This window comes from Peromyscus californicus, unplaced genomic scaffold, assembly GCF_007827085.1.
Source record: "Peromyscus californicus insignis strain IS unplaced genomic scaffold, ASM782708v3 Scaffold_6__1_contigs__length_162567912, whole genome shotgun sequence".
NCBI lineage: Eukaryota > Metazoa > Chordata > Mammalia > Rodentia > Cricetidae > Peromyscus > Peromyscus californicus.
In genome coordinates this window covers 82,196,581-82,340,759 of record NW_026294584.1, presented here as the reverse complement: position 1 = coordinate 82,340,759, position 144,179 = coordinate 82,196,581, and positions in this window count along the sequence as shown.

Genomic DNA, 144,179 nt, shown 5'->3' with positions numbered 1-144,179 from the left:
TCTTCAACTCCCTCAGAGACCCAAGAAGGAAATAATATTACCTAACAAAAATAAAAACAGGAAGTATATGCAAGCAACTTCCAAAAAATATGTGAGTTGACAGAAACAGCCAGCTGCCTGGACAGTCACCTGAGGTTACTCCGCAGTGCTGGGGCATCATCTTCAGCCTATAGGCTTAGCATATCTGACAGACTCATTTGTGAACTAGGATGTACACAAGGTCAACAGTTCGACCTCACATTGGGTGAGAGCAGTCCATGTACCAGAAACACCTGAATTCCACTAGTGTCATGTCATGATTCAGAATTTTAAATTCTGGAAATTGTTGATATTTTTTTGAATTCAGCTGTCCATTCTTCTTGGCTGTGTGTGTGTGTGTCTTCATCTCGGCATCCCGTTCTTCTCCACATCCCTCTATTAAATGCCATTCTACCATTAAGAGGTTAGACTCTGTCAGCTTAATTACTCTTTCAAGAATAATTGTTTCACCTACTGTTCCACTGCACACCAGAAGTCATCGGCCCACTGCCTATTCAGCTGCCTTTGAAGAAAAGGGCACTGTACCTTTTCCTGGATTGCAAAGGCCACTTCAGGGATGGTGCCATATTGTCCTGGCCTCAGAAGATGCCTTCTGTTAAAGCCACAACCACACTTGTCTTGGCAAAAATCAGTAGTCCTTTGTTTCATGTCCTGTCTGTCCATTTTGTCCTATTTGTCAGCAGTTGATTCGAGGATACTTTGTTGTCCAGTGGCTAACTTTTGTCACTATGAAAGTTAACTCCATATGTAGTTTCTTCAATGCCCTTATTTTCTCTGAAGTAGATTGGTACTGCCAGGAGCTGACATGTGTCATAGTCATAACAAAAAAGAAAAATTTTCTAAGTTATTAAAACATTTTAAATGGCATATTCTGTAGATCTCTGAAGGGTATGAAGATGACCTGTTTATCTAAAATATATTTGCTCGATCTTGAAAACGTACCTAATATGACTACAAGTTTGGTTGTAATGTCTAACATCTAACTTTCATTTCTTTATATCCTAATAGTGGGTAATAATAACATTCAAGGATCAGCAAATTGCATTACATTTTTTTTTCTTTTTTTTTCTTTTTTTGGTTTTTTTTTGAGACAGGGTTTCTCTGTGTAGCTTTGCGCCTTTCCTGGAACTCGCTTTGGAGACCAGGCTGGCCTCGAACTCACAGAGATCCGCCTGGCTCTGCCTCCCGAGTGCTGGGATTAAAGGCGTGCACCACCACCGCCCGGCGCATTACATTTTTAAATGAACGGTATAAGTACAATATCTTGAACAAGATTAGAAATACACATATAGCATTTTCTAACAATGTCAATCTCAATATATATAATTTGTATACAATATACAAAAACCCAATCCAATGTAAAGTATTTAAAACTAGTAACTGTCTTTTAAAAGTAGATTCAATAATCTATCTTTTTATCTATATCATATCTATATCTTCTCTTTATTTTTTTGAGTAGATTCAATAATCTACCCTCTATTCTATCATTTCTATATATATTTTTTTAAAAAACAAAAATCTTAAATCTAATCTCCTTTGCTTAGCCCTTTTCCTAACCCTTAACAACAACTTGTAACCAACCCTCCTAAACAATGAAAATTATCCCAGACCCAAACCCCATTAAAAGACCAAAAAACCACCCACCCCACACCACCTCTTTGGGAATGTGGGTGTCATATTCTTAAAATTGCTTCCTGCTGGATATCGGTGAAGGTATCTTTATTCTGAAAAGAAAAGTTTTGGGTTAATTGTCAAATTCTAGGAAAGGTAGCTATATCCTCTGTTGTCCAGTCTGAGCATAATGCCAAAGTTCAGGACTTATCTCAAGTCCTTATTCAAGTAGTCTTTGAAACTGGATCATCTCAGCTAGCCATCTCAAAATTGCTCTGAGCAGTTTGTAGTCCAAAGCTGATCTGTAGATGATGTTTGTCAGCTTAGCGCTATTATTATTGTCCACCTGGAATTATTGTTGTTGTGGGGTCCCATCTTCTTCCTGGAGACTTCAGTTGATGTTAGGCCTGGCCATGATTTCCTGCAGAAAACTGATAAGAGACTTGAACATAAATACATGTATAGGCAGATAATTAAAGCCTTTTTTTCTAGAATTAGTTAGTACTTTATATGACCATTAATGTCTTAACAAAGTTTAAAATGTATATATATATAAATCTTGTAAATTTTAATATAAAATTCATGCTTTAAGAAAAGTTTAAAGAATCAGAATAGAATCAAAGAATTGAGATTAGTAGTAATAGAATAGCCCCTTAATTAATTTGGCTTTTCTCCTGTCCCATAGCAGAAGATGGCTCTTTCTTCTGGCATGATACAGGGAGTTTGCATTCTTCTTTTAACAACATGCTTGAGTTTAAAGAAGGAGAGAGCCGTTCTCCAACTCCAAAGTCAGCTTCAAATTTTAATTGAACTGGGACTACAAGAAGACCAATAGTGTTAGATGTCTTTAGAGAAGAGCAGAAACAAACGTTTAGGAAGACATGAAATTTTATAGATGATATACAAATAGGTCATTTTACTCTTTTTCTTGGGACATTTTTTCTAGATGATTTGTCCTTTTTCTTCAGATGTCTCATTTGTCCAGTGTTCTTCAGATTCCTTAGCCTTCATTCTCCTAAAAGACAAAAACAAAAATCTTTCCCCAAGCATTATCTTTCTTTTAAAATGTCAGGTGGCAGGGGAAAGTGATGGTGTGGTCTGCAGGTACCTAATGAGCCCAGGCACCACATTCCTATTTATACCACAAAACTCACAAATCAAAACCAGTTACTTTTCCTTCAGTACTCATCCTGCTAAATCCCAAGGCCAATGGACCTGCTTCAGATATCCTGTACCAGTTCCAGAGGCAAATATTCCAGTTGTGCTGTGAGCTCCACACCGATGTAGTGATGGAGCTGTGATGCTGTGATCAGTGCTCACTTTGTTCTTATCTGAGCAAGGACTGGTTTGGGCACACATGACAACTATACAATGCACACTAGTAAAGTACAAAGCTTCGTCAGGCTGTTATTACCAAGTGATTTGATTATGAAGTTATTAAATAGATGCTTTATGATAGACTCTAGATTTCTCCCTCACAAAAACTAACAGTATTGTAGACCACTGAAGGAGGCAAGTATAGACCCAAACTTGGGAGGCCATTTGCATAGACAAGGCCACAGAAGGCTGCCATGTAATTCTGGAGAAGTTCTGGATATAATTGACATAGATTTGCCTGCCCCTCTTAGTTTAAAATTGAATTAGTAATTCAAAGCTGGTAGGAAGCTAAACGGACATTTCCTTGAACAAGTTTATTTATAGACTTTATCCATTCATTTCTTCCTTAGATAATGATGATAATAAACAGGAACCAAACAAAAGCCCTTTTAAAACTTCCCTAATAAAAGTCCTTTCTCCCATCCTTAGATCTATTTTTTGCATTTGTTTTACTTAGAAAATATCCAACCATCCAAAGTCTTCATTGCAGAAAAAAATTCTTCAGTGAGGAAATTTCAAATCTCAAGACTTAACTCTTTCATGTCTTTTACCAGATAGCCTGATAAAGCAAAAAGAATTCTTACAGTTTTTTTTTTTTGAGGAAACTTGATTTTCATTTCTAACTGAGAAATCAAACAATCTATTTTAAAGATAATATTAATCACTATTAATTCACTTTACATAGCCAACCCAGGCTCATTTGTTTTAAACTCTTGTTTCTGTTAGCTTCTTACCTAAAAGAAAAAGCTTTCCCTTGGAGACTGACAGTGTGGGAGAGCAGTGGAGGTCACAGAATTGAGAAATCCAGAAGATTTGGAGTCATTTTCTTTGGTTACTGGTTACTATAAAAGAATAAATCTATTACAGAGTTAAAGAAAGAAAAGACAAAAACAGCTGTACCTGTTTTGAGCTAAATCCAAAGTTTATCAAAGGACAACCAGTCACCAGTAGTGACCCTGTGAATAAGGCTGCAGGCCAGGACTAGAGGAGGCTGGGACCATGGTAGAAGCCCATGGAGAAGTAAGGCTGGAAAGGCAGACCTCACTGGTCCTCATGAGCTTGCCACCTGAGGTTTGTAGCATCTACGGTTTCATTCATTCACTTATTCATTCATTTCCTGAGACCCTATTTCATGCCAAGTGGGCTGTCTGTGTTAGTGGTGGCATGGAGGTATTTACGTCTTTCCCTAGGTGCAGTGAAGTAATTGCACAGTTAAAATTCAGTGAAAGTCATGGTAACCCTACTAGTGAAGGAAAGTTCAGTGAGACTACAGTAGAGAGTCTGGGAGGTGAGAGATGGTTACCCCAAGGAAGTGATGATTGAAGTAGAAATAAAAGGGCAGGTGGAGGTCTCAGAGAAAAACAGAGTTCAGTGATGTGAAGGGCCCAAGACATATCTCGTTTAGCTAGTCTGGAATATGGAGAGAACAGTCAAATGGCCAGCAAGAAGCAGGCAAGACAAATCAGTTTTACTTTTTAAAAAAATTTGTACATTTATCCTCAGGTACTGCAACGCTGTTGAAGTACTTTAAATGTGCAGAACGAGTACAACATAGTTACCTTTACCGCTGAGAACCATTCAGATGAAGAGGCACGGACAAACGGGGAAAGAGCACGTTATAGTGAGGCAACTGGAAGAAAGGCAAAGCTACCAGTCTGACCTCCGTAAGTGTGTAGACCTGTTGCTTGGGCTGCTGTGTTTCTTCTTAGACAGCAGCAGAAGAATACACATAAGTAGCCAGGACTGAGAGAAAAGGGGAGGGCCAGTGAGACGGCTCAGCAGGTCGAGGTGTTTGCCGCTAAGTCTGTCAACCTGAGTTCGACAGCCAGGACCCATACGGGAAAAGGAGAGAACTAAGTCATGCATATTGTACTCTGATCTCCACTGGAGTGTTGTGGCACCTAGTGGGGGCAGATCTGCCTTTAAGGATGCACCAAAAGGTGGAAACAGGTGTGCCCCAATTCACCACACTTGCAGTGATGCAAACAGGAGTAATTTATGTTTGCATCTTTACTAGTTTGGGAGGGGTTCAAAAGTTCCTGTTTTGAACAAAGGCATTCTTTTACGAGGGGACAAAATAAGATTCTTAATAAACCCAAACCTATAAATGATGGCTTTTAAAATTTGAATTTTTTATGTCTATGGGTTGAAAAAGTACTCATTATGACCATTATGACATCAGACAGCTGGCAAAAGGAGTGACTAATGTTACGATCTAATGAGAGATGGTGGATCAGTTATGAAATATTTGCATGATGTATCATGGGTGAATGGGCTAAAAACTGACTTTGGGCTTAGTAAAATGAGGCTACTGGTACTTTGATGGGTGATTTCACGCCTGTTGTAGTCCTTTCTGAGGAGCATCTTTGCTTCAGGAAGGAACTGAATTGGAATGAGCTATAAAACAACAACAACAGCAACAAACGATGAGAGGAGAATCTGCCAGTGATATAAACAACTCATGCAGAATAGTTTTCCCTAGAGATCAGTGGAAGAAATGCATCTGTGACTAGAGACAGAACCAAATTGGTAAAGATGTGGTCATAGAGTAGATGATGCTAAGACAGTCAAATGTGATGGGAGAGAAGAGAAATTAACTGGGTTTTAGTGCACACGTTGGGAAGTTGGCCCAAGGGAATTCATCTGCATGAGGAAAAGAAGCAGAGAATACAGCCCAGGTGAGCGCAGTGTCATAAAAAGATGACTGAGTCCGAGAGTGCTCTCCATTCTCAGAAGAGGCAAGGTCATCAACTAAAAACGACTGTGGATGGGGCCTGGAAAGATGGCTCAGTGGTTAAGAGCACTTGTTGCTCTTGCAGAGAGCCCAAGTTCACTTCCCAGCACCCACCTGGTGGCTCACAACCATCTCTAACTCCAATTTCAGGGGATCCAATGCTGGCTGAAAGTACCAGGCACACCAGTGGTGCACAGACTTATATGCAGGCAACACACACACACACACACACACACACACACACACACACACACACACACACACATGTCCTTGGATTGGAGTTGTTTGGTTTGAAGAATGCTGGTGACTCAGGTCGAGGACACTAGAGGCACTTTTGATGCTGCCCTCACCTACCTGGATGTTTTTAACTTGTCCTGCTCTTTTCCTGACTTAGTGTGACAGCCTCCTCACTGGTGTCCTGACTTTGTTTTGGTGAGTGTTGCTTAATGACAACAAAAGCAGTCACAGAGATCTTTTGAGAAACACCACCTATCGTATCAGTCTTCTGGACACATTTGCCATCTTCTCCTATATTCAGAACATCAGCTAATACCACAGCATGCTTAAAAGAATGCAAATAGTCTCTGTTTCCATCCCTCTGGGTCTATGAGTGCATTTCCCTTCTGTGCTGAGTCCTGGGCTGTTCTTGGAGCATGCTCAAGGTGTCCCCTTCTATGGACATGTCCTGCCAGACTTGTGCGCGTGGAGTATATACCACAGCCCTCTGCTTGATGGGGTATCTTTTTGCAGATGCCCCCTACCTCCCTTCCTTGTCCTTGCTTTACTGCCTTTTAGAATATGCAAAACTTTGTGACAGATGGCATGATTTAATTGTTTTAAACAGGGAACAAGGCTTTGTCTGCATTGAATGAATGAGTCTGAGGAAAGGGCATTGATTAACAAAAAGAATACATCAAGATTAACTGGAAGCATTGAGGGCCCTTTGGAAACCACCAACCACATATGTAACCTCTCGTATAGGATGCATATGGTAAAGACTGTTGAAGGGATGAGAAAAGGTTGAGACAACCCTTTAATGCCTTATAACAATAACAGTGAACAATCACTAAGAGCCTAAATTCCTTTCAAAACATGGGCATGCAGTTAGATCTTGGCTTATATCTGTTGTGTATGTAAGGATCCTGTTTAGTTACTTCTGAAGCTGGCTTGCTGACCTGAGACCGTGGCACCTTGTTGGCTTTTATGCATCTGCTGTCTATGTTCACAGCTGGCTAAAATTAATTCTTCTCAGGTACTTAGCCAGTGTAGAAAGATTCAGAGAGTAACATTAGAACACCCACAAAGAAAAGTATTTATTAACCTTGAAAATAAGCTTTCCTGGGGCAAGGTGGATCAGGAATTAGTTACAGGTGCTTGCTACGTAAAGCTGATGACCTGAATTTGGTCTCTGGAACCAATGGTGAGGGAGGGAACCTGCTCCTTCTGATATGCACATGTACACTATGGCATGTTTGTGCTTGCACACACACACACACACACACACACACACACACACACACACACACACACGTAATAATAAAAACCTTTCCCTTGCTTGTGTACTTTGCATGTATATGCAGTGTCTCCTTTATACTTCAGCATGAAAATTCTGCAGAGCATAAGGAATGGCTCATTTAATAATAGTTTTTTATCTTCTTGTACAAGCTCACACCCCTTCCATCTCAGTCTCCATTGTAAGGGACAATTCATCACTCTTCTCCATATTTATTACATTAAAAAGAAAAACACCTGAAAATTTGGCTTTAATCATATATGAATGAGGAGCTAATGCTATTTTTAGTGTTCAAATTTCAATATACTCTTTCTTTGACAGGGAGATGTTGAAGAGAAAAAGGAAAAATCTCTCTCTCTCTCACGTACGCACGCACACGCAAACGCACACACACATGCACACGCACTTCTTTATTCTCTCCCTACTTTAGTCATAATGAAAAACTTTCAATATAGTGAATGATTAGAAATTTCATGAATTTCTGAGTATTATTATTGTTGTTGCTTATTATTATCATTTTATTCTGTGAATGCCTGCATGTGTGTCTGTACAACACTTGCATGCCTAGTGCCCGAAGAGCTCAGAAGAGTTCACTGGGTCCCTTAGACTAGAGTTATACATTGTTGTGAGTCATCATCTGGTGCTGTACTTCTTCTGAAAGCACAGCCAGTGCTCTTAACCTCTGAGCCATCTCTTTAGAACTGCAATCTGGAATTTTCACAACTCTTCATATTTTGTGCCAGAACCGATGCATTTGATTTCCACATAGTTAGCCTGCAGATGCAGAAGCCCAGGTTTCATCTGATAGGGGTAAATCTTTACGAAATACTTGCTGACCACTTCTTACACTAGATTTCACTTAGGACTGCATTAGTTCTTTCAAGTTTTTACTGATTAAAAACGTGACCTTATTACATGAACTGAAACTTGAAATCATACTCTTCTAACAAGTTGCTTAGTCTTAGCTAGTAAGAGAAGCTGAGGTTGGCCAGTCATAGGCTGCAGACTGAACATGTGCACATAAAGAAATGCACTCAGTGTACAATTAAGAAAACACTGAGCTACAATCAAGCTGCTTTTACATTGTTCCTTTCTCCAGCTCTATATTCTGCTTTTCTTCTTTGCTGGGTGGAGCTCTCCAGAACTCCTGATCAGAGCAGATCCTCATTCACTACTCTTTTTGTTCAAATAAACTCTGCTAAGTACAATTCCTTTACATTTTTAACACTCTTTCCTCATATAAAATGTTCTACCCTAAACTTGAAAGACTATCATAATGTAAAGCTAAATGACTCAATTTCCAATTTTATGTACCAGATGGTATATAATTACCAATATTAAATTGCAAAACCAAGAAAGTCTTTGAAATAATGTCATAATTTAAAATTAAAAAAATTAATTGGAATAACCTGGAAGAATATTATTTTGGAGAAAATAGGGCAATGCCATTTTTAATAATAGAAACAAGTATTTTTTACCTGCTGTTCACTTAAATGAAGAGAGAATTACTTTATAATTCCTTTGAAGATTTTATTTTCATTAATTTGATTTCAATTGCGTGTAGAGATCAGGTGCTGAAAAAGATGTCACTGATATCATTTAAGACACAAAACCAACCCAATAGAGAGGTTTTCTTTTCTTTCTTTCTTTCTTTTTTTTTTTTAGCTAAGTGATTATTAGTCAACTATTCCTACACTGCGTGGCCCACTGCAGAGAATAACGCAGAGAAATAACACAGTGAAGATAAATGAAACACAAACCCCAGGAAATCATTATCTCCTAAAATCGCCATTAGTTCAGCATTGCCCTCTGACACTAACCCAACTGCAATAGCCACTCGTAGGCGGCAGTCTTCCGTGTTCAGATTTCACAATCTTCTGGACTGTTTATGATATGTAAAGTTCTTAGATACTCAATACAGAGAAGAGTCAGGGTGTCTGTGGCCGGCCCATGGACCTACATTTTCACCAAGATTCCGGTTAATTCTCAGTTGAGTCTTTGTGGTCTGAGAGACGATGTTCTAAATTATAACACAAGCCCAGCTAAGCGTGACAGACTTTTCCTAAGCCCGAGAGAGAGAGCAGATTCCTTATTTTCTTCAGTGAACTGAGAGAAGCAGAAACAAATAAATCCTTTGAACAAAGCAATAGAGACAGAAGAAAAACCTTCCTTCTCTGAGTGAGATTAAAGGGCTAAAAGTGTGGAGAGCCTAGTAGAGGACGCTCGCTGCCAACAGGTCCCATGGCTCCTGTGTAAACTGGTCCTGTGGACTCAGAGGAGAGTAAGGAGCAATTTAATACGGGGATGCATGCAGGTGGTAATCTTGGAAAGATGGGGAAGGACAAAAAGAGAGAAGCTGAAGTCTCAGGGAACTTACAAAGGCTTTACAATTTCATATGAATCAGCTATGTACAAGTCACGGGCTCAGGAGAAACTCCAAACAATCCTAGAGGTTGAGAAGCAAAGGGAGCTTTGAAGAGCGTCCCCAGACTTTGTCAGAACAAAACTAGTTTCAACTTACTATGTAGCTCAGGCTAGCTTTGAACTTGAGGGGATCTTCCTGCACTAGCATTGCAAGTGCTGGAATTGTGGATTATAGGCATGTGCCTCCCTACTTGGCTCCATTTGTTTTAATAATTTTTTTTTTTTTTTTTTTTTTTTTTTTGGTTTTTCAAGACAGGGTTTCTCTGTGTAGCTTTGTGCCTTTCCTGGAACTCACTTGGTAGTCCAGGCTGGCCTCGAACTCACAGAGATCCGCCTGGCTCTGCCTCCCGAGTGCTGGGATTAAAGGCGTGCGCCACCACCGCCCGGCTCTGTTTTAATAATTTTTATATCTGCGTTCATCCATCATAAAATTATTACATTTTTCGCTTTAATTATTTATTGTATTTTAAAATGCTTTATCAGAAAGCAGTTTGGAGTTAAAAATACCTATAGATCAAACAAAACTTAGAATCGTAAAAAGATAAAACAAGTCAAAGAGAAATTTATGGTTTTATATCTGAATAATACCTGCCATAATGCTATTAATTTTGTTAAATGGCATTAAGTAGTAATAATTTCTATAATTACTATGCCTTATGTTGAGTCTCTTCAGCTATTTTACATCAAAGCACCCAAAGAGGAACTTCAAATGCACACGAACTCTGGGTTTTGAATCTCAGTTGGGCAGTGGTTTGGGAATGTGGGAAAATCTGTGATTCGGTTGGTTTGTGATGCTTTCTATGCACGTGTTCTATAAATTTAGATTAATGACAAAGACCATTTTCCATTCTGAGTCATAATTGTACCTTATAAGAATTTCCATCAAATCATCAATTATTATGATTTTTTCTGAATATTCTCAAAGGAAATATTAAGAGGGAGAAAAAGAAAATAAAGTGTAAAGCAATCTCACAGTTTCAGAAAGTGATATCTATTTGGTAATGTAATAAGGTATGTGTTTGTGTATATGAGTAATTCCCCACAAAGCTATGTCTTCTGGATGTTTGAAATTGCTACTTTAAACACTTGGAATCAGTGACAGAAGGTACGGAATAGGGGATGGTTGTAGAGGTCACCAGTTAGGCTAGTTTAAGTTGAAAGACTCCAAACTATTTGCCTCTGTTTCTAATGATCTCTGGTGACCTCTGGTGATGGACATTCCAGAGCCTCTTCTCTTTGACATGTTTCAGAGATTAAGAACTATAATCAGGTATTAATTTCTTTAGTTATTTTATTTTCACATTATTATAAAAATAGGAAATATTCATTTGATATTTTGAAAGGTATAGGAAGAAAGAAAGAAAGCAAACATCCCCACCCCTATAATCTTACTGCTAATTACCATATACTTAAAAGGATTCCTGAAGTTAGACTTTTAAAAACATTTATTTTTATTTTATGTGCATTTTATTTTGTGTTTGTCTATATACACATCTCATGCATGCAGGTGCTTGTGGAGGCCAGAAGAGGGCATTGGAATGCCTGGAACTGGAGGTACAGGTGGTTGTGAGGTGCCTGATGTGGGGGCTGGAAACCTAACCCAAGTCTTCGGCAAGAGCTGCAAGTGTTGTAACTGCTGAGTCAACTTTCCACCATTTCAAGTTCTTTAATTTCACAGTCATGGGAAAACTGAGGCTGATATCTCATGCTCTCTCTCTTCAGCAGCTTCCTTCTACATTTTAATGTTTATTTATTTTTCTTTTCTGGTATTATAACTCGGTTTTTTTCAAACTCTCTAAATTCTTTGATTTCTAATTGTGCAATAACCCTGAATAAACATTTTAGTGGTGGTGTGATTAAAATAGATGCTATGTGCTTTTACTTTGGACTCTCATTAGTCTCTGGCACTGCATTATAGTTTTCATGGTTATATTCATTCTTCTAAACATCAGAATATGATTTAATGCACTTTATTAGGCTTTGAAAGATACTGGAAATAATTTGACAGTGTAATTAAGGGAGTGGTGAACCTAAATATATCTCCATTTGGAATTCCGTAGTTTGGCACAGTTTACTTTCCCAAATGAATGCCTTATAATAACCCTCTTTGAAGGCTGAGATCATGGTCTCATACAGGGGAGAAAGGATAGAGAATAGATGGTTTATTGTTCTAAACCTGAGCAAGGGAAATCATTTACACTGAGAACATTGTTGAAAAAAAAATAAATGTTCAAGAGCCTCAAGAGTGGTTCAGGGAAATTGCTAGTGGGTCATGGCTCATGTTTTGATTTACTTAGCAAATACTACGTGTGACCGACCACCACCATGCTGGCAGCACACATGGGACACGAGTGGCAATTCTCTCACATATTCAGAGAAACATGCACCAATGATTACAGTCGGATGTGAGTAGATGGACCTGCAAAGTGGACTCACAGGACCATTGTCTGTATTGAGACAGAGAACATATGCAGATGGTGGAAATAAAAGAAATGTCTGCATGCTAAAGTACTTCATTTCATAAAGAAAACCTAAATGTGGCTAAGAGGATGCAGCATTAAACTACCATCTAAATTCTCCAGCTTTTCTGCTTTCTTAATGTTGTGAATTGGGCATTTTAGGGGAAACATGATTTAGCAATGTAAATTAATTATGCTTTTAATTATGTTAAGATGTTTTTAATGATCTTAGAAAATAGTTCAGAGAACAATAAAGTGTATTCTGCAAAGACCATAATATAAGAAATTTTGTTATAGCAGAGAAAGAGAGTAAGATATTCTAAAAAAAAAAATAGCCTACATATATTCAGGGGTAGATGAATATAACCCAAGAAGCATAAAACCAACGCTGCGAGAGCTGCCGTGCTCCATCGCCATCCTCCCAGTAGCTTCCAGAGACTAATTAAAACTGCTTTTTATTATTTAAATGTTCAACAGAAACGGGCTTGTCACCTTTTAAAAATACTTCTGCAGAACAAAGTGCCATAATGTCATGACACAGGGATGCCGGCAGGAAAAGACAAATGGGGTTTGGCAATGTTTTCCCACATGGATAAGTCCAGAAGGGGAAGCGAATAAATCAGGAAGGGTCATTGCCTTGAAAGGGGACATTGTCTACCCTTGAATATTTTAGACTTACAGAAATGGGGTCCACAGGACTCACTCTACCATCACGATTTTTGCCTCAAAAGAATGGGAGAACTGAAGGACTAGTGGATGCTAACTTTAAAGAAAATATATGCTTAAAAACATGAAAACAAAAAGTACTTTTTGTAGAAATAGAAAAGAGAATGAGTATTTTGTAACCAGGAGAGAATAAACATGGATAAAAATATGGCCAACAGTTAATGGACCTTGAAAAAAAATAGCAGTGTAATAGGAACACAGTGTAGGAAGCACTAATTTGTTTTATATTCTAAGTTTTGCATGCAAGGATATTTCTTCAAGACATTTGCTTATAGTTTTATTTTTAAACTCCTGAATTAGAAAATGACTCAAGTATCTTACACAGACAGCACATTCTCCAGTTAAAGCTTACTTTAAAATATTACAGTATTGAGATAGTTAAGCTTGTATTGTCCAATTCAAACAGTCCCATAACCTCTAGTGAAATAGAAGCAATGATTAAAAGTCTTTCAACCAAAAAAAGCCTAGAACCAGATGGATTCTGTGAAGAATTCTACCAAAGAAGAATTAATGTCAATAATCTTCAAATTAGTCCACAAAATAGATATTGAAGGAAAATTTCCTAATTCTTTTTATGAAGCCACTATCCACCTGATATCAAAACCAAACAAAGAATCAACAAAAAAGGAAATTATGGATCAATATCTCTTATGAACATAGGAGTAATAATTCTCAATAAAATATTTGCAAATGAATCCAAATTCTCAAATTCAATTACTTGCAAATTTAAATAAGTTGATATGGGATATTTATTAGAATGTTTTCTTTCTTCTGTGTTTATTTTCTTAAAATTTGGACTGTTAAGTTTAACTGTATGTAATCTAAGCTACTTCTATCAATAATCACATTCGTGAGGAATATCATAAATATTTCTATTTAATTTTCTTCAGTTCTTGATATTAGAAAATAGCTGTGAATGTTATTCTTTATATCTAACTGTATGTCTCATATAGTCTAATAATAAAAAATACATCACATCAAACATGGTGATTAGTTTTGTTTCCATTACTCCCTTTCCCAGGAGCTATCAAATGCCAACAGCTCCTGAGCTAGGAATGGATTTCATGTCTATGTCCCTTGCTCCATGCTGGGATTACACACGTCTTGGACATACCGTCAAAATCACTGTGAATTCCAAATGTATGACTTCCCTGTTTTGTCTGTAAAGTAAAGTTTCATTGAAATCATCCACCATTTCTGGTTCTTACAGTCTTTCTGGCCCTCATTCCACAAAGATCCCTGACCCTCATGGAAAGATGTGATACAGACATCTCATTTATGATTAAGCATTATAAAGTCTCTTATTTTCTGCACACTGACCAGTTTTGAGCCTTTATGTTAATTGCCATCTACTATAAGAAGATGCTTCTCTGATGGAGGTAGAGATAAACTGATACTGGGTATAGCAGTAAGTCTTTAGATGCCATTTTAATTCTATGTCCATTTAGCAGAATAATAATATTGGGTTCTCCCTAGGGCCTATGATCTTTTTAACCACAGGTTGTGGTTCCTTTAATAGCATCAGGTAAGGGTTTCATCTCATGGAGTTAGTTTACTTTTATGGTATGAACTCTGGTACATCAATCACACTCCAGGACAGGCCCCATACCCAAAGGTAGTAGTCCAACACAAACTAGACTTGATGGGTTTGAGAAAAATGGGAGAGAGAGGGAGACTCAAAGTTGGGTGGGGTGGATCTGGGAAAATTTGGGGAAGAGGGCTGAATATGATCAAAATACATTGCACAAAACTTTCAATTGACAAAAATTGTTCTTTTCTTTTTTCTTTAAAGTGTGGTTATAGGAATGCTATGTTTGAACTTTTCACTGTTTAATCAAAGAGTGTGAATAAATGTGCCTATAGAGTAAGCAGAATACAGATACACACATGTGACTCTCATAAATTTAATGTGGAGCAAAGGAAACACGATGGATGCTTGCATGAAAATGCACGGATATATTTCTATAGTTTAAAAATATAGAAAACCATATTAATAGGCAAAAAATACCTGTGGCCAAACTATGAAGAAAGCAAGGAGGAAGTGATCACATACGGTATCAGTCACCTCTAGAGAGAGGCAAGGTGATCAGCTCTATGGTCCTACGGTTTCAGAAGTCCTGGGAATGTTCCGTTTATTAACTTTGCTACAGCACAGGAAGGCAACAACCTTGAAATTCATATCAAAATCATTCTCTCAACTTTCATGTTTCTATTTTCAGTCTTTATAAATGTAATTTTCAGTTAAAGGGAGATTTTTTTCTTCTACATTATAAGTACCCAGGTCTTTGACATTCAATTAATGGGCTACAATATTATTAGAGTTTGAGTATTTGTCCCTCCCAAAATTTCAGCTGCCACCATAAAGCTATTAAGAAATAAAACCTTAAAGAGGTAATTGGGCTACAAAAATCTTCATCCTAATGAAAGGATACTTTGTTATCTCAGGAATGGGATCATTATTCTCGGGAATGGATTCCTTATAAAAGGGCAGGCTCGGGTTCGTTCTCTGTATTCCATTTACACTCCATTCATCTTTTTCCCACCACTCTCCTCTCCTCTTACCCCCTCCATCTCTCTCTTAACCCTTCTGCAAGTGACACTTCTGCCATATAATGACATTGTAGGAAAGCACTCTCCAGTTGCAGACATGGTGATATTGACCTTCCTAGCCTCTAGAACTTAGTGATTTAGATCATTGTGAATTGCCCATTGTATCTTACCCTAAAAGACTCCACCACAAACTTTCCACAGCTGATAAATACTGTCAGAAAAGTACCATTGTACAACTTAACACACAAAAATCAGTACCCTTCCTATAGCCAAATCACAAACATATTGAGATAAAAATCAGTACCTTTCACAATAGCCTCAAAAATATCTAGAGATAAGTAAGCAAGCAAATGCAAGACTTGTATAATAATAATAATAATAATAATAATAATAATAATAATAACAACAACAACAACTAAGATACTGAAGAATGAAATTGAAGAAGACACAAGAAGATATGGAAAGATCTCCCATGTTCTTGGATCAGAAGAATAATATTATGAAAATAACCATTTTATCAAAAGCACTCTACAGAGTCATTCAATGCAATCTCCATCAAAATTATAACACAATTTTTTTGAGAAATTAGAAAAAAACCTTAAATTTCATATGAAAACAAACAACAAAACCTAAGATAGCTAAAACGGTCCTGAATAAGAATAGAACTCTTCAATTGCAAGTTGTACTACAGAGCTATAAGGTAAAAACAGTATGCTATTGCCACAGAAACAGACACATTGATCAATCAACCAGACCTGAGGACCTATACGTAAGTCCAAATGAGTATGGACACCTGATTTTGGACAAAGTGGCTAAAAATGCACACTGGAGAAAAGACGACATTTTCAGCAAAGAGTGCTGATAAAACTGGATAGCTGTGTGTAGAAAAATGAAACTAAATCCTTATCTCTTACAAAATTCAACTCAAGTCCGGAGCAAGATGGGAGCTGGGGGCCGGCCTCTAAGTCTCAGGGGAGGCATCCAGGCAGTGGGACCAGATCTTGTGCTCATTGCATGAGTTGGCTGTTTGAAACCTGGGGCCTATGCAGGATTGTTTGGCTTGGCCTGGGAGGAGGGTACTAGACCTACCTGGACTGAGTCTACCAGGTTGACCTCAGTCTGTGGGGAAGGCTTTGCCCTGGAGGAGATGGGAATGGGGGGGGGGTTGGGGGGAAGGTGAGGGGCACGGGAGGGGGGAGAACAAGGGAATCCGTGACTGATATGTAGAACTGAATTGTATTGCAAAATAAATTAAAATAAATTAAAAAAAATTCAACTCAAAATGGATCAAAGACAATACCTAAAACCTGATACCCTGAATTTGGTAGGGGAGAAAGTAAAGGATATACTTGAAATCATTGGCACAGGAAAGGACTTTCTGAACTTTCTTAATGCCTGATAGCATTAAGACCAACAGTAAATGAGACCTCATGAAACTAAACATCTGTGCAGTACAGGACAACATAATTCGAGCACACAGGCAACAGCTATGGAATGGGAAATGATAATTACCAATTATGTATCTGATATAGGGCTAGTATTTAGAATATAAAAAGTACTAAAAATGCTGGACATCAAGAAAAAAAGGTTAGATGGCTGAGTGGTTAAGATAACTTGAAGCTCTTGCAGATGACTGGGTTTGCTACCCAGCACCTGCATGGTGGCTTACAATTATATGTAATTCCAGTTTCAGGTCATCCACTGTCCTCCTCGGGCATTCCTGGGCATTGCACACACATGATGTATACACACACATTCAGGTAAACACTCAAGACATTAAAAAATAATCTTTAAAAAGTAATAATTTATGGGCAATATTATATGTCATAAGTAAAAGAAATAAAATGTGAACGAAATCTCTCCCATGTTTAAAGAACTTCAGGGGGAAGACCTCTACGGATGACTTCAAACCACTAAGGATTATTTTTCAGATTCGAAATGTAAGCTGACCTTGGCTGTCCAGAGTCTGTTTTCTGGCTAATGAGACGATTAAAGTGTCAACTGAAAACAGATATATTCCAAGTATAGTCATGCCCTATGCAATTAAAAACGCCTCACAGAAAAATAAACTTATTATCACTGTTATTAGTGAAATTTTATTAGTTAAGGAATTATGAGTCTATTTGATTGAGATGACGTACAAATGTCAACTTTGATCCTCATAAATCACACGTGGGACCCAGAAAGTGAACTCTTAAAAATGGTGAAAACTTTTCAGACTGAAGGAAACTAGATAAAGACTTATTCTGCTGATTTAAGGATCTTAGCCTAGTAGTTACTGTCCCAATAGGGGTGTGAGCAGGACATTTGGCAGACCACAGGAATTGAATGTGCATAAAATGGCCCTTTCTTGAGTTTATTACCACAAGTGTAGCATGGTTACTTCATTTTCACTTTCATTAAGTCTCCAGATTTTCCTTTCACTCATAGATTTATAGATAATATCCATCACATTTTTAATTAATGTATATAAAGCAGGGAAAGAAGAGAGAAATATGAAATTACACAAGTATATGTACCTTGATGCAAGCTGGAATTTTTATTTCTAACATGGTCCAGCCATTATAAGCTTGCATCAGAAAATTATATATTAAGTTATTGTGCCCAAGTGGAAATTTGGCCATTAAAACATCCCAGTGTACTCAGTAGTTTAGGCGGAACCTCGGAACTGGCTGGATTCTTTCCTTCCCTTCATGGCTGACATTTAATTCTCAAAAGAATTGTGTTATAATTTTGATGGAGATTGCATTGAATAACTCACTGTTTTACAAGGAATCTCCAGACCACTTCTTTTGGAGCTGTCTTCCCTGTGGCCTGTGAGGCTTCTTTCATCTGTTCTTTGGATTCTTAGATCTCATGTAGTCCTCCCTGGCCACATGGGTTTCTTGCCAGCTTTGGGTGTTGTACTTACTGTTTTCCTGACTGTAGTCTTGTTCCTCCAGGATGTCCATGTCCACAATTTTTAAGTCAGGACAATCTTTTGGTTTCTGGAATACACTAGGCAATCTCTGAACTTAATTCTGAGGACACTCTGACCTTGAATGTTTAGATGGAAGTCAAGGCAATCAGATCATCAAACTTAATGTGGCCAGTTATCTCCTTCTCCAGCACAATAATCTTCTGTGTCCTCTTGTACTTTTCAGTATAAACTGTCACCTTTTAGCATTCCATAGAACTTAATTATCATCTTTACAATTTACTGTTCGCCTCCCTTTGCTAGAATGCAAGTTCCTAATAACAAGAAACTGTTTACATCTTTTATTTGTTTGTTCTTTTGAGTTTCAAGGTGCAGGTAAGTGAAGTTTTCAAAACAAAAGAAATTGTGTGTTTATCTTTGGAGCCCTGTGGAGATTCTTTGAACATTTTATTGGCATATGTTTTAAATAGTCTTATTGCCAAGGAACTTCCTTTGTTTGTTTCTAAGCCGTGACTTCTGTCCTCTTTAAGTTGGCAGCTGACCTTTATCATTTCCTCAAGCTCTAAGAATATAAGAGATACTCTAATTAGCCCCAGGTTTCTGAGTTGGCAGCGCTCTATCAGAGATCATCTCCTTACAAAGAGCTAGCAAAAGGTAGGCATCTGAGGGTTGGCTAATTGAATCTTCTCTAACTGTTCAAGATGCTAATCTGACTTGGAAGCTAAGGGGGAATAGTGAGGAGGACATGGAGATACTTCTGTTTCTTCTCCTATAATCTAGGGCCACATGACTGTGTAATTGCTTGAGTGTGTGATGGTGGAGTCAGTTTATCTGGTCGGCAGTGTGTAGAGACCAATGATGTCTTTGATCTCAAAAGTAGAGATACATAAATAGGGAAATTTCATACTATGTTTTTTTTCATGAAAATAACTTGAAAGAAACAATTATGGTTTTTGAAGTTCATAGGGTTGTTTTAAATTATATAGTATGGAACACTGTTCTTCTTGGACTCCACTCCAGAGAAAGGAAATAAAGTTTACATTTTATAATAAACATGACTCTACTTCTGTTCTTTGATATTTGTTGGAATTGCTACACAAGTTCTACAGACTACCACCCTTTTCAAAGATGGTGAGAGATACTTCTGCTCTTTTCCAAGATGGCGAGAGACACATTGAGCTTTTCCTTCACTTTATAAGACAGATTTAGAGACTTCTTTCCAAGACCAACTTTCCATCTTTACTGCAAACAAAAAACATATTACTGAGAAACAGATGAAAACTAATTCTGAGATTTTTAACTGGGCATCTAAGAAATACCACACTCCTCATCTCTGTTAGTTTTCAGGGAAACCATTAAGCAACTGGAATGTTCATGTGATCATTTCCTAATGGGCACTTTTCAGAAAAACAGCTTGAAGACAAAGAAGAAACAGTTTACTGAAAATGTTGCACTGGGGGAAATGTTAGAATGTCAGTGAGAGGGAGATGATTGTGTGCTGTTCAATTATTGATTTTGTAATATAAAAAAACCTTAATTTTTGTTACCTTCAACTATAATTGGTGTGACAAAAATCTATTCAATCAAGGAATGAAATTTGAAAGCCAGATTGGGTGCTGTGAAAATCAGATCCAAATGTTTTCATCTATTTGCTTCTGTGTGTTTTGGGAAAACATGAGAAGAATAGTTTCAGTCACATGATCTCCATTTTTGTGCTATCCTCCTGACCTCAGACCCTACAGGGACCCCTGAAGAAGAGAGAAGTAGGTCTGTGCAGGTGTCAGAGTGAGATCAAAGGACAACAGGCCATTTTCAAAGAAGAGAACAGGAAAGCAACGATTTGTACTCAAGTATCCAAGCATGTTGATATTGAACACACTTCAAAGAAAGACTTTTGAGAATTTGTGATCCACATTTGTTAAACACCAACAAACACACTGTCTATTAAAAGTAACTAGTTAACTATTGAGGGTGATAAATAATGTAACCCACAGTGACTTCTACTTTCCAGAGATGGCTCAACAGTGCTTGCTACTCTTGCAGAGAACCCGAGTTTCGTTCCCAACACTCAAGTTGGAGACTCATAACTGCCTGTAACTCCAACCTCAGGGAATCTGAGGCTGTCTTTTGGCCTCTACAGGCACAGTCATGTATGTATGCATACTTACACACACACACACACACACACACACACACACACACACACACACACACACACACACACGCACACACTTACACAAAAATGAAAATGAAAGCAAAATTAAAAAAAAATAATAAACACAAATTCTCCCCTAAGTCACAGCTCATCCATCCCCTGTATATTTTTCTCTGTAGTTTTAAAATCCCGTGTTCTCCTTCACGTTGGTAAAGGGCTTTGGAAGTTATGTTGGAGTCTTTTTCCCCAGAGCATCTACAGCGTCCATGCTGTGTGATTCTCATAGGCTGTCTTTGGCATCAATGAAATGAGCAGAATGATCTGAAAGGCCCCAATTTTCCTCCTTTTTTAAAAATTATTTTTATTATTTTTCTTTTTTTAAAATAGTTTTTTTATACAATATATTCTGATTGTAGACTCCCCCCTCCTCCCAGTTCCTCCCCACCAGCCCTCCCATCCTAATCCACACCCTTTCTGTCCCTGTTAAGAAAACAAGCATTTAGAGAATAGTAACAAAATCAAATTAAACAAATAAAAAATCAGAATAGGGCAAAACAAAAGAAAAAGAGCCAAAGAAAAAGACCAAGAAACATATACAGGTGCAGAGACACACACCTTTGCAAATATAGGAATCACATAATAAAACCAGAAACCCTAAAATATACAAAAAGGACCTGTAAAGGCTAAAACAAAAAAACAAAACAAAACAAAAGCACAAACCACAAAGCATGCCCTGACTTAACATTAAGAGACAAAGAATCTTCCAAGATGTTGAGACTGTTTTTTGTTGGTCATCTACTGCTGGGCGTGGGGCCCACCCTTTAGAGTGGTTTGTTTCCCCAGTGAGACTCCCTTGGAGAAAATTAATATTTCATTTTCAGGTGCCTGTCAATTGGAGATATCTATGGATTGGGCATGTGTCCACTTCTCCTTTTAGCTCTAAGATCCCACATGGTGCAGCATGCACAGGGCCTGCACAGGTCTGCTTCTGTTGTGCTTTGCTTAGAGGACCTTATTTTTTCCATATCTTCTGTCCCTTCTGGTTCTTAGACTCTTTCTGCCTCCTCTTCTGCAGAGCCCCTTAAACCCTCTGGGGATGGATTTTATAGACATTCCACTTAGGGCTGAGTGTTCCTAGTTCTCTAACTCTCTGTATTTTCTGGCTGTGGGTCTCTGTTTTTGTTCCCATCTGCTGCAGGAGGAAGCTTTTCTGATGATGACTGAGTGAGGCACTGATCTATGGGTATAGTAGAATGGCCTTAGGAGTCATTTCATTACTGTGTTTTTTCAGCAGAACAGTAGTATTTGGTTTCCCCCTAGATAGCTGGCCTATCTAGTCTCAGATTTCTGGCAAACCAAACAGTAAAAGTATGGGTTCCATCTCGTGGATTGGGCCTTTAATCAAATCAGATATTGGTTGGTTACTTTCCCAGGCTTTGTTGTACCAGTGTTTCTTGGAGACAGGTCACCACTGTAGATTGAATGTTTGTTTCTGGGTTGGTGTTTACCTTTCTCCTTTGGTAGCATGTAGGGTACCTTCCAGTACCCTGAATACTAGCCCTTAGAGGTGAAGGCTAGAGACAGGCACCAGCTTGACTTATCTGTGTTCAATGAGTTATGTAGGCGTTGTCTCCAGCAATAGTGCCTTGCTGTCAGCTTATGGAGAGTAACAAATAGCCTTGGTAACAGCTTGGGTTGTTTGGGAGTTCCCATGCGACCTGTTTAGCCAACAACTTGATTATATGTCACCCATTCCCAGTACTGGAACCTTCATTTGGTGACAAGAGATGTCCAGTTTAGGCTGTCTTTCTCATTATTTAATGATTACATTTAGATTGCCTTCATATAGGTATAGATTTTAGGTACTTCTACTGTATTTTAGGGTACTTCGCTGTATCCTGATGACCCCTCAGATGGCCCTTAATTTTAGCTGTCCCTCTTCATATTCATTTCCTTGCCTCCCTTTCCCTCGCCCTTCTCATTTTTCCCCTTTGATTTCAGACCCCATCCTCTGTCAAACCATATTATATTTCTCTTTCCTAGGGTGATATAGTCCTCCCCACAAGGCCCTTACTCTATACCTAACCTCTGTGGTTATACAAGCTTGCTTATTAATGTCTTAAGAGCATAATACATAAAAGCAAATACACATCGTATTTGTCTTTCTGGGTCTGGGTTACCTCACCCAGGATGATGTTTTCTAGTTCCATTTAGCAAATTCATGATTTCATTTTGTTCAATGGCTGAGTAATATTCCATTGTGCAAATATACCACATTTTCTTTATCTATTCATCTGAGGATGGGCATCTAGGTTGTTTCCAGTTTCTGGCTATTATGAATAGAGCAGCAATGAACATGGTTGGGCAAGTGTCTCTGTGGTAGGTAGGATGAAGCATGGTTTAGATGTATGTCCAAGAGTGGTACAGCTGGATCTTGAGGTAGATCAATTCCCAGTCTCCTGAGAAACTGTCACACTGATTACCCTAGTGACTGTACAAGTTTGCAGTCCCATCAGCAATGAATAAGTGTTCTTACTGCACGTCCTCCACAGCATGAGCTGTCATTTTTTTTAAAATTGATCTTAGCCATTCTGGTGGGTATAAGATGAAATCTTAAAGTAGTTTTGATTTGCATTTCCCTGATGTCTAAGGTTGTGGAACATTTATGTGCTTCTCAACCATCTGAATTTGCTCTATTGAGAATTCTCTGTTTAGATCTGAACCTGTTTTAATTGGATTATTTGTTTTCTTGATGTCCAGGCTTTTTGAGTTCTTTATATGTTTTAGATATTTGCCTTCTATTGCATGTGTAGATGGTAAAATGTTTTCCTATTCAGAAGCTTGTCTGAATGATGGTGCCCTTTGCTATTCAGAAGGTTTTCAGTTTCATAAGGTTCCATTATTAATTTTTATTCTTAGTGTCTGTGCTAATGGTGTTCTGTTCAGAAAGTATTTTCCTATGCCAATGAGTTCAGGGCTATTCCCCACTTCCTCTTCTAGAAGATTTAGTACATCTGGTCTTATATTGAGGTATTTGATCCATTTGGAGTTGAGTGTTGTGCAGGGTAACAAGTGTGGATCTATTTGGATTCTTCTACATGCAGATATTCAGTTTGACCAGCATCATTTGTTGAAAATGCTATCTTATTTTCCAGGGTGAATTTCTGGCTTCTTTATCAAAACTCAGTTGTCCGTAGGTATGTGGATTTATGGCTGCATCTTCAGTTCATAAAAATGAATTTTGAGTTTTCTCATACCACAAGGCATTCCGTGCCAAGGTGGCCACGTGTGTCAATGCCAAGAAATCTGCCCTGAGAGCCAAGAGGAACCTTTCCAAATCAAAAACGAAGGTATTTTCTTTGCATCAGTCCACCTTGGAGATAGTCTGCTTAGTGACACCTGTTCCTTTTCCCATAAGCAATGGAGTGTTCTCTGCCCTAAAAACATGGCTTCAAAAATGTAAAATGAAATTCTTAATTTTCATAAATAATGATTAAAAATACTATTTCATTTGAATGTGGTGGTGCACCTTTAATCCCAGTACCTGGGAGAGAGAGGCAGGTAGATCTCTCTGAATTCAGGGTCAGATTGCTTTACATAGTGAGTCCCAGAGTAGCCAGCGTTATACAGTGAAACCATGTGTTTAAGAAAACAAAGCATTTCACACTACAAATTCACCAGAAGCACACAGCCAATGAAAGTGCCATACTTCCTTTGTCTCAGCTATTTGTCCCTGGTTTGTTTGATGACTCTGTTTTCAGCAGGGCTGTTCCAGTCCTTGCCAGCATCAGCTTTTCCCTTTTCCCTTAAGGTGCCTTCTCTCACTTCCTTTCAAGGACCTTTGCAAGCTTGGGCTCCAGCTTTGGAGGAGCAGGGTTAGCAGGCAACATTGTAAGCCTGTCCTTCACCTTGGCTTTGTCTCTCCCCTTTAGCCTTTTTCCTGGGCATGGTGCCAGTGTCACGGGGCAGGAGGTTAGGTGCAGAAGGAGAGCGAGGATGCAGCGGTGTAGGGCTTTGCTCGTTCTTTTTTCTTCTCAATGTTGCTCTCAAGCCATGATCTTTTTTTTTTTCCAGTTTTTAATGATGTAGATTTTTATTGACTGTGCTAACTGGTAAACTCAGTAAATATAAATTCCGGTTTTGACCGTTAGCTATGGCAGATGTGAGACGAAGTGCTGCAGAAGCAGTGCTGGATTGAACAGTTGGTTTTCTTCCATATTGCTAACACTAATCACAGCCCTGCATCCATTTCCCAGAGGAACTTCAGAAATAACCCAAGATGCTTTCCCAAGGCAGTTCTTGGTAATTCCTCCTATGTGTTGGATGGTCCTTAGGAACATGAGACAATGCTCAGCAATTCATCTCTGTATTTCTCAGCTCTACAAAAATGGGGGATCTGTCAAAGAGTAGTCAGTTCACGTATCAAGTAATTGATTAAAAGGAAGATCATCCTTGGGTCTTAGTCCCTGAAAAGATGAGATTCTTTCTTGCAAATGTTTCAAGCTACAAGAAGATTCCGAGGTGCTGTGCAAGCTTCAAAAGTAAAGAGCTAAGCCATTAGGACTCACGGGGATACCAAAAGCTGACAGCATTTTCTGTCTGACTAAACCTGATCTTACGACCTCAAAAACCTGACTTCTGCCCTACCAGCTGAGTGAAGAAGGAATACTTCCTGGATTCTAGTGAGAAAGCACCCTGACTGGAAAACAGTCTCTTGATAGTCAGATTACAGTCTGTATAACTGTGAGATGATAAATATGTGCAGCTTTAACCTGATATCTGAGATAATTTATTATGCAACATTAGGGAATTGTATGTATTATCCGTGTGTAACTTCAGCATAGTGTTGTAACACTAACTCTCTACATTCTGATACTTCCTTTGTTGATTTTAGTAGTCTCAAAATGAGAGTAACAAATAAAGGAAGAAACTAGCAATAATGAACTTCTGGAAAATGCTGCATAAGTGTTCCAGCAAACAGACAGGACTTCCAAGAGTAGAAATGTCTCTGAATGTTCATACCACAAGAGGTGGAGAGACTGCTTACAGCCAAGCTAAAGTCCCCATTGTTGTTAGGCCCAGGCATCTGAGCAAAGGAAGTTCACTTTCTGAGAATTCGTCTTTTTGAAACAATGTCTACTGACCATAGGAAATGACAAAAATAATGAAATCATGAAAAAAGGTTATTCATGTTTTAAAATCAGAAGGGAAAGCTAAGTATCAGGAAAGCTTTAGGTTTGCAATTTTTTTTTAAAGAGGTCAACTTGCGACCCACATTTAAGTATGTATTTCCACAATTAAAAAATACCTCTTTTCTCCCGTGTTTAGCATTATTTGCAAAGCACTAAGCTTTCCTTTGCCCATCAGTGTGGTGATATATTGTGCAGCCCAATAAAGCTTAGAGGCCAAACAGTGGTGGCACATACCCTTAATACTATCACTTGAGAGAAAGAGATCCATGTGGATCGATGACTTCAAGGCCACACTGGAAACAGAGCCAGGCAGTGGTGGCACACACCTTTAATCCCAGTACTGGGAAGCACATATGCCTTTAATCCCAGGAAGTGATGTCTGGGCAGAGAAAGGTGTATTAAAAGGGTGAGGAAACAGGAACTCACTCTCTTTGGGGCTGAAGATTTCCTAGCGGTAAGAACATGACTGGCTTCTTTCTGCTTCTCTGATCTTTCAGGTTTCACCCCAGTATCTGGCTCTGGGTTTGATATCAATAAGACCGTTTAGCAGTTTGCATTACACATTGGCCTATATTGGTCTGTAGTCATCCCAGCTACTAAGTTACCCACGGTGTTTCTTTCTGTAGACTGGGACAGAAGCTGTTTTGTTGTTGCTGCTATTGCAGGGCAGGGTTATTTGTCCAATCATAATTGTTCCATTTTCAATTCGTCATGTGGACTTAACGCAGTGTCCAGTGTTTGTTCACCTCTGACAACACCCAGACATTAGGACACAGTGGCACCACCTGGTGCTATGATTCGGTTTGGTCTCTAACTCCAACACGCCCTGGTCGACTCAGCCTTCTTTCGAAGTACCACACCTGACCACTGGACCTCGACGTATTCTGTGATTTCTCTCTTTCCTGTGTGTGTTCCACTGATGTTTCCTTCAGTGATTAAATTGAGGTTAGAACAAATTCACTGGAAGCTCTGACACCCTCACACTCGGTTCCAGGTAAAGCTTGATTTGGGAAACAGGTTTGCACGTCCTTGTTGGGATCAGTGAGTGTGACACAGGCGAGGCCAGAGAAGCTGTTGGGCGGGAGACCGCGCTCTTTGGACCTGCCTTCTCTCTCAACCCCATCCCTCCAAGTGAACTTCTGAGGACCACGAATCAGGCAAGAGAAATGGCGGCTGAATGACAGGGGCAGAGGCAAGGCAGCGGAGCTAAGGAGGAGGAAGAGGAAATCCTCACTGGTACAGTGCGGAGGCCATGGCTTCCCAGTTAGGTCGGATTTGAGGTTCTTTTCTGAGAACCCACATATAAAACATCTCAAAGGACCTTTGTGTGAGGGTCCTCCTGAACCAAAGGAGATGCTCTAGTTGGGGTTTTCTTCATGACTGAATCAAACCTGTAACTTTACCTAAGGGCATTTTTGGTTACTATATAAATAATTTCAGGAAGTATAAAATATATTGGCAGAATTAAATTAGCAGGTAAGAGACTCATAGCAAGATAAAACTGTCTCAACTACCAAGTTGATTTTCATTGAAATGACTTAGTTTCCATAATATTACAGTTTTTAATAGCTAAAATTAAGTGTTCTCAGCCCCAATTGATTGAATTCATCATAAAATATGTTACTGCACTGTATTGGGAAGGGCTCTTCAGGGTATTGGCCCAGAAATAGGAACAACATGGAGGCAGGGTAGAGGTAAGGCTCATCCTAAACTCAAGAGTCCAATTTTCTAGGTTTAAATTCTTCCTCAGCTAGTTAATAGCTGTGGGTTTCCGCAAGTCCCACAGTCACTACTGTTCTCAGTATCTCATTTGAAGAATTCTGTTAATAATAGTAAGTACCTCCTGGGGCTCTCGTGAGTATCAATCAAGATGTGAGCCAAATGCTGAGCAAGGAGCCTGGGTGTGGAAACAGTCATGGGCTTATATTATTGCAGAGTGCTTATGGGAGGCACTCCCTTCCCTGTATCACATGTACCCCTCTGCCGCATCTTGAAATAAATAGTGTCATCCCTGGGCATTTCTAAAATATGTAAATGAACAGAGATTTGATTTCATTAAAATCCCCCAAGTACTCTGCCTGTGTTAAGGTCTCCACCTAAAACTGACATTCTAATGTTTTTATCAATGCCCTCTAGTAAAGAGTTGATATTCATAAGACAGAGGTGAAGTTTCTTTTTGTCTCTTAGGCCCATGAGAATGCAGACAGTGGAAAATGAAAATTCCAGCAGGAACAGCAACTATTAGGTTAAAACAGTAGCAATATAATTCACTAGCTTAGCAACCAACTTCTTATAACACTAGATACAAAGCCCTTATGCCTTCTATTCATCTCCTAAATTTTGACTTTACTTTTTCAAAGTCCATGTCCCTTCAGCTCAGTGATACTCTTTTCTTGATCTAGAGAAAGTAATTTAACACAATCCTCTACATATATCAAGTGAGGGGTGAGTACAGAGCTCTAATATTTAAAGAACACATACGTGTTCCATACAGACCTGGTACTTTACATAAAGTCTTAATCGAACAAAGAACTCTGCTTGATATTTAGTGTTAAATCTGTTTCTAAGATGAGAATATGGTGTTCTCAACACTGGTCCAGGGGCTTCTTGCCACATGGTTCAGGCTTAATTTAGGCTATCATACATGATGAGCATTTAGTAGTTTGATGATTCTAAACTTCTTGGTATCAAATGTAAATACATCCTCAAATGATTCACATGGTAGGTGCTAGTGATTCCCTAGGTTTTACAGAAGACTAATTTCATTTCTCCATAATATAAATCCATCTGACCCACTATGCTACAGTTAAATGATTAGTTTTTATGATTCTACACAGCAACACTTAGGAAATCTACCCATTCATACACATTATGAAGAAAATTAAGCCAGGCCTAAGTCTAATTGGACTCAAGAATGTAAGAATATGTATCAAGTTTATTGCTTGGTTGCTGAAAGTCAGGTATTGTCTGTCAGTTTTTATGCTATCATTAATGAACTCTAGAGGCTCACGTACTGGAAGCTTTGTCCCAGCATATGGCGCAGTAAGGATGGGTTAGAATTTTTAGGAGGCTATAGCCTTACAAAAGGAAGAAGGTCATGGAAGATACTGGAAGTTTGGTCCCTTGTGCCTGTCCCTTCCTCTCTTTCCTTCCTAGTCACCAATCTAAGCTATCTCTCCTATAGCCTTCTGCTACAGACCCAAAGCAAAAAGATCAAGACACTGTGGAGAAAGCCTCCAAAACTATTAGCAAAGCAAATCTTTCTTCAATTTACCTGAGTATTTTAGGCATTTTCTCACAGTGATGGAAACCTGATGAATCTATTTTACTTGTCCACATTGACTAAATATTCCACTTCCCTGCTCATCTCCTTGCATTCTTTGAAGATTGTAGACTAAGACTAAAGTAGCAAATCAGTCATACCAAGCCTGCCATTTCCTTGCCTTTCCTCTGTTGACAATGCCTCATTTCCAATAATTGGTATGCAAAAGGAATCATTTATGAATACTTAGATGCCCAGTAAAATGTATATAGTAAAGAAAAATTGCCCAATTTTATTTGATGATAAAATCATTTATGTTTGTTTTAAGGAAATCAATAATGTGGGGGCAATAAGTAAGAAAGTAAAATGCTGGGTTTGGGAGATGGCTTGGAGGAAAAGGTACTTGCCATGCAAGAGTGAAGAACAGAGTTGGACCCCCAGAATCCACATAAAAGTTGAGTAGGCATGGTGGCTCCTGCAGTCTCCGCTCTCCAAATGAGGAGAAGGGGATCTACAGGGCAAGTTGACGAGCTAAATTAGCAGGAATTGGGGAGCTCCTGGCTCTGATAAATAGTGGAGAGCCATTGAGAAAGACACCAAACATCAATTTTAGGCCTACATACATGTGTATAACATGAGGATACACATGTATCCACACACATATAAATATGTACACAAAAATTCAAACCACATACACTTTCTCAAAACTTACCACACATTCTTCTGATTAGAAATAAATACTACATATGATTAAACTTCCAGTTTTATTTTTTCTCTTTTTCTGTCTTTGTCTAGGCATAACTTTTATTCTGTATGTAGACTGTTTGTGAGTAGCGCTTTTTCCAGCATTAAAATATGAAATTTTTCCTTCAATGGACATTCATTATAATGATTAATGGCTGTGTCAATAGAGATTTATTATAATGATTAATGATTGTGTTTGTTATTTTTTTTGTGAATGACACAAATTAGAGTTACCTGGGAAGATGCAGATGAATTTCTAAACAGTCTTATTAAATAAGAAACACAGAGCCAAATACAGGGGTAATAGCCGAAGAGATCAGAGAAATAGCAAATAGCCATGACTAGCCTTAGCTTACCACCTCACAGTAGCTTCCCCCAGAGAGAGCTTCTTCCCGTCTAACCTGCGCTTTTATTGCCTTCCTCTTCTGCCTTCTCATTGGCTCTAAGCCCAGCCACATTACTTCCTCGTCATTGTCTGTCTGTACAGACCTCCAAGTCTCTATGGTTGGTACTGGGATTAAAGGCTCGTGTCACCATGCTTGGTTGTGTCCTTGACCACACAGAGACTCTGCCTGCCATGTGATCGGATTGAGGGCGTGTGCTACCACTGCCTGACTTTTGTTTATGGCTGGCTATACGACCTCTGATCTCCAGACAAACTTTATTCATTAACACAAAAATAAAATATCACATTTCAGCACAAATAAATGGAAGAGGAAGCTTCAGTTGAAGAATTGCTTCCATTGGATTGGCCTGTGAGCATGGCTGTGGGACATTTTCTTATCAGTGGTTGGTGCAGGCAGGGCCCAGACCACTATGAGAGGTGCCACCCTTGGGCAGGAATTCCTTGTACAAGACAGTGATTTGAGTAAGTCATGAGAAAGAGCCAAATAAGTGATGTTGCTTTGTTCCTCCAGGATTTTTACTTTAACATCTTGCTTTGAGTTCCTGCCTTGATTTCCTTTCTTCCTTTGGTGTTCCTTGGACCTTGGAGGGAGCAGGTAGATGTCCTATTTAGGGTAGATCTCTCCCCATCACTTATTCTTGGCATTTTGATCATTTATAAATCTTTGCATTAACTGTGCTTACAGCAGTAAGCAACTCTGAAGACAAAGTAGCACTGTCTATGATATAAGCATGACTAAAGAGCCTGTCTGACAATACGGCCATTCAGCAAAACAAGAGCAATAGGTTTCCCTCTATGGCCTTTGACCTCTTAGGCCACAGGCTCTAATACCAGGCTTATGATACAAGGAATGGGTTCCTTCCTGGAGAAGCCTCAAATTAAATTAGAAAGTAGTTGGTTACCCCTATCACAATCATGCTACCACTGTACTGGTGGGCATATCTTGCCTGGAGGTTGGTATTGTAGCTCACAGGTTCACACTTAGGTAATACATTGATGATTTTTCTCCTGTAGAAGCCTGCGTAGTTCCTTCCAGCACTATAATAATTAGCTAGCAGGGAAGAAGCTTCCATCTCACTTTCGGCTTAGTTTCTGTGTGTTCTGTATCCTACATTTATCAGTGGTGTCTTAAACAATAAGGTTTTACCATCATGTTCTTGTGGGCAACCAAGAACAATGGCAATAGCCTACATTGTTTGAAGAGTCTCAGGATCACCCCCTGCCCAACACACTTGGCACTGAAATTTCTTATTTTCCTCACATCTCTATCCAGCCACCAATCAAAGACCTCCTTTCTTCCCTATACATGGCTGTTTTACAAATGTAGCCACAGATATATTTTTGAGGTCTTCGGGTAGGCCCATAGGAGGGGTATTCACAATTGCCACACCCAATAACCCCACCTACAGGAAGACGCTCAATTCAGTCACTACCCCAAATTTCCTAAATGGCAGTTAGGTTTCAGAGTGGGAATGTTAAAGATGAGGGATAGAACTGATGCAGGAAATTTAGGAAGAGAGTCTTCAACTTCTGCCATAGACCAAAAATGTCCAGGAGCACTAGAAGTGTTTGGAAGCTCTGATCTCCAATCTAGTTCCTAAATGATTTTAGGAGTGCCTATTAAGAAAGCAGAATGTCACCATGGCAGGAAAGGCCCAATAAAAGGAAACTATTTCCTTCTGGTCAAGTTGGGCATGCCAATCATCTGGCCAAGGGACTTTCACTGGAGAAAGTGGGTTCACTTTGAATTTTCCTTCCCAGAATTTCTGCCTCCTCTAGCCCAGTTCTTATGAGCTACCATGTGGTTTGGCTGGGTCTACTGGTCTTTCTGGGTCCCAACTCAGAAAGATGTAATGATTCTTTTTTCTTCTCTTCTGTCTTTCACTTTCTGATGCTGATCAGAGCTAGGAATGCCTCTTCTGGTACTCTGCTAGTTCTCCAAAGCTTCCTCCCTGCCAGGTAATACTTGTTTACATGTAGCTGACCTCCATGCAAACTTAACCCAACAGTATGGCTTTCCCTTTCTCTGCTCTATTTCCTTCCTTTGGGAACTTACTGAGATTTACAGCTTTCCTGCCCCGCGGTTTTTCTTTCACTCTAATAAAATTGTCTTGGAGTTTCAAAAAAGACAGATAATCTGTGGTTTCTGGGAGGAGCATTGTCTACCCATGTAGGGTACCACTGTTCAAACTCTTTAAAAATGTATTTTAATAAGCTTATGAAATCGTCGGTTTTCAATACTTTAAAATGTATCCTAAGTTTTTGTTGCCGCTTTCCCTTCTCCCGTCTTCTGCCTGTCCTTCCCACACTTCTCCCTGCTTAATTTCTTTCTTTTCCTGCATATTGACCAGAATTTGTTGTTTCTTGATATTAGCCATTCTGATTGGGGTAAGATGAAATATCAAAGTAGACCTGATTTGCATTTCCTGATTGCTAAGGATTTTGAATATTTTAACACTTGTATCTTTTCTTTTGACAACTCTGTCTTTAGTTCCATAGTTCAGCTTTTTAAGTGAGTGTTCATTTTCTTGGTGTGTTTAGTTTTTTGAGTTCTTATATATTCTACAAGCTAATCTTCTCTCAGATGTATAGACGGTAGACATTTCCTGCCTTCTGTAGGCTGCCTCTTCACCTGATTAACAGTTTACTTTATAATGAAGACACTCACAAGCCTAGTTCGTAGATTTTAAATTACTGCTTTAATTTTGTTAATTGTCGTAGGCTTATTTTAATTACTTATTTCATCTTTGTTTAACTTTGATAGGTCACATGTATATAGAAAATTTTCCATTTCTTTCAGATTTCTCATTTTAATGAAATGTAAGGTTTTAACATACACCTTCACGATTTTCAAAATTCAATTGGTCTCCCTTTTAATCTATAATTTTATTAATTTGATTTTGCTATTTTATTGTTTCTTTTCAAAGAAACAAGTCTTTGCTCTGTTGATTCTTTGTGTTTATTTGTTTCTATTTCATTGATTTCTACTTTGATGTCACTCTTTTCCTTTTACCACTCTGGTGTTCACTTGGTTTGTTTTTGTTTTCCAATTCTTTAAGGTGCATCATTCAGTTATTTATTTGAAACCCCCCTCCTCTCTGTCTCTCTGTCTCTCTCTCTCTCTCTCTCTCTCTCTCTCCCTCTCTCTCTCTGTGCGTGTGTGTGTGTAGTCACATAGAAATATAAATTTCCCTCTCTAGGCTGACTTCACTTCATTATAACCTGTAGGTTATGGTACACTTCATCTTCATTTTTATTCAATTCTAGGTTTTTAAATTTTTTCTTTTTGATTTCTCAATGACCCATTCATCATTCATTGGGTGTCTTTTAATCTCCATTAGTTTGTATAGTTTCTGTAGTTTATCTTGCAGTTGATTTCTAGTTTTATTCCATTGTGTTCACACAGAATATAAGACTTCACTTCAGTTTCTTTGTATATGTTAATACTTGCTTTGTTTTATGTACTAACATGGTATCTACCTTAGAGGAAGGTTCATATATATATATATATATATATATATATATATATATATATATATATATAGAGAGAGAGAGAGAGAGAGAGAGAGAGAGAGAGAACACACAGAGAGATAGACAGAGAGACAGGCAGGCAGTGTGTGAGACACACACACACACACACACACACACATACAGACAGAGCCAGACACAGAAGCAGAGAGAGGAGAGATGATGAGAGGCAGAGAGAGACACACAGAGAGAGCTGAAACAGGGTTTTACTGTGTTTCCCTGAGTTACTTCTACGCCACGGCAGTCTTTCTGCTACAGCCTCTAGAGCACTGAGATGACAGATGTGTTCCACTGCGCTTGCCCCAAAGAGATTTTTTTTTTTGTATTATACTGTTATCAAAACATTACACTTTTTTATAGTTCCAGTGCTGATTTGCCCATCTTAAACACGTGACAGACATTTGGGGGTTGGTTACAAATTAGAATAATTAATGAATAATAATATAGCAACTTTTAAATTTGGCTCTAATTTTATAATGAAGTTAGATTGTTAGATATTGAAAATCATGTACTTTGAGCATGTATCGTGTGGTTTAGAGTCTATCTAGCAAAATATATACAACTGTCACCAAAATATGAACTTCCTTCAGTGAATTTTGAATTCTGTCCAGTATGCATTCTCTCTCTGTTTGAGTATTTCTTGCACCCAAATATGGCTCCTTCGTGGTTAGTAGCATTTGCTATCTTTGGTTGGTAGCAGGTATTTACTGTACTTTCTATGATTCACAGCCAGGCTAATAATTCAGAAATCATGTTCTTTGATTCTTTCCTCAACTCTAGAGAACAAAGGAAGCTCGGCTCCTTCAGGGGAGGTGCTAAAGCACTGATCTCAGGCATAAACTACTGCAGATAAAGCAGAGACTTCTATTTTCCCCAGATTGAATGTCACTTATGAGCTTATGGATTCTTTGGTATGAACTATGACCTATTGTGGCAGAAATCTTGACATTATTTGATCATAATTTTGCTTCATGTTCTCTGACTAATGATATGGTACAAGAGATTTGTGACTCTATCAAGCTGTGTGGCCAGCCAGCGGTGGCTTTCCTGCCATGTTAATGGTTGTGAGAGCTGAGGACCTGAGCTATCTCCCTGCTAGTGCACAAGCTTTCCTTTGGATGTTTGTAAATAGCCTCCCTCTGTTTGTTTAAGTACAATATTTTTGGTGCAATTCAAACAGCACTTTTTTTTTCACTTGATGATGTCCTTGTAAGCATTTTTTTTTAAAAAAACTTCATTTGCAAGATAAAAATCTCTTTTCATGTGCCCAAGCAAAGGAAGGGTTGTGAAGGGAAACAGCGTTCTTGGATTTCTTATTCCGACTTTCTCTTTTTCAATAGAATGGTCTGTTTTGTGGAACAGCAGGGTTTTGTGCCATTTCAGATGGTGCAGCGTGTGGCAGAATAGGCTCCATTCACATTTTCTGTGGGACAGTTTGCTAAGGCTCTGCTCTGTGGGCAGTTTGCAGAGGAGAGTCTGCAGGAGCGGGCCAAAAGCTTGATGGCACCTGTAGCAAGGCTCGGTCTGTTGGGGCACACAGGTCTGATTTTATACTCTGCTTCATTCTCCCCAAGCGTTCAGACTGTGCTCCCTTCTGTGAAAACAAAGGGTTCCCTCAGAGGATACTTACCAAGTGAGCCTGAGGAGGTTAACAGCTTGCTGCCAGTCCCCTGTGAAAGCACAGGGCAGGTTATTCACTGTCCTTGTTAGGATGGTGGTCATTATTTCAGAGCAAATAGCTTGATAGGGAGTGAGGAGGATTTTTTTTTAACTGAAAAATCTTTCTGTATGCCTTCTTCACTCAGAAAAGGAGCTCCAGTAAAAGTGATATGCAACCCCTTTGCAGCCCTTGTGGTGGATTTGGAATAAGAGAACTAGGTTTTCCATTTTAAATAGCCTCACTGAAAATCTAATTCTTTCCTGGGTCTGGTCGTCGATGCTGTGGCCTGGAATTGTTAACTGCAGCTTTTATGTGTCCTGGGTCTCTCTTCCATGCTCTTTTGGTCTCCTTTCCCTGCTTCTATTTTGAACTGTGAGCAGTCGGTTCTGCACAGAGACTCAGCCAGTAGTGATACTATGTGGCTCAAGTCAAAGACTGTTGTCTGGATCCCACAAAAGGCCACAATTCCCAACACACACCAGATACAGCAGAGGACGGGACAAGCAAATGTGACACCAAAGAAACCCGGTGACTAAAGACACCACTAAAAAGACCAATGCTGCCTTTCAATAACAAAGGAAATAAGAGTTTTGAATGCTAATATATAGAGACTTTGTTTGAAAGGGAGAGAAACATATACAAAGTAGACAAACTGAATTAAAGTATTTATCTTTAAGCCACACAAGTCATGGTAGTTAAATTAGGTCAATCTGGTAACAAAATGTTATAGAAAGCAGGCTGTAACTAAATTCAAAAGGAACAGCAAAGTTCCAAGAAAAAAAGCAGTGATAGGTCTTTCGGTCTGTCTGTCTGTCTGTCTTAAGCAATCAAGGCAGCCCAGCATGAAAAATTGGAAAACTGAACACAAAACTCTGACTCAGCAGGGAACGTGACTGATTCCAATGTATGATATCCATATCTATATTTGGGACCATCTGAGAAGCACAGGAAAAGATTGCTTGCTCTGTGTGAAATGACAAAGTACCCGTAGGTATGACTTGTCATTTGGAGAACACTAGTTGGGAAACACCCTTTAAATGGTTCACAGATTACAAATGTTATGCTCACCCTGTACTTGGACTCTATGAGGCAGCTGCCTTTTTTCACTGTTTAACATAAGCACCGACAACGTTGTACAAAAGGGCTACTTCTTACTCAGTGTATTTGCTGGTACTTGCTCAGATGGCTTTGTAACATAATTCCCAACATTTACTGCGGGGACAAGTGTACCGTATTATAAAAAAAAAATCTGGAACATTAACAGATACCCAGAGGAAATAATAAAGGAATGAAGCCCACATTTTTAGAAGAATGTTTGAAATCTTTCACTTGCTTTCTTTAAAAGAATTAGCACTAATTGAGTGATTTTTATTAATTTAATTCTTTTCAGCCAGAAAAATCACTGACTATCAAACAATTACAAGGACAACAAAAAGCAATACAATTGCTCATGAAAATTTAAAAATATGTCTATTTTTGACCTAACTAATTTTATTTCTGTTTATACTCTACTAAGGAGGTTTGTGTTAAGAAGGGCACTCAGCAGTAGGTAAAAGTAGATGTGGCTGAGGAACTGACTCATCACCTACTTTAGATATTCGCTCTCTTTTCTGCATATTGATGTAAGTTTGTCTTCCTCTTCTATGCTACACACCTCCTGCCTTATCTGGAAGAGAATGTCCTGCTCTTCTGCAATCTTGATTTCTGCAGGGCATGCTAGCCCAAGCGCCAGCCTAAGACTTACACACCATCCAAATGTAGTTTCATTTTCCTGAAACATTTAAGAGCATGTTTAGTATTTCTTTATCAAGACAAGGCAGAGTCCTATTTTGAAGCTTGATTCTATGATGCCGTCCATGAAATTGGACTGGGGATGTCACTGCTAGCCTTAGAAAAGATTGGTGAATACACGTGAGCAAAATCTTGATAAGGGAAACCTGAGTAGTGAATAAGCCATGCTAAACTCTACTGTGGTTGCCTTTAATACCATTATCAAATCATTTAACTTTCAATCTCATCTATGTACCAAGAGGAAGCAGTGTGAAGGGTGCTGGAGAAGCATATATATGGCTGTATTCATTTTTCCATGTTGTGCCAATGGCGAGCACCCCTTTTCTTCAAGAAGGTCGGCCTCCCATGGGGCAATAAAAAAGTTTACCCAGAAATTTTAGCTGGATCTGTTGTGTCTACTGGCACTGGCAGAGACGCCGGTGACCCTCTTAGCAGGAGGCAGTTGCTCGCTTCCCATCAGTCTCACACAACATTGCATCCATCTCAAACAACCATTAGAAGTTTGACTGTGTTCCTACTTGCTCAATTTTGTTTGGCTGGGAAAGTAGCATAATAGAGGAAGTGCATCAAGGCAGAAAGGGATAGATTTGCCAAAAGAAGAGGGAGGGTAAGCGAAGGAAAAAGATGTGGAGACTGAAAGAGATGGAATGTTTTAGAAAATGGGCAGAACAAAGGAGCTAATGTGACCCATGCCCCCAGTGAAGGCTGTGTCTGCAATAATGAGGTTCTGTTGATGTGTATTCAGCTTTCTAAATGGAAGCACCCAGGGCCCAGAATGGGGGTGGGTGGGCCAATGTTGAAGGGGAACAATTTCCCGTAGCCAAGTCTATGACCTCAGACTGCTAGAGAACCATTGTGCACACCCACAGTTCCAAGTCCTGAAAACAAGAGGCAGTTCCCTATACAAGGCTGGGCATGAAGGAAAACTTTATTCTTTTGAAAGACAGTACAATGAAATAAGCTTGTCATTTAATGTTTAAAGTTGATACATAAATCAAGACAGTAAGAATATAGGTAGAGGAATCCTCTAAAAGCCAAGTGAGGCAATGGGAGGTCAATATCCGTGCCACAGAAAGAGTTTTGATTAAAAACGGCAGGACCGGATGGACCGTTTTTCTTAGCTCTAGTTTGCCTCTCTTAACTGTGGTTATTACCATGTCACCCACACCAGTAGCAGGAAATCTGTCCAGCCATCACTTGATTCCCTTCACAGAGCACAGAGATGATAGACAGGCTTTTTTTTTTTTTTTTTTAGCTCTTGTATTGACAGCACAGTTATCACAGCTTCTGCTGGAAGACCCAGGGAAATCCGGAATTTGGCTTTGGAGGACCCACCACATCTTTGCTTTGAGTGCCCAGAAATTTGACAATGAAAGTTGTATCAAAGAAAAGATTGGGTGTTTGAAGATAATGCAGGGGTCATAGTAAGCAAAAAAAAAGTGAGATAAAAGGTTCTGTAATCACAGGTCCAGTTGCAAGGAGTGTGAATACTTGTGGCCCAGAATTGCATCCAATACAGGCAGCGTTGCATGATTCTACTGTGTACTTGTAAAATATATTCATTAAAATGTCTTGGCTCAAAAAAAAAAAGAGAGAGAAAGAAAGAAAAGAAACAAAAAACTGCAGTGTACTTCTTACTGAGCTAGATGGATTACTAGCCTCAGCAGTTACATTCGTACCATTTCTTTTAAAGCTACTGTACTCCTGTGCTTCTGAGTTACCTTAGTGTGATAGTCAAGAATAAGAACTCTATTACACATAGCCTAGATGGAATTACTACCTTTGCGACGGTGCGGACTTGGTTCAATCACTATGTTTACAGTTTCTGTGTCTGAAACACAGCAAGTACTTAATTGGTTCCTATGGAAACATGACTCAAAGTCCAGTAACTTAAATCATGGTGTTTAGAGGTTTTATTTGATATTTGGTTGTAATTCTTCTTGTTATGTTCTAATCTTAAACTGAGAAGCGCTTTAAGGCAAGGGTTATGTTTTATTTTCTTCTTCATGTTTACCTCTTAAGATGGTACCTGGCACTTAGAACTGTAGGGGGTGGCTGAGTGAATGTTTAGTTGAACAAAGGACATAAAACTTGCTTTCTACTGAGATTTATATTTCAATCATGGCTATGCTTTTGAAAGAATCAACAGAGTTCTGGGAATGGGAGTCTTTAGGCACAGTTTCAAAAAATAAACTTGGCTTGAAAGCTTCTTAAAACCTCAAATGAACCTTTCAACACACCAGCCACTGTGATCTCCTTTAATCTAAAACACGCTGTGTTCGTTATTACATTAATTCCAAGTTTCTTGGGATGCTGATCTGGTGTGTAATCGTTTCCCTTACAGCTTTAGCAGGCATTTGAAATTGAATTCCTGCAGTTTTCCATCATGAGATGCATATGCTACATTTGTCACTTGGATGACCCTCAAAGAGGAGGAAACTGGTGAAAGTGTCATACTTGGCTCCTCTGGATTTTTGTGGTCAAAAAATGTGTATTTTTGTTTCCTTGTAGTATTTGCTATTATTACTATCAGACTGTCCTCCACACTAAGTCTATATTTAACTATACTAAATATTGAAGACAGTGGTTTCCAACTTGGGACCAGATTTCATTCTAGTGAGTTCTATTTTATGTTGATTTTCTAGAAAATACTGTAGGTATTTTTGAAGAAATTATGTCTTTTAGTGGATGTTGTGTTCCTCTACCTAGGAAATTTTTTTTTTAGTGATTAATAATATGGAAATCTATAATGTGCCATTGTCTGAATACTCGCGTTCCCTCATACTTTTCAGTGTTGACGTTCTAGTCCCCATGGTGATGGTGTTGGGAAGTGGAACCTTTGAAAGATGACTAGATGATCCTGGCAGAGGCCTCATATATCGGATTAATGTTATAAGAAAGAAGGATGACAGTATGTGAAAGAGTCCTGTGAAGGCACAGTGAGAAGAGGCTGCCTATAATTTAGGAAATGGAAACACATAAGATATTTAGTCTACCAGGAATTGCCCTGGGATGCCAGAATAGTGAGGAAGCTACCCATTGTATAGTACTGCCTTATGGCAGCATAAATGTCTCATTTCCACTTTGTTGTGAATTTCATGTACATGCACCTTAAGATATATACCCTATTTAGCTTATGTTTTAAAACCAATGTACTATTTATGTCTTCATTCTTATTTTTGTTTTGTTTTGTTTTTTTTGAGACAAGGTTTCCCTGTATAGCCCTGGTTGTCCGGGAACTTGCTCTGTAGACTAGTCTGCCCTCGAACTCAGAGATCACCATGCCTCTGTCTCCCAAACGTTGGGACTAAAGGAGTGTGCCATCATCGTCTGGCTATGTCTCCATTCTTTTTTTTTTTTTTTTTTTTTTTTTTGTTGGTTTTTCGAGACAGGGTTTCTCTGTGTAGCTTTGTGCCTCTCCTGGAACTCACTTGGTAGCCCAGGCTGGCCTCGAACTCACAGAGATCCGCCTGGCTCTGCCTCCCGAGTGCTGGGATTAAAGGCGTGCGCCACTACCGCCCGGCTATGTCTCCATTCTTATATCCAGTTATAATTGATTTAATTTCATCATTATACACAATTGCATGCTTGCATGTACTAGAAACTATTTTTATCATGATAAAAACTTGAAAATTTTTCTATGTTTTCATTTTCATTTGTTAGCTATTACAAACAGTAATGCTTTGAACAGCCTTATGTATGTATTTTGACTCCTCTGTCTACACATTGCTTTGAAGTTTGAAATTAGGAATGGGTTGGTGAATCGCAGGGGTAGGCATGTTTAGATTCAGTAGACTCTGTCAAATGCCCAAGATGCTTGGGGCAGTTTAAATCATATTGATGCTCAAGGCTCCACACTCTTACTATCATTTCCTTTGGCTTGACTTTTCTAATTTTGACCATCTGGTAAATGTATAAGAGTAATCTCTTCTGGCTTGAACTTTTAATTTTTCAGTTGTCAAACACACTGAACAACATTTGTTGACATATGGTCCTATGGATAGCATTTTCTTTTATAGAGCTTATTATATATTTTTTCTCATATTTCTACTGAATTCTCAGTCTTTTCTGATTGCTGTAACTTACTGACTCTAAGTTCTTTCTTTTTTTTGAGACAAGGTCTCACTCTGTAGTCCTGGCTGTTCTGGAACTCAATCTGTAAACCAGGCTGGCCTCAAACTCACAGAGATCCACCTGCCTCTGCCTCCCAAGTGCTGGGATTAAAAGTGTGTGCCACCATACCTAGCAACTCAGTTATTGAAGCAGATTATTTTATATACACATTGAAGTTATCATTACTACATATTTTGCCTTTAGACTTACAGAGTTTTGAGTGGACCTCTTAGCTTTAAAGTAGACCAACCAATCATTTGTGTTGTGTGGGTTTAAAGTTGAATTTAGATCCCATCTGGAACTGATTTGTGATAGTCAAAATTTATTTCTCACCAATAAGATTATTCAATGATCAATGAATTTGAGAAGCATTGTTCTCACCAAGCTCTAGTATTGTTACTGTTGCAAGTCAGAGCACCACCAATATACACATAAAATTTATATGTGGGTATTATTTTTCCATGTGGACAAGTGCATAAAAATATACTTGATAGTGGATATTTGAATGCAATCTCACTGCTTATTGAATGGGAAAAAGTTTTACCAGCTAAATATCTGACAGAGAGTAAGTACCTAGAATATACAAAGAATTTTTTAAATGAAACATTAAAAAAATCCAGTGTGGAGCTCACACTTTCCATTTAGAATGGCTCCTCTAACTATAGAACTCATTCATTAAGTTGTTTATTTGGGTCTGGTTAGTGTTTCCATGTATCATTTTTTATTTGCAATTTTTAACAATAAAGTTTAAAATAAAAATTAAAGATTTATTATGCAAATTTTCCCTCATGCAGTTGTGAGGCTGTTGAATGGCTTGCCTGAGTTTATCATTTCTGAGTATAGTCCTGGACAGTCACAGACAGGGAAATTCTCATGAGTACACAAAGTGGAAGATCCTGGGTTCTGTGATGCTGAGCAGAAATTCAGTAGACTGTTAGAATCCCAGACTAGTCTGTCCCTACTTTGAACTCCATCATTAGCCATGGGTCACTTGCAGAAGAAGCAAATCATCCTGTGGATCAGGGGACAGGGAACCCAAAGGAAGACTTGCTGCCCTTCAGGCCCAGCCAGTGCCCGATCAGGGATGAGATAGTAGGAGCGAGTAGCAACAGCCTTCTGCCCCCTAGTGAATTTCCTGGCTATGTTTAAACAGTCATGCCTGTACCTCATCTCCAGCTCCAAATCCCATGCAAATTGTCTACTGTGGCCTACACTGACCTAGAACTACACAGGGGTAGAATGTTAAAAACTACAGTTACAGTTTAGTTGTCTTGAATGCAATCCCACTGCTTATTGAATGGGAAAAAGTTTTACCAGCTAAACATCTGCCAGAGAGTAAGTACCTAGAATATACAAAGAATTTTTTAAATAAAACGTTAAAAACAATGAAAAATAATTGAATTAAACAGAGGTTAAATACAAATTAAATTTAAAAAGATGAAATACAAATGGCTGAAAATAATTTTTAATAAGGTTCAAACATCCTTAGGGAAATACAAATTAAAACTTCTTTGAGAGTTCATTTGACCCCAATCATAATGGGGTCATAAGAGTAAATTAAAATAAAAAATTTAAAATATGCAACAGATGTTGATGTGAGAAAATAGAACACGTATTCACTGTTGGAGAGAGTATAACACAGTGCAGCCATTATGGAAAGCGGTATGAAATAGATCTACCACATGATTCAGCTGTACCACTCTCTTGGGTATATACACATGCACTCTATGTGTGCATGTGTACGTGTTTGGGGTCTTCTACAGTAGTAGTTTTCCATATGACTTTTTCAAAGATTCTCAGTGTTAGTTATCCCTTTCATATTCTCTCTTCTACCCTGCCCTCCAATTCCCCACCCCATTTAATCCCTCCTGTTCTGTTACTGATCTTTAACCCTTCATACCACTGCATTCTATCTCCCTGCCCTTGAAGCCCTCTCCAGTGACTGTTACTAATTTCCTCATCTCTCTTGGAATTCCAAACAGAGCACACATTTCTGGAAATTCAAAGCTAACATCCACAGATGAGAAAAAACATATGACACTTGTCTTTCTGGGTCTGAATTATTTCATTTTTTAAACAACCAAATAATATGCCAATGTGTAAATGTACCAAATTTCACAATTCATTCATCAGCTGATAAAATTCATGCTTTTTTCATTTCCTGTCCATGTGATTAGCCATGAACATGGAATGGGAGGTGTCTCTGTCCTATGTGTTATAGTCCTCTGTGTATATACACAAAGTAAATGCTGTTATAGGGTGACAGTGCATTTACTGGACACCACAGGCTAACAAATAAAAAGACCATTGCCAAGAATGGGTTACTTCTTTTGAAGTTGTTGGCCAGTGAGTTTCCATAGTCCCTTAAAACATTATAGGCTACATAGCCACTACTTTTTTTTGCCTTCTAGATCTTGTCAGTAAGACCCTGTTGCTGAAGACATCACAGACTTGAGTCATAGAACATGGAGAAATTAAACTTGTACTGACCTAGAATTTTCATCCCTATTGTCTTGGTTTCATAATGCTGAAATGTGCTATGCATACCACTTGAGGAGAAAGTAATCATCAGTCTTACCCAGCTATGAACTCTGCAAACTACAATAATGATGGGCCTGACATGACATGCCCACTAGTGCAACAGTGCCATGAAATGCCCACTAGTGCAACAGTGCCATGAAATGCCCACTAGCGCAACAGTGCCATGAATGTCATGGGAGAAACCAATCACTTTCTGGTTGGATTTAAGGCCCGATCCACAAGATGAAACCTATTATTGTTGAGAGCAAGAACCTGGAGCTATTGTAATTATTCTGCTAAATGAATACAGTTTAAACTGACACCAAATAGCGTATTATACCCATAGATAAGTTCATCATTCAACTCATTAGAGAAGATTCTTTATGCAGTAGATGGCAATTGACACAGTGACCCACAGCTGGTCAGTGTGCAGAGAATGAGAAACTGGAATTCCAAACCCTAAATGAGACATCCACATCACACTCCTCTTCCTGGGGCTCGGGGATAATTGCAGAAGAGGAGACAGAGAGATGACAAGAGTCAAAGGAAGTGGACAACTACAGGAAAAAAATGTTTTCAACTGAAGAACTGTTTAGAGACAGTGGGCCCTGGGAGAATGAAACCGATAAATGAGGCAGACTAAAGTCTCATACAATAGCCAACTTTATTCAATGCATTAGCCAATTTATATTCTGAGGGTTAGAGGAGTCACGTGAGTAAAGTGTACAACCACAAGGGGAAGTTACACACGGCAGATAAGCCACACACAGCAAAAACATATTTTTCCAAAGAGGCATACAAACAAATAACAATAACCAGTTGTAATGGCTATTGTAATGAATACTCTGAAGCAAACTCACTCCTATCCACCGTACCTGGGAGGAGCACGAAAATACATTCCAAGAACAATTTCTTGCTTGAGGGAAACTGAGATCATAAGACTCTTGTTTTGTTTTCTTGGAATTTTCTCACGAGCACTCAGAAATCTCATACGACTCCACTTTTGGACTGTGTTCCTGGCATTGAACTACTGACAACTGACAGATGTCATGAGAAGAAGAGTCAGTTTCTTCAAGTGTATGGTCCCTGGTAAGTAGATTACACTTCACTGGGAAGGCCACATATCCAAAGATATATGGAGAGCACAAATTGAACTTAATAGGTTTAAAAACAAAAAGAAGGCACAAAGTTGGGTGTGTGCAGAAAAGAACAGGATTTGGGAGGATTTGAGGAGGGGGTAAATATGACCAAAATATGCAAAGAACTAATAAAAATAAAATAAAAATCTCTAGATGAGATCATTAATATGAGATCATCATAGTTATACTTCTATCAACAGAGTGAATGTGTTCAGGCTGTTCTCATTTCAAATAATGTCTGGGATGGCTTTCAGCAAGTGTTGTCAAGAAGGTGAGTACTCATAATCATTGTAATAGCCACACATTAGTTTTAGATGACAAGTTCATACTTTTCTTCCTTTTTGTGGATTGCTGCTGTGGCTGTCCGACCTGGGAACTACTCGGTTTTCCCCACGTTGAATAGAGATGAGGCCAGATGAGAAGCCGTTTAGGAGCAAGTGTGTCTTCCCTGCACCTCTTTCCATCTGTTGGCTGCAGAAGAGGCCACTACCAGAAGATGAAGGAAAGTTTCACCCTGGAAGAGCACAGTGATGATCTCTTAACCAGGGAACCCTACAGGGGATGGGATGAGAGCAAGACATTATTTTGCAAAACCTGTTAGAATCTAGTGCTTACTAGTTCTAATAGTTAACGTTGCATTAACAAATACATTGTTGCAATTTCAGTTCACTTACTGATTGACTTTTTATTTTTATTTTTTGTTATTTGAGACCAGTTATCACAGTGTAACCCAGGCTTGAACTCTTGATCCTTTGCTTCATTCTCCAAGTGTTAACTGCAGCACGCGCCAACATCCCAGTTTCTCTGAATATGACTCAATTCTCTGGTACACCAAAATTGAGAGGAAAAATCATACACTTAAGGTGAGAGATTTGGGGAAGACACAGAGTCCATTTTGTCATAAATGTGCACACAGATCTGAAACTGAGTCAATAAAATGCCTTTTTAAAAGATGAATGTGAGACCATGCTCCGTCCACTTGCATTTTACATTTGATCTTGAAGTAGAAACCTGTGCTGGTAAACCTTGTCACATATCTTTATCATTCCTTTGGCTGAGAACTTCTATTTGTTTGATTAATTTTAAGTAACACTTCCCTGAAATCAAATAGGCCACTACAAGTATGCGTGGGGAGTTATAGATTATTTCAATGCTATTTATTCTAGAAGGTATTTTGTTACATCGAATGCAGTTAGTGCTGGTGGGTGAGTAGCTGGTACAGACCATAAAGACAGGAAGGGATTTGAACTTCCTGGGAGAAACATGGCAGAGAGAGAAATGCTTCTGTCTGAACACTGTGAGAAAAGAACTAAAACAAGGAAAGAAAGAAGGAAGAAACCTTCCTGTTGTGATTCAAAAAGGCCTAATGCAAATGTCTGAGGCTGCTATAAAGAGGAATAAGATGTGTGAGAACTATTCCAAGTATACTTAAAGGCATATATCTTGCTGATTTGGTTTTGTGTATAATAAAAACAGTGTAACATGAGGGCAGAATGATCTAGGGGCAATGCATTCTGGATTATGTAGATCAATTTATATTTTCTTCATTTCCTCTAAAATTTACACTTATGAACTATACTTAATCACATAACTGTATTTGTAGTACAACTGGGAAATGACAAGGTTCTGAGGAACAAGTCAGTCCTTCCTATTGACTGCCATGTATTTACGATTTCATTCTCTATTCTCTTTTAGACTTTTTGAAATTAATCACGTATCTTTGATTTTTTTTTCAATTTATCTTGAGTGTGTTCTTCCCAAACAGCTGGAATTTTATAGGTTTTGGCCAACATCTCCCTAAACCCTAAACCAACCCCATAACCCTAGCTCCTGGCAGGTACCAAAAGGCTGATTCTGAGTCTGAGTTTTATAGTTTTCACAGATAAATGACATCATGATGCAGTTGTCTTTCCATGTCTGGCTTATTTCATTTAGCACATTGTGCTCCACATCCAGTCATGTAGCTGCATCATAGTAAGATTTCCTTCTTTTTGAAGGCTTAATCATGTTCTCTGGTGTCTGTGCTATACTTCTTTCATCTGTTCTTTTAATGGTGGACTTATAGGTTGACTCCACATTTTGGCTACTGTGAACAATCTATTTCCTTTCCTTTTATTAAGTTTCATATGTCTTTCTTTTCCTTTCCCTTTTCAATTTCTGGGTAACTTTAAATTTAAATGTAAATTACTATTAAGTTAAAGAATTTCAGTTCTGGTCTGGTCTGCTTGAAGGCTTCCATAAGCCTTCCTGAGCAGTGTGGTATCAGGTGGGGGAAAAACACCCATGGGGCAGCCTGGATCCTCACGGTTCTGGTTGGCTGAAAGCATCCACAGGCCTGTGTGGCACCTTGAGGCACCAAGAGGGTAGATTACCTTTTGATGATCAAGTATATGGTGGAGATATGGGAGAGTAAGAAAGGCAGAATAGTTAGTATGTGGCAGTAAGAGGCAGATCTGAAGAAACTGATGTTGGCAGCCTGCTTGCCACCCAGGAACGGGGTGACATCCAGGCCTGGGAGGCTGCCTAGTGCCATGTCTGGGTCCGTGTTCCTACCGCAGCTGAGGTCTGTGTTGATGTCCATTAACCATGTTGCCACCAAGGCCATACAGATGTCTGGGGTCTGAGCTGCCACTTGTGGCCATTTTGGTGTCCAAGGGCCATGCCACAGCCATGTCGATCTGAATGGCCTGTGTTACTACCAAAGGACATGATGACATCTAGGCCCAAGCTGCTACCAGGGACTTATATCTGGGTCCATGGTCCTGCGGCAGCCAGGGTCTGTGTTGATGTCCATGGTTTCAGTAACCACTGACGGCCATGTGGATCACCCAGGTTTGGTAGACACCTAAATCCATGATGATGTCTGAGCACTCTGCCATTGGGGCCACGCTAATCTGGATGGCCTATGATGCCTCCCAGGGCCATGGTAACATCTGAGCCTGGGCTGTGGTGTAGGGCCACATCTGGGTTTGTGACCCTACTGCATCCAGGGTTTGGGTTGTTATGGCTCCTGATACCACCAAAAGCTGTGCAAATACCCAGGATCTGGGCCATCATCTGAAGCCAGGTGGGGATCTGAGGGTAATGCTACAGCCAGAGCCACATAGATCTGAGTGGCCTCTGCTGCCACAAGGTACCACAGAGATATCTGGGCCTGGGCTATTGGTGGGGGCCATGTCTGGGTCTGTGACCCTACTGAGCTAGGGTCTGTGTTGATGTCTGTTGCTCCTGATATCTTCAAAGGTAATGTTAATGCCAGGGGTCTGGGCTACCACCTGGGGCCATATTAGTGTCTGAGGGTCACACTGTCACTAGAGCCATGTTGATCTGAATGGTCTGTGCTACCATTTGGTGACACTGTGACATCTGAGCCCAGGCTACTGGTGAGGACCATGTCTAGGTCTGTGGTCCTACAACAGCCAAGGTCTGTGTTGATGTTCCTGCCTGTGGTGCCACCAAAGACCACACGGATGCCTGGGTGTAGGCAGCAATCTGTGGCCATGTTGGCTACCGAGGGCCATGCCGCTGCTGGGGCCATGCCAATCTGAGGGAACTACACTGTCACCTTGGGGCCATGGTGTCTTCTGCTACCAAGGGCCATGTCTGGGTCTGTGACATAGCAGTATCCGGGGTCTGAATTGGTGTTCATGGCTCCTGTTTCCACAGAGGTCTGTGCAGATGTCTGGGGTCTGGACAGCAACCTGAGATCATGTCCGGGAGTCATGCTGCTGCAGGGGTCATACTGATCTGGGTGGCCTGTGCTTCCACTGAGAGCTGTGTCTGGGTTCGTGTTCCTGCTGCAGATGGGGCTTGTAATGATATCCACGGCCTGTGTTGCCACAGGGGATCATAAGAACCGTGTATGTTGAAATCAGAAGACCGTGATTAGCCCACCGAGGGTCCAGTGATGATGGTGTGCCAGAGGCCTTGAACATGACCAATGACTCATTGCAATGAACACTTTATGGGCGAGGCTGAATGGACAAAAGGGTACACTGCGTGACTCATTGCAGCACCCATTGCCACTAGGATGGATGAAAAGGTGTTAAGAAGACGGAGGAGGAAGGTGGGTTTGCTTGTTTGCTTTGTTTTATTTTTAATCAGTTTTTAGGAGGATTCTTTTGGGATGCTGCAGGAGTGAAGGGAGGATATGGAGGGACTGGGAGGTGAGTGGGATTGAGATGTATGATGTGAAATTCCCAAAGAATTAATAAAGAGTTATGTTATTGAATTTTCTAATTATATAATTTTTCTATGACTTCTTTCACTTACAGTTTAGGTGGTTGGAGATGAGTATCTAATTATTTCCCCTGCAGTCCGGGCCATTATTTACTTTTCCATTTATGTAACTAAAAGCGAAGTAAGTGGTAACAAAGTCAAACTTGAACCAAGCCACAGCTGGTAATGAATTCTGCTCTTTCCTACCTGAATTGTAAAGTTTTTTTTTTTGATCTTGATATTGAATAGAAATTCTGCATTTGAAAAAATGTGTCTGAAATTGCAGATACTTGAGAGAAAACTAACAGAAACTAAAACAAAAATTGCATTCTTAAAAATAACATATATCAAATACTTCAAGTTACTATTCTCTGATACCATACATACATACATAAACACATACACACACACACACACACACACACACACACACACACACACACACACTCTATGAACTGTGTGTGTTTTTGGTTGTGCTTTGTGGATTGCCCAATCGTTTGCATCCCATTGTGTTATGCAGTATTTGTGTCGTGCATTTACATCTTAAAAGTTATAGTAGCCCGGCAGTGGTGGTGCACACCTTTAATCCCAGTACTCAGGAGGCAGAGCCAGGCAGATTTCTGTGAGTTTGAAGCCAGCCTGGTCTACAGAGCAAGATCAAGGACAGGAACCAAAACTACACAGAGAAACCCTGTTTTGAAAAAACCAAAAAAAAAAAAAAAAAAAAAAAAAAACCATCAGTACTTCATTCCCACTCTTTTCAGGGGCTCTTGAGCTGCCTGAAAAGCAAAGGACAATTCGGTGAATGTGCCAGGTTCCTCTCCTCCAGTGCTCAGACATCCAGAATCAAGCAGTGATCTAGTGAGGAGGGCCACCCCAGCATGGTTGCTGTGTGGAACTAGTGCTGTGAAGAAAACAGTAAACATTCCTTCCAGAAGGAAGCCTTGGATTGTCTTATTTTGAGTACGTGAATGTGTTACTATTGGGAATCTGAGGATAAAGAATAGAATTAGGGAGAAAAAGCAAAAACATTGTGTAGTTCTACAAGGCCATTGTGTATTTGGCAAGCTCCCTGAACAGTTTTTAGAGTGTTTGATGTTATAATTTTTATACATTATTGCTGGTTTTCTTCCATTTGTGTTATGAAGTTATAAAACAATGTCATCGGGTTGATTTCATAGGTGACAGAAGAATCTCTTTTCCAAACAGTAGCACAGGGATTCTTTATATACCTCTCTCTCTAGATGTACTGAAAGCATCTGGTTAAATGTGCTGAAGTGTGGACCTATAAACTCACGAGCGGCTGCGTCATGGTAGAGCATGTCAGTTCCAGTCAGTGTTCTTTTCCTGTAAACCACTGATGTCAAATCATAGCCATCTGCGTATGTAACACTAATTTGGAAATAACTCCTTTTTACTAAGTCAGAACTCATTTTACCTGGTGGTTTTATTTTGAGTGTATGAGATGTATTAAATAACATTCAAGTATGCAATAGAAATTTAATTCAAAGAAGATGGAAGTAGAAGCCATACAATAAAATGGAGAGCACGCTGGAATCTGGCACCTGACAGCACTTAGCATGTTGAACAGATTAAACCAAGATCGCTGTAAATAATATTGAAAGAATTCTTTTTATTAAAAATAATTTTAACAATTTAACAGGTCTTCAATATTTGGAAGAATGACATATTTATACATCCAAGCAATATTAGAAGAACTTGGAAGATTTTTGAATATAGCATATGAAACTGGGGTAGGGAGGGGCCTTAGACAACTACATCCAAATTTTGGGTGTTGAAAAAAAACAAAATTCTAGATATATAACATAAAAATAGTAGTAGTAGCAAATTTGATTTATGAAATATAAGTGAAAATATGTCTGTCTTATAGTCAAACAATGAAGCAGTCATTTATATTGAATGTTTTAATTAATGGCCCATTCACATAGTGTAGAGAACTTTTTATATTTTATTTGTTTTTATTTTATGTGACTGAGTGTCTTTTCTGCATGTATGCATGTGTACCATACATATCCAGGACCCACAGGACAGAAGAGGATATTGGGCCCAACATGGATGCTGGGAACCAAACCCCCAGCTCCTCTGCAAGGGGCCAGCTGAGCCATCTCTCCACCCAATCTTCTCCTTTAAAAAATTGTTTTAGTATAAACAACACCAAATATAGAATATTATGGCTTAAGGAAAACAATCTTGTTTTTTTTTTTACAGAGTTACTGTGTACACTAGATTGGCCTCAAACTTGCAGTGTCCTGAGTGCTAGGATTATAGATATGAGCCACCACCCACACCCAGACAGAAACTGATCTAGAAACAACTTGAATAGCAAAAAGTAGAGCTGTTAACATGCTCTATGTGTGTAGTTTGATGGGCCCTGCAGTAATTTGGAAAATATGTTTGTGTGGCCCAATTTTAGATTACCTGAGACATAAGGTTTCTTTTTTATGTTTTACTGAGTACATAAAGCAGCACATTATATACGGACAGACAGCAACCGTGGACACCAGTTTAGAAACATTTTTAACAAAATACTCTCTTCTCCTGCGTATGCCAGGAAAACCACAATGAAGAGAGAATCTGCTGTGGATGCTGGCTTTTTCTTAAAGTCAGTCTTCTGGAAGATGCCACTAAGTTTTCCTTAATCATTGTATTGTTTCCTAAACATGTCAAGGAGCTGGGTTTCAACACCAGTCAGTGTGGTGAATATGGAGGAACCCATGGGTACTCTGCATGTTTCTGCCCATTCCTCTAATAAAACATGACTATTTCATGACTACTTTTCATGAAAATGTTCAGGGTCTTCAACATTTTATTTGGATGTAATTCTGGAGATGTGGCAAGTAAATAGTTAAAAAATAAAGCAATGTATTTGGCCTTTAAAATGTGATTTTCACTCCAAATAAATCTTCCTTGTTGGTGACTGGCTTAAATCATATGTATAGAAATGTCCTGGGCAAGTAACATGAAGAAAGCATAGAATCTGGTTGAAGTAAAAGTCTCTTTGAATGTTGTTTATAACTTAAGGACTTCACTCACGAGTTGGATACATGCCATTAAACTCAGCCGGGAGCAATATATAGTGTGGGTTATGGCTGTTATAGACATGCAAATACATATTTTTCATATATAAAATATAAACATGTCAGCAGGACAATTGGATAATGGTGTCCCCAAATCAGAAACCTGGCAAATGTGCAGTGGATTATAATGGCTTCTGCCCACACTTCAAATATAACAAACGTTTGATTCATCTGATGCCCTTCACTAATTGGAGACAAATTGGTAGGGGCAATTGAGTTCACACACTCTCAATTATTTCCATGTTAACTACACTTGCCAAACTTGTAACTTGTGAACTATTTTCTTAAAAACAAAACAAAACAGAATGACAAACTTCTATAGCAGAACCAAGTCAAAGTTTCCATGCATCTTTTCCAGGGTTTCACCTTTCTAATGCTGGGTGAAGTCAGATTTCATGTTTAAATATGATTATCACAAACCCAGAAGCAATCATTTTAATGTCTTCTGTAAAGATGTTTACTAGTGTGTCTTGAGTCCCCTAGTTCATTACCAACTCAGGGGTCTTGTAAAGGCACATCTAGGAAAAAGCTCAACTGGCCAGCTCTGCCCAGTTTCCCAGTTTAGAAGTTAAGCATTAATTCAGTTAAGCATCCCGTCAGCAGAGCGACATGCTCCCTCCAGTTCCCCTGGGCTCGAGAAATGCGATGGGAAGCGAAAACGCATTTGGCTGCTCCCAAAAAAACTCTTGCTTCATAGAATCTCGTGAGCTCCCAGGAAAAAGATACCTCTGCAAACTCCTATTAGCCTTGCGACCCCAATTAATGGCTCCCAGAATTCTGGGTTATAAACTATCTTGTAAAGTTACATGTTAAAGAATACAGTTTCCACTGCTCTATGCCTTTATAAGAATGGTATTTTGCCTCTGTTTTCCTTTGTGCTTCTTTTCGTTCCACTGCAAATTTGAAAGCATTTCCCCCAGATGCTTTACATAAACTCGTCCAGTTCTTCTGTCCCATGGTGTGAATGTGAAACCATTCTTGTCGGTCATTTCTGTCACTGGTGGATATTTGTGGGTTCTGAGTTCTATGTGTTCCAGCTCTTAGATTGTTAGACATACTTCATGTAGAACTGATCAATTAGATGGCTTAGGGACATTTTAAGTAGCATTTAGCTAGTAATGAACTTAATGCTCTTCATGAGCTTTTTGGCTATTTGTGTTTTGAGGCTTGTCAATTCCTAGATTTAATGTTTTCATTTTCCTGTTGGGTCATCCATATTCTGGATCTGAATATATATATAGATATATTTTATACAGAATGACAAACTTCTATAGCAGAACCAAGTCAAAGTTTCCATGCATCTTTTCCAGGGTTTCACCTTTCTAATGCTGGGTGAAGTCAGATTTCATGTTTAAATATGATTATCACAAACCCAGAAGCAATCATTTTAATGTCTTCTGTAAAGATGTCTACTAGTGTGTCTTGAGTCCCCTAGTTCATCACCAACTCAGGGGTCTTGTAAAGGCACATCTAGGAAAAAGCTCAACTGGCCAGCTCTGCCCAGTTTCCCAGTTTAGAAGTTAAGCATTAATTCAGTTAAGCATCCCGTCAGCAGAGCGACATGCTCCCTCCAGTTCAAATATATATATTTGAATATTAACCTTTGCAGCTGACAGTGACATATCTTTTCTAAATATTTTTCTCCCAGCTATGATTTGCCTCCCTACTGTCTTTATTGAAACATAAATTTCTGCAAGTTCTTGATAAGCAAAGTTCTGAATTTTTTAACTGTGTGACTAACCTCTTATAACTCACAATTGATCTTCTTTACCATCTTTTTTTTTTTTTCCAGAGTTGGGGATTGAACCCAAGGGTTAGGCATTCTGAACAAGTGCCTTATGGCTAGACAAACCTTGTCCACATGTAGAAGAATGAAACTGTCTCTCAACCTGAACAAATATTAACTCAAAATGGATCAAAGATCGTACAGAATGTAAAACTCCAAATTGCTAGGGGGAACCATTTCAAGACACAGTGAGGACTTTCTGAAATGGACCATAACCTACAGGGAATGATCCTCAGAGTGACAAATGAGATTGAATTACATTTAAAAGCCTCTGCACAGCCAGGGAACCCATGACCAGAGTGAAGGGAGCCCACAGAATGGATGGAAATCTTTGCCAACTGACAGGGCATTAGTATCTAGAATATACAAAGAAAGACTTAAATAGATTTCAAAGTCTAAATATCAAGAAACCAAACAATCCATTTAATAAGTGGGCCAATGAAATGATAGACAGTTCTCAAGTGGCCAATAAACACAGGAAAACCTATTTGATGTGTTGAGTGAGCAGGGAAATGTAAATTAGAACAATGCCGACGTTCCATTTCACCCCAATCAGAATGGCTACTTTAAAGAAACACATAGCAATGGATGCTGTAAAGATGAGTGGAGGTGGGTGAGAAGCTTATACACTGTTGGTGGGAATGTAAATTCGTCAATTAATCATCTGTGTTTATTGGCACACTAGTCACAATAGCCAAGTTATGGAAATAGCCTAGGTGTCCATCAAGAGATGAATAGGTAAAGAAAATGTATTCTGCACAAAGGAGTTTCATTCAGCCACAAAGAAAAAATAATGAAATTATCTTGGTTTGAGAAAAACGAATGCAACTGGATACTGTAATATTAAGCAAAAACAAACTCAAAGTGACACATATTTCATGTTTTCTCTCATGTGAATTCTAGATTTTTATACATAAAATCACATATGTAGATAGGGCATGGAAGTGGAAGTGAGAGTGTCTGGGGAATAATGTGAGTGTGAAAGCAGAAACCAGAGGGAAGAGTATGAAGATGATCAAAATACATGATATGTCAGTATGAAAATGTCTTTATGTACAATGAATACACGCTAATTGAATTTCATATCTAAATGTTCTGAAAATCCATAGTATACCTTATCAATATCTTTGTTCTACATTTAGGAAAACTTTCTTTACCCTAAGATTACAATCATATTCTTGCATATTTCCTCCTAAAAGTTTTAAGTCTTTAATATATGGCAAAATAGTCTGTGGGATACAGTTAACATCTGTAGAAACAGTTGTCCCCACATCAGCTCACTGAGCAGCTGGGCTTGTCCAGTTCCATCCTGCCCCTGATGTCTGATTTTCCCTCTTGGAGAGGACACAGGATAAAGCAGAGACTGCTTGCAGCATTATTGTGTCTGTGGTGCAGAGGGAAGCTACCAACACTTTGTTGTATAAACTTGCTGTAGTTTGCCTTTAGAATTAGAAAGTTCCCTTTTATTTCTAGCTTGCTAAATTTTATTTTAACCAGGTTCTTTCTCTGTTTTTATTTTATATATACACCATACATTTTGTATCATCCATGCAGTCTTGTCGTCCTGAGGTAAACTTGCTCATGCTTTTATTTCTTTTCTTTAGGTCAGGACACAGCTTGTTCATAGCTGTTTAATGTTTGCATTACTGCCCAAGATGGATCTCCTACACTTGTTCTTTCCCATCATACTTTGGTGTTGCAGCTTGGGAATTAAGTCATGTCAGAGTTGGACTTTTTTTCTGGCAGAAGCCATATGAGATTGCCATCAGGATTTTATTTATAAAGACTAAAATGTCTGGCAGATTTATCAAAACAATTTCCACACAGTTGCATTCATAGTGATTTTTTTCTTGATCTGCACTGTTTCTCACTAATTTTGTTTGTTGCATTCATATTTAAATGAGCATGATAATTTTTAACTTCCATCTATTGTGTTATTAGTTCTACAATTATTTTAGCTTATTCTACAGTGTCCATTCTTTGTTGTAGATGCAATCACACATCATGTTTTCCTTAAAACATTTAATCCTGGTGTTAAATTTTTCCTGATAGTTCTAATATCCAATGTCTTTGAAGATTTGTTAACATTGTTTTTTCTTCTCATATCCCTCACAATGTTTTATTTTCTTGTGAACTTAAAAACTGGAGCAATTATTTGTGCAATTGTAGGCTGTGTGGTTTATCCAGAGTTAACGTGACTGGGGGGAGATTGACAGCAGATGTGGTTCTAACATGAGCTGTTTTCCTCTGTTGTTTATGCCCAAGCCTGAGACATCTTGTACACCAGTTCTTAGTGCTTGGAATAAGGAGAGCTTAGATTGCATGTTGCCCTTTGAAGTATGAGGTGAATTCTGAGGTGGTTTATTTAGTATAAGTCTTTATCATGTGTTGTTCATCTTAAAGTACTCAGTGATACTTAGTGAGTGCTGGGAAACATTACTATAACCCTCAATAAATATTTGTTAAACCTTCAGTTTTTCATGGTATATTGCTAGATTCTTCAGAGAGAATGTCATGGGATTCTTTCTGGAATAAGCACTCTGACATAATAAGAGTGGAAGAGAAAAGTCACTAGTGGAAAGAAGCCAGGATAGCTTCTGAAAACTTTGGTATCAGGTCTGGTTTGTGTTCTCATTTTCTACTCTGACATCACAAGGTGCGGGGGGGGGGGGGGTGAGGTGGGCAAGCAAGCAAGACTGGTCAGGCTGTGAAGGGCAATGACCAGTTAGTTGTTTCAGCTATTCCTTCAGGTATTCTGTTCCAGGTAGTAGTACAACTAGTACAAGCTTTAAGTAAATCACTAAATAAGTCAAGAAACCAGTATAATTGGTCTTTTCTACATTACTCTACTTCAATAATGCTTTTGGTTTAGGACATTTCTACATAGATTGTTCATTATGAGTAGTGAATAAGTCTGCAGTGTGCAGATGGACAAGAGATTGTATACTTGTATTCAAAGACATTGAAGGAGTTTCATTAACCTGACAAGAAAAAGATATATAGGAGCAGCCAGTGTTCCACCTAACTCCATTCCACCCGACAATGCCTGCCTGCTAGACACCGAGGAATACCCTCATCACCAAAAGAGACATATTCAGAAAAACAAGCATGGTGGATCTCCACAAACACACATAGAAAGAAAGGCTGTATTTAGAGAGGTGTTTTTCATGAGTTGAGATGAGACAGGGTGAAAAATGAAAGAAGTTGTCAATGTGGGAAAGCCTCATGCTCCAGATTGGGTTGCTGTGGGAATGGGAAGCACATCTCAAGGGGAAAAGAATGACCAGAAACAGAAACCAGAATGTAAGTTTCATCATTTGCATTAATTTAATTCTACCAAGAATAAAATTTTATTAATAAACTCTGATCATAAGTATTTTTAAGCATTATAGATAATGCTAATTTTCATTTGATCTTCTACATTACTAATTAGTTCCCTCTCTTTTTCTGTAGGGAAACCTAGACTAAACTCAGCTTATGTGTGTATGTGTGTGACTGTATGCATGACTGGAAGCAATAGTACAAACTGCAGTTACTGTATGAAATAATATCTTCGCTGGTGAGGATATCAGCTCCGATTACCTGTGTGACTACAAGCAAGATTCTTACCTTTCTTATGACTCATCTGCTAATTGGAGATAATAATATGTGAAACCAGTATTGGACTTTGAAAATATTATTGATTTAGACAAAATAAAAGGAAATATTAAGAAATCAAGAGCGATTATATGTAGATAGAGCATTGGTCATGCTTTCATCACTGATACAAAATATGCGCCAGAAACGACTTAACAGGAAGAAGGAGCTGGGTGTGGTGAGTCACGCCTTTAATCCAGCACTCTCTAGCAGACTGATTTTTGAGTTTGAGATCAGCCTCGTCTACACAGTGAGACTACATCAAAAAAAAAGGAAGAGAAAAGAAAAGAAAGGAAGGAAGGAAGGAAGGAAGGAAGGAAGGAAGGAAGGAAGGAAGAGAAAGAGTGAAGGAAAAGAGGAAGGGTTTATTTATTTATCTTACATTTTTGGGGGGTAGAATTTTATATGTGAGTACTATATCTACATCATTTCTACTCCACCTTCTGCTCCTCTAACTCCTGTGTTCCCCTCCAACCTCCACTCAAGCCCATAATCTCTCCTTTAGTTATTAATTTCAACACACACACACACACATACACACACACACACACACACACACACACACACACACACACGCACACGCACACGCACACGCACATGCACACGCACACGCACACACACACATATATACACACACACCCCACATACATACAAATTTATCCTACTGAGTCCATTTAGAGTTTATGGCTGAGCACTGCTTCATGGATTTCCATTCATCATGACAGAAAGGTGTGGTGGAACAGAGCAGCTCACACAGCATCTGGGAAGCAAATAGTATTAATGACCGTGGCCTTTCCCTTTTTCCATTCAGTCTATGGACTCAGGAGCAGTTTTCTTGCCTTAGTTAGCAAACTCTGGAAACACCATCAAAGTACTAAGATTTTTATTATACTTAGACATTCATAAAAGTGCATAAATTATATGAAAAAATTTCACCGAATGAACACGTCCATGACTTAGCAGTGGGATGGCTGGAGAGCAGGGCTCACTTGCAAGCTTTCCCTCCAATGTGTTCTCTTTCCATTAGCATTTCCCCAAAGCCTTTTAACACTGGTCCTTGATAAACTGTGGTGTTTTGAACTTGATGCAGAAGATCTCCTGGAGCAGGGTTTTTATTTCTCTTTGCCTGACTTCTTTTTAGTTCAGCATGGCATCTGTGCGACCCCTCTGCTGTGTCATTTGGTTGTGGTCAGCTCATGATAACTGCTTTGTAATGTTCCATAATGTAACTATCCCAAAATTATGTGTGCAGCTCTTTATGGGTATGTTAGTGATCTCGTACCTTCAATGCTTTTGTCAACATTCTTGTGCAATTTTGTGAAAGGGAAATTAACGTGGTTTTTATGTTATGTAATTGCAAGAGTGGTTAAAGGCTATGTATGTTTTCAGCTTGAGGAGATACTGCCAAGTTCTCTTCCAGAGCTGAACATATCTGTCTGTTGATCCCACCAGCAACAGAGAAGGGCTATTCCTTTTTAATTTTCTGTGTTTTCCCCCTAAGTTTACATCATAAACCCTGTGTAGATTAGGCCATTTATTTTATTTGTCACTATATTTCCAAGTATTCTGAGTGCTGCTGTCTTTTTTATGGTCTTAATTCTGAGAAATTGCATTGTGGTGTTCAGAGGCTTTGAATTTTACAGTTTGTTGATGTGATTACTGATGGTAAAACCTGTTGCAGGAATCTTAGAAGGTCTTATTAATAAAACTAAACCTGAAGCCAGGTATTGGGTTAAAGCTGGAAGACCAGAGAAGCAGAACAAGCCACAGCTACCTCATTTTGCCAGTTCCTCAGCTGATCCTGTTTCCTCAGACTGGAAGCCTTTGGGTCCTCTTCCAAATGGATCTCAGCTGAACTGTTGCTCAAAAGCCTGAAAACTTAACCAGCTAAAAGCTTAACTAGCCAAATGATTCTAGTTTCTGATCTTCATGTCTTATATATCTTTCTGCTTTCTGCCATCACTCCCTGGGATTAAAGGCTCACTTCTTGGGATTAAAGGCATGTGTCACCATGTCTGGCTATTTCCAATGTGGCCTTGAACTCACAGAAATCGAGGGATTTCTGCTTTTGGAATGCTAGGATTAAAGGTGTGAGTGCCACCATTTTCTAGCCTCTGTATCCAGTGGCTGTTCTGTTCTTTGATCCCAGATAAGTTTATTAGGATGCACAATGTTTTGGGGAACACAATACCACCACAAAAACCTCCCTGTTTCTATTCCTGATTTAAAAGGGAGGCTTAGTTGGCAATAAGTCTTCTGCCCATTGAAAGCACAGTTATCAAGTAGCAAGGCAATGGTCTTACCTGCTGTTTATACACTTCTCTCTGCAGATATTTTCAAGGCTTAGTACTGTGCTTTAGTGACACATAAAGAGCGATAGTATAGAAGTATTTCCAGAGTTTCTGGGAGTTACTCTTCCTTATTGGACCAGGGTACAGCAATTCATAGAAGAGTACTAAGCCAATTTAATCTGCATTTGGCTAGAACACACTTCAAGATCTGGGAAAGAAGGTCCAACTCTTATGCAAATAAAAGCTTTGTAAGAGAGACAGCAGCTGTTTGGTTAAAATTAGAATTTTACTTGATTTGAACCCTGTTGAAGGCCAGACAAGTTTAGGCAACAAAATCATTTTCTATGATAAAACTTGTGCGTGTGTTGCTAGCTTACTGTCTCCTTCAAGTCCTAGAGGTGCTCTGTTAATTCCCTTACCACAGTTATGAACTGGGCTTGGCTGACAGTTGTTTAAAACAAACAAGTAGGATTTCTTAATCGCTATCAAATATAGGGCAAGTAATGTGAAATGGATTAATAGCTAGAAGAATAACAAAAGCGAAGATAATTCTTATAGCAACAAGACAGTAGGCTATTTTCATTCCTTTTTTAAACTTTCCTTTATTTATTCTTTGTTTCTTTCACATCATGTGTCTTGATCCCATTCATTTTGTGTCCCTTCGTATTCACCCTCTGCCCTTGCAACCCACCCCCCTCCCCCACAAATATAATGAAATTTATGAGAAAAAAAAAAGAGAAAAAAGGAAGAAATCTAATCATGGAAGCTTCAATGTGACTCTTTTGTCCATATAGCTTTACTTGCATGTGTTCATTGCAAAGAGTCATTGGTCTGGTTCAAGGTCACTGGTTTCTGCTACACTATTGATGCTGGGCTCTCAATGGGACTCCTCTTGGATATCCTGCTGTTGCCCAGTGTTGTAGAGATCCTGCAGCTTTGGATTTGCAGGACTGGCCCCTTAACACAATCCTGCAGATCATAGATGGGGTGGATGTTGGGGTGGGCCAACTCATGACCCTGGTTCTGGGACTGGGTGGTTGCAGAGCTGGTCAGCCTACCAGTTCTTCCCCATCTTTGGGTGAGCTCTCCAGCACTGCCCTAGCTAGTTCACCCCTTGCAGCATTGAGTGAGGGGCGGGGCCAGTTCTGCTTTCATGCCCTCAGTGCCAGCCCTCCCACACCTGCACCATCAGAGCAGCTCCATTACATTGTCATAGGAGCCACGCTCCCTAATGCTGCAGCTGGGGAGGGGCAGGGACAGCTCTCCCACCTGCCATAGGCATGGAGGGGCGGGGGCAGGGCTATTTCCATATATATATATATATATATATATATATATATATATATATATATATGTATGTATATGTATATATATATTTATTTAAGGTTGTAAAAAATGGCCACACCCAAAGGAAGAGCCAGAGCAGTGTGCATAGTCTCTGTTCAAAGCTGCTTGGAAGAGTTTAGCATTAACTCCATGCTACCTTTCATTTATGAGATATTTATCACCCCTCTCCCCCAAAACCCATACAAAATGTAAAATATTCAAAAATAGCTCTACAGAAAGAGTTGGAAAACATTCCAAGTTGATTAGAGTTTGTCTGAAGCCATAATTAGTGTGATTAAATTAATATTTTTTATACAAGTGTAACTTCGAGTTCAAGAATGAACTCATCACAAATGTTTTTAAATAATAAGGTTAATTAAGTTGATTCCTGGTTTCCATTTTTAGACATGTGAGCTAGTAGATTTATAAAGTAGGGGACTTGCTATCTTTTTGTCTTCTCCTTAAATCATTGGTCTTTTCAGGAATGAGGGAAGCTGTATGGCCATTGTTTTCGGTTTGGCTTTCATGGGAACACCAGCTTTCCTGGCAACTTGGTCTTGCGGAGGGTCTGTGACACCTCATTCTGGAATACTGTTTTCAAGGTGTCTATGGATATGGGGATAGAGAGCTCTCTGTGAAATTCCGTAATTCTGCATTCCCTTTGAAAAATCAACATTTTTCATTGACTTAATATAAGCACACAGTAATGTTTTCTTATAAATTCTAGTCCTGCTCTACCAAACATAGCACTTACAGTTTTAAAATTCTTTCTTCTTCTATAATTCTAAATGATATAGAATCACCTGCTATAGCCATATGATCCATCTTCATCACTGGGTTCAAACAACTGCAGATAGTACAATTAGGAAAAAGCATCTCACCTGTAATAAACAAGTGACCATCTTCCCCTGTCATCCCAATAGCATGGCAAGTATTTACGTGGTATTAGTTTTGTGACAAGACCAAGGTTCCTCTATCTTGTCCCTGCTGCAGCTACCTAAGGTCTGACTCAGAGCTGACTCCACCTTGCCCCCCCCAACACCTACACACCTTCTTTATGGGAACATCCCTTAGAAAATTATCCTACCTATCCCAAGGGTTTAAGGTCAGGATGCCCCTGCTAACTGCTGCTTTTTCCCTTGTTAAACTGATCTTTTGTTCTACACCCCTTTGTGGCTGCCAACCAGGCTTTTGCCTTTAAAAGATCCCTGCAGAAAGCAGCTGGGGAAGCTCTGTGACAACTGTTTCGCTCCCGGCAGACACCAGCCAACCTAATAAAGACTCAAATTTGGACTCTGGTTTTGTGGACCTTGGGGCTTTGCCCCACAACAGTGTAAGTTATCTAGAGATACATAGGAGGATATGTAAATGTAGACAAATTTGCTCAGTAAGGTGCTTACTTTCTCTTTTTTGTGTGTGTCTGCCTGTCTTCCTCCTTCCCTTCCTCTTTCCCTCCCTCCCTCCACCTCTCCCTTCTTCCCTTTGTTCCTTTCTTGACAAGATCTCTTGGAGCTTGCCAAGTAGATAAGGCTGGCTGGCCAACAAACCCTCAGGGATTCACTGGTCTCTAGCTCTTCAGTGCTGTGTGATTCCAAAGGAGCGCTACCATGCTCAGCTTTTATCTATTTCTATTTTTCATGTGGGCTCTGGGAATTGAACTCATATCCCCGAACTTAGAAGGCACACATTTTGTGGAAGGAGCTATTTTCTCAGATCAAACTCTGTTAGTTTCCTTCACCCTTCCATGTGAGAAAGCTGTCTGCAGCCTGCCACTGACTCTGAAGCGTGATGCTGCACCCTTGGAATTTTGCTCTTCTGTCTGAGATCTTACCCTGATTCTTGGAAGCCATCTTTTATTATATTAGTCTACTCCCTTTTAGCCGTCTACCTCCATGGGCATTTTGTATGGCAGTGTCCACAAACAATATGCATAATGAAATATGGTGTTTGAAATCTTGTGTATCCAAAATAAAAGAGTTATTTTTCCTAGTTAAATCAAGATTTAGTTTTTCACATTTAAGGGTTAAAAAAAAAAAACAGGGCCGGGCGGTGGTGGCGCACGCCTTTAATCCCAGCACTCGGGAGGCAGAGGCAGGCGGATCTCTGTAAGTTCGAGGCCAGCCTGGTCTACAGCGCGAGATCCAGGAAAGGGGCAAAGCTACACAGAGAAACCCTGTCTCAAAAAACCTAAAAAACAAAACAAAACAAAACAAAACAAAAAAAACAAAAAAAAAAAAAAACAAACGTTCTTTATGGTTGTGTAGCATGTATCATTCTAGGAATTGAGGTTATGAGGATGGGTAGGAAGAACTGAAAATTAAGAAGATCTTATCTATAATAGCTTTATTTTGAGGACAAAAGACTATATATAAACAACAACATGCCATTGCTATATAGATATTAGATAGACATAAACATACATATATGTGTATGTACATGCAACAATATGTGATGTAAAGAAAAGGCGAGAAAAAGGAATATTTTGGAGTGTTAGTGTCTACAGGAATTATCAGGTCACCTGGGATATTTAAGCAGAGATAAAAATTAAGAAGGAAATGAGCCATATTTATTTTTGTGGGGAAAGCACTCCAAACTGAGTAAGGAGATCTTGACGCCACTGCTTGAGGTCAGCTCTCCAATACACCTTAGACCTAGGGCTCGCCCCTCATCTCTGTTTTCTTAGGGAGTCAGGCTAGTGATAACTGGACCCAAATTTTCATACTAAAAATGATCTTTTCTTAGAAATTTAAAACAACCATTCAGCTGCCTACAGGTGGCCACTAAAAAATAGAAGGTCCGGGGAATAGGAGAAAGCAAATAGAAGATGTCTCTTTACTGAATTTATCATGGCTTCTGAAGACGATGGAACAGCTGGGCCATGTGGTCATCATCCAGAGAAAGCCTGGAACCTCAGGCTAGAGCACATTTCACTATGAATAGTCAATGAGTCTCACTTCTCTGCCCTTCCAGATGGCGTTGCCTAGCTTCTCTGTACAGACACAGGGAAAGCCACATACTTCATCAACAGTGTTTAGCCCAACCAGGAAGTTGTGTCTTTATATTGAACTTCTTATTTAGGACCTCAGCCCCCTGCTGTGCATTCAGGTGTGTTCTACTGCTGTATTGAAATTACATTTCTGAGAAAAACAGAAACACTCCTTGAATACTTGAGAGACCTCATAGCTCCAACTGTAGTTCTAGTTGCATTCCTTTGCCTTTAGGTTTTGGAAAACTACTGTGATAAATCCAAGTGCTGTTCTCATTAGTATAGCATGGGAAATAATGGTAGTTGAGACCCAATCTGATTTCATGTTTGAAAATGTTGTACAAGCTTCCTGACCATATTGTTCACATATATCCCATTGATACATTATAGTGGATTAAGATTGAAATAAAAATGTTGTTTTCTTCCATATATGAATGCTATTTTTATAGACACATGAAATTCATCACCACAATAAAAACAATGAACATACTCATCACCCCTGAAAGTTTCCTCTTGATGTATTGCCACTTGTCTCCATGCCCCTGCAGCCTGACCACACTACCCTCCTGGGCGTTACTAACACTAAGAGCATGTAGGTGAAAGAAACATGAAGTTCTTTAGATTTTTCTTATAACTTTTTTTGTGTATTTACTGAAAAATCTGTTACTGTAAATCTGTCAACCTAAAAATGGAGCATTAACGATAGGAATAAGGTTATTAATATAACAGGGCAAGACTGTATACAGATTCTTCTATCTTGTGTTCTTGCTGAGACCATTTCAGGTTTAGAATTTTATCTCCTTGAGAATCCCATGGAAAATTACCTAACTATTCTAGGAACCTGAGGTCAAGATGCTCTAGCTAACTTATCTTTGCTTCTGTTAAACTGCTTGCTTACATAAAACCTCTCCCTACAGCTGTCAAGCAAGATACCAGAATGTGGATTTACCCTTAAAAGCCTAAATACACTTGGGTCCTGAATACCTGAGTGTAGTCTCAACCAGCTGGACTAAAGACTTTCAATGGGGTATAAACTGTGTCTGAGTGGTCATCTCTGGTGGCCCCTGTAACATTAGGAAGTAGACTGAGCTCTATGCATATAGCAGTGTAGGGAGTGGAGGAAGCCTTGGGGAACTGAAGAAAACTGAAGTGAATTCTGAGGAATTTGATAATAAGCATAACAGAGCTGAAGAGGAAGAGTCCATTTCATAGAAACCAGAAGCACAAAGGATGGCATGGAAAATGATGTGCTCAGCAAACAATAAACTGACCCAGTTGGCTGGAGTGAAGGACTATATTGAGAGGTGGTGTGATATGGGCTAAAAATATGAACAGAGTCCAGGGATTGGATGGTGCAACAACATAATACAGAAGAAATTAAAATTTGATCTCAGTCTCAAAAGAATTCACTAGTCAAAAGTTCAAGTAAAGCAAAATATAAAATAAAGAGTGTATCTTAAGTGTATTTACCTAGTTCAGGGCAATTTTACCTCACAAGATATTATAATGAGCTTAACTGTTACACTAAGACAAATTCATTGTTGGAGTGTGTGTGTGTGTGTGTGTGTGTGTGTGTGTGTGTGTGTGTGTGTGTGTGTATTTGTGGAACATTGTTCACTCATGAAATAAATAATTATTATCTTAGGAGAGAATTCTGAATCCACTCTCTCCTAAAACCTTCACTCTCTTTCCTTCTATAAGACACCACTTTTCCCTAGGAAATCATATTTGATTTTATGTATTTTGATTTTGATTTTAAAGGAATAGGTTGAATTTTACAACTATTATTATTATGGCTAACATTATATTTTAAGTTTACATTATTGTGTTTAAGAGATCTCTAAAACAAAATGCCTATAACCTCCAAGTTCCACTTGCCCAATGACAGAAAACTTCCTGGAATGCTGGTGGTTGTTGTTCATGGGAGATAACAAGCTTGGTTGCCCCACCTTCACAGGATGTATGTTTGATCACATGTAGGCAGGAAGTACATAGCTTTATGAGTTTTGCCCCCGACTAATGTAATTTAGCACCATACTCTGAGCATGCATGAGTTTTGGGTGTCTATCTGGCTAATATCCATAGTCCTGACCAGTATGTAATAAAACTTCTTATTTGTTAAAAATTTATTAATTGTCAGACTGGTACATCTGAGTGACCCCTGACCCATAACATTATTAAGAATAGTTCACTATTTATTCATGACAGAAAACTTTTCACTTTCTGCTTCCTTTATATTCTGCTTCCTTTTTTTATTCCTTATAAATGTTTTCCTTTATAAGAGTTGCCATGGTCATGGTGTCTCTTCACTGCAATATAAAGTCAGACTAAGACAGACACCAACAAATTCTGTGAACACTATTCCCCTACAGCTGCTGTGCTGATTTTGACTTACAGTTCCAATGGCATGATGTAGACCTAGGATACTGCTCTATTTATAGCCCATACCTCTTGGGTCACTGAGCCAACAGCTGCCTTTCTATTGCTCTGGCATTTTAACTGTGCATTTCCTCCCCTGAATCTTCTGTGAAATGAATTTTGCCAGCACACTATGGCTTCCTGAAGTGCCTGCTGTGGCTGGTTCATTGCAGTGGCACTTTATTCCTTGGGATTTGAATGACTTCAATTTCCTAATATTCTGAGAACATATTTGTAAAGACTGTACACATGGCCACAGGTCCTGTTGGGAATGGTCAGAAGAGATGGGGGGTTAGGAGGTCACCAATTTCTTTATTCTATTTCTTAATCTGTTTATCTCCTTGAACACAGGATTTAGCTCCATTCTACTTCCTGGTGCTCCTTTTCTCCTAAAATTGTATATTTTGTATTTTTACTTTGTCAACTTGGTCCTTTTCATTATAAATCTTCATTAGAGTTAACACTAATAACTACATGGCAGAGTCAATACTAAGTTGTTTTGAGATTTCCTCTGACAACAGAATTAATCTAAAACTCTTTGATTTAGCCTCAGGTAAACTTTTCAGACAAGGGCAAAAAGAAGCCATATTCTTCTCCAAACTATCACAAGACTGGTGTCTAGGTCATACACTAACATTTTTCTCTTCGGAAACATCTTGAGCTAGGCCTCCACAGTTCAAATCACCCTTAGCACCACTGTCTTCCATGTTCCTGCTAGGATGGCCCATTAAGGCCCAGTTTTTCTAATCTGCTTTTCTAATCCATAGTCCCAAAGTCCATATTTCACCAAACAAAAACATGGTCTAGCCTATGACAGAAATACCCTGGTCCCTGTAACCAACTTCTGTCTTAGTTTGGGTTTATATTGCTGTGAAGAGACACCATGACCATAGCAACTCTTATAAAAGAAAACATTTAATTGGGACTAGCTTACAGTTTCAGAGATTTAATCCATTATCATCATGACAGGAAATGGTGGTGTGCAGGGAGACACGGTGTTAGAGAAGGAGCTGAAAATTCTGCATTTTGATCTGCAGACAGCAGAAGGAATCTATGTCCCACACTGGGTGTAGCTTGAGCATAGGAGACCCCTACAGTGGCACACTTTCTTCAACAAGGCCATACTCACTCCAACAAAGCCTACTAATGGTGCTCCTCTCTATGGAGGCCATTTTCCATCAAATCACCACAGTGTCAGTTCATATTCAATCTCAATATGCTGCTGGCCACTGCACAAATTGGCGAGGCATGTAAAATGCCTGAGGTTTGGCAGTCTAAAGACTGTCAGAAGGGTCTATTTAACATGATAGTCAAGTTTCCACCCTTGGAAACACCAACTCCTAGGAATAAGCATACCCACTGATCTCCTTAGAGCTTGAGGATAATCAATTTGATATTTGAGAAAGTTGCTTCAAACCATTTGCTGTATGACCCAGGAAGCTGCCCACTTTGCTTGAAGTCCAGAGCCAGAGGAGCTGTGCAGGTCGAAGACCTGTAGCTCTGCCATCATCATATTTATTTATGCTTGAGAATTTGCAGCACACAGATGCATTCTGTGGAGTTGCTAGAAAATCCAGCTGGAACTCACAGAATGGACTTCTAGATTGAGAAAATCTATTTTATTTTCATTAAATCTCTATTTGAAATTGATAGTTTCCTGCTGAAAGAACACATTTCCCACTTCCATTGCTGACTATGGAAGTCATTTACACCCAAGTCTGTCCCTATAACAGGTCTTCTCTCATTTTTCCCCATAGACATTTTGGTCATCCTCACATGTGGGTGGCAAGATATCTCTCCCTGTGCCATGAATAAACATCATCCCACATAAGGTCAGACCAAGCCTCTCTTTCTTTCCACCTTCCATCTCTCTATAGAGGCTTTGAAAAATAATCTAATAGACATGATTCTTGGCTGGTTACTAGGCTCTTTCAATGATCCAACCACTGATAAAGGGACACAGAGTGACAGTGAGAGCTGAGATAGTCCTTAGAGTTGAGTGTCATAAGATTGACTTAGAAATGCTGTGGACAAATGTGGACCTATATAATTGAGAAATGTAGATTCTGATTCTCAGGTATTTTTCTAGAAGCTGTGTATGAAAACTGTAAGTTGCCAGAAATGCACATCTGCCCACAAACACAAGCACATATACCACACTCTCTCTCACACACACACAAATTAAAAATCAAAGCAATGTAGCTTGTTTATCTTTGAATCCCATAGTAACATGTATTATTCACTGTATAAGCTAGTTACTATAAAACCATAACTAATGGCTATAAACTGAAGTTAAAATGGGAACAATGCTATTTTGTACGTGTCCTAATTTACTTTCTATTGTTGTAATAAACACTGTGACAAAAAGCAAGTGAAGGCGGAAAGGGCTTATTTCATCTTACTTCATCTTCCAGCTCACAGTCCATCGTCAAGGAAAGCAATGAAGAAACTCAAGGCAGGAACCTGGAGGTATGAACTGTAGCAGACAACGGAGGAGTGCTCCTTACTGGCTTGTTTATTCAGCCTGCTTTGTTATACAACTCAGGAATACCTGCCCAGTGGGTGGCACTGCCTGAGCTGGGCCCTCCTGTATCAATCTTAAGCCAAAAGTAATGCTCCACAGACATATCTACAGGACAATATGTTGGAAGCAAGTCCTCTACTAAGGGTGCCTTCCTCATCCCAGATGACTATAGTTTGTGTCAAGTTGACAGAAACTAACCAGCCCAACATGTCCTTACCCAGTCTGCCTCTGCCCGTATTCCTACTTCCAATGTACCTCTTATGGTCAGCCCAAGTTACCAAGAGCTCTTCCACATGAATAAATGGTACAAAAAGTTACAAGTCACTTCTAGTAAAATCAGTGGTCCCACAGACCTTCTTTTCAGGATACCCTCACAAAAGTTATCAGTACTCACTTTGAAATCTCACGTTGAGATAAAAAAGAAACTTTTTTGATTCCATTTTGTTCATTGCTTCCAAAATGAGGAAATTCTTATTTGATTTGATCAGGATGCTTGCAACTCACTTCACTGAAATGGTTTCAGCAATTACAGTACACTACAAGGGCAGTGGTATACCAAAGTATGAAACATCTAACCTTGTAGGACACTGACTTGAGTCATTCTAGCTCTTTAGGCAATTTGTTCACCTGCTCAACTAAACTAACTACCATAAGTTTGTGATTTGTGATCCTTCTTTGCTAGTTGAGTTGGTATCTTGTATAATTCTTTAGCAGAGTTATTTCATAGTCATACAATGACTCAATAAAAGGGCCTGAATTTCAGGATCCTTCTTATTCGTGTTTTATTACGGTGGTAGAGAACACCTAGGGAATAGTTATTTATCCTATATTTATGGAGAAACTGAACAAGTGGTTGGTTTGGTAGGCTCAGAGAATTCCTAATTTTCTTGCTTATTCTGGCTTACTTAAGGCATCCTGGTCTTGGAAAAGCTGTTTGGATTTGCTTTTGATCAGGAGTGTGTGAGTGTTTATAAGTGGGCTTGTTTGTGTAGTGTGGATTGGGGGAATGGAAATCAAAATCAGATGTCTGATTTTAGGGTTGAAGAGAAGTATGCTGTGTATTGTCCTCTCTCCACAAGTGATCCTTTGTCGACACAGGCCTTTCTGCTCTCCGAGGTTGTTGATGGCTGTTCTATCTTGCCATATGTAGTATTTTTCCCAGTGTTTTATATAGCTTCTGCTATGAGATGCTGTAACTTCTTAGCTACTGTTGTGTTTCTTGGCCTCACCCCTCTGGATCAGTCACAGAATATCATGTTCTTAAGAGGTTAGTTTTTAAAGTACATGAAGGCAGTTATTTCTCTTAGTGCACTTGTTTCTGCTCTATGTCTAAGGCAGTTATGGAAACCTTTGGTCACAGGTTTGAAAGCATCCTGGAAGTATGAAGTAATTCATTCTCAATAAGGACTGAACTAGATCTACTAAGATTGGCAAGGATTATTAATTTCTTAAATTTATCATCAATTTTCAGATGGTCTCAAGTTTTATCCCAGGGGATGGTGGTAGAATTGGGTTTGTTTTAGAAGAAAAAGGAGCATAGTGAGGCCCACTGAAGCCCCTACTCAGAAGATACACAAAGAGCAGATTTATAAAGAATATTTATTTTTACTGTTTTAATTCTATCTATGTGTGCTATGTGCATGTGAGTGCAGCACTGGTAGAGTCCAGTAGAGGGCATCCAATTCCCTGGAGTTGGAGCTGCAGGCAGTTGAGAGCCACACAGTGTGGGTGCTGGGAACTGAGCTCAAGTTCTCTGCAATAGCATCAGTGCCCTTAACCATTTAGCCATCCCTCCTGCTCTCTTGAAGGTGAATCTTTTGGCAGCATCTAGTTTATGCATAATAAGTTTTACTTGCAACCTATCTATAACCTATCTCCTTTGCTTCTTTTCCAAAAGGAATTGTGGTTTCTATGAGTGACCAAAAATAGAACAGAATATCTGAAATTAACACTATTTGAATTTTTACATGTACTCCACTTATTAGTTTTGCATTTCATGATTATTGAAAGGACCTTGTAAAACCCCAAGGATATTTATACCTGAAAATATTTTTTAATTTATTATATTTCTTTCAAAAACACTGTCTATATTTCTGAATTTAATTTAAAAAGTCAGCCAAAAGTCTTTAACTGCTTTGTTTTAATGATATTCATTCATATAAATATTTATCTAAAGTTCATTAAAGCAAGGAGTCTTATGTGTTTGAATAAATGTCCCCCAAAATGAAAAATATAGACTCTGCATACTGTCACTCTGACATAATCTCCTTCATCGTGTTTTAGTTTTGTATAAAACTGAGGTATTTGTTCATAGTAATGAACTATAACCTTCAAACTCCAGCATGTTCCCTCTTTACATCCAGATTCTCAAAATATTGAAAGGAAAAGTTTTCATGTCATTTCTGAGGAGTCATTTTTACTGGAGATCACATTTTTAAAGAACTAACTGTTTAGAGTAGTTTAGGCATTTTGATGTTTTGCATAATTTTTAAAAAGAAGTTTGGGTTTGGAAGATGAATATAAAAGAACCTAGAATCTGTATTTTCTGTGGACTGGAACACCTCTGATTTTTGAGTATTCGTTTTAGGGTATACAGTTTTTCATATTCCTAACCACATTGTTGTGCTTACCTGCAAATAGTGATTTAAAACCAGGGATTACTTGAATGTGTGCTTTAGGATAGGGAGGAAAAGGTAGTGTTACTCTTCCTTGGACCAAGACATGGATGGTAGGGTTAGATGGACCCTCTCTAGGACCAGGTGCTTGGGATTTGACAGAAACAGGATGCCACCCAGGATGACAATCAAATGTTGCTTGTGTAGACCCAGCAACCATCAAAGGGACAGCGACATTATCATTAAGAGATGAGGAAGCTTGATGAGTATAAAGAAACATCTGCTATTGTTTATGTAGATCACCTATGGGGGGTGTATCAAGAGCACTGAGTCTACACATTTGTGCACAAGCACACATTTAAAACAGCAGCCGCAGAAGAAGCTGATAATAGAAGGAGCCATCCGACCACAGGAAGATTAAGGTGGGCGGGAAGATCACCGTCTTTTGCTTCAAATGCCTGGCAAAGGTCCTAGATGTTCCAGGAACCCCCACTATGCTTATTAACACATGACTGTAAATGTCTGGGTGGCCTGGTATCAAAGTAGCATTCACTAAGGGAGTCTTCTCAACTAGTTTTCCATTTTCAGAAGAAGTTACAAAATAAAATAGAAAAGAAAGAGGAAAGGGTCCTTAAATTATGGCAAACAAACCAAATCACAGCAAGACAAAAACCAAACAAAACAAAAAAAGCAAACCAAACAAACACAAACACAGTCCCCGTCCCCCAAACAAAAAAACAAAACCAAACTAAGCAGTTCCCTGGGGACTTACTATTGGAAGGCTTTTAGGACCAGTTACTTCGTTTTCCAAGTGAGTCATTGGCTTGCTGGATGTGCCAGTCAGCCAGATGGAAGTCCCCTGAAACAGAAAGAGACTAGAGACAGAGTTAAAATTTATGAACTTATTTGGAATCTTTTGGCCTATGGTCTTAGTAATTGGGAAAGGGAGACCAGGAGGAAGAGAAATACCATCCTCAGGAACAGACAGGTGAGAAAAACTGAAAACTCATTTGACCGCTGCGAAGTGGATCCAGTGATTTCTTTTTTTTTTCTTTTTGGTTTTTCAAGACAGGATTTCTCTGTGCAGCTTTGCGCCTTTCCTGGAACTCAGTTTGGAGACCAGGCTGGCCTCGAACTCACACAGATCCGCCTGCCTTTGCCTCCCCGAGTGCTGGGATTAAAAGCGTGCGCCACCACTGCTTGGCTAGCGGGAGAGATGGCTCAGTGGTCAAGAGCATTGTTCTGTTCTTCCAGTGGGCCCAGGTTCAATTCCCAGCATCCACATGGCAGTTGTAAACTGTTGTTCCATATTCCCAGTCCTAGGGAATATGGAACCTTCACGCAGGCAAAACACCAAAGCACATAATGTAAAAGCAAATAAAAAAAATGATTTCTTTTGATCCTGTTAAGTTTATATGAATTTTAAAATGAGCAAGCAAGTTGGCTATATGGCCAGCATGTGGGGAGGATAGGTCTCCAGGCCCGCCTGTTAGAGCCTGAGAGCGGCAGCTGGGGAACACCAGGCCCAAACCGGAGGACTTTCCCAGGCCGGTAAAACAATGCGCAGTACAAGGCAATTCCCTGACCTCTCCCCTGTACAGACAGCCTAAGTGCCCGGTGCCCTGCTCATGCTTGAACCATAGACAGTGAGTGACTTTTTTGCTGCCCTTAGTAAAGATGGTGGTGAGGCCATATGAACTGCCTGATTCGGCCTTATTTAAGATGGAGCCTTGACCATATGCTCAACCTTATCAAATATGTAGCCTGATCATGTGGTCATGTGGGTTTTCTTTTTCTCTCTCTCTCTCTCTCTCTCTCTCTCTCTCTCTCTCTCTCTCTCTCTCTCTCTCTCAAACAATCTAAAGAGATGAGGAACAGATCAAGTGAAGCATTTAAAATTTAAAAGTTAGTCAGAAAGAAATAGAGGTGGCCACATCGTAGGCCCTGGTAGCGCAGCAGCAGCAGAGGGAAGGCGGGCTGCTAGAGGGGGGAGGGTCTTGGTTCTAAGTGGAGCCGAGGTACCAGGATAGGAGAGGATGGGTGCATTTTCCACAGTGCAGTAGATGTCCAGCGGAGTGACCTCTAGCATCCCAGAGAGTCCGAGAGGACCAATGAAGGTGCAAGATAACCAATGGACTGTCATAGCAAAGGCTGTGGGCCCCAGGGAATTGAGTGGGCACAGGCTGTCTCCATACGCTGTCGCACAGGGACTGAGGGGCTCAAAGCCCAAAAGACACATGGTGTCAGCAAGTGAAATGAGACAAATCATCACTTGTGGGAACTAGCAGAAGGGAAAGGATTGGAATCTTACTGATCTGATAGGGTGAGGAGTCCCCAACGGTTCCCCAGCCGGAAAAATAGGGGCTGGCACAGGATCCCAGAGCTCCTCAGACTGCCCGGCGGGCAGGAGAAAGCAGTGGGATTGCCTGCCGAGTCTCGGAGCACCGATGTTATGATACATTGAATGTGTGGGACCCCCAGCTGGGCAGACAAGGGTGTCCCACATGTGGGGGAAAACGTGCTGGCATGCTGGGCAGATGCAGAGGTGGGCGGCAGGCGAGACACGCCATGTGGGCATGGTGACAGTGGCAGGTGGACATTCATTCACAATCCAGGCGCTGCATCTGAGCGGAAATGAGTTTATTATAATGGGAGATAAAGAGAAAGATAGGGGAAAAGGGGGACGAGAATAAAGGGAAGAGAGGGAAAGCGGAGGTGTGTGCACCTCATGGCGGGAAAGGGGGAAAGGCAGAAGAGAGAGAGGAAGGGGAAGGGATTTTTTCTTAAAATGAGGCTTTTATATCAGGATGTGGGGTGGTGCCAAGGGGCAGGATTTCAAGGGGTGGGTCAGAATATTAACAGAAGGAGAGAACAGACTCCACAAAGTTGACTTTAGACTCTGCCCTTGCTCCGTCTCTGTCTGTGTGTGTGTATGTGTTTGTCTGTCTCTCTGTCTCTGTCTCTGCCTCTCTGTCTCTCTGTCTCTCTCTCTCTCTCTCTCTCACACACACACACACACCCACACACACACACACACACATACACACTGATGTTAAACAAAACAATTTTTAAATATACATCATTTTCTTTCTTGCATCTACTTTTTCCTTAAGGTCAGGTTAGCGAATTAACAACGTCAGTAATAACAGAACTTGCTCTGCTCTGTTTGAAAGGATCCGACTTTGTAGGTCAGGAATGATTTTCAACTGCCGGAAGCTGAACTTTGCATTGCTTGGCCTCTTACACGTTTGTAGGGCAGGGTCTGCTCTGGGCAGGACAGTTCTCTGTTTATGAACTCCTCTTTGTTCCATTTGGCCTCGCTGTCAGAGGCAACACTGTGTTGAGACTTCTTGATCCCCCAGGCAACATAGACAGGAAAAGAGGAAAATACAGCCATTCTGAGCACTGGTTCAAGTCTATTTGTATACCAGCAAATGGGTACTGTTAGTTTGTACAAGGCAGTTTGCAAAAGGCTTGCCTCAGCACTATGCAATGCGTGAGTTACCTTTACTAAGTCTCACTAGCTTCTCTTCAAAAATATGGAGAATGGGGCTGGAGGGGTGGCTCGGTGGTTAAAAGCACTGGCTGCTCTTCCAGAGGACCCAGGTTTGGGTTTCCAGCACCCACATGGAAGCTCTCAACTGTCTGATGCCCTCTTCTGGCCTCTGTTAGCATTGCATGCATGTGGTGCACAGACATACATGCGGACAAACATCCAAATACATAAAATAAAAATAATTATTTTAAAATATGGCTAGCAGCATAACAACCTCTTACATTTTAAAGAAAATGCACCAGTCCTGACAGATACTAAACACATAATATTATTCAGCATTATTACTATTATGCACAAAAATATTAAATAAAAAATTGTATTTATTAATTAATGAATACATAGTAATTTGGTATTCAGTTGTACAAGAAGTTCTGTGCTGTGTTGTTCCACCATATTTGGTGATCCTCTCAAGAACAGGATTGTGTTTCCCTCACCCACTGGTGTCCACTTGCCTACATGGCTGCTGTGGCCAACGGGACTAGTAAGAAGTAGTGCCTGTCACTTCTCAGCATAAACTCTGAGGGTCCTGTGCTACTGTAGTTAGCAGAGTGTAGCCAGAAGTGCCTTCAGCAGTTCATTCTAGAGTGAGGACAGGCAGGGCAAGCAGGCAGTCTTAACATCACCATTCCCATGAGCAGGCATGGTAACAAACACCTGTGATTCCAGCTTTTAGAAAGCTGAGGAGTTCAAGGTCATTCCAGGTTACACCAGGAGTTCAAGGCTAGACTAGGCTATGTGAAAAAAAACTATCTCAACACCCACAAAGAAACAACAGCAGCAAACCCCACAACTAACAAACAAAAACAACACAACACAACACAAAACAAACCTAGGCCCAAAGACCAATAATTTTCTCTTACACCTCCCTCCAAAGGAATTCTTTTACTCAGGGCCCTGTGGCTAAGCCATTCCCAAAATAAACATGGAGGAGGCTGTTCGGCTTGGTTTCTGTCTTTTCCAGTGGAAGGAACAGTTCTTTCCAGAGCGTGGATTTTAGGTTTGGCATTGGACTGAAAGTGTTTTGTGGCCTCCTGGAGCCTTGCTTTCAAGCGAATTGCAGTTGCGGGTACTGATCCTTCTCAACACCGCGGAGCAAGCAATTACTACTAGTGTTTCTCAAATGGCCCCTCTCCAAAAACAACTTATGAATATAAAAATCAAAAGCTGAAATTCATTGTTCTTGACTTGGAATCCGTCCCAGACAACTGCACTGAATTTATTCTTAGCACATGAAAAGGAAAGTCTGAAGACGATCTCAGTGGGAGGGGAAAGTGGGGAAGCAGAGTGATAATGCAGATGAGACCAGAGTCTAGTCTTAAGGCAGAGAGAGGTGCAAGGCCCAGGCTTTTTAATGAGATATTTTATACCTTTGAAAACGAGACTTGTTATTATATTGTGTATGTTTGAGCAGCAATTGTTTATTTGAGTTCCAAAATGTTAATTTCAAAGATTTCAGCTTCAGGCTTTTCATGGGAGAAGGCTTGTTCTTTCAGATGGAGGACTGAAGTAAGCCTGGATCAGGCCAGGTTCCCTTAATACAGGTTATAGGCAGTGGTGGGAAGGATCCGAGATCTGGATGAGAAGTAGTCGACCTTTAAATGCACTGAGCAAGTTTGCCACTATGAATGTCTCCCTTTTGAGAGGTCACAATGATGACTTTTAGTATGAAAACCAATTATTACCTTCTCATTTATTATTTTGATCACCCTGGTTTGGTTATTCAAGTTAAGTTCAATAACGAGCTGAAAAAAACATTAAGAATAGTATGAGAAATAAATTTAAGTCATTCAAGGACTTTTGGACTGATAACTAATGAACAATAAATACTATATTTATTTACTTATTAAAAATGGTCAACTAGGTATGGTATGGTGGAATATTCCTCTAATCCCAGCACTTGGAGGCAGAGGCAGGCAGATCTCTCTGAGTTTGAGGCTAGCCTGATTTACATAGTGAAACAACTTTATTGTGGAAAAAATTGGTCATTTACTATTGAACAACATTTATCATTGAACAATCCACACTAAGACCCTTGTCTTAGAGGCACATGTGTTTCTGAAAATATTCTACATGGTAGAATGTTCCTGGAGAGTAGATTTTCCTATTCCCCTTTGTAATGTGCAAACTCAAACTGAGGTACAGCAAGATGCAACACCGGCCTTCACAGGGCAGTCCTATATATACACGCTATCCATACCGTATAGGAGGAAGGATGTAGTTGTAATTAATAAGTGTGTTGAATATTTTTGTGATGATGGGAAAATGGCCTCCTCTTGCCATTTAGAGGTACCTCAATACCTGAAGTTTATGAAGCACCCCCACCCCCACCCCCTGCTCTGCAAGGTGTAAACCTTTGGTCCAGTTCATATTCTCCCTGTCCTCTTTACCTGTCTTTGTTCCAGTTCTGACCACAGTGTGGGCTAGACTGACATATTTACATCATGGAAAGGACTTTTACCCCTTACCAGCTCCCAGCTCACTCTACATGACCCCGGTTTCACAGCGGCCATAGTGAAGGAATGCATGTTCCATGTAACTCACCCTTGGTCCCCTGTGTTAATGAACTTCACAGTACTGCTCTAGGGAAGTTCTCCTTGTCACCAGCTTGGGGTGGGTGCTGCTGATCCTGAGACTCAGCTGTATTCTCCACCTTACCTGTCTTTGTGCTGTCTGCTCCAGGCTTCCTAGGAGAGACGAGAGAGAGAGAGAGAGAGAGAGAGAGAGAGAGAGAGAGAGAGAGAGAGAGAGAGAGAGAGAGAGAGAGAGACAGAGACAGAGAGACAGAGAGAGACAGAGACAGAGAGACAGAGACAGAGAGACAGAGACAGAGAGACAGAGAGAGACAGAGACAGAGAACGGACAGATAGAGACACAGAGAGAGGCAGTCTTCATTCTTCCACTGGGGTTTCCTGTGCAGCTTAGAAGATATATTTTCTGTTGGATGGAAGGAACCATCATTAGCTCATTTATTTGCATTATTCTGTGGCTTAGGGAAAAACAAAACAAAGCAAAAATCCCATTTCTTGATTGCTGCTGCTTCAAAGGAATTTATTGTTATTGTTTTAGTTTTAGCTTCAGATGATTTGACCCCTTCCCTTAAGACATTAGATTCTTTAAATTGTCAAATCAAAGAGAGCCAAATGTCAGCTTTGGAAGTCCAGTTCTGAATTTCATCTTCTTTGCTTTGAGCTGGCCTCTGCCCCCTTCTGAAACTCAGGATGCCTCACACAGTAGGAGGAGGGCCTCAGGGCAGAGAGAGTGACCTGGAAGGAACAATCACTAGATAGCATTTCAAAACACTGTGCTCCCTTGTGAGAGCTTCAGAAGATGTGAGAAAGCGAGGGTGATCCTCAGCAATGCCAGGACCGGGAAGTAATGCTGCTGCTGAAACACAGCAGCTAGCTAGACTTAAATCTCAGACTGTTAGCAAACTAGCGTAGTTTTTCTTCCATTTTTTTTTATTGACATTGTTGATAGTGTTGTGTTTCATGTAGGTAACTTCCTTCAGGTCTATCATGCATGCTGACTACCTTTACTTCCTCCCATTCCCCTTTTCAGTCCCTTATCTCCCTCCTCTCTTCAGCTCATCTTCTTCCTTCCCTGAAATGCCCTTCTGTTCTCATATCATATAAATATACATCAATGACTTTATATATCTGCAAGAATTCTAGAACTCACAAATAAAGGGAAAATATTCAATATTTGTCTTTCTGCATCTGACTTATTTCATTTATTCTGAATGGATCCATTCCCATTCATTTCCAGCAAATGACATAGTTTCCAAATATGTGAAAAAATCTTAGCCATTTGTGGGAAAAATATTAGCTAATCAATTAAGTCTACGGTTGTGGGATATTTGCATACTGTGTGAAGATACATTGCTATGAATGGTTTAATAAAGAACTGAACAGCCAATAGTTAGGCAGGAGATATAGGCGGGACTTCTGGGCAGAGAGAGAGAGGAAGAGGAGATGAATCTAGGAGGGGAAGAGAAGCCAGAGGACACAGAGAGAAAAAAGGAGGTACAAGATACAAGAGAGGTAAAAAGCCACGAGGCAAAATGTAGATTAATATGAATGGATTAAGTTAGGCTAGAAGGACAAGCCTAAGCTATAGCTGAACTTTCATAATTAATAATATGTCTCCATGTCATTTTTGGTGAGCTGGTGGCTCAAAGAAAAATCCGATTACAAATGGTGTCCAACATGGGGGCACGCATTTCCACATAAGACCTGAGAAATGTCAAAAAAAAAAAAAAAAAAAAGGTTCCAAACACACAAAAACAGAGTCAAATGCGGCTTCCTAGTCCTGCAGTCTCTCATGTGGGCTGCAGTACAGAGACTCATCTCCTGGTCCCTGCCTGTGGGCTTGAGCTGCCAGTGCACCATGAACTATGCTACATGGGGGTTTAAGGTTTTGCTCATGTAAACAGAAAAGTTTACAGATATGCAGTAAAGCTTGTTCAGACAGAAAAACAACTCTGAACAGTTTACAGTGTGTTTAACAATGTGTGTAGACTTAAAAAAAGGATATAGACAGTCATAAAAATAGTTTAAAAAATAAAGTCTTTAAAGAGAGAAGAAAAGTAATAATAATATAAAAAATAAGACATGTAAGTATGGGAAATATAAACAGGAGTTTGGACCTTATGTGTGCTTGTTAATTTTGAATTTTTTGAATGCTAATGGACAGAGAACAACAGCTGCTGAGAGACATAGGATTGAGGAAGGGGCTGCTGAATTAAATCAACCTATGTATTTTAGGAATGCCTTAACTTTAAAATGGAAGTTGAAAAATGTATTATGTCAGGGAAGAGGTTATACTTTTGTTTACACAGGAAACAAAAGGCTGTGGATTTTTGTCAGGTTAATAGAGATCAGATTTAGCCAAGGAAGACTTCCTGAGGATCTTGGCTACAGACATGGGGGAGGAACCAAGAAAGACTACAGGATAGGTGATGTGTAAGTTGATCCCTCTGCATGGAAACAGCTCAGAGACAAGGTGAGACATGTTGGCTACAGAGTTCTCATGACTTACTACTACATGCCACCCTTTTATATGACATGTAGAGATTTATATTACAGTTTGGATATGCAGTTCAAAAGGACTTATAAAGTTGACAGATGCCTTTTTACCTGCTCAAACATAGAACAAAAAAAATTATCTTTAACTGACTTGAGCACATCACACATTCCATACTTGTGTATATTACCTTTAAAAGTCTGTGTATTTTCAGAGCCAGGGGGACCAGACACCAATGAAAATGGGTGACCCAGGTTATCCAGCCTCTCAGATGCCTTTGTTGCAGTTTCCTCAGAGTTCTGCATCCAGAATAGCTTCAAGGCTGCTTGCTGAGATGGTCCAGCCTCACAGACTATTCCAGCCAGGACTTCAGATAAGCCTTGCATTTGTCCCATCACACCAAGATTCAACAACAGTTAGCTCCCCTAGGACTTGACTATTATCTTAATTTTCTCAGGGTCCACTAGAGATGCCATTGCCTTCCCCACCAGACAACAGCAAACAGTCTAGAGAAATATGACACTCACATTTCTGAGAACTGACATGAGTGGTTTTGGGTCATTCATTGGGTTATGGATATTTATCATCATTTAGTGGGGGTTAGTTACAAGTTGTTATTAGTAAGGCCAGGAAAAAAGCTAAACAAAGGAGATTAGATCCAGGGATCTTGTTCTGAAAAGAAAAAGGGGAACACAGAAATTATAGAACAAAAGGACAGATCATTGATTCTATTTTAAACTAAAAGCTGGTATTAATCTCAAAATATTTTACATTAGTATGGATTTTTATATATTGATACAAATTTAAGTTTATTTTTGATGGACTTTATATATGTTTCTATTCTTATTTAAGTTATTGTACCTATGCAGCTCATTTAAAAATGTAAAGTTTTAGTCCTTAAAAGCTATTTAGCATAATAAAGAAATACAGGTTAATAATAGTCATCTATAATAATCAAACTTCTAGTCATGTTAGGTATGATTTCAAAGTCATACAAAGATATATTTTAGATAGGTTGGCAATCCTCAAATACTTCAGAGACATGCAGAATATGGCATTTTAATGACATAGGGTTTTTCATGACAGTGAGATGCATCTGTTCCTGGCAGCACCAATTTACTTCACAAAAAGATGATGTGCATTGAAGAACCTCCATATGGAGTTTGCTTTCTTTGTGGCAAAAGTTAGCCACTGGGCAAGAAATTGTCCTTGCCTTGACTGCTGACAGTTACTGTCCAAATTGGACAAGCAGAACACAAATGAAAGTGACTGCTGAACTTTGCCAAAACAAGGCAGGACAGTCCTTCAAAATTCCTAGTTCAAAAGAAAGTCTGTCAGATAGTCTAGGCCTGCAGGCCAAAGATAGATATCCCAATATTACAGAGGAACCTTGGGTGACTGTCCAGAGAGTCAGCTGTTTCTGTCATTTCTATAGTTTTGGAAGTTGTTTGCTCTGCACTTCCTGTTTACCCAGGTAATATTTTATCCTTCTTAGGTCTCTGATGGAGCTTGAAGACTAGATAATAACAGTTGCAGTTTTCCTTGTTGCCAAATTCAAATGAGAAACTTACATAAGAGATGTAAAGTTTATAAGGTTGAGAAACATAAAAGCTTAAGTTGTTTATCTAAGAAGATGTTTTGAGGTCTAAAAAGATATTTTTAGGATAGTAATACAAGTTATGATAGAAAATGGTTTAGGTATAAGACTTTGGACTCACCAAGATAGTATAAAAAATGGAATATTTTCTCTAAATTTGCCAAATACAGAAATAGTGGACATTGTAAATGTAATTCTTACCTGATAATAGTTCTTATTGAATATAGTTTTACTATGTTAGAGTTAAAACATGTCCTTTTTATTTAGACAAAAGGGGGAAATGTTGTGGGATATTTGTACACTGAGTGAAGATATATTGCTGTGGATGGTTTAATAAAGAGCTGAACAGCCAATAATTAGGCAGGAAGAGGTTAGGTGAGATTTCCAGACAGAGAGAGAAGAGGAGATGAATCTATACCAAAAGAGATGCCAGAGGATATTGAGAGGAAACAGGAGGTGCAAGATGGAAGAGAGGTAAAAATCCATGAGGCAAAAGGTAGATTAATATAAATAGGTTAATTTAAGTTACAAGAGTTCGTGGTACAAGCCTAAGCTATAGGCTGAGCTTTCATAATTAATACTAAGTCTCCATGTCATTTTTTTGTGAGCTAGTAGCCCAAAGAAAAACTACCCTCTACTTCTAAGAAGTAAGACCTTCCGCCCATATGTTTGCATCATTCTCTTGCTTTCCGGATCTTTTCGTACTCTGTATAACCTGAGCCACACCCCTTGGAGTTCTAACATGAATTCTCCAACTAGACTGAGCCATCTTATAGCTGAAGGCCATCCTGAGTCCTTTGTATCCAGGATCAGGACAGCATCTGGATACTTAGGATTCTTCTGAAACATTCATTACATTTTTAACACTAACGTGTATTCCTCTTTTCCAAAAGAAAGTCATTTTGAAATAGTTTTATTATTTCTTAAAATGTAGCTATAAATAGAGTATTTTCCAATAGGACATAGACACAAAACCTCCTTATGCTACTTATATAGTCAGATCATACTAAACTATACCCAACTCTTAAAGACCATCATAAAAGAATGTGATTGATGACTAGTACTCAAAGTGTAGGTATTCATAAAAGAGTATATGTTCTAAAAATACTCAGGTCTTACATATTTCCTGTCACTTGTATTAATATTTGTCTATTCTCTGCTAAATTTCTGACAAGTTAATCCTAGTTTGAGTCAAAATAGACTTAACCTATTTGTTTTTCTCAAAACTTAATAGGCTGGGGACATCTTTGGGATGAGCTAGAAACCTAGAGCAGTGGAAACTCCCAGGAATGTATGAGGATGACCCTAGCTAAGACTTCTAACAATAGGGGATATGAAGCCTGAACTGGCCATCTCCTATAACTAGGCAAGACTTCCAGCGGAGAGACTGAGACATCAACCCAGTCACAAACCCTTTGGCTACAATTTGTCCTGCCTACAAGATGTGCTGGGGTAAAGATGGTGCAGAAATTGTGGGAGTGACTGACTGATAACTGGCACAGCTGGAGACCCATACCCCGAGAGGGAGTTTCCCCCTGAGGGCCAGGACCCAGAGGCAGGATACCTCATAGACCTAGGATAGATCCAAATGCAAATGGCAAAAACGTCAATGAAATGATTCCTAATGATATTCTGCTATACTCATAGATTGGCACCTAGCCCAAAAGTCATCAGAGAGCTTATAGAACTTAAAGAACAACTTATAGAAATTTATGGAAACAATTGCAGAGACCCAGAGCCAAACATTAGGTGGAGCTCGCAGAATCCTGTATAAGAGGGGGAAGAAGGATTGTAGGACACAGTGGTGTCAAGGGCACCACAAGAAAATTCACAGAACCAACTGACTTGGGCTCATAGTCTGAGCCCAACTGACTTGGGCTCATACAGAGACTGAGCTGACAACCAGGGAGCCTGCATGGAACTGACCTAAGCCCTCTGCATAGATGTTACCCGTGTGTAGTTCAGGCTTCTCATGGGACTCCTAGCAGTGAGAGCGGGTCATGTCTCTGACTCTGTCGCCTGCTTTTGAGATCCATTCCTCCTGCAGATTGCCTCATCTGACCTTGGTGGAGGAAGGGGTGCCTGGTCTCACTGCAGCTTGATATACCTACCATGGCTGGCAGATATCCATGGAATGCCTGCCTGTATCTGAAGAGCAACAGTGGAGGAGGGGGGTGGGTAGGTAGGGGGCCTGGAGGGCACTGGGAAGAGGAGAGGGAGGGGAAGCTTTGGTTAGGATATAAAAACAAGGAAAAACAATAGGCAATTTTTTTTTATGATTAACTTTAATTACCTATACATTTGCAGTGTAGGCACAATCTATAAGATTTTATTTACCAAACATGGGACTAGATTACTAAAACACTTGAGAGGTGTTAGAAGCTGTGAATTTGACATATTTTCATTTGGTAGTTTATTATTATTTAGGACAGAACAAGAAAGATAAATTCATTTTCTAGTTCATGTGGTTTTGTTGTCAAATATTATTAACTGTAACTCATGTTTCTCTCCTTCTTCTCACACCACTCGAGCCTCCCTGGAAGTTACGCAGCAATGGATCACATGGCAAAAGGGTTGACTGTCAGAAAGGAAGCCAAGTGATGGGCTGTCTTGGAATAGTGTTCTCACCACAATGGCAATTTTAGAATCTTAACCTAAGTTTATGGAGCAATGGAACCCAATGTTTTGGTAAAGTATCAGTCTGGCATTAATTTGTTGCCAAATGGAGGATTTTTCCTTTGATTCTTAAACATATTTGTTTAACCCCAGACTTAGCTATTGTGCAAATTAGTAGCTGCAGCATGTCATGTGTGATCCTGGGCCCACATTTTTTTTTCCATCCTCTTTTCAGAGCACAAAGGATGAAGTGAAAGCATAAAAATTAATGTATTTTTTCTTAAACACAGAGGACTGGGATTGACATGGAGTTAAAGAAAAACCTAGCCAATTTCTTTAAATGTTAAGTACTATTTATGTACTACTGAAGTACAGAAATAAAATAAAAACATGAATGAAACTAAATTGTTCTTTATTAAATTTAAGCATGTGAATATTTCAAAAACTCCTGGAATTTTCTACCTACTCAGTAAAATAATATGATCAAATATCTAAAAAGAATTGCATGTGAAGTAAATTCTAGTAAGCCTACATCACATTGTGAGAGACAGCTGGACATATCTGTGAACTATTGCCTATATCATCACTGAATAATAAAATTAACCGGTGGCATGCCACAGTTTGTCCTTATGTTTCATTTATTTCTCTAGAAAAGTCTGGGAGTCCTGACAATTTTAGGCCAGGTCTGACTAGGTTCGTTTTTGGAATTCATGTGGGCTCCATTTTCTCATTTGTATGGGACCAGTGTATCCACCAGGATGTCTTAGTTACTGTTGTATTGCTGCTAAAAAAAAAAAAAAAGGCATCATGACCAAGGTAGGTCTTCTAAAAGAAAGTAAGAAAACATTTTAATTGGGGCTTGCTTACAGTTTCAGAGGCTTAGTTCATTATCAGCGTGGCGAGAGCATGGCACTGGAGCAGTAGCTGAGAGCTACCTCATGATCTGCAGGAAGAGACAGAGACAGACTTTGGGCTTGGCATGTGCTTTTGAAACCTCAAAACCCATCCTCAGTGACATACTTCCTCCAACAAGGTCACACATCCTAATCCTTTTAATCCTTTCAAATAGTGTCACTTCCTGGTGACTAAGCATTCAAACATATGAGCCTCTAGGGGCCATTCTTACTCATATCACTGCACAGGACAAAGTCTTCTCAAGCCAGGGGCAGAAGCATTCACACACTCATTTACACTAGGAGTTTCTGGCAAAAGTAGAACTAGAACACAGGAGAGCCATAGCTGATACCACAGAGCCAATGATATAAAAAGGACTGATGCTGATGGTTTAATCTATAGCACAACATGCCTAAATTCTTCTTGATCTAGAGCAATTAATAACTTAGTTTTAAACACAATTGATTCTATTGAAAACAGGAATTTATGTCAGTATTGATAAATGAGAACCACCCATATGGTTGTCTCATACCAAATGTTAAGGACTTTGTAAATTCTTTTTGGAAAAATGGGAACTTAAAATGGATGAGTAAAATTTGTTCAAGTGCATGTTGCTTTACTTTTCCTTTTTATTGGAAAATCCAGACTAAAGCACAATAGGGACTTTAAAATTTTTATGACACAGGATGATTACATAAAATGCCAGCCAGAATATCTCCAGCCAATACAAATACCTGATTAAACTTGTGTTTTTGTGGATTTAGTGGATTAGCATTGTTTTAGTTTGCTCTCTATTGCTGTGATAATACACCATGACCAAAACCAACTATGGAGAAAAGGATTTATTTCAGCTTACAGTTGTAGCCCATCGTGAAGGAAAGTCAGGGCAGAAACTCAAGACAGGAATCTGGGGGAAGGAGCTGAAGCAAAGGCCACAGAAGCAAGCTATTAACTAGCTCACTTCCCAAGGCTCACTCATCTTGCCTTCTTATTCATACCAGGGCCACCTGCCCAAGGGTGGCATCTACCCACAGTGGGTTAGGCCCTCATACATGAATCATTAATCAAAAAAAATGCCTCACTGACTTATGTACAGGCCAATCCGATGGAGACATTTACTCAACTGAAGTTCCCTCTTCCTAGATGACCCTGGCTTATGTCAAGTTGACAATAAACTAAACAACAGTCATCTATTTTTACCTGATTTGTGATGTCTTCCATTAAAACACACATCTCTTTTGTATCATTTCACATTTTTTGCTCACAATCTAAGGTTCATATTCCTTCCCTTCCTTTTTGTTCCTCCTTCTCCTTCCAGTTCTTGTTCATCTTTATTTTATAGATGAAAAAAACTGGACCTTGAAGTGGTTAAAATACTTGTCTAAAGGGACACATGTACTACGTACCCCAAACATATCTTGGAGAATTCATTAACTTCTAATGCTTAATCCTCTGATCTTGCACCCCAGTGCTATTTCAATTTATAACCACTTGACCTTGTGTTTAGAATGTTTATCTAGTATCATGGCTGCCAAGAGATCCACGGCAGCAACTTACTACCAGTATCTGTGTTTAAGCTCCGTTCCCTATAGCTGTGACTCTTACTGAATGTAGTATTAGGTCAAGATTATTTGATTGTTTTTAAGTTTCCCTTACTGATAGGAGAATATCTTTCTGTATGCTGTGAAAATATATTGCTCTAATTGATTGATAAATAAAGCTGTTTGACCAATGGTGAGGCAGAGTAAGGTTAGGTGGGACATTCTAACTAGAAAGGAGGAAGTAGAAAGGCAAAACAGAGGAGATGCTATTAGCCGCCACCATGAGACGCAAGATGTAAAGATCCTGATAAGCCATGAGCCACATGGCAAAATATAGATTTATAGAAATGGCTTAATTTAAGATGTAAGATCTAGCTAGTGAGAGGCCTGAGGCATTAGGCTACACATTTCATAATTAATATAAGCCTCTGTGTGTTTATTTGGGTCTGAGTGGCCATGGGATCACAGGACCATGGGACCCAGGCTGGACCAGGAAAACTTCAGCTAGACCTTACACGATCTATGTTAATTTTCTAACAACACTTTCTTCACTCTGGTATACTTTATACATATAACACACATGTGGATGCTATGTACACACACTGGGATGTGGTACATTTCCTCCACTTTTACTCTTCTGTAAGCTTCTGTTTTCTCACTAGAATGTGAGACTCTTAACAGCAGGCCCCTTTTGTGTTTCTGCTATTGGTCTTGGCAATTAATATGACACCCAAATCACAGGTGACGAAAGGAGAAGTAAGCAAATGAAACAGAATCAAAATTGGAAAAACATTTGTAAAAATACTTATCTGGTGAAGGATTAATAGTAGGAAAACAAAGCAAAAAAACAAAAACAAAAACAAAAAAAACAGCCGGGCGGTGGTGGCGCACGCCTTTAATCCCAGCACTCGGGAGGCAGAGCCAGGTGGATCTCTGTGAGTTCGAGGCCAGCCTGGGCTACCAAGTGAGTTCCAGGAAAGGCGCAAAGCTACACAGAGAAACCCTGTCTCGAAAAAACCAAAAAAAAAAAAAAAAATTAAAAAAAAAACCCACAGGGACTCATACAACTCGCAGCATAAAGCCAAAACCAAGCAGACGAGCATACACCTAATATTACAAATGGACCAAGAATTTTGATGACTTCCATGTAAAATGTCAGCAGTTGATGCATACATTTGAGTTCTTGCTCTAGTTAGTGTTATTCTTTTTGAGGGAAATGTGCAACTTTGGGGGCTCTAGGTTCTAGCTATTGGACATAGACCACTAGGAGAGGGCTTTTAGGGTTGAATCCAGCCCAGCTTCTAGTCCCATCTTGGCTTCCTTATCCATTGAGTTCTGGACAGCCACTCCATGAAGCACCTGGTACAGTCTCCTGCCCCCTGAACCTTAAAGGTCCCTTTTGTTAGACATTTGGTCACAGCAATAAGAAAAACTTCTGGCTACAGAGGCTGAATGGACATTTGAAAAAGGAGACATAATTGGCCAACAAATATGTAGGGAAAGGCATTTAACTTCAGTAATTATCTGAGAAATGCAAATCAGAACCTCAGTGAGATATTTCTTCACACCTCTTACTACAGACAGCTATTATCCAGAAAAAAAAAATAATGAGTGCTAGGGAGAATGGGGAGAGAAGGGGACACTCATAATTGTTGTTCACAATGCAAATCAGAACAGAAGTACAGAAATACAAGGAAAGGTTCCTCAAGTAGACTCCAGATACAACTACCATATAATCCCATATCTCTCTCTCAAGAAAAGAAATGAAATCATTAGGTCATGGAGGTATATTTGCTCCTAGCACTGTATTATGTACAACAACCAAGGTATAGAGACAGCCTGTTTCAACAAATGAATGGATATATATATATATATATATGTATATATATATATATATACATATATATATATGGTTATATATACAGATGTGGAGACACAAATACTATATGTCTTAGTTAGAGTTTCTATAGCTGTGACACAAACACCATGACCAAAAAGCAAGCTGGGGAAGAAAGGGTTAATTTGCTGTTCATCATTGAAGGAAGTCAGGACAGGAACTCAAACAGGGCAGGGACCTGGAGGCAGGAGCTGATGCAGAGGCCACGGAGGGGAGCTGCTTACTGGCTTGCTATCCCCTGGCATGCTCAGTCTGTTTTGTTATAGAACCCAGGACCACCAGCCCAGGGATGGCACTGTCTATCATGGGATGTGTGCTCCCTTATCAATCACTAATTGAGAAAATGCCAGATCTCTTTTCAGATAACTCTAGTTTGTGTATCAAATTGATATAAGACTGGCCAGCACACTGTATGATCTCACATTTGAAACTTGAAAGGCCCAAATCAGAGTGGACTAGCACTTCCTAGTAAGCAGGAAACAGGAGTTTTTATCAAAGGTCTATACTTTCAGTTAAGATGAGGAAGTTCTGAAGTCCTTAAAAACTGGAAAAAAACCAACCATGTATATGTATGTCTGTGTGTGCCTGTGTGCTCCCCCCGCCCCTCTCTCTCTCTGTGTGTTCATGTTCATGCAGGTGACTGCAGAGGCCAGAAGAAGGCATCAGATTACCTGGGACTGATATTACAAGCAGTTTTGAGTGAGGAGACATGAGTAGTCAGAACCAACTCTACAAGAACAGTACATTTTCTTAACCACTGAGCCATTTCTCCAGCCCCCAAGTTCCCAATTCTTAATGTACAGTAGCATGACTAGAGTTATAAATAATGTGCTAGGAATCTGAAAATGAAATTTACTGAGAGAGGAGAAATTGGTGGTTTGTGTATACATGTGGGAGGGTTGACCTCATGAAGCAACAGATATGTTTTTGGTTTGCTTTTGTGTGATGGAAATTGAACCAGGGTCTTGCTCTCCCCAGGCAAGTGCTGTACCACTATATTTCCAGCCCATGAAGTGATGTGTATTTTAATTTTGATTGTGACATTCATTTCGCAGTGCATGCCTATATTGAATGAGCATGCTACATCTTAAATATGAACGTTTTGTCAATCGTATTACAATAAAGAGGAAATCACAAAACCTTAGTGGTATTTTTTATAAATAGCTCTTTTCATGGTCAATAATAGGAAAATAATTATGTTGTAGGTAAACGTCTCATAAGTCACGTTTTGTGCTTAAAATATGGACAAAATGGCATTTTTATTATTAAAAGCATGTATTTTTGTGATTTATAAACACTACCATGTAGACTGATCCTGCCAAGTTGAGGGCTAGAAGCCAGATGGGAGGGGCCTGAAACTGTATGTAAAGAGACTTCTGTTTCTCTGTTTCCCTCAGCATTTCCAAACAAAGAAATAAAACAAACAAACAAACAAACAAACAAAACCTAGGTTGTTATAATTGGTGGATGAAATAGAATTACAAAATAAGACAGGGATACTCCTAGGAATCAAAATTAAAAATTCAAATAAACCCTTTTCCTCTTTTTTTCATAATAGATCTAACACCCTGTCAAGGTTTTAAAATAAAAACATTTGGCCTGGTGATATGGTTCATGCCTGCAATGCCAGTGCCCCAGGGGCAAAGGCATGAGTTTGATGTCCACTGATTTTGCACCCCAGGGGCAAAGGCATGAGTTTGATGTCCGCTGACTTTGCACAGTGAATTCTAGGCCTGCAAGAGCTGCTTGGGGAGACCGAAGAGGCAACCCTGTTTTGTGTATGAGTACCGAGGACGTTACAGTCCATTACCTCACAGATGACGGAATTAACCCAGAGGTCATGACAGGTTACCTCAGCTGACTGTGATGGAGTGCCTTAGCTGCTCTCTGGGTTTTACTCCTGAGAAGTCAGCGCTGCTTAGAGTTCTGATGTTCTGACGTTTCTTTCCTGTGTGGAATCCCATCAGCTGCAGGCCCACCAAAGAGACTGTTTGGAAAACAAAAGGCTAATATTTTCAGATTGTAGCTAAATAATATCAGTAATGCTACTATCAAGAAGCCATCATTTCTCAGGTCTAGTCTTTCACAGTTTGCTCCTCACAGAGAAACTATACAGAGCTTTCGTTTTTGCAGACACACATGTGAAGAACAGAGGATACAGAGGTAGAGTTGTCTTTAAGTTACGGACGGAACAAGAAACATCGAAAAGAATCTTACAATTTTTAAGCCAAATTAACTGACTTTATTTATCTTAGAACTTGACCTACATGAAATTTGTCCAAAAGACAATTCCCTTTTCTCATTACTTTTTAGTTCTTGGCTAATAAAATGACTTCATTCTACTTGTGCTTAGCAAAGAGCAGAATTTTTATTTTGATTATGATTTCTTCTTTGGTCAGAGTATACACAATTAGAGAAACTTCTTATTGGAATAGAAAAGCCCTACAATTCTCGCTTTAGTCTGGCTTTCCTCACGCTCAGCACTTTCAGCTCTCTGAAACGCTTCTCATCTCCCGAGCGAGGTCAGTCACGTTTTCCTTTCTTTCAAGGTGGAGAGTAACTATCCTTTGAAGCAATTTTCTATGGATTTCAAATACAGAAAGCACCAGCTGAAAGATCAAGGCAGAGTGCAAAGTGGAACCATAGGAGGATCTTCATAGAGGAATGATGAAGTAAAGGAGTTGAGGAAGAAAATGTAGACTAATGGGCAGGAGGGCATAAAACTGCTCAAACATGGAAACAGTGCAGCAAGAAAAAAATTGTTCAGAGAGGGAGTAACTCTAACTGGTACCAGAAAAATGGCAGGTGGCTAGTAGAGTCCATATCGTAAAATGTTTTTGGTTTCCGCTTTTATAAACATTTATAAAGCTCCATTGTTAATAAACAAAACTTAGAAAAACCTTAAAGTTACAGAGCGAAATCCCCACCGGATTGGAAGCTCTCTCTCTCCTTCTGTGGCTGCACAGGTCTCTAGATGGCCACATGTATTCAGCTCTTTGTCTTTCATACCAGACAACAAAAATCCTATTTTAGTCGTTTCAGTTCAAGGAATCATGAAACGAATTGCTTCAAACAAATAGTTCTTTAGCAATGAGTTTTTTTTTTTTTAAATACCGAAAACTATAAATCAACAGTTGCTATTCAAATGAGTGTTCTGTGATGCTTATGATTGTGGAGAATGTTATAAATAATATAGCTTCATGAATAATATGGTGGAAACTGTCCAGTGTGAATTTTCCAGGGAGTTCAGGATTGCTTGGTATTTTAACTATGTAAAGCCACATTAATTGAATTTTTCCATAAAAGAAAAGAAATTTCTTCTAAAACTAATAAAAACATCAAATTCATATTATCAAGTTTGCGACTGTGGTATTGGGAATGGTATGTTAAGGGCATTCAATTGCTGCTTACACATTTTAAAGTTGGGGCTATGAAAATAATGAAGCGTATCTATAAACACTTTACTGTTCAAATTAATAGGTACATTCTTCTCTTACTCCTGCCTCTTTATCTCATCAGATCAAATTTCTGTCCTCATAGACTTTGAACTTTAGATTTTTAAACATTGTTGAGACTGTTATAGACTGTGGGAACTTTTGAATTTGGGCTAAATACATTTTGCATTATGATATTGTTGTAAGCATTTGGGGGCCAGTGAGTGGAATGTGGTAGTTTGAATGTACTTGACTTCCATAAACTCATAGGGAGTGGCGCTACTGGAAGGTGTGACCTTGTTGGAGGAAATGTGACAGATCATTTCCTATATCCTGTGTATCAAGATATAGAATTCCCAGCTTCTTCTCCACTACCACATCTGCCAGCATACTGCCATGCTTCTTGTCATGATAACAATGAACTAAACCTCTGAAACTGTAAGCCAGCCCCAATTAAATGTTTTCCTTTATAAGAGTTGCTGTGGTCATGATGTATCTTTAATTACTAAGATAAGGCATCTATTAAGCTCATATGGTGTTAACTCTGAGGTCTCTTTATTGATTTTTAGTTGGGAATTGAAATCACCCAATGCTACTGTGTCAAGATTTACCTCACTTATGTCCATTAGTTTACACATATGTTTACAGCTGTTATGTATTCTTGATCAATTGTCTCTATGTAGCAGACATTCTTTTTGTTCTTCACATTAGTTTTGGTTACAGGTCAACATTATTAAATAGCCAAATATATTTTCTGGACTTGATTAGTTTTCATTCATTGGATATCTTTTCTTCCATATTTTGACTCTTAGCCTGTGGGTATCTCCACCTACTTGGAGAGATATTGTTCAGGTAACATCTCTTTATTGATGTTAAGATCATTTTCATTTAAGATTATTAGGAGCCATTTGCTAATGTTCATCATTTTATTGGTAGTTCTTATGACTATTCAGAATATTGCTTGTTCCTTCTTTCTCTTTTATCAGTGTAAGGGGTTGCTGATTTACAGTGTGAGACAGGATGATTCCTTCCTAGCTCTCACTTGTTCATCTGGTCCTTTCATAACATTTTTTTTCATGTGGTCCTGATTGGCAGTGTATTTCTTCCTCCTCCATAAACAGCATCTTTAAAGGATCTTTTGCATTGCTGGCTTGGTGGTTGTGAACTTCATTGGTTTGACTAGAAACATCCTTATTTTCCTATCAATTTAAAAATAACTTTGGTATACATATCTTGCAATATCGGTTGGTAGTTGTTTAGTTAAGTTCTTGGCTATGTAATTCCATACTCTTAGAATTACTGATGAGAGATCATATGTTATCCTTGTGTATTTGCCTTTGTAGGTAAGCTGGCATTTTCATTTTACAGCTTTTAATACTGCTTATGTACTTTGTATTTTTGAGATCGTGACTATAATTCATCATGGAGTGATTTTCTCTGGTCATGGCTATTTGCATTATAAATACCTCTAGCATTTAGGTTTCCATAACTTGGTCAATATCTGAGAATTTTTTCTACTATGTTTCTTTTGAATGGATGCTATTCATCTAAGATGTTTATCTTAAGCTCCTTCCAGTCTGTGGATTCTTATGTTTGGTCTCTTTTTTTGTGTGTGTCATGTATATGTGCATTCCATATGTATGTATGTATGTGTACATGTTGAGATGTTTGTGAACAAATGCTTGTACTTGTGTGTATGTCAACCTGAGGTTAACATTTGTTTCACTTGCATGCTCTCTGCCTTATATATGGAGACAAGGGTCTTTCAACGAAATTCAGAGCTCACCAATTCAGATAGCCTTTTTTTGTTTTGTTTGTTTGGTTAGTTTTGGTTTTTTCACGACAAGGTTTCTCTGTATAGCCATGGCTATCCTAGAACTCATTCTGTAGACAAGGCTGGCCTCAACCTCAGAGATCTGTTTGCCTCTGCCTCACCAGTTTGGGGACTAAAGGTGTACAACACCACCCAACTGGCTGTCAAATAATCTTTGTTTCCACTTCCTCCAACCCTACAGTGCCCCACCTCATACCTTCTCCCTCCTAACCCCCACCCTCATATGTTGAGATTACAGAAGGGGCCTCCATACATACCTGGACTTGGCATTTACATGGGTGTTGGGGATCTGAACTCTGGTCATGTGTGGCAAGTGTTTTACTCACTAAGCCAATTCCCCAGTCCTATGTATTGGTCTCTAGATAGTATCCCAGAATTCTTGGATGCTGTGATCATATTTGTTTATGTTTGATTTTAAAGATGTTTGAATGAAGTATTTCTCTGATGTTACCCCATCCTTGATATTCTTAATACATGATTGCTTGAGTCTGTTGCTCATGCTCTCCATTGTGTGTGTGAGTTTACTTAATTCATTAAAATTTTTATATTTTTAATATTAACACTAGTTCTTGATTCAAAATGCTAGTGTCCTTGTTGAATTTGTCTTTCAGTATAAATTCTTTCCTCCATATGGCTGTTTTCTCATCTGCTTCGCTGGGTTTTTCCTCTGTGCTGCTGACAGTGTGCTGTCCTGGACAGAACTCACCTCTCTGTTTGCATCATCTTTGAGGTCATTGATCAGTTCTACGAGTAAACTTTTGAAACCTTTACCTAGGATTTTATTTATTTCACTGACCTTGAATTCATTCTCTGAGGAGTTGTGGGATTTTTTTTTATGGCATTGTGTTTTTTGGATTTCTTGTGTTTCTCTACTACAATTTGCACATTTGTTGGTTTGGATGTTGTTTTCAGTTTTACTGCTGAGTAGCCTGCCCTTGTCACCTCAATCCCCATGTGACTCAGAGAAAGCAGACTTATTTATCAGCAGCAACCTCAACTCATACAAGGCATAGGCATTCATTTTAAATAAACAAAACCCCACAAACAGTATTACTCTCTACAAAACAGAAACTGGCAAAGCTAATGTAGAGGGCTGTGTAGTTAAGTGTCCTTTGGGGTCAGGCATGAAATGGTAAATGGATGAGATAAAGGAGACAAGGAGTGAAGAAAATAGAAGAGAAGCAAGTGAAAGAAGGGAAAAAGAAAAGAAATGGAGATGAATGTCATGAAGACACACGTGTGTGTCTGTACATCACATGTATGCCTGGTGTTTGTGGAGGCCAGAAAAAGGCACAGGATCCCCTGGAACTAGACAGATGGTTATGAGCCACTATGTTGTGCTGGGAATGAATCTGAGTCCCTTGTAAGAGCAGCATAAACTCTTAATTACTGAGCAACCCTCTTCAGTTCCTCCATGAAATGTTTTTATAAATGATTACTAATGATCAAAGCTGATTTTTTGTGATATTAGAGATGCCACTTTTTCTTTGAATTTTTTTTATTCTGGAAATTTATAAATTATAGAAAAAATGAAAACTAGAACCTTAAGCATCTTCATTCTCTTCCGATTGCTTAGTGAGATAGGTAACTGTCATACTGATGATTTACTTATGGTTCCTGGGCCAGTAGAAGCCATGTATCTTAACTTGTGGTTAAGAGGCCATGTATCTTAACTAAGTCATTGCAGATGTTCATACCCAGTGTTACCTAAACCTTTATCTGGCCCTTAGGCCTTCCTTCCCTTCATTGAGAAGGAAGAAACAGCAAAAAAACCCAGATCTGGAATAAATGCTTGTCTTAGTTAGTATTCCTCTTTCTGTGAAGGGACACCATGGCAATAGCCACTCCTACAAAGGAAAAACACTTAACTGGGATAGCTTCCATTTTCAGAGGTTTAGTCCATTATCATTGTGGTGCAACATGGTGTCATGTATGCAGACATGGTGCTGGAGAAGTAGCTGAGAGTCCTACATCTTGACTGAAGGCAACAAGAAGTGGTCTGTCTCACTGGGAATGGCTTGAGCATATACAAGACCTCAAAGTCCGCCTCCACAGTGAGACACTTCCTCCAATAAGACCACACCTCCTAATAATGCCGCTCTTTTTGAGGGCCATTTTCTTTCAAACCACCACAATGTTCAAGTCTCTTCATCGAAAATACAGTATGACAAGTGCACGAATGGCTTGCTTGTTTTATTCTTGCTGCCAGAATGTGGTAGGCAGCAGCAATTCCACCCAGACTTCTTCAAGCCCATGGTCCTCTAATTGGCTGTGTTGTTTTAAAGGACCATGTGACAGGTTGAGAGAGGAGACATTGTGTGTGCTCTTTTCCTGTAGAGAAGATGGTTCAGTTAGGAAATGCTTCTGAAAAGTTTTATCTCTAACGAATCTGTCAGTGGTAGTGGGGAGAGGTGGTGTAGTGCTACCACCAGCAGCCTAAGGAGTTCTCTCCTCTCACAAATGAAGCTGGGTCCTTTTCTATGCCACAGAAAATGAGAGTGAAGCAAAGCTAGCAACTTTATTATGTGAGATAAGGGACAGTGCTCATTTTGCTTTAGAGGGCTGGCATTTAGGAAATGGACTGCACATAGGGTGTAGGGTGTAGGGTGGGCTTCTCAAGACAGCATCCCCCTTGGGTGCCTTTAAAAATGGCTATGATATGTGCTTCTGATTTATAATGTGCATGCAACTAAGACGTGCAATGTGTAACAGGATTTAAGGATTAAACAAAATTTGAAAATTAAAGATTGAAAATGAAGTAAAAATATGAGTTGGTTTACTCAAATATCTTATTTTAATTTCCTTTAGTAAATGAAATTGTAGGTAGGTGCATTGTTCAGGTTTAGGAATGAGAGAAGTACACTAACAAGGCTAAAGTCAGCCACAAGCATTCCATCCTTAAGTAAGGCCCACTAGTTTTGAACAGCCTTGTCTGAGGTGTCGCTAGGAAGGTGGGCAACCTCTCTACAAGCAGTTCTGGCTCTGTCACTTATGCCGATGCTTTTGACTCCTGCCAGAGTGAGGCGCTCTTTCCCTTCTATGTCCCTTTGATCTACTCTTTCTGTCCTGCTTCACATCACTTTCATTTGCTGTTAACAACTGTAGTGCGAAGTTTGTGACTACATCCCCAGTTCAGTTACCTTGTTAATACTAAATTATCTTTGTAAGATGCTATCATCCTGACTTCTGTGGACAAGAAAGTGACTAGGAAACAACAGGCAGCCTGCCCAAGATCCACGGAGAGGACTGTTGCAGCCCCAGCTTGCTCGCCACCAAGGTTGATACTTTCCATCAAGTCACCTGATTCTATTGTCCAAAAATGGCACCCACCAAGAAGTCCTTCAGAGACATTTGGGAGAAGAGCTGGCTGAGTAACATCTAAGTTTTCTTCTGTTTACTTAGTAAAGTATGAAATTATTCAAGCTTCTTAAAAACTAGGACATTTTCATTATGTTAGATTGGAAACTCAGGAAGAAGAAGCCTTGTAAATTAAATCCTCCATCTGACTGAACACAGAAAGCAGTGCTTAAAATGATGCCATTGTTATAAGGCTATAATTGATCCAGGACTATTCTCCATACTCATCTCAATAAAAATATAAATAGCTTTTGAATTTTTTCCCTCCCAACTGCTCATAGTTCTGCTGTTAACCAGTAAATGTTTTTGGAAGAGCTGCTTGGAATAATGATACAACCGAAAGGGACTCATTGTAGATGGCTGACACTGTTAACCCAACATCCTGCTATAAATATGCTAATGGAACGTGTTTGGCAGGAGGTGGGCATTTTAACGTGGAGCACACTGATGCATGATTAGTTTATTCCATATAGCTATTCCACAGAATCCAGCATGCCCTTCTGATTTTGGCAAACTGGAGTATGATTTCTAAATCCTTCTCTGCTGTTTGGAAGGACTGTGATTGACTTTGCAGTGCTTACCAACATGGTGGGTCAGAGTTTGGGGTGAAAATTTTGGCGAGAAAGTCAAAAGGTCACAGAAGAGTGGCTTGTGGAAAGTGCTAAGTGCCTGTGCCCCTGGCCTGTGTAATATCTGATTAGGCTTGTCAGATGCAAAGCGACTGGGAGCCTGTGCCTGTAAGTTCACCCTTCCGTGTTGAAGTTCTGGAATGCCTGGTGAAAAACCACCTCTGGCCCCTCAGTATGGGTTTATCTGTGGATCTCTTTGATCAAGGAACACACTTGCTGTAATTGGTTCTTACAACCTACTTCCTGTGTTTGTAAATAATCTGATTAACTGTTTCTGTTCCTAATTAACTGGAGGTGGCAGAGTGGAGGGACTATCCATGAAGAAGTCCAGGTTTAGGATGTGATCACCCCTTTGAAACATGCACATTTTCCCTACCTTTATAGCGTGTTTACCTTGTTTTTACTAAGACTCACGGGAAAACATTTGGTAAGATTTAAAATAGACTGACCAAGATTTTCTGTGGATTCCTCTCAAAGTCACTTAAACTAACAACGTTATGGAAAAATCATGAACACCTTGTTTTTCTCTTAAGTAAAGGAGACTTTATGCTGTTTGCATTTAATTTGCCTGTGTGTGAGGTTAAGCAACCATGTAGGTTAACTTCTTTCTGCCTCAAAGCAGAAAAGGTGTAGCCAGTGGGGCTTTGTTTACTAAACCTAGGACAGAGGAACTTAACCTTCAGTGTTTAGCAAACACTGAGTTTCACAGACTCAGTGACTTCTCTGGCCTGCCCCAAATCATAGAGACTTCCTTAGGAAAGGTCTGTGTCACCTCAGCCCTGAGCTTGGAGTCTGGTTCAATGTTTTTGTTTATCATTTGTTTTATTCAATTTGGATGTTCATTTAAAATAAAGTAATATATTATTAGGTTTATTTTTGCCCTTTTCTTAGGACTGCCCTATGAAAAAGCCCCGTTAGCTACACAGACTGCCCTTTCACAGAACTGTTTTTACACCAGCTTTGGGAAAAAGGGAATTTGGGAAGCTAAGATAAGATCCCCAAGCCTAGCACTTTCATCTAAACAAAATTTAAAACCCCAGTAAGGGTGTCCATTATACTGAAACAAATCAAAGGCCCTGCTAAACTGTGTTACTTAAAAGCTGTAATAGTTAAGTGGCTGAATGTGGAGTCCATATGTAAACAAACATCAAGGCAAGAATTCTCTTAATAACAATTGTAAGGGATGTGAGGAATAAATCTGAAATTGGAAAGTATTTATGAGTTCCCACTTGTCTTGCATTCTTATTTTCATTTTCTTTCCCCAATATGTACTTACGTCATCACCACACTCCCCCACACAGGAGTTTTGAGGAACAGTCTTAAGTTGCTTGCTTTAGCTTTTTGCTTATCCAGTTAACTAAATTGCTCCCATACAGGTCCAAATGCAGATCTCAGCAGCATGTACTCACAGAAAGAGTCAGCTGATGTTACTGAAATGCATTTGAAAAATTGTACATGATACCAAAGACACAATTCTACATGTATATGAGATTTTCTTCTCGGCCAAGCAAAGGTGATGTTTGATGCTACAAAACAAACAAACAAACAAACAACAACAACAACCAAAAAACAAAAACAAAAAATGTTCCCTACAAATCTCTGAAAATGTGTCTAGGCTGCTTTAAATCATAAACACAGTAGAGTTCTACTTTAATTTATCAAATTAATAAAGTAGTTTTTTAAATCATCTAGGGACCTTGATCTGGTTCATTTTCCCTGCCAGTTAAAGAATTAAAAGGCAGGAAAAATCTGCAGCCTAAGAAGTAGCCCCAGAGAAACCTCATACACTGCAGACAGCAACAGACAGAACCAGCAGCTGAAGAAAGGTGTTTACTGGGGATGAGGGTAGAAAAAAACAAACAAACCAAAAAACCAAAGCAAAGCAAAACAAACAAACAAAAAAACCAAAACATCAACAACAAAAAACAAATTCAGTAGCCACATAGAGGAAAAAGACCCTCAGCAAAGCACTGTGGGTACTCAGAAGGCAGAAAATTCCAGTCTGTTTTCCAGGGATGAGGGTTTTAAAGCCTCTGAGGAGGGTTTTCTCCCCTAATTTAAGGTTTGTTAGTTTGAAGACAGAAAGGTTGATTGGTCAGCAGCTGTGGGGTAAAGAGTTTTGATCCAGCCTTGAACTTCTTAAACTAGTCCATAAGCGGGGCCCTGCTGGTGGAAGACAAAAGCCTGAAAGGCTTTTGTTTTAAGTTGCCAGGCTTTTGTCTCCAGTCAGGAGGCTGAGGAAGAAGCCTGCCATCTTGGAAACTGACCACCTTTACTACCTAGCCATGGCCCCTCTCCCTATCTGCCTGCCTGCAGGGAGTCCATGTAACTTTGAGTCTCTCCCTTTTACACGTTGAACTTCCTGAATTCCAAATGTTTACACTTGGTTCTGTAGCTTCTGTTTGTGCATTTGGATTCCATAAAATGCTTTTAGAAATGAAAATTAAGAACACGGCTTTAGTGTTTAGATCTCACTATGTGAGGGGCTATGGGCTGCTATTTATTTCCAAGTAAAATCACTGAATCTGGACCGCCAGGACTATTTAGAGATACCTTGTCTCAAAAAAAGAAAAAAAAGTGACAAATGATTAGACCTTGAAAAAATTCACATGAAAGTTAAATGTATTTTTCATGTCTTATATATTTCACACTTAGGAAATTATAGCCCATGGAAAGGAAAAGATGAAAATTTAGTCTGTTACTGTTAAAAACAAATCTTCATTTTGAGTACCTTACATGTGATCAAACAGAAAAGGCTACATAGATTAAAGGAAGTCTATATAATTGTATAGCAATAAAGCAGATGTCTACTGTGACTGTTGTCTCTTGTGGCTTCATGTTATGTTCAAAAAATGATGGATTTATACTTAAGATTCAAATCCCCTGAACGATAAATTGTTTCCCTTATTTTACTGGTGAGCAAACTGAGGAGGCTCAAAGGGATTAAATGGCTTAAGACCATACCACTCATGCACCGCCTGGCTGGGGTCGTGTGGTTAGAGCCATTTCTTGTCTATCAAGCTACAGCTTTAAGTAGTCAGGTACCTATAATAGTAATCTCTTAGTCATGGTTCTGTTACTTACAACAAATGAAATTTTCTCTCAACTTCAAGATTTTTTTCTTTTAAATGAGACTTGGAAAATATTATTATAAATACAATCAAGGGGCTGGGGCTTCTCAGGTTGGAGCAGTTGGTACAGTGCTTGCCTAGCATGCACAAAGCCTCAGTTCCCAGCACATCATAAAATTAAGTGTGGTCACACAGTCCCAGCTGGGTGTGCACATGTGTGTATGTGTGTGTGTGTGTGGGGGGGGGCAGAGGGCATAGAATGGAGTGTAGACACAGGAGGAAATTCAAGGTCATCCTCTGCTACTGTGCTGGTTGTTTTTTGTCAGCAAACCAGAGTCATCTGGGAAGACAGAACCTCAACTGAGAAAATGCCTCCACCAGATTGGCCTGTAGGCAAGTCTGTGGGGGCATTTTCTTGATTAATGATTGATGTAGGAGGGCCCAGACATTGTAGACAATGTCATTCCTGAACAGGTGGTCCTGGGATGTATAAACAAAGCAAGCTGAGCGAGCCTTGGGGAGCGAGCCAGTAGACAGCGGTCCTCTATGGTCTTTGCTTCAGGTTCTGCTTCCATGTTCCTGTCCATCTTGAGTTTTTGTCTGACTTCCCTCAATGATGGACTGTCCTAGGGATATGTAAGAGAAATAAATGCTTTCCTCCCCAAGTGGCTTTTAGTCATGGTTGTAGCTAAAGTTTTCCTGCCTGGCCCACAGTCAGGACAAATCTCTCTCACCTGCCAGTCCCACAGCTGCTCAGACCTGACCAAGTAAACACAGAGACTTATATTGATTACAAACTGTATGGCCGTGGCAGGCTTCTTGCTAACTGTTCTTACAGCTTAAATTAATCCATTTCTATAAATCTATACCTTGCCACGTGGCTCATGGCTTACCGGCATCTTCACATGTTGTTTGTCATCATGGCGGCTGGCAGTGTCTCTCTGACTCAGCCCTCCACTTCCCAGCTTTATTCTCCTCCTTGTCCCGCCTATACTTCCTGCCTGGCCACTGGCCAATCAGTGATTTATTTATTGACCAATCAGCAACACACTTGACATACAGACCATCCCACAGCACATGGTTTTCATTAGAACAAAAGAAAGCAAAGCAGGACAGTGACTCGGTGTTCTAAAGAGACACCATGACCACAGCAACTCTTATGAAGCAAAGTACTTAACTGGAGACTTCCTTAGTTTCAGAGATTTAGTCCATTAATATCATGATGGGGAACATGGGGGCAGACATGGTGCTGGAGAAGTAGCTGAGAGTTCTACATACAGATCCACAGGCGGGAGGGAGGGAGGGAGGGAGGGAGGGAGGGAGGGAGGGAGGAGGGAGAGAGAGAGAGAGAGAGAGAGAGAGAGAGAGAGAGAGAGAGAGAGAGACTGTGCTTGGCTTGAGCTTCTGAAACCTCAAAGCCTATGACATATTTCCCTGTAACATACTTCCTCCAACAAGGCCATACCTACCCCCAATAAGATCACATTCCCTAATCCTTCTAAGTAGTCTCACCCCCTGATGACTAAGCATTCAAATATGTGAGCATATGGGGATAATTCTTATTCAAACAACCACAGACAGTTATATATCATATTAGAGGCTAACTTACCCTACACAAGACCCGGTCCAAAACCCAAAAGTGCAAGTAAGCTCTCTGTGAGAATTTAGGATAGGCTTGGTCTGCAGACCTCTGGAGCAGCTCCTGAGAATATTCACTCTCACTTCCATCTTTCTTCCTTAGCTTTCCTGTGCGTCTCTTTTGCTCCACCCCACCCCATCCTTCCCTACCCTGCTGCCCCGTCCCTCAGCATCCTGCAAGTTTTCCTAGTATGCAGGACAATGGGTGTGCCTTATTACTGACTGCTAGAAAGTCTCTCAGGATTCCTGGTTTGGAGCCAGGACACCCAGGCACACAGTGACAGAGCTGTGTCAGAGACCACATAAGACTGTGGAGGGACAGAAAGTCCCACTCTGAGCAGAACCTAAAAGTCCACACTTACCTGGTCACACAAGGATGCAGAGGGATGTGCATGTGCGCTTGGTGCAACATGGAGCTCCCATTCCGGGGAACCCAGGAATTTAAATTTTAACCTTTTAATTTTGAGGAACAATGAATCCTTAAATATTAAATCTCATGGAAGACATTTGCAGAGCTGATGGTTGTAGATACTTGACATTTAGTAGTTGAAAACTGAATAATTGAATTATACGCAAATATTTTTTAAAGAACTAAAAAAAAAATATTAATGATGTTTTTCTCCACAGGGAAGAAAAGGACAATTTTACTCTCTGTTGCTAGTCACTGTAACAGTCATGCTCCAGAAAGAAAATGAGAAGACATCAGGACAATTTTGTCTTGCAGGGGGAAAAATGCTAATCACATCCATTCAGATATTGATGTCATAAATTGCTTTGGTCTTTATTAACTTTAGGCGTAAGCAATTGTTTTATTTTTCAGTTGGTTAAGAAAAAAGACTGAACTGAAAAATCACAAAAGGAGCTTAATTTCTGAAGTTATAGGGAGATCTTTGCATAAGGAAGAGACAGTTCTGGGGAGACCTCACTGTGGTTATATCTCTAATGAAGTCTGAAACTTTACAGTGTGTTAGCTTCATCAAGATACTGCAGCACAATCATTATTGTCAAGGCTGGGAGTGATCGCTCTCAGTTGTAAAGGATAAAGAAGCTCGCACTCAGCCAACTTGCGACCCACAAGAAGCACAGGCGTGCACCATCATGGTCGGTGTTGATCCTGTCTCTACTTCCAGAATAAGCATGTTAACCAAGAGAAAGTTTAGCTGCAATTAGGTGGGTTTTTTGTTTGTTTGTTTGTTTTGTTTTTTGGGGTTTTTTTTCTTTTGGTTCTTCCAGACAGGGTTTCTCTCTGTAGCTTTGGAGCCTGTCCTGGATCTTTCTCTGTAGACCAGGCTGGCCTTGAACTCACAGAGATCCACCTGGCTCTGCCTCCCGAGTGCTGGGATTAAAGGCGTGCGCCACCACCGCCCAGCCGAACTTTAATGTCTTTAAGCCATCTTAATGACTAGTTTGAAATAATTGTGTTTTAATAGCTGTAACTCTTACTTGGTTATATAGCTACAAATGAATTCCTATGGGGACTTCATTAAAATTAAAACAATACAGAATTATTTGATTTTTCTATTTGACCTTTTCCAATATTACATCACTTAGAAAATAATGTTGTATATTTGCCTAGAAATAAAAATAGTACAGAAAGACATTTTATACATTTATATATTTCTGTATAGTAACATAGAAAGTCATTTTATTCTGTCTGGTTTTAGAAGTGGATAAGACTTTGTGGGAGAAACCACTCCCCGAGACCTTGTTCTAGATAAAGGACACTGTTACTGGGGGAAGCGGGTCTTCTTTTGGTGGACCCTCAGTCTCATTAATAAAAGAATTTAACATACAAACTCAGAAGGAAGCTTCAGCATACCTTCATCAGAGTTTGGGAGAAAAACAGCAGAGCAGACAGGCTATAAAACTTGGCAGTTGCCAACCGTAGGAAGAGGTGGAAGAGGAAGAGAGAAAGCCATACTTTTTGAGTTAGGGTCCAAGAAAACCAACATGTTCAGCAATGGGTGTCTCCATGCCATTGCATGGTAGAAGGGGAGGGGGGCCTCTGGAGAAAGAGTGAGAAAGCCCAGACCGAGGTCCCAGGAAAGTGGGCTAAGGCTTTTGGGAAAGGGCAGTACAAAGATAGTGGAAGGAAAATTATGCATTTTGGTTTACAGCTCAGAAAACAGGCAAATTTAATAGTAAAAATCTGTAAGCTATTGTTTCAGGGTGGGTCTTTTGGAAGTATAGCTACATTATCTCATTAAGGGGAAAGTTATTCTTCCTATCTTCATAGCATGTCTGCATTTCCTGGGAGTGGGGGAGGTGATTGCAGTCCTGGCTGAGTTATCTCTTAAGGTAAGAGACAACAGTGTACAATGTTCTAACCATTGGAACTGAGCAGATTTCTGTGCATTCATCTAAGATGATATGAGCAGATCTTTCCTGTAAAGATCACGTGATGAATATTTCAGGGTTTGTGGGTAACATGCTCTCTTTCACAGTTACCCAATATGCCACTGAAAGTTGAAATCTCTACTCTCATTTCCCAAACAAGTGAGCATGGCTGCATCCAGGCCAATTCTGTTCATAAGAAGGTAGTATCGCAGTTTACCAACCCAGTTCTAAGTGGCATCCTGACCCTGGATCTAGCGCCATTTGTCCCACACTAAAACCAGTCTTACGTTAGCTCACTTAATGTATTCTTTTATTGTGCCTTTCCTGGGAATGAACCTGTTTCAGAGCATAGTTCTCCCAGGGCCTCAAACAATTGACCAGTATGTTCCATAGTAAATGCTTAATGGAGTCATAAACTGGTGTGGGAGAAGTGAGGGGGACTCCTCCAATGAAGGATTGTTCAGGAGCCCTGACACCAGAAAAAGACAGGAGAAAAAGAAAAGATTAAGACACAGTACCTCACACATACGAAATGTCTGTTCTGTTAAAGGGGACATTGACTGATCTGTGCACTTTTAAAGGGAGGAGCTAAGAAAAATCATACTCGATAACAACTCTATAAGACTTTCCCTGAACCCCTTACCTCCTTTTTCTGTTGTTGGACTCTAACCTACAAAAATTAAAATACCTTATTATTGAAGAAATTTCCTTTTAAAAATAATACTAACCCACAACTAGACTCTGAGTTATGAAGGAGAAAAACCATTTTTGTGTTCTTTGTATGCCAGACCTGTCTACCATGATTACTTAGTGTCTTTTAGCATGTGCTAAAATAAGCACTGATCAGAGAGGGCATCAAGTTAAATCTGTGCAAAATACAATCTTTGACAGATGAAAAATGTTCCTTAGCTTCCTGGTCTGCCTTTGCATTATCTTCTACCAGGGAAGGGGACTTCTTAAAGGACTTGCTAAGATAGTTTTCTTTATTTTGATGAAAGGAGGAACAATAAAAAAAAAAACCTGTTCAATTTTGTTCTCCATATGGATTCCCTTTTCATTTACTACATAGCTACTTTATCTTGCTGTGGTACAGGGCACATAAATTTTCATTTCTTCTGTTATCATTCTCTATAATGTGCAGAATATTAGGATATGTAACAAAATGAGGTAACAGCTGCTCACAGAATCTTGTCCTTTGAAAATAGGTAAAGATAAATCATATAGTCTCCTCAAGGCTGTGACTGCATGAACCGTAATGAGATCCATTCATAAGCATGAGTCCATAAGGTAATAATGCGCTCAATATACTCCAAGCTATGCCTTAAGGGAATGTACACAAACTTATCCAGATAATCATACGCCTGGATCCTCAAATGATGTGTTTGTTCTTCCCATTTAGGAAAGTACAGCATGGCTTTGGGAAGCAATGGATGGTTTAGATGCCAATGGAACAGGAAGTCAATCTTAATCTTTACAGTCTTTGATTGTATATAATTTATTTTAATTGTAGAGCAACACAGATTTCAAATTTAACTTTGGTATGGCTTTCATCACAACATAATAGCGAGAAATGACAGTGTAATTAGTCTTTATTGCCATAGTTCAGTCTCTGATAGGCCAATGGATCATTAGGATTCTGTGTTGTGAGGAAGATGAAAAGAGATGAAATATTATGATGACTTACGTTATACTAAAAACTTTCTGTGCCTAAATGGACACATATTAATTGCAGAGACTACTTATAAAACAACATTCAGGTAAATTATAAAGTCATTCACATTTACAATGTTTACAGATAAACACACTTTATGTTTTGAAGTTTAATCTTCCAATCATATATTAAAAATCCATGCTAGGCATCATGGTACATGCCTTTAATCCCAGCAGTGTGGAGGCAGAGACAGACAGATCTCTGTAAGTTTGAGGCCAACTTGGTCTACATACAGAGCTCTAGGCCTGCCCAAGTTATATAGTGAAACCTTATTAAAAAAAAAAAAAAAGAAAGAAAGAAAATGATGAAAATTGAGGCCAAACTAATTATATTTTACTTACTAAGATCATTTTTTTCCCTCTGGGAGATTTGACACACAGATATAAACGGAAACAGTCATTTACATCTGTGCCCTTTTGTGTTCTATTAAATGTAACTTTCATGGAGAGAGGACGGGATTGTTAACTTTTTCATTCTACTGCCTGAGACAGTGATTTCTTAGTTCTTTTTACCTGAAACTGTGATAAAATACTCTGAAAGAACCAACTTTAGGGAGAAAGAGTTTATTTTATCACTCCATTCTAGGTACAGTCCATCATGGCAGGGAAGCCAAGACATCAGGAAATTGAAGTAGTTGGTCTCTACCTCCATTACCAGGAAGTAGAGAGGGGTGAAGGTATGAATTCATACCTAAGGATGATATATCTGGGTAATGTGATAGCTCTAATTTTGTTTTATTTTTATTTAAATTTCAAATTTTTGTTTTATATGATGGGGTTTTGTGTGTATGGATAGCTGTGTACACTTGCATGCGCTGCCCATGAAGGCCAGAAGAGGGTGACTGATCTTCTGGAGCTGTAGTTACAGATGTTTGTGAGCTGTCTTGTGGGGGCTGGGAACTGAACTCTGGTTACCAGGGAACAGCCAGCACCCCTATTGCATAACACCTGTACTAATTTACATTCCCATTAGGATAGTAAAGGAATTCTTATTTACTGCATCATTACCCATTTACTGTTGTTACTGGGTTCTTTATGATAGCCATTCTCACTGGGATGAGATGGACTCCCAGGATAGTTTTAATTTGCTTTTCCCTGATGGCTAAAGATGTTTAAAAGTTTTTCATATGCTTACCAGCCATTTTGTCTTGTTTGAGAACTATCTGTTCTTTTATTGTTGATTGGGTTGTTTGGGATTTGGTATTTTCTTAATCCTTTATAAAGTCTAGGTATTAATCCCTTGTCTAAAGTATTGCTAGGCAAAGTTTTCTCTCAGTTTGTAAGCTATGTCTTCATGCTAGTGATTTTTTTTTAAAAATTATTTTGTTTTTGCTATGCAGAAGCTTTTTAATTTCATTTGTTAACTCTTGAGATTATACTTTGAAGGGTAAAATCCTTTTCAGAAAGTTTTTGCTTATTCCTGCTTTTTTACACTGTTTCCCCTCTTTTTCTCGAACAGTTTCAAAGTATCAGGTCAAACATTGAGAATTTCAATCAGTTTGGGGGTAGGTTTTTGTGCAGGTTGAGACATCAATCTACATTCATTCTCCTGTGCGTAGAAACCCATTTTCCCAGTACCATTTATTAAAGAGGCTGTCTTCTCCTCAGTATATGCTTTTGGCACTTAAAAAGAAAATAAGTGGTTATAGCTTCCTGAGCTTATTTCTGGATCTTCTATTCTGTTCCATTGGTTCACACATCTGCTTTGTTTGGGCATTGTACAGTCTTTATTACTATTACTCTGTAAACACTAATCGCTGTAAACATTCTTAGAACTGTGTTTGCTGTATCACTAAGTTCTGGCAAGCTATGTTTTTATTTCCATTTGATTCTAGGAATTTTAAATTTTCCTCCTTGAGTTTTGTTCTGCAAAGAGCCATGGGCATTTGTGTGTTGTTCTAGGTAAAAGTGTTTAGTTTCCTTAGATCCTCTGCTACTGATGTGGGTTATTATTGCACTATATTCTAATTAGATATAAAAAATTATTTTGATTCCTTTGTATTTGATAAGACTAGATTTGTGCATACATGTCTCTTTTAGGGAAGGTTCCATTGACTGTTGTATTCTGTATGTTGGTTGGACCATATTGTATCTATTCATCTATATTTGTTAAATTTGTTTGATCTATGATGTTGTAATGTTGATTACAACTGTAATGTTGAGGATTCTGTGTTGAGTTTTGGTTTGGAAGCCTACCTAAAGATAACAGTAGAGTCCACTACCATGATTGTATCAGGATATATTTTACTTTTTGTTTACATTAGTGTTTTTTTGTGAAATTGGAAGTCATATCTCCTGGTTCATACACATCTATAATTTCTGTAAATCAATGAATTATTCCCTTTATTAATATGTAATAGCCTTTGTAAAACTTTACTGACTGTGGCTTGCTTCTGACTTCATCAGTTATCATGGTTTCTAGGCCCATCTGTTTTTTCTGGTCCCATTCACTTTACATATTTGCTTTTGTTCTTTGATTCTTACTCTCTGGGGGTCCTAACTAAGTTTTCTTAGAGAAAACACATAGCAGATTTCTAATTTTCTAATCCAGTCATTCATTGCACATCTCTTTATTGGTTAGTTTGGGTCATTTACACTTAAATTTATTGTATTAGTTACTTTTCTGCCGTAGTAAAACACCATGATCAAAAATCACTCATGAAAGAGTTGGTTTTGGCTTACAGTTCCAGAGGGAGAGTCCATAATGACATGGGAGGCATGTCAACAGGCAGCTGGTACATGGAGCTGTGAGATCCCATCTGGATCGGAGGGGAGCTAAAACTCTCAAAGCCTGCCTTAAGTGTTAAGCTTCCTTCAAGGCTGTGCCTCAAAAAGTTTCCATTACACCCCCAAACAGCACCGTCAACTGGGGACTGTATACTCAAATACATGAGGCATTTACTTAAATTTTTTTTCTTGTTTGTTTAGTTATTGTTTCTGTATTTCTTTGAGCTTCCTCAGTATTAGGTGTTTGCTGCTTTGTTGGATTCGACATGGTAGAGTTCCAGTTTTCATTTGTTTTACCTGTGTCTCTCTTGCAATTCCCTCTTTCCTTTGTGTATAGTAGTCTTTGAAGGCTCTTTTGCTGTACTGGCTTGGTGAAGAGACACCATGACCATGGCAACACTTAGAAAGAAAAACATTTAATTGTGGTGGCTTGCTTACAGTTCAGAGGTTCAGTCCATCATGGTGGAACATGGCAACATGCAGGCAGACATGGTGCTGGAGAGGTAGCTGAGAGCCCTACATCTTGCAGGCAACAGGAAGTGGTGTGTGTGTCACACTGAGAGAAGCTTAAGCAAAAGAGACCTCAAAACCCGCCCCCACAGTGACACACTTCCTCCAACAAGGCCACATCTACTTCACCAAGGCCACACCTCTTAATAGTACCACTCTCTTTGGGGACCATTTTCTTTTATACTACTACAGCGTTCAAGAACTTCTTTAGTTTGTACTTGTCTCAAAAATATCCATATTTCTCTCTCAATTTAAAAAGATAGCTTTGCTATATACTTCTTGACTTAAAATTTATTGATGGGTTTTAGTGCTGCTGCTGACAGATCTTCAGTTATTCTGACGTGTTTCCTTTTGTCAGTGAGTACTGTTTCCCTTACAGCTTTTAATATTGTTACTTTGCTCTGTATTTTAGATATCATAATTACAATTATGATATATGTTACATATATGTCACCTCTCCCAGACTAACACATCCCTTTTACCATTTCAGACAAGTTCAGAATTCAGCAGGTTCATTGGAATTCTATCAAACCAGTTTTGTCTTCCACTTAATTTCGAACATCATCAATTTCCTCATCTTAGTTTCTTTTGATTTATAACTGTCTTTTTATATGTTTCATAAGTTCCTATTAATTTTGTTTTATATAAGAGCTCATATACCAAGTTGGCCTGAAACTTGTTAGTTGAGGATGACTTTGAATTTCTGTTCTTCCTGCTTCCTCCTCCTGAGCACCTGAATTGCAGGTGTGCACACCCATTCCTTGAAGACACAGTTAATCTTATAGACCAAAACAGGGTTTCATGACCCTCAGTAGCTTAAAGAAGTGTGAGAAATTGACAGACTAACACTTGCCAATGCGTCATGGAGGGGGGCAAGCAACTTCTTAGCTGGAGAAGTGGGGAAGAATGAACTAACTAGTCGTTAGGTAATAACTGCTGTGGCCCGCCATATTCCCTAAGAGTTAGGGTAGAGTTATGAGATAGGAGAATGTCTATCTTTGTCTACCTGGTGAACCTACTTTCCTGACCAGTGACGGCTGCCAGTGTCAGGAACAGGCAAGTCATTTCTCCAGCCTGTTGTTTTTATTCAGAGCTTTGTGCTTGATGCATGAGAATTCCGCCTGAAATCTGGCGTGACTTTGATAGATATTTCTAGTTTCTTGCATTGCTGAAGCTTTGCATTTACTCTTCAGACTAAAGAGCCTCATGGATGCATCAACACAGGGTGCAGTGGGATGAGGCAGCTGAATTAGTTCATCTTGGTCTTAATTCTATACATTAGCTTGTGCGGATTTTTTATGTACAAAAGAAAGCCTAATTTACAGCCCAAATCTTAGCTGCTAGGAAATTGCTGATGATCAAGTTAAAAACAGGTTTTATTTTTGTGATGTTATATTTTTTCCCTCTAAAATGTTCTGCTGATTCAGGGGGGAATTGATATAAAAAAGTTTCCTTTAGGGCTAGCTGGTTAATTTCTGTTGCATCGTGTACAGTGCCTATACATGGTCTTATTGCTGCAGGAAGTTTCTGGAGGAAGCCAGAAATTCAAGTTAGGGTTTTAGAGATACACAGGTTTTACTGGAGTTGGTAGAGTCTGAACCTGAGCTCTGGCAGCCACTTGTTATGAATAGGCTAATGAAAGATAATTAACCATGTATAGAAGAAAAATGAGACTGATTCAATGTCACCACATTGGGAGGAGAAATAAAGAGGTCTAGTGATTCTTTGTTCCCACCCTCATCTTTGGATCCTGACATTTGGTTCAGACTTAAGGGGAAGGCAATAGGTATGCATAATTAAGTGAGCAGGATCAAGATACAGTACCAACCATCATCACTGTCTCAGTTCCAGTCTGACTAGGAAGAGGTCTGACAGGGTATCAGAACTGTGTGACACCTCTTTCTGAAAGACAAATTCCTCCCATGCTGCAGCCTTTTCCTTCCCCTCATGAGATTCCAAGGGAAACCCCAGTTTCTTGGAGGTCTATTGTTTTAGTAGTATAATAGGCAAAAGGGAAAGGCACACATGTCTCATGAGAATTATCTTTATTATTGCTAGGAATAAAAAAAAGTGAGTGTTTAGTAAGCCATGAGAGTGTGAGGTCAGGAGTAGCAATTGTTTGGTTGAACCATAACTTGTATTTTAAATGAGCACTTTATCTTCTCATGATAATGACTTTGGGGAGGGTGATGTAGAGATAACTATAAAATTTAAAAACTCATATAACATATTTGTTTTTAGTCCTTAGGGCCTGAAGGGTACACTGGTGGAGATAAGCTCCATATCTAATTTTGAGACATAAACTATTCTAGTGTCTGAAGATGTGGTCTCTACGTATACTGATACATAGAGCTTGTGGTGACTGCAACTCTCCTGTGTGGCAATCATCATCATTGTCCTGAGTAATGCATGCTCATTTTCTCTGAAGATCTTCTCAGAAAATCATAAACAGATAAAACAGCAGGTGTCATATGTACAGTTGACCATGGGACACTGGTTTCAGTGACAAACCTGAATCTTAGGTATTATCTTGAGATGAACCAGTTGCATCCTGGCTAGGGTGAAATCACTTTTGTTTTCATCCACAAATGCAACTCATTTTCTGACTTGAATTGCAGGACTCAAGTGGCCTTGCTGCAGCCCAGGTCCAGGCTTCTCAGTCCCTCAGAACTTGTACTCCGTGCAGTCCTCAGTTGGCTTGCCTCTCTTTCCCTGGTCTTATGACACCTTGCCATGGTCTTCACACACCTTTTGACAATAAGGTAGCAACATGCAACATCTTACCATCTGGAAGATGACAGAAAGACTGCACATCAGCTCTTCTGAATGGGAACTTTACTTTGCCAAAACCCCTAGGGAAACTGGTGCTTGAACCCGTGAATAGGTTAACCGTGAGGAGGCAAAAATCGTTCACCTAAGTTCAGGTTCCCATGATGGGTTATGGGTCTTTAATTCTAGGTTACCTTCAGGATTAGGTTAGGCTCAGTTCTTTCATCTAGAGCAGTGGTTATTGACCTTCCTAATGCCATAATGCTTTAATACAGTTCCTCATGTTGTGGTGACCCCCAGACATAAAATTATTTTTGTTGCTACTTCATAATTGTAATTTTGCTACTGTTATGAATCATATTGTAAATATCTGTGTTTTCTAGTGATCCTAAGACCCCTTGTGAAAGGGTCATTGGACCCCCCCCAAAAGGGTCACAACCCACATGTTGAGAACAGCTGATCTAAAGGGAACACCTGAAATATTTATGTTAAACTTTGCTCTTATGCTAGACTGACTCTGAGAATATTTTATAAATAAACTGAAAATTAGATACTTTGAGGACAACTTTCAGTCAGCTTTGATACTATTATAATTTTGCAATGAACTACTTTTAAGTCTCAAAAAGTTTTTATATTTAATAGTAGGAACTAGTGCACTGTGCTGCATATTGTAGACTTCCCTACCCCATTCTGCTGTGTGAACTCAGTTCCTATAGAGATTTGTTTACTTCCTAGAAGGAAGGCCCCCACCAGCCCAAGGAATGTTAAGGGTAAGACGCCCCCAAACCTCCTAGCAATGCAGTTTAGCATTCTCAAGGGTATTATGCAAACAGTCCCATTGGGCCATGAGACTTTCTGCCCCCTCAGCACATCTGGTTGAAAGTGATGAGAACTATTCTGTATGTTTATCATTGCTTCTCTGTCCCTGCTTTGAACCTTGAGCTATCTTGGAATAAAGGCTCCAGAAAAGCAAGTAAAGGGCTTCTGAGCAATAATAGCCTGGAGTTCCCTGTTCTGTTGAGTCTCAAATGACATCAATTCCTTGACAGAGGTCACCGGCAGGTCGAGATATTTGGTAGCCTGAACAGGGATATATGACAGAAGCAAAGGGAATCTACTGAGGAATACTGGAGAGCCATGGGGTCCTGGTAAGTGTGCAAGGGGCCCACTCTTGGTCACAAGGGTATCCATGGGTTGGTCAAATGGAAAGCAACACGGGAGGCCACATGTGTTTATTACACACAAAGCATCTGGGGAGAAAGTACAAAAATTAGATTTCTATGACCTGTCAGAATATGCAGACAAGTACTGTTACTGGAGGCTGCCAGCACAAAGAACATTGCCCAGGAAGTAATGGGAAGACCTTGATGTTCCCTTAAGCAGGCTTCTTAAAAGGGAGAGGTGATCCCATTGAATGTCCGGTCTCTTTGTAAGCTGGTCAGCTTAGTACTCAACCACAACAAATGACTCCTGCCCTATCAGTACAAGGAGGAACCACAGGACAGGCAACTCTTTTAGATGGAAATAAGATCTAAAGGAGCCTTACCTTAAGCCTCCAGGAGTGGTCTCAGTCTTCTGACTCTTTTGGCAATTTAGAAGATGAAAAGGTCTTTGCTAGCCATTTCTCTGCATCTCTAAGAGTTGATGCTTCTGCATTGGCTGTGGGGATTCAGTCAGCTCAAAAGGAAGGGATCTTGAGGCATACCTGACGCTGTCTCTTGTAGTCTAAGTGTGTTTCTAACCCTTTGGACTCAGAGTTGATAATGTTCCTGGGCAGAGGGGCATACATACAGAGTATGATCCCATCCCCTGTAAGACACTTAAGGATTTTAAACTGCCATCTTCTCTTACAGAGCTACATCTCCATATACTATGGGACTGTTGGGAGGGATAGTTGAAAGAGAGTGCCTAATGACTGGCACATACATGGCCAAGATGTGTTTTAAACCTGCTGAATTCCTTCAGAGCTTGATGGCATGAAGAGACTTTCTCAATCTGCTCTTAGAGAGATGTTACTGCAAGCGTTAGCCTTTGGCAATCCTAATACAGAATGTCAACCGGCTCTACACTCAATTCGAGCAGCAAAGGGCAGTTTAGAAGATTACATAGATGTTGTGTCTCCAAGCCTGCTTCCTCTGGCTGAGCTAGGGTATTCGCTCTGTTCTGGGTGTACTTTGCCCTCTGCCTGTGGTCTGCCTTTGGTTCCAGTGCATTCAGCCTGGAGCCTCTTGCTTTTGTTCGACTTTTCAGTTATAAAGACACAGATGCCCCTTTCTGAGTTCCTTAGATGTCTGGTTCAAATGCCTTTTGGGTATGGATGATATTAAAAAATATTTTCATGTGCTGTTTTAGCTCACTGAAAAGCTGGCTCTGAGATGGGATTTGGCTGGCCCACTTCAGAGCCATGCATGTTTGTCTTAACGTTTCCTTCAAAGCCCCTGTCCTGGGTCAGGCTGGCCTCCTGACTCCGTGACAAGAGAGGGCATGGAGGAGAGATATGGGTGCACTTATAAACAACTACTGAGATGTTTATACTTTTAAGGGGAAAAAAAGAGACCCCCTTGTCTAAAAATCTCTCAATAATAATTCCAGCTGTGCCTGTTTAAAATAATCACAGCTGGGCTGGTTAAATGTTAATAGTCCTTTAAAAGAAGATAGGCAAGGTCACTGAACCCTAACTGAGCATCCAGTCACTCCTTCCAGATCCTTGTATATAATTAGACCCCAATTACATTAGACCTAAAGGGTTTCTGGAGAAACCAGGATGGACAGGCAAAAAGCTAAGAACAGAGTGGGTAGGTCCACCTATACAGCTATGAAAAGGTTGTTAAATATACTGGGTACAGTAACCAATAAAAATAGATATTGTTGAATTCTACCCTTTAAAGAAAAACTTCTTACAACAAATGGTAGATTTGTTAAAGTTATTATGTCGTGGTATTTAAAAGATTTTAAGGAAATTTGTATATAAAGGTTAAGATGTCAAGATATAATTATAGATGTTTAGTTGAGTATCTCCTACCCCGTTTCTTTTATAAAACATGTTCCCCCATTCAAGGTTGTCATACCTCTGAGGCTCTTGCTAAAATGTGGTTTCTTGCACTTGGGTTCTGAAAAACATGGTGGTGGATTAAAAAGCTTTTAAAATTCTAAGGAGAGAAAATTTGGTTAAAACTTGCAGTACAAAGGTTAATAGTTTTTTTTTTAAGAAAGGTTACTAGTTAAAAAAGCAAATGTACAGTTAAACTTAATTTGCTACAACTCATATTTAGGAAAGTAAAATAAAAAAAAGGTACGAAATAAAATGTTAAAAAGTTTATAAAATATGAGGTTATATTCTGATTTTTTTCCAATAAGGATGTAATTTTTTATTGATTCTTTTGGAATTTCACATCACACACCCCAATCCTGCTGATTTTCATAGTCCTTCCATATCCACCCGTCACCCACATAACATTCTCCCCAAAATAAAATTTAAAAAATATTGATTAAAAGCAAATCAAAACTAACAAAAAACGCACTTCGATCCTCTGTCTTACCCTCCTCCACCAACACCTTTTCACTCTTCTTAGTGGCCTTGGGAACTGTAGTATGTCACACAGTATACCCTTTTGTTCACTCAGCTTTACTTGCAAATGTTCATTGCACTGAGTTGTAGGTCTGGTTCAAGGCCTCTGGCTTCCAGTATACCATCAACAATGGTCACTGAAACTCCTCTCGAATATCCTGCAGTTTATCCTGAGTCATAGAGATTCTGTGGGTGTGGTTCCACAGGACCAGTTCCTTCATGCACTCCAGCAGGTCATAGATGGGGTAGATGTTGCTTGTCAACTCATAGCCCTGGATATGGATCTGGGGGCGGGGGACGGGGGTGGGGTGGGGTGGGCGGTAGCTAATTTGTTCAGTCTGGGCTCTTGGGACTGCCATCTCCTCAGGTGAAGGGTGGAACCAGATCTCTCAAGCCTGTGATGAAGGGTGGGGACATCTCTCCCCAGTGTAGGATTATCTCTCCCTAGTGAAGGGTAAGGCCATCTCTTCTACTGCAGTGGCCAGTGAGGGTCAGGGCCAGCTCTTCCAGGGCCAGCGAAACGGTGGTGTCATTCAGCATGACCCTTGGGTCCAATATGGATGGCTCCTATGGCCCCCTGTGGTAACATGGGCCATGGAGATCAACGCAGACTCCAGAAGCAGCAGAAACACGGACCCAGACATAGCCCTTTGCAGCACCTCAGGCCAACACTTTACCATGGCCCTACTGGCAGCACAGGCCATGAGGACCCAGGTGGGCCTGAAGATGTCTTCATCCTGCCCAGGCTGTGAAGACCCAGGCGAATCCGTGGCTGTCTTCCACTTGCCTGGGCCCTGAGGACCCAGACAGGCCCGTGGATATCTTATACCTGACTAGGCCGTGAGGACCCAGGCAGACCTGTGGATGTCTTCAGCTAGCCCAGGCCTTGAGCAAAGCTTAAAATGAAGTCACAAAAGATCTGGATAATTTATGCAAGGTTTATGGTGGATAGAATTTAAGGATAATACATGTTGGAGCATTAAGATAGTAATTTCCTAAGGTTCTGATGACTTATTCATGGTAATGAAAATTGACTTAAAATGTATCTCTAACTAAGATAATCACTTATGCCTTTGAAAACTTTGTTAAATTTTAGCCATTTGGAAAAATGGAGTCATAACAAAAACTACAGTCAAGACTAATTGTATCCCTTTATATTTTTATAAATGTCTCCTTATAAAAACAGTTCTCCTGTAATTATATTCTTTATGATAAAATGAACTATTTAATATAAAAGATCTGTTAACTTAATTAAGATTTTGTAAAAATATCCTTCAAAAAATGTAAGAAAATGAAGTTTCCAGTTTCTTGATGAATTGTATTTCTGGTGTGAAGTTTATTTTGGTACTAAAAAGGCTTCAACTCAAACATTTTAATTGTTAAGGTTAAAAATCTTAACAGGGATTCATTACCTTAGTTTATAAATTTCTAATATTATACAAGTTACTAATTTATAGCAAACTGATTAAAACAAATATCATTAAAACATAAAAGTAAAGTTTATAAATATGGTCAAAGGTCTTTAATGTACCCAGAATTGTGTTTGTAGTCAGGTTAAATACAAATATAATTCATTCACAGAGACAAGATTGGTGGGAGGGACCAATTTATATCTCTTGCTATATAGTCTTCTGTATATGTTGTTAAAGTTTAGCCTAAAGCAAACTATTCTCCTTTTAAAAATCCACTTACTGGATAATTTCCCAAGTTTTTCACACTTTTTCTATTGAGGGAGCTTCTACCTACTTTACTTACTGATGGTACCAGTTAGAGATGGGTAGCTTAGTGTAGACCCCTCCATAAAGATTTTAAAAACACTCTTTTAGTCAACACAGCAAAATGAGCTGTATTCTGTACAGATATTGCTAAAGGATATTTCCACTCCATTTAATCCTGTGACTGATATGTGACGCCTTCATTACCACTTCTAGAAATGACACCGTTAGGTGAAATGAAAATAACCCCATTTCTTTTATTTTTTTTTTTCAAGTTGAACAATTGATAAGACAATGACTCTATCCTGTAGAGGTCAATCATATCAGGTCTCATTCAGGACTCCCCAGTCCTCGAGTAAAGGGGAATGGTCAAGTAGATAACCTGGTTTCCTTTACATCTCTCAAAGGTGCTTCATGCTAGCATGTAGTTCAGGAGGTCCAGTCTCCTTCTTACAAAAATGCTCTTCTTTGTCTAGATAATAAGCAGGATATACCATCAGTTCCAGTCTGTCCAATGCTTTTTCAAAGATTACTTCTTTCACAGGTGAAACTAACCCGAGGAAGCAGACCCATTGGACGGATGTTACCCATATTCAATTCTTTGCCATTTGTCCTTTGTTCATGTTGTGATTGGCACTAGTACTACCATTCATGTTATCAAATATTTACTAAACACTTTAGTTAATTTAGTGTATTTAGTACTATTAAGACTAATGATGTGCTGGGCAGTGGGGGTGCACACCTATAATCCCAGCACTCAGGAGGCAGAGGCAGGTGATCTCTGAGTTAGAGGCCAGCTTGGGCTACAGAGCGAGTTCCAGGACAGCCAGGGCTACACAGAGAAACCCTGTCTTGGGGCGAAAAGACTGATAATGCATGTGATAGTGCTGGCTGTGCTGGCTTTGTAGCTGATCCGCACATTGAGCATATCATATATCCCTCCCAACTCACAAGGCCACACCACAGTCGAACGCAAACATTGTACCATCAAAACGTTTCTTAAAAATGCAAAGGGAGAAATTTTGCTTCTCCTGAAGATTTATTTTCCCTTACTTTATAGTCTATGAATTTTGAAGTTTATGATGGTTGTGGGTGTTCCACAGCATAGTGATATTGAGCTGAATCAGTATTTCCAGCTGCGACCCAGCCAACTGGGTGAAAAGATGAGATTGAGAATGGGTGCAAACTTGGCCTTGTTAAAGTGAGGGGTCAGGATGCTGCTTGTTTTTCTACAGAAGATGTACAGGATGTTTGGGTGCCAGAATGAAGAATAAAAACATAGTTATGAAGAAACAAAATTTCAGTTATGAAGACCCCCTTGAAGTGCCATTCAAAAGGATGTTCATCACCATCCCTAAAGAGGAAAGCACACTTGCATGTGGCACCACCAACTTGGGGACAGCTGGGGTGGGGAGCGTCACCTCACACAAGAGCCTGAGCACCTAATTCCAGGGGCAGGATGGGCTGTCACCTTCACAACCGTGTTCCTTGTGATATTAGCAGTCATTCATGTTTGCAAAGTACAAGAATTTGTCAATCATCTGTCTCTATCATGGGTTCAGCTGGAATTGGTGCTCCACTGTTGTTAAATTGTGCTTTCATATATAATGAAACTGTTATTGGCCCTACTCTGTCATTACAGGGATGGGTGAATGATATTTAGCCAAAATTGTCTGTTTGGCACTTGGAAGTGTACCTCTGATCAAACTAAAAGGAATAATGTAAATTTTGATCTCTTTAAAGACCTACCTCTATATCTGATAAAAGGAATTATATTTATGTACAGTTGAAGAAGGGAAATCTGGACACTTACGCTTCTGCAACTTTGAAAGTAAACTTCTTATTTTTAGACCCTCTATTGCTTCCAGCTAACAAAATTTTGCTGTCAAAATGGCTGTAGATACCAAGTACAAAACCTCATGTTCAGGAGAGACAATCTGTTCATCATCTCTCTCAAAAATCTGGCTTGAGTGTCAATAAGCTATGATGACCATGTTAGTGTTATATGTGACAATATCACCTCAGAAGGTGATCCAATTATGACGTTTAACCCAGTCTCACCCATTGTCTTTTCAATGAAAGCTCATTGCTTATGTATTTACGGAGTTAATACTGACTTTACACCTCATAACTGTTGTGTGGAAAAAAAAATGTCTTTGCCCTTAGGTAAAGTGTTGCCTTTTACATGTGTAATCATGGACCCTTTCAAGAATTGCCAGCCAGTTTCCCAGGATATTGCTCTATAGCAGTGGTTCTCAACCTTCCTAATGCTTTGATCACCTAATATAGTATCTCATGTTGTGAAAATAAAATTGCTTTTACTGCTACTTTATAACTGTAATTTTGCTGCAATTAGGAATTGTAATATAAATATCTGTGTTTTCTGATGGTCTTAGGTGACCCCTGTGAGAGGGTTGTTTGACCCCCAGGGGTCATGACCTACAGGTTGAGAACCCCTGCTCTATAGGCAGAGCTCCTCCACTCTTGCTCTATTGAGCTAACACACACAGTGACTTGAAGTTTGTCATCTATTCCATGGCAATCTGCAACTGTTAAGCCTAAGCCAAACTGTAGTCATGGCTGCCATTGATTATTTGCTCCTGAAACATCACATTGACTGTGAACAGTTTCTACTGTGTGCTTTTCAATGTTGGAGACAGCTCCCACCTGGTCCCACAACAATTGGATCAACTGTGTGAGGAGATCAATAAAATCACAACTTCCTCCTGGAAGAGCTGGCCTAAGTGCTTCTCCTTACTCCCCCGGGAGGAAGCCCTCCACCTGCCCAAAGAATGCCAAGGGCAAGATGTCTTGGTGTTTCTGCCTCCTTGGGGGGTAGGGTAATGCAGTTTAGTTTAGCACTGTCAAGGGAATTATGCAAACAGCCCCATTCAGCCCTGAGACCCTCTGCCCTCTAGCACATCTGTGAAAGTGATGGAAAGTGCTCTGCACGTCCATTGCTTCTCTGTTCCTGCTTTGAGGCCTGAGCTCACTGGGGATAAAAGCTTCAGGAGAGCCCAGCAAAGGGCTCCTGAGCAATTAAAGCCTTGAGTCTCCTGTTCTGTTGAATGTCAGCAGCGGTCACTGGAGGTCCTGAAAGAGCAAACCATCCATTTTATGAGTTTGCTCAGCAGTGTTTTTAAAGTGTGTACTTTTTTTTTGTAATAGAGAACACACTTTCATTTAAACATTTTACTATTTTAGAGCATTTTCTTAAAATCTTTTGTTAAACTGTGTGTGTGTGTGTGTGTGTGTGAGTGTGTGTGTGTGTGTGTGTGTGTGTGTGTGTGTGTGTGTGTGTGTAAGGTGGGGGAGTATGGAGCTGCGAAGACACTTTAATATGAGATTGAACTCAGGTCACTAGGCTTGGACGCCAAGCACCTTTACCCATGAGCTGTTTAGCCAGCTCCAGAGCATGTTTACATGAGAAAAATTCTAAAGAAAATCAATAATCAGAAGACCAGGACTCAGCCAAAGTCAAGTAACTTAATCCATGTGCTCCTCTGTCTTCTGAATAGTCGGTCCTGGAAATTGTACAATACAAAGACTGACTATGTGCCTGCAAAGATATTCAAATCTATGCTGAATTGTATCAACCTGGTAGTGTTAAGATGTGTTGTTACAAAAAATTACTTTGTTAAGCTTTTAACACATTATTGTTGCACATGTACTGTATAAAGTTTTTAATTATTCAGATCAGGGGGGGTGACAAAGGATTGTTTCCTGTAACTTCTGTTATTCTTAATTTGCGTTTTGATTTAGGTATGTGCACAGTCTCCTTGTGCTGGCTAGTTTTTTTTTTTTTTTTTTGGTTTTCCGAGACAGGGTTTCTCTGTGTAGCTTTGCGCCTCTCCTGGAACTCACTTGATAGCCCAGGCTGGCCTCGAACTAACAGAGATCCGCCTGGCTCTGCCTCCCGAGTGCTGGGATTAAGGGCGTGCACCACCACCGCCCGGCTGTGCTGGCTAGTTTTATGTCAACTAGACTCAAGCTATAGTCATCTGAGAAGAGGGAACCTCAGTTGAGAAAATGCCTCCATAAGATCTGGCTATAGGCAGGCCTATAGAGCATTTTTAAATTAGTGATTGATGGGGGAGGGTCAAACCCATTGTGGATGATGCTACTCCTGAGCTGGTGGTCCTGGATTCTAGAAGAAAGCAGGCTGAGCAAGCCATGCAGAGCAAGCCAGTAAGCAGTACCCCTCCATGGCCTCTGTATCAGCTCCTGTCTCCAGGTCTCTGCCCTGCTTGAGTTCTTGAACTAATTTCCTCTGATGATGAACTGTGTTGTGGGAGCAAAAGCCAAACAAACCATTTCTTCCCCAAGTTGTATCACAGCATTGATAACCCTAACTAAGACAATATGTCCATTTTTATTTAAATACAAGGTCTCACTTTGAGCTCTGGTTGGCCTAGAACTCTCCATGTAGACCAGGTTAGTCTCGAACTTGTAGAGATCCACCTGCTTCTGCCTCTTGAGTACTATGATAAAACTCGGGTAACACCATGGTTTATATGCTTATTCTGAAATAATGAGCTATTATAATTTTTTTTATCATACTCTATCTATTATGGCTGTCATTCTTTTGTCATTTTTTTCAATAATTTTTACGTTGCACTTTACCTTTTGTTTTTGATTATTTTGTTTGTTTTAGTTTTAAAATTTATGTTTGTTTTCTAATGAGAAAGAGCAAGAAATTGTGTGGTTTTGGACTTGGAAAGGGTCTGGGAAGAGGTGGGGAGGGAGGAAAACCATAATCAGAATATATTGTATGAAAGAAATCTATTTAATATAAAAAGATTTATGTAGCAGAACATTTAAAAATTCTATATTTCTACAATCATTTCTTAAGTTATCCTGTTTTCTCTTGAAGGAAAAAGGTTGGTAAGAGTCAGGAAGCCATTGAAACTTACAAGGTTCAGGAAGATACCAAAGCTTAAAAGGCTCAAAATGTTGCAAGATTCACTGGATCCCTTCTCCAGGTTCTATTAGCAGTGATAATTGTAGAGCAGAGGAGATTCTTCTGTGGGAGCTACCTGCACACTGTTGAGGGAGCTCCAAGAAGGCAGCATAGGTAAATTGTCAGGCATGCCAGAGTGGACCTCACAATGATACAGCTGAAGCTGAGCCCCATGCACCTCTGTAAGGAGCCCAGTACATCAATTGCTTCATCAAGGTAGATGTGGGATAATTTCTCTAGACTGTCATTAGTGTCCTATCTGAGGTGAATAGGAATTTGTATTTGTGTCTCCCTAGGAAAGGTCACACATAATCCTGGTGTTAAAGGGTGATTAGTTGAAAGGTGGTAGCAAATATTAATCAGAATGCACTGGAGATATAAAATTCAGCTGCCCAGGACTCCAAGGAGAGAAACACTTAAGTAAGTAAACAACTTCTTTGTTTCCTGAGCATAGTCACTGTTCATTTTGAGATATCAAAATAAACCTCTTATAATTTCCATGCATTATTCAAATGTAGATATGTCTGCATACATAATCAAATGGTCTGCATTGGACAAAAATCTAGACTCCTTTGACAAACTAGCGTGAAGCAATCTCTACAGAGTTCCACTCATTTTCTCTAATTGGAGAGAAATTTGCATATAATCACAGTTGCAGTATGAAACAGGATAATTCTATTTTAATCACTTAATATTTTATTTTAAAAGCTTTGTAACAGAGCCTTAAAATGTCTATAGATTTTGAATGTGCCACCATTGTGCATAAATATTCAAGATAATGTTGAAATCATGTTACATGGTAAGCAAACTTTCTGTTTAGTTATATGTGTATTTTATGCAATTATCTCCTATCTATGTTTTCTTGCTGAGCTAAAATTCTTTCTTCAAAATATATGTATGATTTATTATTAATCTTGAGGTTTATATTTAATATTTTAAATGTGTTAATAGTTAAAGACTTTGAAAATAAAATACATACATTTAAAATAACCATTTTCTAGGCCAGACTAAGCAATCATAGATATATCTGACATACTATGATTCCTATGAAAAGCCTATTTGAAGCTAGAATTTGGACTTTCTAAAGGCATCACAAGAAACATCTGCTTTCTGATATTTTCTTGAATTATGGGATTATTCAACTGCATAGAGGTTTGCACAGAATAAAGGCACACAGAGTTCTGGCTCCTGTAACACACTGATGAGCTGATTCTGTATATCATCACCAGAAAGTTCTCAATGTGGGCAGTGTGTCTTCGGATCCCAAATTCTGGAGGGCTGCATTGAGATACAATGGTCACTCAACAAATGTTTGACAATGTATAAATAAGGAAACTGATGTGGCTATGTTTTAAATATCTAAGCATAAATGTTAATTGGACATTTCTTCTCTGTCACATTTGATGAATCGTTAAGATTTGGGAACTTATTTTAGGTACTCAGTGACAAAGATATAGAAGCTTCAGAAAGCAATACATTTACACAATTAACTGTCTCGTATGACATTCACCATCATGATAGGAGAAGGAACCCTTGGTTTGAGTCAAAGAACATTTCTCCATAGAATTCTACTAATAAACTGACAATCCTGATGAAAAATCTTAAAACTATAGACAATATTAGAGTAGGTATGCAGACTCTGGAAGTTCAGCATGCAAGTTGAAGAGGCATGCCGGATGGATGACAGACAGCTTGCCACTCACATAAAACTCTTCTAAAAGTTTCCAGGCTGATTCTGACAATCCATTGTTGACAGGACATCCTCCTCTACCATGCCAAGAGATTTTTACAATTTGTTTCCAAGATTTCTTAAGTATTTCAGTCTTCCTGAAAGCAGTATGTGTTGGGATCCATACACTCTGTGAACCATGTTGTTCTGTGCATAGTTAGGGTACATGCACTGTTTGGAGTGTGTTATTCTGACAACAGTGCGGGTGTTTTCAGTGAGTAAGAACAGCTACAAATTTAAATATGTGCATGCACAAAGAGTATAACAAGTAGTCCTTCTTACAACTGTTGGGCCAAGTTTTAGAAATGACATTTGTAATGGTATCAAGCTCATCAAATGCAGATAGAATTTGTAAAAGAAATAAGGTGAGCATGGTAAGTAACTTTTTTTGGCAGGAAAATCATAACATGACTTTCAGAGGTTTTTTTTTTTTAATTGTTTTAAATTCTTGGAGCCAATTTTTGAAGTGATTTTCAGGGTATATATTACACTACACTTCCCCCTTGAAGATTTAATGCTTCTTCCATCTCCCCTAGTTTCATGGCTCTTCATGAACCTTCTGTATTCCTTCGAAGAAAGAAAACCAATTTCCCCTCTTATAGAAATCAGCTAGAGGCTATGATCTTCACAGTACAGTTTGGTGCACCTAATACAGAGCTGGGAAGGAGTCAAGAAGATTTCATATTTTCACCATTAGAATACTGCCATTTTACAAATCACGAGATCAAATGAAACTGCATATTTTCTAGCTCACTAGAAGCAAATTAAATAGGGAGATAATGTATCAAAATTCACTTCTGTTATAAGAGTGTTTTCTATGAACTCCAGTTTACTAATCTACTTTGTAAGTGACTGTATAAGTGCTATCAAATAGCCAAGCTTGGAAAAGCACTCACAAAAATATAAACTTCTGTTTTAAGGTCATTTTTCTGGTTTCTGACTTTGGTTTAGGTGGAGCAGCAGCTGTTTTAGCCCAAAGACCCTCTTAATATAGAGTGAGACGTGTGGTGGTGTCTCATTAGAGTACTGATGCTGATGGAGCCTCGAAGCATTAGGAAAGTTAATGAATGCCCTCTGAGCTGAGCATGCTGGGATGATGGCTTCCTAACACAGATCTCCCTGGTCTACAATGCAGATAATGTCAACAGTGTCAAATGCTCACAGAAGGAACGCAGGAATCCAGCAAGCTGCACGATTCCACATCATTGCTCAGAATCTGTGCATATTAGGGATGTTAAGCTCTAAGGTTAGTTTGTTTAGAATATTAGCTTAGCTTGTTTTTAGAACATATTTTGTTTTGTAACACACTTCTAAATCAATTCCATGACATAGATTGATGTATACCTTGTACTTAGGTTGTAGAGGAAATCATTTCCAAAAATACTTTGTAACAGTCTTATTTATGATTCTGAATTTTAAATCGTGATGACTCCTGGAAAAGGAAACCTTTTTTTTTCTCCTAAAGGCGTTATTGCCGTAATGAGTTGCTGATCTCATCTGAAGCCTGACATTGCTGTGTCAGGGCAACAAGAGCTCAGTGCAGATATCTCACAAGACTTCAAAGGCTAAGGGCACTTTGAAGTTGGGTAGTAGCACACTAAAGAAGTGTGTAAATATAATAACCCATATAATTGTTCAGTAAACTTAATTTGTAAATTAAGGCAGATCAATTTAATTCCAATATTCTTAAAGGTCTTTTTAGATATATCGCTTCCACATGTAGTTGGAGTTTTCTCTGGTCCTGCCTGGCCCATGGTCAAGACAAATCTCTCTCACCTGATGGTCCTAAAGCCACTCAGACCCAAATAAAACCACACAGGCTAATATTATTTAAAACTGCTCAGCCATTAGCTCAGGCGTACCACTGACTAGTTCTTACACTTAAACTCAGCCCATTTCTGTTAATCTATATGTTGCCACATGTTCCGTGGCTTTACCTGTGTGCCTGTTACATGCTGCTCCCTGGACGGTGGGCTGGCATCTCCTGACTCAGCCTTCCTCTTCCCAGCATTCTCCTCTCTCTTTGTCTCAACTATACTATATTTCTTGCCTGGCTACTGGCCAATCAGTGTTTTATTTATCAATCAAATCAGAGCAACAACTTCACAGCATACAGAGCGATATCCATGGCATGCACAAGTGAATTTATTTGAACAAGTGCAAAAAATTGTATTTGATGGTGTTGTAGTCAGTATTGGGAGAGTATTCCTGGAGAGTGGCACTATTAGGAGGTATGGCTTTGTTGAAGTAGGTATGGCCTTGTTGGAGGAAGTGTGTTACTGTGAGGGTGGGCTTTGAGGTGCCATATATACTCAAGCCATTCCCACTTCCTGTTGCCTACAGGTCAAGACTTAGCAAGCTCAGCTCCTTCTCTAGCACCACGTCTGCCTGCATACCACCATACTCCCAGCTGCCATGCTCTCTGCCCTGATGATATGGACTAAACCTCTGAAACTGTAAGCTACCACCTCAATTAAATGTTTTTGTTTATAAGAGTTGCCATGGTCATGGTATCTCTTCACAGCAATAGAAACTCTAAGACAGAAGTTGGTACCAGGGGCTGGGGTACTGCTATGATAGGCCTGACAATGTATTTGTTTGAAGGAATATGGACATTGGGACTGTGGATTAGGAAAGCAGTTGAGCACTTTAGTGCTGCCTAATGGGCTACATTAGTAGGAGCATGGGAGACAGTGATGATGAGTATGATTTTAACTGTGAGGGGCTGGCTCAAAAGGTTTTCACAGCAGAAGAATGTTAATACGTGGCCTAGAGATTTTTTTTAATGACATTTTGGTAAAGAATGTGGCTTCTTTTTGCCCTTGTTTCCAACTTGTGCAAAGGAATTATAGAAAATTTTGGAGCCAGGTGTGGTGGTGCATGCCTTTAATCCTAGCAAAGGTTGGTGGTTCCCTGAATTTGAGGCCAGCCTGGTCTATGGATTTAGTTTCAGGATAGCCAAGTTTAGGCAGTGAGAGAAACCATCAAAAACAGAAAGCTGGTGAAGATGTAATTAAAAGATCTCTGAGTTTGAGACCAGCCTGGTCAACAGATCCAGTTTCAGGGTAGCCAAGCTATAATAGCTTGCTTATTCTTATTTACTGCTTAAGCCAAGCTTGGGCAGTAAAAGAAATCATGGAAAACTGAAAGCTGGGGAAGATGTAATTGAACAAGGGAGCCATCTTCTAGCCTCAGCAAACAGCAGAATTTGGTAGCTTTGGCCATGTGGTTTTGGCTTTAGAGTCAAGGACAGAAGAAATGGGTTATGGAATATTCCTCCAAGACTAAGGAAAGCCGCTAAGGCAAAGCATATGTCAGGGATATCCCTTAATGGAGACCTAGAGAGGCCATTGTGTGAAGTTGAAAGAAGAAGCCTGGATTATCTTGAAGATCTCAAGATGTTAGAGATGCCAGAGTCATAGGATACCTGCTGAGGGAATCTGCTAGCAGGGAGTGGAAACAGCCCATGAGAAAAAAATGTGTTGTATTCAACAAAGCTGAAAGGAGTTGTAGATCGAAGGGTGCTTTGACATCAGATATGGAAATGTGAAGTTTGGAGCTTGCCTAGCTGGTTTCCAATCTTGCTTTGGTCCAGTATTTCCTCATTATGCTTCTTTCCCTATGTTTTGGAATGGTAATGTGTATCTTGTGACATTATATGTTGGAAGCATGTGATCTGTTTTTTTTGATTTTGATTTTATAGGTGATTGCAGTTAAGAGATTACATGGAACTCAGAAGAGACATGAACTTTGGACTTTAAAACATTATTAAGACTGTGATAAACTATGGGGACTTTTGAAGTTGGACTGAATGCATTTTGCATTATGATAGTTACAAGCTTTAAAATATCATATAAAATACATGAAGTTACATAAACTCCTTCTAGTTTCTTATATTCAACTTAGCAAAGAAAACTAATATCAGTAAAATTCTATCCTACTTAAAGACTCTGTCCACTGGGAAGCAATAATTTTCAAGGTAGGGCTAAGCCTGGTATGATGGTGCACAACCTTAATCCCAGCACTTGGGAGACTGAGGCAGGGAATCCCTGTGAGTTTGAGACCAACCTGATCTACAATAGTGAGGCCCTGTCTCAAAAAATAAACAAAGAAACAAAAACAAAAACAGAAAAACAAAATTTCCTTTCTGTTTCTGGCTTGGTGAGAAAGTAAAATTTCTGGCCTGATAAGACAATAAAATCGACATAAGCATACCAATAGGAAAAATGTACATGAATTTACTTAGTATTTTCATACATACACAAGGAGGTTTTCACAGGCTGTCAGGCCCCAAAGATCTGTCTGCCTTTTTGTAAAAAGACAAAACGTTTTGGGGATGGGACTGTGATGAGACAAAGGGGCCTGGTCTGAGGGCAGCAAATTGTGGAATCGGGATTAGGAAACCCACAGGGAGACAAAAGGAAGACCAGAGCCCCCTCCTCCATGGTTTCCTGTGCGTTTCCCAGTTCCAAGCAATCGATGCCCCAGCAGCATAATTTTACCTCTTCCTAGTCTAATTTACTTCTCAGTATCAAGGGATGAAGACTGTTTCTTCCTGAACTTCACCTTGTTTGCTCCCTGAGTTGCAACTAGTAAACTGTTATGGGGAAATCATTAAGGGCACAAAACTAAAATAGGAATTCTTTCCTTTTCTGTTTAGTTTTTCCTCAAGGAAAAGTCATGTTATCAGTGCAGTTACATTCCAACAATACTTTGCCATTATGGTTAGTGCCACAGTAAAATAAAAAAGTTACACATCTTCTTTTTCACATTGCCTCCCCACGATGAAGTATATAATCTGTGGACTTCATAACAAAGACACCGCTCATTACCCTCCCGGTTGATGACCGGAATCTCAAATTCCTTGCTCACTGCTGGCGCTGGACAGATATTGTTGAATGAATTTGAATGGCTTGTCACATTTTTGGAAATAGTTAAAAGTCTTGAGTATTTCATGTGCTTTGTGCTTGTGCTGAGAATTATAGGTAATTTCTGACTTACAGTTTAGAATCTTCAGCAAAATAGACGTGTCGAGGGCCCTGTGGGAAATGGCTTCCATCACAGTCTCGAAGTACTTGCACAATCCACTGTTTTGTGAGAAATGTTGTGGTCACTGCTTTCACCCAGTCGACGCTATCAGAATGTCCAGTCAAAGTGTGTCTTCAGAGTGTCTGGATCCTACACATTAGCCTTTCTTCTTCATAGTGTCCTGTTGCCTTTCATAATAATGCAGCCTTTTGGTAAATATATCCTAACACCATTTTCTAAGAGGTCAGATATTTCTAGGCCTCTGAAATTCATACAGCATTTAATAAGCACATTCTACTTCAAAATTCCAAGAAAATCAGGAATTTGGTCTTTCAAGATACAACCAAAAACTCATCTTTGAGTGACATCAAGAGTGAACTAAGCCAGTGCAGAGGCAGGGTAAAAAGCAGTTTCAGTTAAAAATGGCCTTTTCAAATAAACCAGACACGTTACCCAGTGGTGTGTGGTTTCACTCAGTTTATAAGGCATAGTTTTATTTCATCAGACATGCATTTGCTTAGTAGATCAATCACTGACAGGGTTTTGTCACTGCAACTTTTCCAGATGATTTAATTTGATCCTATTTAGGAACTATTTTATTAATTTAAAGCCATGCTGGGTTATATCTCATTTATGACCAAAATGATGAGTATCACACTACTAGATAAATTTTTGCAGAAATAAAAGGTTGTTAAGTAGCTGTCTAAAAGTATACTCATATATGTTACAATGGTCTATTGTTTTACTTGAATGGCAATGTTCAAATTATATGGAAAAGTAATCTTAAAACTTGGCTTAGCAAAATCCTGCAGTTAAACACCAGGTATTATTAACAACTGAAGAATATCCATTCAGATAACTCTCTAAACATATTAATAAATAAGTAATAAATAAATAGTAGAGTTTACTTGTGTTTTACACAAATTCTCATTGTCCCTCCAATACACTATCATACTCCAAAACATAAGATGGAAATATATAAACTAAATACATAGCAATTGTGGTAAGACTGAAAGCCTGAGTGATACTGCAAGTGTAGGAAAACAATCCCCCTTATATCTCTTGTGATAGCAGTATGGGCAGCCTTTTGTTCTGGAAGATTTTTCATGCATGCATAGTGAATGGCTTTGAGAGGCAGGGAGTGTATTTCTTTCTGCATCAGTGGAGAAGTTTGGTGCCTGAATGATTTGAGAAACAAGACGTGGGAGATGGCTCCGTGGCTCAAGTGGTTGCTGCACAAGCGTGAGGACCTGAGTTCAGATCCCCAGAACCCATGTAAAATCTGTAACCCCAGTGCTGGGGTGGGGTGCAGAGACAGGTGAATCACAATAGCTTGCTAATCAACCAGTCTAGATGGAACGGTGAGCTCCAGGTTTAATGAGAGACCCAGTTTCAATACTTAAGGTAGATTAATAAAGGAATGTACCTAATGTTAACCTCTGAGCTTGACACGAACCCATGAGGGTAAATATACCTGTACACACATACAGCAATCACATACATACATACATACATACATACACACAGAGACAGACAGACACACACATACACACAGCAGAGAGAGAGAGGGAGGGAGAGAGAGAGACAGAGACAGAGACAGAGAGACAGAGACAGACAGACAGAGACACAGAGAGAGAGACAGAGATAGAGACAGAGAGAAAGACAGAGAGAGAAACAACATAGCCCTCTAGAGGAAACTTTGTACAACTATAAAAAATTAGGTTTTCCTAAGCTTGGGGAACTCTAGTTGTAACACAAATCCACTGCCTACCCAGCGTATACTTGACCAATGTGTCATGGGACTCTGAGGGCTAGAGAAACTGACAATAAGACAAAGTTCATGTTTCCTACTGTGTTCTAAACAATAGAAACCTTTGTCTCTGACCCAGGACACCTGTGTCTTTTATCAGCATTCAGAAAACTTTGGTTGGCTTAACTTATTACCTTACAGGTAGTGTGAAATCTCATAGCTCCCAGGATTCTGACAGAAATGTCTCTGTGGTTTCCCCTATCATGATCTTGATGCCCCTTGCTCCTATAATCCCTCCTCCCTCTCTTCAACTGAACTCCAGGAGCTTGGCCAAGTGCTTGGCTGTGGATCTCTGCATCTGCTTCCATCAGTTACTGGATGTAGGTTCTATGATGATAATTTGGTTGGTCACAATTAGATGCAAAGCAACAATCCACAACCCCAGAGAAGATAGGTAAAGAGGAGGACCCTAAGAGGGTCATGCTTGGATTGCCCCAGGAAGGGGAAATGCCTAAGTCCTCCTGGGTAAACTGGGAGTGGAGATAGAAGGGAGGGGATGTGGGGTGGGAACATGAGGAAACAAGGTGGCCGAATTGGGGGTAGGATGGACAGGGAGAGCAATGAAGGTGAGCTCTTGACAGACGAGCCATTAGGTGGTTAGGGAAGAACCTGGTGCTAGGGAAATCCCCAGGAACCCACAAGGATGACCCCAGCTAAGCCTCCTAGCAATGGTGGAGAGGGGACCTGAAACCCTCCCTCCTTTAAGGAGCTTTAGTCATTGTAGGAACAAGACAGGCAGCTAATGCCTTAGGACAGTGGTCTCAGCCTTCCTAATTCTGCAATCCTTTAATACAGTTCCTCATGTTGTGGTGACCCCTAACCATAAAATTATTTTGTTGCTACTTCATAGCTGTAATTTTGCTACTGTTATTAATCATCATGTAAATATCTGATGTGCAGGGGATCTGATATGTGACCCCTGTGAAAGGGTCTACCAAAGGAGTTGTGGCCCAGAGGTTGAGAACTGCTGCTTAAGAGCAGTCGCTATGGACCAGCCTCTCTCAGTCTTATTCTTGGTCTGTTAAAGAATGTCAGAATGCAATACAGCCACAAAAAGAGAAGATATACCAAACAGAAAAGCAATGACAAATAAGCACTGGCATTGTTCTGTGCCTTATGGCAAAGGGAAGCCTTATGCCTACCTTTGGAAACTAGCAGCGTCAGCCACAGTTCTAAATTACCACCGTCCTCTGGATCTTTATGCATTCAGGAGCCCATTACCCACAACCACTTTCCAATGCAGCCACCTATGTCCAAAGACACAATGCTTGTTTGAACTGTTCTAAACCAGATACATAAAGGCATATCATTGAAAGTATGTCTTTAAATCATTCCTTACATTTCTGTCAGTAATTTCAAGTGCAAGTATGAGGGGCAAACTGACTGTATTGCAGCCCATAATTACAACTGTAAGTAAATGTCTAACTTAGAAGGTCTCTGCATTTGCTGTCCCCGGCCCTGCTTATGTGTTTGTCATTGAAGCTATGGTTCATTTATGTTGTAATACTAATCATGTATGGGGTGTTTATCAAAAACAACATTTGAGGAAGACCAAAATAGCCATGGCAGAGGGAAATGTAGTTGTGTAACAATGCTAGCACATTTTCTGGCAAGCAACATTGAAAAACGGTATGCATTTGCATAGTTCTGATCTGTAGCTAGTAATTATGGTGGTATTGTTCCAGCATATTGTCCAAAGCATGGCTGGTAAGGCAGACAGAGAAAAGTGATCTATGCCCCATCATCCTGCTTGCTTTAGATCTTTAAATGACCAATATTGCTAAATTACCCCTTTGATGAGAAGAAATTAGCTTCTGTCCTGTGCCACTAAAGATCTATTTTTGTGGCTGGATTTTGTTTCAATTCACTAGACTCAAAATGCCATGCTAAAGATAATTATGAGTGCAATTGTTAGCTTGACCCTCCATACAACATACAGATGGGCCATTCCCTGAGAAATCTGCAATGCATTTACCAGCACTGGGAACTCTCCAGAAGGTAAAGCAAGCTTGACTTGAGAAATAGTTAAGGTATAGACATGTGATATTTAGCTTTAGTGACAAATATATTTCAATAAAAATAATTTCTGTCTTACATCTTTGCAAAGTGCTATCAAATCCTACCATAAGAATTGTGTGAATGATAACACTGTAGATGAAGCCCAGTGTTGTATGAATACAAATCAAGATGAAGTCAATATTTTAAGTATCTAGAATAAATCTTTCAACTGCTAACCAGAGTGACTTGATAAATGCTTGGGGGTGAGAGTAGGGGTGCGGGATGCATGTGGGGATGGGTGTGTCTTAATCCCACCTGGCAGGTTTCTAATCATATTCTTTTATCTTAAGGAAGAGTTTCTTGCTTTTTAGTCCTTGTAGGGCTACAATAGAATTTCTTTTCCTTTTTGGTTAAGAATGTGTCTCCAGCTGGACTCATCACATTGCTCTTGAGGAAATGCAGCAATGGCCTTTCCAGTTTTTAAGCTTACGTTGGTGGTGGTGGTGCAAGTTTGAGTTGAGTGATAGTCAACCAAATTCCCCAGTTGAGTTGACTATGGTTTCTGCCACTCTAATAATGTGAAGGTGGTGAGAGCTGGTTGATTCAAGATGTATCTCGAAGGTGTGGCAACTACAGTGAACTGATACTTAGATTTAAGGCTGAACATAAAAATGGATTAAGGATAATTACATTTTTGGAATGAGTGCAAATATTGATACTACTTAGAAAATGGTAAAATGGGGACAAAACATACCTGACTAATTTACTTGCTTAAACCTCAATGTGACTTCAGTGAGAGCAGATCCCCACTATTCTTTTGGATTTTTTTTTTTAATTCTTAGTGTGCTAAGGAATGTTGGCTTTTCTTCCAAGCCTTGTGTCCAAAGTGCGTGATGTCTTCAAAAATAGTGACTTACCTTCAAGTTCTGAGAGAAAGCCAAAGGCAACAGCAAAAGCCAGGATTGTTTTGGGAGTCTCTTGAACTTCTTTGAACAACACCTGGAAGGGTGGTTTCCCATGTTTGGCATTGGATCTATTTATTTATCTTTTGTTCATTTATTTATTGAGTAGTTTATGCCTCATGGGGGGTGGGCTCAGGGACATTCTTGCTACATGCAGCATAACTCTACTTAAACTACATATGTACATAGACATACAATATGTATTTCAAGTAGGCTTATAAAATAATGCTTCTCCATAACTTTTCAAATATTCTCAATGTTCTTTACCTCTCCTTTCTCCTCTCTCTGTATTATCTGCACTTTGCTCCCCCTTTCCTCTGCAGCTAAAATATCTCTTTACCTCATTTTTCTGTTTTCCCATTCACAGTACTGTTAATGACTGGAAAAATTTCTTCCTTGAGGACTAGCTCTCATAGTATCCAAAGGTGCTAGATAAGCTGACAAGGGGTGGGGTGGGGGGGAAGCAAAATAAATAAATAAATAAATAAATAAATAAATAAATAAATAAATAAGCTATAAAGCCTACAGCCCACAACAAGGACTGACCATCAAGATAGCCCCAGTGGTTCAATAGCAGCACTTTTAACTTGGAGGTAATGAACATGTGTCTAACTGGACTTAAGGCCCATTCAATAGCAGGGAATTCATGCCTGGTACTCTAAACTTGGCCAATTACCCATAGCTGAAGAGATCATAAACTCTAGCAAGCTCATGTATTTTAGTCTATGGAAACTTTCCAAATGTTCCAGGAAGTGGATTACATTACAAAGAATAAGTTACCAGCACAATATGGACAATATTGATGTTCAACAGAAACCCATCTGCAGAAGTGAAAATCACTAACACTTATTGAATGCCCACAGGTGTTTTCACGTATGCTGCATAGTTTTATCCTCATCGGCCCTATGCAGTACACATTGCTGTCCCTGTTTCCCAGGAAATACATTTCTGTGAGGGCAAGCAATTTTCTCAGGGTCATGGCCATAGTTGTTGCACAGCATATGGCCTCCAGCAACAAATGGTCTGGATGATTGTTTAGTTTATGGAAAGTGTAGTTGTTGTACCCCATTTAGTTGACAAATAAAGGGAGTTTGATTTATAAATAGTGCAATTTATACATATACACATGTGTGTGTATAAATCTGATCTCAGGGTTAGAAAGGAAGAATATGAGAAAATTTTAAGGGGAAAAACGTCTTAACTTTGGACTACATAAAAGCAAAATGTTTCAGGATGTCAAAATATTACTAAGTTGAGCAAGGTGGCTAATACCTGTAATCTGACTCTCAGGAGGCTGAATCAGGATGACAGCATGGGTTCAAGGTCAATCGGCCTACAGAGTGAGACCCTGTTAAAAAAAAAAAGCACATCAAAACAAAATAACAACAGAAATAGGTAAAAAAACAGACCACTTTGAAATTTTAGGACAAATGTGATATAATACATATCGATAATAACTTACACAAATCAATAAAAAGATAATTCAGTAGCAAACTGAAGAGAAGACATAAGTATGTAATTCAAAAAGAAATGTACTAAATATGTACAGAATAAAGTTATCTAAGTAATTGCTAATATGTGTCTTAAATTAATGAGATGCTAGGTTTTTTTTTGCATATTGAAATGGGAAACCCTTGGGTAAACAATATGTTTCAATAAGTCCCAATAAGTCATCCCAAAGCAGGAGCCACAGGGAAACAGTGCTTTCCAACCTTGCCACTACAATGCACTTCGGTGTCATCTTTGTATAGGACAGTTTTTGCAGTATCAACAGCCTGGGAAATCTGCTGCATTTCTTGATATGATAATTTAAACTAATTAAATAATTAACATTCACCTTATTTATATGTATGAAGAACAAAAATGTAGAACTCCAACAAGTGGTTTCATTCATATTCCTAAAGGTTATATTGTGATAGCCCCCAGTACCCAATAAAATATTGACAAATCCATTGTCAACCTTCAGGACAAGGCAATTCAGGTCAATAAGACATCATAACACTTGTAAATTCTTATATATATTAAGACTTGCTAAGGATAAATATTAATAAAATGTGAAGTTGATCAGCATTTATTAAGTGTATCTCTGATCTCAAGGTAACCAGAAACCTTCAGTGTCCTATGCAGCTGGGACACATGGCTGTTTCCTACAATAGGAAAGGCTCAGTGAGGTACTGGTTCCCATTATAAATAAACAATGGGCACTCTGGTGTTCTGTTCTCTTTCTGTTTATTTTTCTTGTTGCTAACCCTGAAGCATTTGATCACCTCTGACACAAAAGAAGGAGAATGTCTAAGCAGAGAGCTAGTGTTATGGTCTGAAGGGGGTCTCCCAGAAGTCAATGTTGTGTTCTTAATCCTGTATCACTGTATGTTACTACATTTGCAGATGGGGCTCTTAAAGGGGTAATTAACTTCAAATGAGGCCATTAGTCTACCTGATCTGATGGGGCTCCATCTACCAGGAAGAAATGTGTACATAGCAAGATACCTGAGGTGTGCACACAGGTACAGAGGGAAGAGTTGTGAGGACATACCAGAGACAGATGGCCATCTTTACTCCAAGGACAGATGCCTCAGCATGCCAAACTGGCTGGCTTACTCATCTTAGACCTAAACTCTCCCATGTATGAAAAAGCAAATTGCTGCCAGGTAATCCACTGAGTGTGGAGCAGTTGGGCATGGAAGCTCTAGCCATTTGTTGGATCTGTTGGATACTCTCGTACCTGGAATTATCTCCAGTCCCACCCAGGCCTGCAGCCACTCAGACCCAAGTAAACACACAGAGACTTATATTACTTATAAACTGTATGGCTGTGGCAGGCTTCTTGCTATCTAGTTCTTATATCTTAAATTAACCCATTTCTATCAATCTATAAGTTGCCACATGGCTCATGGCTTACCAGTACTTTACATCTTAATTCTTATGGTGGCAGAGGGCAGCGTCTCCTGACTCAGCCTTCCTGTTACCAGAATTCTCTCCTCTGCTTATCCTGCCTAAACTATACTTATTGCCTGGCTACTGGCCAATCAATGTGTTATTTATCAATCAATCAGAGCAACACATTCACAGCATACAGAAAGACATCCCCAGCATACTCTCAAAAGATTCGTTATTCACAGCCCTCCTTCCCATGCTTGACTCCTTGCATGCTGTCCTCTGTTCTGCGTGCACCACCTCTGTGCTCATGTTATCTGTATGGGAATGGAGCTGCACAGAAGAATGGCTTGCCCCTTCTTCTTTCTGTTTTCTTTATTATAAACAACGTATTTAACAATTAAAATAGATTTTGTTGTATTCTAAAGAAAACCCAGCTATTTCTACAACAAAAAATAATAGATCCTAAGTTCAAAATGTTTAATTGCAACTTAAGATTTCTTATCATGAAAATACCTTTTTGGGGCTTGCAAGATGGGTCAGTAAGTAAAGACACCTTCTGCCCATCCTATTGAGCTCTATTTCATCCCCATGACCCACATGGGAAGAAGAGGGCTGACACTTGCAAATTGTCCTCTGAGTTCCACATGTGTGCCATGGCATGCACCCTACCTCCAGTAAAAAATCTTTAAGAAATCCTACCCTTGCTTAAGAAAAAAAATGCAATTTACTAAATCAGCATATATGTAAATATCAGCATATGTTACATAAGCATGCATGTATGGATGAATCTACATACCTATCAACTTAAGATTCCAGAATGTAAAGCAAGATGTTGAGCCAAACATTTGTATATATACTTTAACTGATAATGTATCAACATACTTGATATTTTTTTTCAAATATAATGCGAGGAATTATGAGTTAGACACAAACTCCATCATTTCATCACTCTCATTTCTGATAGTTTTTCCTTATTCTCAATTCTGTAATATTGTTAACTTTTACCTTTTAAAAACAGGGCCATGATTAGCTTTCATAAAATATCTTCTCTGCTACATAAATTGCCAGTCAAATGTTGGGAGATTAATAGAGACACTGGGAAAGGATTTTAGAGTGAGAGTAATTGCAGAGGGATTATGCTGTGCAGGAACACAGATCATTAGAACAGCAATAATGGGGGTGAAGAGACATAGAGGAGAAAAGGACCCAGTTCATGATACACAAGAAATAAACTCACCATAGAGGAACTAAAGCCAGATTTATGTGGCTTTTGATCAAATGTCAAAACTACAGAATACAAAGAGTAAGTGAGTGAACCCACAAGCAACTGAAATGTGCTAGTTTATTCCCAACTGACATTCCCACTGACAGTTCCTCGCTTATTACAAAGAAAAACAACTGAAAACTGAAAATGACTTTATGAATCACTTTGCCCTTCACCAATCCACACCCCACTTTGCTTTGCTTGTGTGGTACAGAGTCAGGCTTTATAGCATAAAACTTTTGGATCTAGATAAATTAGACTTTTAGACAGCCTTTCATGCTACATCGATTTGAAATATTAGTATCCACTGCAGATGCAAATAGTTACTCTATGGAGAACTGACATGGGTTGCATCCATGTGTTTAGGTGTAAATATGCCAGACCACCTTAGCAATGCTAATGACACAATTTTGTTGGTAATAATGGCTGCTCTGGCTTATTAGGTATTTATGCATATTCTATACTTTGAAGAAAATTCCAATTATGAGTCAATAACATATGCATTTGCAAAAGAGGAATCCGAAGGTCCAAGTATTCAAATATGTTATTCTGAATCTGAGGTCTGGCATGTGATAGAGGCACAATGTGACCTTGTTTGTATAATCTCAGAATCATTGATCTCATGGTCATTGTATGCTTGTGACCTTGGCCTTATTTCTGCTCTTTGGAAATACTGATGTTAAACTCACCGTAAGTCTTGACATTTATTGCTTTCTCTGGCCCAATTTCTTTAAATGAAGTTTTTATCTGGTTTATCCCCTTTGCTTTGATCTTAACTTAGCCATCCTCTTAGAACACCTTCTTGACTACCCACTTATTTATTTGATTTTACTTTTAAGTTTCTTGGTATGTGTACTTGTGGGAGTTTATAAATACAATGTGTGTACAGGAACCTGTGGAGGCCAGAGGGCTTTGGATCCCCTGGATCTGGATGTATAGGCAATTGTGTATCAGCTAATGTGAATGCTGGGAGCTGAATTTGAGTCCTCTGTAAGAGCAGTGAGTGCTCCTAACCACTGAGCCATCACTCCAGCCTCTTTAACTATCCACTTGAAATAGTCTAATCTTTTATATTGAATGGTTTCATTATCCTTATGATTTGTAGTTTTTTATGCTTTATTTATGAATATGGTTATTCTTTCTTTGACCCCTCACTAACAGTATGAATTCTCATCCCTAGCTCTATATCTTTGGAACATGTGCTCAATAGTTATGAAAAAATAAACAAGTGTCTTGCACATAATCCACATAATGTCTTAAAAAGGCACCATTATTCTTAATTTTATTTCCATTTTGGACTGTGTTGAAATTTATAAAGGTAAGATATCTTTCTACTGGCAGAGTTAACATGTGGCAGTGATAGAATTCAGAACCCAGTATATGTCTTCCTTGAAAACCATGCTTTAACCAGAGACGTATGCTTTCCTGAGGAAGTATCATCCCAGGAGCCAGGAGCCTGTGCAGTTATAGTGTCTGCTTCAGGATGTCTTTAGTATTAAAAATGACCTTGAAAGACAAGTCACAGGATGCATTAGCACAAGAACACAAAAGGAAGGAGAAAACCACCATCACCTTTTAGGTTTAAAGTTTCAGATGAATGAAGGCAAAATTCGAAAGGAGTAAAACTGCTGTTCCTCAATTTTAGGGAAGTTCAAAGACACTGCATTTCAGCAATTATTGTTTGACGTGAAACCATGATTCAGGTTTTCCATTTGAACACCTACAGCGTACCTTCTATTCTGCAGTGATGAGGGAGTGTTTTCAAAATCTTTATTTAACCTGGGCTGGCATGAAAAGATAATATTAGCAAATCCCCAAATAATTGGATAGTCAATGCCTTATTATTTTGCTGTGTGTAAAACTAACCCATTTTCAAGAGGAATCACAGAGAAAAAAAGTAGGCAACTCCAATCACCAGCTCCACCTCAGAACAATGTGATCTTTGTCCAGTTACAGAACTTAGTAGTGTCCAAATTCCAACAAGTGAAGAGTACAATTTTATTTGCAAGTTGGTGCATATCTTCTGGGAAGAATAGTATAGAAGGCTAGACATAATTGTAACTTTCTGAACTCTTGGGCTTCTCTTGCTCAAAAGTGAGAGTGTGGCCATTCATACCTCTCTGTGTTGCCTATGATTCCCATTTGTTTCTTCTCAGGCCACAAGAGGATTATTTTACTAATGTATTTAGTTCAGCTCAAATTTACATCTAAAGGTTTGTTCAGGAGCTTCCAGTTACATAATAAATATGAAAAATATTTTTAAAGGCCCGTGCTCATTTTATTTTTTCCCAGGGGGAGATATTCAAATTCAAAAGGATATTTAAGATATATTTATCTAAAAACCACTGTATTGTTGTTCTTCATGTGGCACTCATTAAATCTCTGAATGAAATAAAGGAACAAAGACTTACACTGAGTTCAGTCCTTTATGGAAGGAATGGCATCATGTCATCCTGGCCAGGAAACAGAGAAAGGGGAGCACCTGTGTTGAGCTGGCTTTTCCTTTTCTTCCCTTTACTGTCTTTATACCATCAGTCTGACTACAGAATTTACCTTCCCCATTCAGGGTATGTCTTTCCCCATCAGTTACTCAGTATCTCTGGAAGCACCCTTATAGAAATACCCAGAGATATTTCTCAACGTCCTAGGTGATTCTAAATCCAGTTAAGCTGACAAAAATGCTTAATGGCCACAGTCATCATGTAGCCTATCCTTGCTTTCCCGCTTATTTAGTTTGAATGTGAAATGTCCCTATAGGCTCACATGTTTGAATGCTTGGTCTCCAGACGGTGACACTGCTTGGTAAGGTTGTGAAACCTTAAGGAGGTGGAGACTTGAAATCACAGAAATCCAGATGAATCTCTGCCTCTGCCTCCCGAGTGCTAGGATTAAAGGTGTGTGCCACCACTGCCTGACCTCTGTGGTTAACTCTGTGGCTGGCTCTGCCCTCTGATCTTCAGGAAGGTTTCATTTCTTACATTACAAATATATCACCACAGAGAAGTCACTGGTACCTTACAACAGGTAACTCTCTCCACTGGTGCTTATATATGTTATCTTAACAAGATAAACGAGAATATTTTCATAAAAGATGCCCATTTTAAATTGTAGCAATTGTTTTACAAGTGTCTGATGATGAGACACATTTTAAGTGGCATACTTGGGAAGATAATTCATTTGGAAAGAGTTGTTGAGGGGGAGAAAGAGCAGTGGAGCATTCCTCTAATTTTTCAGAAAGGCACACTTTGAAGTTGGAGGGGACATAAGGGACCTCTGCAAAGGGTATTAAGGCTCCTGATGCTTGTGACTAGCATCACACCAAACACAACGTCTTGTGGAAGTACTTTATCGGTATCTATGAAAGACTTAGAAAGCAATACTTTCAAAACATGCAAACAACAACAACAACAACAACAAAAAACAACAACAACCAAAAAAAAAAAAAAACCTCTTCTGGAAAATTTGTGGAAGGTAGGATGACAGATAAGAATAAGCTTTTGAAAAAGTCTGCTTAAATAGTTTATAGACTATAGTCTGGTTTTGTGCAATTCTTTTGTCTCAAGAGGTTTGTGATTTAGCTTACATTTCCCTCACTCTCAGTTCATATCACTGCATGTGAAGGGGCACAGTAAAGAAACTGCCAACATGACTGTTCCATGGTACGGTTAAGGCTAAGGAAAAGGTTTTTGTTATGAATAAGAGAGTGAAAGATATCCAGAGGTGTACAGAGGAGCGCAGAACAGGGAGAAAAGAGAGCAGACTAGACATGGCCAGGCCTAGGGAAGTGGGAGAGCAGGAGAAAATAGTGGTGATAGTGAGAGAACAAGAGACAGAGAATAAAGCACTAGAGAGAGAGAGAGAGAGAGAGAGAGAGAGAGAGAGAGAGAGAGAGAGAGAGAGAGAGAGAGAGAGAGAGAAGATAACAAGAGTCAGAATAGAGAGAGTGCCTGGGTGGACAAATCATATGGATTATAAGAAGGATGAGTAGCTGGGGGAGGAAAGGGTAGGATGCTAGTGTGGACCTTGAAAAGTGTAACAGGTACTTGTGATACTGAGGTAGCCTGGAGGCCAGCATGGGCTTTTGTATGCTGATAGGCACCAGGGGTAGCCATATGTCCCTTCTGCCAGAGGTAAGAGAAATGACTTCTTTTGGCAGATGAGTACGGGAATCCTGAGGAATGCTGGCTTTTATCTAACTGCCAGAAATCCTCCTATAGTCCAGCTTGAGCTCATTTCTGGATACTGGACTGCCTGAGACTCTCCAATCACATCAATCTGCCCTTTGGCAACACACTTGGCATTCTGTCTTTTCACAGTCAACACATACTATTTTTCTTGACAAACTGGAGAGAAAGCATTTTGATGGAAATCCACAATGAGGGTTATTCTTTACTTTGCCGAGAACCTGATCTTTCCCCTACTATTTAAAGTATCTGCAAATCTGGGATATAAGGCAAACTGAAATCAAAACAATCCCCCCCATAACCCTTCTATAACTTCAGTGGTGTGTGTGTGTGTGTGTGTGTGTGTGTGTGTGTGTGTGTGTGTGTGTGTGTATGCTAAGGATTACCTCATATCAACCATGTGTCCTTATTAAGTGAAGACTAAGGAAGTTTGGTTAGTCTCTGTTTCATTATTGTTCTTCTTGCTTGTTTCCTTTCTTCCTTCCTTCCTTCCTTCCTTCCTTCCTTCCTTCCTTCCTTCCTTCCTTCCTTCCTTCCTTCCTTCCTTTTTTCTTTCTTTTTTTTTCTGAGACAGGGTTTCTCTGTGTAGTTTTGGTGCCTGTCCTGGATCTCACTCTGTAGATCAGGCTGGCTTCAAACTCACAGAGATCCACCTGGCTCTCCCTCCTGCATGCTGGGATTAAAAGCATGGGACACTGCCACCCTTTCTTGCTTGTTTTACAACAGAAGTTGACAGAAGGCTGAGTGCAATGGTTTGTGATCTTTGAAGGTTTGAAAATTGATACATTTTCTCATAGAGGGAGGAGGGAGACTCAAGACACAGAAAGCTCACAGAACTCACAAGACTCAAATGGCATGTGACAAGACTCAGGCTGCCCTGCTCCAGGGTTATACAAACAGCAAAGTATTGCTGGTAGAAGGGAGACCTTTGTAGACAGCTGCCTGCAGGATGTATAGGGAACACAAGTGATGCAGTTCATGGTCACTCATGATGAGCCTGGCTTTTTAGTGACACTCTACTGTGGAGTCACCTATGCTGTAAGTGACCCTAAAAGAATCATTGAATCACAGGGTAGACTTGGGAGAAATTGTGTTTTGGGTCTGTCATTGATACCCTATTTGGGGTGAGTATATGTTTGTTCAGGTCTTTCTGGGAAAAGTCATACAGAAGAAGGGAAAATATT